This window comes from Neolamprologus brichardi, chromosome 16 (genome assembly GCF_056152115.1).
Source record: "Neolamprologus brichardi isolate AB-2024 chromosome 16, ASM5615211v1, whole genome shotgun sequence".
Lineage (NCBI taxonomy): Eukaryota > Metazoa > Chordata > Actinopteri > Cichliformes > Cichlidae > Neolamprologus > Neolamprologus brichardi.
Genome location: NC_142119.1, coordinates 4,411,388 through 4,555,566, shown reverse-complemented (window position 1 = coordinate 4,555,566; position 144,179 = coordinate 4,411,388). Strand labels below are relative to the sequence as shown.

Here is a 144,179-nt window from a genome sequence, read left to right as displayed (position 1 = left end):
TTAAACTTTTTTTGACCTGTCCCAAGTCCAGCTCGGCCACCATGAACTTGCCATACCATTTGCTCTGGAGGGGTGTGAAGCAACTTGTCAGATTGTAGCGGGATATCAGGTGTCAAAGTGTTGGAAAGTCAGTCATGGGAGGGGGGCCTTCATTCTTTCTGAGCCTCGATGGGAATAGAAGCAGCCGAGCACTGAGGCATGGCTCGCCCGAAAGGGTCCCAGATAAGCCTGCTTTCAACTGAGTAGGCTGCTGATGTAGCGCGAGGTCTTTGGTGCCCCTTGGAAATGCTGTAACCTCATTATCAGCGTCTGAGCCTCTTGGATAGTGAAGTGTGAGGAATGTTGTGTTAGAGTTTGCCTACTCAGTTCTGCTGCTACCTAAGAGTAAAGCAAAGAAGGTGCAAGTTTATAATTGTCCGTCTTTGTATTGGTGTGTTCAGGTGTGCAGCACCTTAATTATAATCACGTTTCAGAAAGAATTCGTTTTTCACACAGGGCCTTGTAGGTTTGGATTTTTTTCCCTTAACAATAAACACTTTCACCTATAAACTGCATTTTGTTTTTCTTTTGTTGTCTTTGTCTAATATTTAAATTTGTTTGATGATCTTAAACATTCAAGTGTAACAAACGTACAAAAGAAATCAGGAAATCAGGAAGGGGCATGCATGCAGCACACAAGCCGGTTTATTTGTCTATCTTTGTTAGGATATTCACCAGCATCAGTATATTGTCAATGCAAATATGTGCCAGACCATTATCTTAACCCTAAAACCTACTTCTGCTTTCTTGTACAGATAAGTCCTAAATGTGGTGGCCCTGAGGGGTCAAATGCAGTGCAGTTTAAGAAGACATCAACCAGTAGATAGAAAAAGCTCGGATAGCACAAAACACAAATAATAATATTTCACCACTCAAACTGCTTCTAACAAAGATGGTTGGACATCTTTGGTTTTTGCTGATAAGTGAGTCGAACCACGTATTGTTTGGATTAGCAGACACACACATTCAGTGAGTTCCTCGCCGGTGTCCATCAATCTGTCAGTTTTCTTAACTACCTATTAACTTTTAAGGGAATTATATTGTATTTTGCACATAAAGTCATTTTGTTTGTTTGTTTGTTTGTTTGTTTGTTTGTTTGTTTGTTTGTTTTTGTTCTTTTTAAATACACATTATGAAGTTTGTAGTGCAGTAAAAATCAGTTAAAGGGAGCATGACAGATATTTACTTTGATTACACAAACATTACATAGCAGTAAGTAATAGATGATAGGTATTGTTTTGTAAATAGCCAATACTTAATAATAATAATATGATAACTCAATACCCAGAGTTTATTACATTATGTTATTATGCATTATATTTCTAACTAATTTGGCGGCTCATTCTCAAGACCTTTGTGGATGTAAGCCAACTTTTAACAGAGTATTAACAATAATAATACACACCCATACAAATACATGCATTTTATCAGGATTCAATTAGAACTTTAAGATATCAAGTTTACAGAAAAAATGACACGCATGCAGGCAAATGCAATCAAAAAATGCAACCTTGTCAGAGGTAATAATATTAGTATTATTTTGATACATTACTGAAAGTTCTGCATTGCCACTGTACTATGTACACAGGCATACATGTGCCCTGATTCTTATTTCATTGCTTTGTAGAGGTATTACTGCTGCATTCCCTTTGTATCAATGAAGTTTGTACCCGTGTCACGTTCCAACAGTATTTTTAGCCATTTTAGAGGTGGAAGAGTAGAGATCTTCAAAGCGAGCACGTCTGGGCATTGAATAAGATATTAATATTACTGCTATGACTCACATTGTTGACATCGTCTGCTAAAATTGACTGTTATTATAATTTAGTTTGCAGGTTAAAGCAGCACCTAAAACACTGCACACAAAGCAGTACAATGCTGAGACTGTATGTCTACTGTAACAGTTTCCTACTTTAACCCTTTTTTTAAAAAGTAAACTTGTTTAACCTTAGCTCTGTGGCCTTTTTGTGCAGTCTCGATTTTGCCATAATAGTTCCCTTTTAGCAACTGCTGCTCATATGGAGGGCACGCGTATGGTGTCAGATGGTTTCTTTAGTGGTGGTTCCTTTTAATAGTACAGTTTTACTTTTCATCCCCACAGAATATTATCTATCAGAAGAGTTATTCATCTTATATTTATTTTGGACGTTAACTCATGCTGACAGGAGCCAGAGCTGTCAGTGCATTCTGGGATTGTGTTTGTGTTGGCATTTGCTGGAACCCTTAGGAGTGATTTTATGGTTCACAGTCCTCTCAGTGGTTTCATTTAATTTTTTTATTTAGTTCCTGCACTGAAGTGTTACTGTGCTGCGTAAACAGCTCTTTCCTGCTACTTTTCCTGCTACTTGTGACAGTTTTTTATTTATATACACAATCTCATCATTAACTGAAGTCGGGCTCTGGCAAGCTATTTTAGGTTCTGATGTGTAATAACAGAGAACTGGACACCATGATGTTTTTCTTTTAACTTTGAGCTTCACCTGTCCAGTTCCTTCGCACATGTTTTGAACACAAGCTTTTCATCAGTCAGGTATGTCCCAGCAAGCATGCCTTGACAATGACTGCTCCCCAGTGGTGTTGACCACTTTCAGCCACAGCTAATGAACATGCCAAACCCATCCAGCATAACACTTGAAAGTAGGTCAGACTTGTTAAGGGATGGGGCTTAAACCGTTCCAAACTGGTTAATAAAGGTTACTGTTCACTGTTTTTCAAAAACAAATGCACAAAACGGATTATTTTAGTAATCAAGTGATCTGTTGATGTTTCTATCGAAATATCAGATAAGACATACTTTTGTCTTATTAACCAGCAATAATAAATATTCAAGCAAGATAACGTGGGTCTTTCAGAATTGACTGTTCATTGGTTTCTATTTTGGAAATTGCAATGGTTTAAAGTTTAACTGCATACAACATCTGTCAAAAAAAACCCCTACCTAAACCCTTTGATTGCATGTGCACGTCAAAGTGATGTAATTTTATTATTATTATTTTTTAATGAAAACATTTTCCTAAATGCAAAAAAAATTAATAATAATAATCTCAAGTACAGTCAAAGATTAAAATCAAATAAAATAAGATATAGAATAAGAATTCAAGGCATAAAAAAATGTTCCTTTTAGTCTCTCTTCTTGGAAGGCTTCTTGACAATAGGAGCCACGTTTTACTGTTGCTGATAACAGACGTTATGATGGTGCAGGCAATATTTAATAATTTAGTGTCCAGCCTAACAATCCTCAGGTCATTGGCTCATGTACATTTTCATTGGCTTGAGAAAAAGGCTTTTAATTTTATATTTTAACTATTAATGCAATTTGATTAATATAGTCTTTCATATTACTTCACTTTTAATCTGAAAAATGTTATGAAGCCTTGAAATTAGCATGGTCTAGTACACCTCATGCCCCTCTTTAGACTCGCCCCTGTTTGCTGCAGGTATCACCTACATGTGAAATAGGATGGCTGCTGTCAGCCTTTACCTAGCTGTATGATTTAACCAGTCTGCTATTAGACTAAGTTAACAGTTAATCTGCAGATTTTAATACAGCTTCTGGAGGCTGACTGCAGGTTTTTTACTGTGTAAAACAAACAGGATGGAGCACCAATAAGAGTTTTTGTGATTAAGTACTCCTGCTAGCTTTTAATGGTGATCACAGGAACATCGCTGGTGTTTTGGACACTATAAACAAGTTTTTCACTCTACGTAGGCTCACAGAGGCTCTGCCTCTTTGCTCTTCAGCTGGAAACAGACTCCGCCTCCCCATTAAAATGTGCCAGCGTCATCATCACTACAGGGTGGGCCATTTATATGGATACATCGTAACAACATGGGATTGGTTGATGATATTAAATTCCTGTTTGTGGCACATGGCCCTCTTCCTATCCGGTCGTTAAATGAGGACATGACGAATCCTACTTCCGGGCCTAAAGTAGTCTGCGTTTAATATGGCCTTTGTGTTGTTAACATGTTTAATGTTTTGTATTTTCTTCTATTTAATCTCAAAAAGCTCCTAAAACAGTCAGTGATCACTGTTGACCTCCCTCGGCTTTTATTACCGCTAATCATTTATTTAAGCTCAGTTTTTAAAACCTTAGGATGTAACTACAGCCCAGCCCATGCAGCAGTATATGAATGACTAACCTCGTATTGTGGATGGATTATCTCAGTTGTTCTCCTGGCTGAAGTTTGGTCCTTTTACAGCATCCTGCCATGCGATTACATTTGTTCCTGACCACCGAGAACACTCACGTTAACTTTTATCGAGTGGAAAAAAAGTTAGCTTGTTTATATTATGCTAACATAGCTGTGTCGCTAGCGGTCACGTAGCACATCATTATATACCAGCTAGCCAAACTTCAGTAACCCTACAAACGTCACTGCTGTTTAGTTTTCTGTCTTCATTTATGTTGGAAGTGATAACAGAGCTGTACGTTTTAATTTGTTTCCAAAACCCCGCAGTCAGGACATGCTATATTGTATTTAGATAGAAGCTAGCGAGCTAACTTCCTGCTAACTTCTAACTCCGTTAAATGTCATAAATTCCGTTTTCATGGATGCCTGGATGTTAAACTCAACTGTTACACCTGGTAGAGCAGAATGCTGATCATTTTATTAAAGATGAAAGACTTTAGACAGTTTTTCAACTCTCAGTAATGCCATAGTGATCGTTTGATATATGGACCTGCAGTGGAGTTTAGGCCCAGACACGGCTAGTGACGTCAGACTTAACGACCAGATTGAAAAAACAAAAGTTGTATCCAAGATGGCCGACTTCCAAATGGCCACCATGGTCACCACCCATCTCGAGGAGTTTGCCCCCTCACATATACTAATGTGCCACAAACAGGACTTTAATATCACCAACCATTCCCATGTTATTACGGTGTATCCATATAATTGGCCCACCCTGTACTGCCGTTTTGTTAACAGTGTTTATGTTTAAAACTGGAGGCCTAATGTGGTCAGACTTTTATTCATACCCTGCGTTGTTGTATTATCTTAATAGTGATTTAAATAACTACTGAAAGAAAAAAATTATATCAGCCAAATATATACAAATATATGCATACTGTTTGTTTGGGGTTTTTTGTGTTTTTTTTGTTTGTTTGTTTTTTGGTTAAACTCCATGTGATACAATTTCATTGACATGAGGGACTGCCCTATACTGAGTACTAATATTTATTATGGAAATTAGATTTTAATCTCAATGAGATTTTTTTTTTTTTTACCTGGTTAAATAAAGGACTAATAATTAGAAGAAATAAACAGACTTGCAGAAGGTCTGTTTTTGTGTTCATCTTTAAGAGCTGATATTCACAATATAAGATGAAAAAAATAATTCAAGGCTATAAGTAATGTGAACTTACCCAAAACATTAGAACTGATTACATTAATGTTTTTTAACATAAAAAGTACAAAAGTGAGAAGAAAAAAAATCATTTTGATCCCGAGTCTTTCTCTGCTGAACTCTTGAAAATGTATGAACATAATTCATTAAAATGCAGTTGTAGATCTAAGATATGACCATGCAATACACATAACTTCTCGGATACTAGAGGTCACTTTGAATTTGCCAATGCCGCATACCTCAGAAGGAACAGCTTCTATCCTACAAGTGGTGGACAACATCGCATCAGCTGGTGTGAGAGTGATGAAAGCCAGCTTTACAAAGAAAGAAAAACTGACAAACTAGCTGAGCCTTGATGACCAGTCAGAGCTGTCAGCTAAAGTATTAGCATGCTACTCAGACTGCATCTGTTGCCTTAGTGGATATTACAAACCTATCAAGATGCTTTGTGTGTAAATGTGTGATGATTGTGAAAGTAGCATTCATGTACTGATATTACCGATTGACTAACACAGAAGTGTTAAGACTGATGCTTCAAAAAAAAAAAAACTGTTCAAAATCATGAGTTGTAACATCTGTGACACAGAGGCCCACAAAACCCAGAAAGTTTTAGCAAATGAGCACTTGCTATTCATTTGTTTAGTCTTTTAAAAGCATTGCTATTATCATAGGTTTTCATTATTATCTGTTTTATGGGAGAAAACAAATGTATCCTAAAGCAGCTATTTGCAGTAAATTAAAACTACTTTTTGCTCTAAAGTTGGACATTTTAACATGGCAGTCTATTGGGTCTAATTCACTTCTGGAGCAAGCCTCACGAGGGACGTTCTAGGAACTGCAGCTCTGGACTCAGCATAAACCACATTTATTATTAATTTCTAAAATTAGTTTGGATTGTAAAATCAGCCGTGAAAGCTCAGTTTGATCCATTTATCAGCTAGGTTAGTTAACAACTAGCTAATAATGCCTGTGTACAAGACAGTTCTTGGCATTCAACTTAACAAATCAGACACTGGAGCTCCGACTGGACCCAGATGTCTTCACCGGACTATTTTGGGGATAAAATGTAGTGACAGCACGGCTGGAGCAATGCACAGATTGGATAAGTCGAATGAGCGGAGGCGCCAATGCTGACGCCATTGGCATAAATTAAGTCCAGAATGCATTAATCACAGTACTACACATTACATTTACTTGCATAGTTATACAGAGAGTTTGCAGTAAAACTGATCTAGTACAACTGATCTAGTGCTATCACATGAGTACAGTATGAATTCTGTCTTCTCTCTGTCTCCCTATGATCCAGGTTCTGTTGCTGTTTCCAGCTCAAAGAAGTCTTACAGCAGAGGTTTTCTTCGCCGTCTCTTCAGTTGTCTGTGTAACAAAGACGCCAAACCACCTCCAGTAAAAATCAATGCCCCTCTCTCGCTAGAAGAAAATGGGACAAAAGTAAGTGCATCTTTTAACCCCCCTCCCTTGCTCTTCCCTGAGATATCAACTTTCTCTCGCCCTCTCCCTTGATCATCTTTGAACAGCATGTGGGCAGCATGATTGGCAGCTGTTTGATGCCCGAAACACATGTTTTCTTGGCTTCCATATTGGTTTCTTGGCTTTCGTGTTTACAAGAGCATCTCTCACGGCTTGGTGAAAAAGTACTCCATGTTCAGACATCAATCATGGACTTGTAGGAAAGCCGGAAATGGCGTTAATGTTGCAGAAATGCATGCCTGATCTGTCATTGCTGCTTTGCAATGCTTTCTCGGAAGATGCCATTGATCAACACATGTCAGCGTAGCTGTTTTTACCCTTTTAGTAGAGGGGAATTCTGGTAGACAGTATGAGTTCTTCTTCTTCTTCTTCTTCTTCATTATTATTATTATTATTATTATTATTATTATTATTATGAAGGTAGGGTAAATATAAAGAACCACACTAATTAATATTAGATTATAAATTCATAAACAGAAACTTGTGTGAAAACATGTGATGACAAAATATAAAAATGACTGGAATGTGAGAGTTTTTTTTTTTCTTCTTGTGTTTTTGGACAACTGACAATACTAATTATGGTTAAACTTAGTGTATCCTTTGAAAACATAACTTTTGGCTGCTACAGTCTCAAGATCAAGTGACCAAGACGTTCTCAAGTGTCAGTTTCATATTTATGCCTTAGTTCAGCCTTTTATTGAGATTTGATATTCCACAAGTTATTTGTCACGTCTTTCCAAGTCCCCAAAATAAATTTCTTGGTCTCTGGCAAAGGGAGGGTCGAGTCAAGTGCTCAGTCTCAGTTTTGGTTGTGACAACCTGTCATGTCATCAGGCATGCTGCTCCTGTTGCTGTTACTCTCTCATGCAGACTGCTACTCCCCCCACCAGCTCTGTGACTTTTCACTCTGAATGGACTTTACAGTTGGATGCCAGTCATTTGGGAGTTGGTCTCTACAGATACAAATGCATGGAGTAAAAGCTTTGGACAAAGTCTGATAAATACTTTCGTGATGTATTTGGAAAACTCTGAGCAAAACAAAGGCACTAGAGAAGGGGAACCATCCACTGAAGCCATGTTTGCTGAGCAGTGCCAGGTCCCCAGATTAACAGAAGCTGCAGATCTCACTGGCCCATCAAAGGGAAGTGCTGAACTAGGAGTAAAGGTCCTCCTTCAGGAATATACTGAGCAGGCTGTCAGCGAAGAAATGGACCCATCTATTCCTTGTTTGGAACAATGCAACCTGAACTCAGATGAGCTTGAATCCTGCACATACTTTAATGGACATGCTGACAGCTTTGAGCAATATTCAGAGAGCAATGGATTTTTTGAATCCGACCAGATCCTCGATAAGTGCGAGACTTCAGAGTTAAGCCAACCGTGTGATGAATGTACTCAACGCTGTGAGTGTTTTAAGTCCTCTGAACACTGTGGTAATCATAGCTCAGCTTCTGAATGTAGTGCTTGCTGTGAACAATGCGCAGAACACCCCCAATTATTTCAGAAATGTAAGCCCTCCGATCAGCAGTTGGAGATTTCTGACCTTGACGCTGATGAATTGGAAGTGAACTGTGGCAGTTTGGGCCTTTGTGAAAGGTGCGATTTCAACCTTGAATGCACAGACCACCCCGAGGCTCTACAACAATATGAGCCGTCACAACAGCAGAGTGACGGCTTTGACTCAGAGTCAGACACATCAACAGAGAACTTTCAGCAATGTGAAACCGTGGACTCGCTCAGCTGTAATCCTGAAGTCTGTGAGTACGAGGAAATATCAGATGAAACTGAATTTACAAATGATGAAGATGATGAAGAAGCAGAGGAAGACAATTATTATTATGATGATGATGATGGCGATTTTGAAGATGATTTGAGCTATAAAGCCAAACAAAATGAAACAGAGTTCAGTGATGAAGAATCTCACAGTTCCTCAGAAGACACACCTGTACAAGTTTACTTTGATGACACTGAAAATGTTGCCTTTGCAACTGATCTCTGGGAGACGCACGAGTACACCAAAGAAGACATTCAACAAGCTCCTACGGCAGAGGTGCTCACGGAATCTGGTGAGCCGTGTGGAAATGATGACTACGAAGTAAGCCGAGAACCAGCTCAGCAGTATTCCACTTCAGAACAGTATAAATCAGAGTCCAGCGGTGAAGAAGATGGTTCCTCAGATTGCTCGTCTGTGGAAACCAAATCCTTTAAGACTTGTCCTGAGGGCAGTATTCCATCTGATCCCTTCTCCGATTCATCTGAGGAATCTGACAAAGGACCTCAGGAAGATTCCAGCGACGAGCAGACAGAGTGGGAATCTTTTGAAGATGAGGAAGTACAGCAAAGTGATGAGAATAAATCGAAAACTGTTGATGTCACTGTTGAGGATTACTTTGATTTGTTCGACAAAGTGGACTATTACGGACACATATTTACACAAAAGCAGCGCTACATCTCCTGCTTCGATGGCGGAGATATCCATGACTACCTGTATCTGGAAGAAGAGGCAAAGAAACATAAAGCCAAAACTTTATATCAGTTTGAAGATATTAACAGGGAAGCTAATGTAAAAGACACAGACACTTGTTCTGACGATGCATCTGAAGATACTTATGAGGAAGTGGATGTGGACCAGAGTGATGGGTCTTGTGATTTAGAGACTCAATCTGAGGATTGGCTCGTCGCAAAATCAGAATCAAGTTTTGAGGAGGATGAGGAAAGCAAAACGGAGAACGATGTCGTTTATGCAGAAAATGATGAGACAGCCGAGGATGATAAAGCCCCTATTGATGAAGAAGCGTGTGCCTCTGATGACCACGTTTCTGAAGAAGCTGAAGTTCGCCCATCCACTGGTCCTGAGGAGAGCATGTTTCCACCATTAGCCAAGGAAATTTCTGTTGAAGGTGATGCTTATGAAGATATTTTGTGCAGTTCTCACTATTGTGAACCCAAACCTTCTGCAACTGATGAGACTGCGAGCATCACTGATTACACAGAGGATGACAAAGCCAAGCCTGAGCCTGAAGACGACGTATTTATTACATGTTCTGAAAAGGATCCGTACTGGTCACTTATAGATAATGATGAAAATAGACAGCTTTGTGAGCCAGGTGTTAAAAGCATTCAGTCATCTTTTAAACAAGCCCTGAATGGATTTATTTTAGAAAGAAACTCACATGATCAAATAACTAATGATGAGAATGCTTCTAGGAGTCAGAGTCAAGATGCTCTAATATCTCTGAAAGAGCTGGCGGCCACTGGGTTGTGCCCAGAGGAGTGCGTGTCAGACACATTTGGAATTAATGAAGTTATTGACATGAACAGCTCAGCTGTTGAAGAGGAGTGTGTGTTAAATGAGATTTCAAAAGAAACTGGACGCCCTGTAGGAATTATTCACAGTGTTCAGGAAAGGGACATGGTGGTTATGAAGACTGAAGATAACGATGATTCTGAACAAAACAGAGAGTCAGACGAGGATCAGAGTGACAATGAGTCCTATGAGACTTGTGAATGTTATTACTGCGTCACACCAACTGAGGAGGTATAAGATAAGATGAGAAGTACTTCATTTATTCCAAAGTTGAGAAATGTGTTTGGTAAAATTACATTAAACACAACAAACATATAAAAAAAATATTATCTTTAAAGTAAAACTAATTGGAAATAAATTTGAAATATAGTAAAGCAGAAATGGGTATAAGTTTGTTATACATGATAATATTTAAAGATTTTCAAAGTTATAGCCCGACCAAAGTATCAGGGATTAAACATCAGGCAGATACAATGGTGTCTGATTTTATAAAATAAAATAAAAAAAATTAAGTACAGAAGAGACGAGAGGAACACCTTAAACCATGTTATGAGTGTGGTATCCAAAATATACAACATTAAAAGGGTACTCTGTAACTTCCCTGCTGGCAGCATGTGATTGGAAGAGTAATGGTTTACTTCTGCTTGACTTGTTGTGACAATGAAATAAGATAAGATTTATTTTTTTAAACGGAATTGTCATATTATCTTGGTAAGGAGTTGTAAATAAGTAACAGATGTAAATTTTTTGTTTTTACAAAAAAGAAAAAAAATAGAAAATAGCAGTCAATATATAAGACCAACGAGAGAGATAGATAGCAAGCATTGGTCTTTACAAAGGAAACTTAACACAGGCAAGCTTCCTTACACTAGCTGACTCAATAAAATCTAAAAACGCCTGTGGAGGTAACGGTTATCATAACAGTGGTTAACAAATCAGACAAATTCAGGCTGTGTGTGCACTCATGTACAAAGGGGGTATTTAACACGTCATAAGAATACTTCTGTGCAAAATGATCCTACTCCTGATGTTATCTGATGAGATCTTTAAAGAACACAAAAAATATAATCTTCAAATACAACATAATCACAAATAAAATAAGAGGTTATCAGTATTGTAATTCAGTAGCCCTATTTAGTATTTGTAAAAAGTGTTAAAATAAAATGAACCTTAATCATTTTAATGCTTAGTGCTGCTCAGTGCTGAGGTCCAGTTTTAATGTATTGAACAACCGAACAGGAATCCTTGGTTTGTGTTCTGTGTTGTCATAGCTCCAATTCCATTTGCTTAAAAGAAACGAGGAAAACAACATTTATACATTTTCTGCATCACCAAATAAATTCCTGTGATTGAAGAGTAGGTGTGTAACAGAAGTGACCTTTAAAAACATAAAATAAAGAAAAGAGAAATAGATCAGGTTTAAATATGTGATAAAATATTACTTTAATTTGATTTATTTGCCTTTTTTTCCCCCCCTCTAAATAATTAAATAAACAGTGATTTTTTTGACATTGTTAACTAATAAATGTGCATTTTCAAACTGATGAATCCTGCTGCAGATGTGGTCAACACAAAAACGTTAGCTACCTTAAAAAGAAAAAAAGCTTTTAGCCCTTTTATCATGTTAACTCAAAGGTTTGTGGGAAAAAATGAGGCCATAAATACAAAATGAAGATTTTACAAATAAATTAAATAATTAATCAATCAAAAAATTTAACAAGAAATTAAATAAGGAGGAGAACCTATATGTTAAATTAAAATAATAGTAATTTCTTTTCTTTGCACGTTATTGAATGCATGTTTTTATTGCAGTATTTTTGGTGCATAATATTACCTTCTTTTGCTATCTTAATCTTATCTTAATTAATATTTTTATCTTTTTTTTTTTTCCATTTGGTTGTTCTGATGCCAACCGTGGCAGTGAACACACAGAACTGAGACTTGGCATATTGTGTGGTATCTGTGTCAAATTCCAGCTCTGCCATTAGGCTCACGTGGCAGCTCACTGATGGACAACACATCCATCAGTGTTGCCAACAACCTGTTTGGTCATACCAACTTGTTTTTAGAAGCCGAATCACATTGATGAACTCTAATCACTGACCGCACGTTGACGGATGAGACACACTATAGCGATATTTACATGTTCCGTCAGCACAGTAGCAGCTGTACCATCCCAGGTTCCCCGTAACCTCTTACTGAAACAACACAACACTGTTAAAGCGCTTAAGTGACTAGAAACACAAGCACACACTCATAATAATCCGAATGACTTTCCCAGCATATTGAAATGGTGAGACCGTATTTCTTGCGCATGTTGTATTTGAAACTTCACTTCAAAAATGTTTTTGCCTTACACAGCTTAGGTCTAAACTGTGTGCTCTTCTTCAGCTGCCAGGAGAACCACTGCTCCCACTGATGGAATCAAATGATGAAGGAAAAATCTGTGTGGTCATTGATTTGGACGAAACACTAGTGCATAGTTCATTTAAGGTAAGAGATGAGAAAAAAAAATAAATAAAAAAAAAAAAAAAAAAAAAAAAAAAAAATATATATATATATATATATATATATATATATATATATATATATATTTTTTTTTTTTTTTTTTTTTTTTAAATTTAATTTAATTTATTTCTTTTTGGTTTACAATGATTCTGTAGACCTTCTTACATTCTTGGACTTGGTTCACATGGACCCTCTTGCTCTTATTTCTATTAGGCTTCCATATTAAAGCAATTAGTCTACCTGTGAAAAAAAAAACATACGAAGGAGACACATGATTGGTACAAATTTAGGGGAGACACAACATATTTTATATTTTTCACAATCCAGATCCAGCCTTCAACATAAAACCCCAAGATCTTAGGAAATTAATATTAGATTTTATAGAAAGAAAAGTAAATCTGTCTTCTATAGAACACCTACATAAAATTAATATTTACATAAAATATTTTGTGTAACTGTGTTACTGCATTCATGAGTGTTGATATACTGTATTGCGTGTTTTTAAGGAAGTATCATGCAGCTTCCTTTCGGGCTGTTTGATACCTTGTATGGTAGCATTCAGTGAATAAAGTAGACGAGGCTCCTGTATCACGACAAATTATGTAATGAATGCCGCGTGCTGTTTAGTCCTTCTGCGGTCACAGCCTGTCCTAAAAGATGTCACCGGATATTAGTGTCAGCTAAACGGGGTCACACCTCCTCTGAGCTCCATGTTTAACACAACGCGGAGTGTAAAAGTTGCTGTTACTTTGACACATGAACTGCTTTAAGAGTTCTTTATATTTGAAAGAAAGAGTGGGTTTGTTTGGGTTTTTTTTTTGGCAAAAAGCTCCTAAAATTAATATCATAATGAAATGTAATTAGCTTTGGGTGCACAGTGTTTGATCTGGAAGAGATGTCAGTGACCTTCTCTACTGTGCTTTAGAAAATCTTACCATTAAATGGTCAAACAGTTACATCAAACATGAAAGAAAATAACAATAATAATGTATAAAAGAAATGTATGGATGTTTAGTCAAATGCATAAGAATTTGTATGCAAAGTATCACTACACAGTTCAAGCCATAAAAGAACACAATAATAGTGCAAATTAAATCAATGTAATATAGAGGTAGATATAAAGTATCACAAGTTTAAAAAATGCATTACAGTATAATCACCCTAATTTTTTACCAGTGAAGGTGAGAAAAAAGCCAGTGTTGTCTATACTGGGGTGTTGAAAGGCTTGGAAGTTGTTGAAATGTTCTTGTTAGCTCACACAGCCTGCTCGCTGTAAGCTGATGGTGAGCAGATCTAAAAGAGGATGGAGTTCAAGCTGCTGCTATTGCTGGTGAAATTTGCTTGAGAATAACGGCAATGTTTTATTAACTTTGTCTGCCATTAGAATAAATAATCAAAATCATTTGCACTTTTCGCTGCTGCAAGAAATAGAAAAATCCCGTGCACGTGAATGCATACTAACAGCTTCTGGATATACTCAATCTGTCTTACTTGCATTACCTCATAGTATACCAATTTAGGCCATGGTCTTATACCATATATGGAATACACTTGCAATGATGCTGATATCAGAGAAGCAGCCTTCTCACTTTCTATAGTGCCTGTGTTTCAGTAATCGATGGGAGAAGAATCCATTTATTCAGTGTTTGTGCTGCTCAGAGGCGGCTGGCACAACATTTTTGCTCAATTTGTTGCCGTCATTCTTTTCTCTGTTTCAAAGAGTTCTTTGGAGATTATAAGTTAAAGTTTTTTTTCTTTTGTTTCAAACAGCCAGTGAACAATGCAGATTTTATCATTCCAGTGGAAATTGATGGAACAGTTCACCAGGTAGGAACTTTATCTGCTTAAGTTACTGTTTGCTGCTTTAGTAAATTTGACATCACAGGGGACCCTAAATCTCTGAGAATTTTTTTTTTTTTTCCATGCACTCACCATGCCTGTTGTAAACATCAAACACAGACGTTTATCCTTGCTTCAGTTTGCACACAAAGCAGTGTACACGCAGCCTGACAGAGCTGTAGCCTTCTCTGTTGATGGCTCCAAGCAGCAGGTGCCTATTTCAGTGGCCTGACGAAATGAAGGAAGCTTGGCAGGCTTCTCAGAAAACACGGCCATTAATCTCAGTATGCTGAGCATATTATGTACGGTGCTCATTGGGATGGCATTACCTTTCCCCTACTGGCTTCAAGTGGCAACTGCAGTCTGTTGTGCTTGGCCAGAAGAAAGAAGAGCCTTCAAAAGGCCTGGGTCTGTTTCAAGTAATCCAGGATAGGCTTGTTAAAGTGGGGAAAGCCTATTCGGGATGACTTGGTTCAGAAACAAGGCCACCGGCATCTCAGTGGAGGTAGATGTAAAGTTCTATTAAGGTGCTTCTGCTATGTTTTATTGCACATATTATTTCTTCTTTATGTAATGCCAATAATGGCATATGTAGTTGACATGATCACTTTTCATTGAGGGATATTTTTGATAAAAAGAGAACTGACATGTTTATTGGCTGTTTTTATATTCACTTTAGTTTATTTACAGCAGTTGTTTCAAGAACCTTTATGTTGTAAAGAACGCAAAAACCACGGTGACAATGGGGAGGAGGAACTCCCTCTTAAGAGGAAGTGATATCCAACACAGCCAGGTTCAGGGAGGGGTAGTCTCCCTCCCCTCCCCCCCAAGATTTTACTAATACACTTGATCTGAACTACAGTGTTTATTTACATTTGTTGTCCTTTGAGCTTTTTATGTCTCTAATAGCAGCACCAATTCTGGATTTATTTATTTTTCCCCTGCACTCAGGTGTACGTGTTAAAGAGACCCCACGTTGATGAATTCCTAAAGAGGATGGGAGAAATGTTTGAGTGTGTTCTGTTCACTGCAAGCTTGTCAAAGGTATGTCCTCATCCTTTATGAGCAAAACATTACACTTAGGAGGAAAAGACTCCTTTTTTGAGTGATCACCAAATGTTTTCAGTTTGCGGTTTTGTAAGTTTGGTTTCAGACTGCTATAATAACCTTGTAGTTATGTTATGGACTTGCATTAAACCACTTGGAGGATAAAGTTACGAGATGGCAAATCCAGGTTGTTTTGGTATTGCTTCTGTAGTATGCCGATCCTGTGTCAGACCTGTTGGATAAATGGGGGGCCTTCCGGAGCCGCCTTTTCCGGGAAGCTTGCGTCTTCCACAAAGGAAACTACGTAAAAGACCTGAGCCGTTTAGGAAGAGACCTCAACAAGGTTATCATCTTGGACAACTCCCCAGCCTCCTACATCTTCCACCCCGAAAATGCAGTATGTCATTTAGATTACTTTGTCATTTAGATTACAAACACTGTCATTCACAGAAAAGTCATATTTCCATCTGAGTTTTCAGTGGGGGCGGGGGGTGTAGTGGACTATCTAAAAGAATTTCTAATCTCACCATCTGCTACTTTTGTCTGCACCTCCAGGTTCCTGTTGCATCCTGGTTTAATGATATGTCAGACACTGAGCTCCTCGATCTTATCCCGTTCTTTGAGAGACTAAGCAAGGTGGACGACATCTATGACATTCTCGAACATCAGAGTACTTCACAGAGTTAACAGAGGCGGGATAATGGGATGAAGATGAGCACCAGCGGCTGTCATCTGGGGGCCACGGAGGCCGGTGGGCAGAAGGCTCCACAGTGCTTCCCAATACAAGGACCACACTGCAATAAAGGGCTGTCATTTAATCTAAGATTCTCACAGCAGTACTGCATACAAAGTGACAGCAGCCTTCCAGCTGGGTTGAGTGCTGCTGCACAGGAAGTTGACCTGAACGCTGTGACAGATCTGTTTTTCTTTTTTGTGATGGTTCATATGTGATTAAATGACTTCCGGAGATATCTTTTGCAGTGCAGCTAGCGTGTTGTTGTTGTCGTTTTGTGACAGCACTAACCTTTGTAAGTTTGCTGTAAAGCTAGATTGTGCGAGCAGTTGTTCAGCGTGATTTTACAAATTCACCACTATCAGTCATTTTAATGTCAGTGAAGCAAAAGCATTTGAAGTTTTCACACAGCAAATAACACATCACTGAAGACTGTAGCTCAAATCCTGCTGAGCTAATATATATACAAAAAAACATTCATCTTGTATTGCTTATTTTGATGTTTTCTAAATATTGTATATTTTACTGTATGTCTCTGAAAAGCTTTGAATAGAATATACCATTTAATGTAGCACTTGCTTTTACATGTAAAAGATGTTTTTCTTTCTTCATCTTTTTTTGCAATAGAAAAAAAAATATCCATTAGTCTGCTGTTAGTGAATATACACTGCTCAAGAAAATTAATGGACTACTCATCACAGTCCGTCTGGTAAGGAAGCAGAAACCAATGAATCCATTGCCCCTACTTAAATCAAAGCTATGACAGCTACACTGGAGAGATGACAACAAGACAACCGACAAAAAGTGAGCATCTTTCTTTAGTTTTGCTTTTTGTTACTGTTCTTGTCATTCCTGGTAGCATGAGAGCAGCTCATTCAGGTTGCACAGGTAGTCCAGCTTCTCCAGGATGCTCCAGCATCCGTAGATGCTAATACAAGAATCTTTGCTGTGTCTGCTAACACAGTCTCGGGAGTGTGGAGGCGATATCAAGAGATGGTTCTTTACACAAGGAGAGCTGGATTATGCGACTTAGCAAAAGGCCCGGTATCGTCGTCATCTGCAAGAAGGAACAGGAGGAGCATTGCCAAAATGGCCTCTACACTTGGGAGGTCCAGCACTGGCACCACGTTCTCTTCACAGATGACAGCAGTTGACACTGAGCTCGTCTGTAAGATGTGATGGAGTCTGATACTGTGGTGAGCATTAGCCAGGATGGCTGGTGTGGCAGTAGTTTAGTGATGATCTAGGGAGGCGTTTCCTTGGAGGGTCACACAGATCTCCATGTGTTCTTGAACCATACCTTGATCATTGTTAAGGATAAAGTTCTCAGAGCCACTCTCAGATGTTATGTGGGTGCAGTGAAAGGCAATGGCCGGCTACATTCACCAGAAGATGACTCCAGCTGAGAAATTGTCTTACATTTGATGCTGTGACCTGTCGCCCAGACTCTTCAGGAACTCATAGATGATGTGATCCAAATCTAGGAAGAGATCATCCAGCATACTGTACACCATCTCACCAGGAGCATAAGTTGGATCGCCTGTGATCTCCATTTTAAGGAGTAACGTCCTCAGTCTGTCGGGCAGGTGGGCACTGGAGAGCATAGACACCTAATTTTGTAAACACAATAACTCAAGAATTCTTCTTCGTTCATTAGAAAATCACTTAGGATTTTCAGATTGATACCATGGATGCATCTGCTAGGAGGCTGCGGGGTAGCACCAATATTTTTATTAACTAACTTTATTTAAAGGTCTCATAGTGCTGATGATTCTGGTTTCACGTGACTCACCTGATTTTAAAATAAAAATTTATCAAATGCAAAGTAAGTGTTCCCCTAATTTCTTTGAGCAGTGTAGTTTTTATTCCGTTACTAAATCCTAGCATTAGTGGAATATGTGAAAATCATTTTAGAAGATGTTTTAGACTGTATATAACAGATGGGTGCAGCTTTAGGGTCTAAAAGTGAAGCAGAAATTCCTCAAACTTGCATTTTTTATTTCTCTCTCGAAGCATGGGACTTTGCAAACCAATGGTTGATGTCATGAGAGCTACATCCATCTTTTATATACAGTTTATGGTTATGCAGTTCCAGGCACGAACACCAGGTTCTTTTATTTTTGCATTTTCAACCTGTAAAGCTTATAAAGCTTAGTCAGGCTTTGTTGTACTGTATATGCAGATGGGTGACAAAGGAAAAACCAGTGTCAGGTTTCTCAGTAAGAACGACTTCAGCATCGATTTAATTAGTTCCTTCAACTCTGGTGGATAGGGATAACACTCTGCCAAATGATATCACCTCATCTGGTGTTTTGTTGTTGCTAATGGAGAGAGTTGTCAAACATGCCAGCCCCAAATCTCCCTTCCAAAGTATGATTTATATATGTTCAGTATGGAAGAAACCACTGACAACAGTTTAAAAATGTGTTATTCAAAGGATCACTTTTATAGAATAAGAACTTTGAAATGATTTTTTTTCCCCTTTTAATGGAGTAAGGTGCCCAAACTCTGCCAGAGGTACAACGGCCACAGCAGGAGTCAAGGGTTCAGGTTTTTCCCTTAATTTGTCACCCACTGTTTAGCTCTGGAGTAGCTTTAAGAAGCAGATTTACACCACACTGACTGAAGGTCACACACACGTGTACAACAGCAAAAGTGGGTGAGGCTATTTTTTTTGTTTGTTTGGGTTTTTTGTAAATATCAGGAATTTATTGTGATCTAGTTTTAATGTTTTTCTGAGTTATCACTTGTATTAGCCATCAGCAATGTAATATTTGATGCTGTCTTGGATAAGTTTGATTTGGCTTTGCCTACTGTCAGTAAACTTGAATGTGGCGTGTACGACCTTATCGATCTGTATATTCAGTTTGATTTGAGGGGAATTTGCCACATGTGCTCAAATCCCGATTTTGTATTTGTGTGTTTGGATTTCAGAGTGATTGCATTAGTTTATCTCTATTAGTTTTACTTTAAACAAAAGAAAAACCATAATCTCTCTTGAAGTATTCATTTATCTTTTGGAACATATGCAACAAGATGACTCGACTCAAGTAAAGAAGCTGGTTTAAATGAGCGCGTTCCTTCAACTGCAGCTAATAACAGTCAACACTGGGGAAAAAAAGACAAGATGCTTTCACCTTCCATCAATAAAGCATGTTTTATTGAAACGGTCATATTTCACTACAGTACTTGACTTCACATTTCTCACACTCAACACAACATATAAGATCAAGTCGAAAGGAAAAAATGGAATATGGAACAGGTTTGATATGAAAACGGCAATCGTTCTCCACTCGACAAACATAATACCCACACGATAAAACCATTTGATAAATCAAGCATGCCCTGATCATCAATCAAGGTGATCAAATGTGTTTTTTTTCTTTCATTTTGGCCCAGTATATTTACATTACAAGCCGTTTGCTGCAAGACAGAAAGCTCTTTATTCAAAGTTTCCATGAAAACCTTTAAAAAAATATTTCTTTACAATGAACCAATGATGGAAACATTTATTGCGCTGACACAAAAACCAACACTGGTCATACCCATAAACTTTATATAAAAGATGATGTTCAATGGACTTTCAGGTATGAAGAAGTATTTTTAATAGTTTATCCCACGGTGGCTACTCTGATTGCAGAAAGAGTTATGGATCTATAAAAGTCTTAAGTGACCTCAGAAGTCCTCAAATTCCTTCCTATGTGACTCAACATTTTCCTGATTGGCTGAATCAACTGCTTGATTTAGAGCATATTGAATACAGTACTAAATTATAGTTGTTATGGCTACAATATAACATAAAACTAAATAAAATTCTCATTGACTAATGACTTCTCACTTTTCATACCAGTTCCAGAGGCGGGATACGACTAAATGCAATTACTGTTACTGTAGTTAAGTCAAATTTTCAGGTATTTGTGCTTTGAGTATTTATTTTTCTGATGACTTTTTACGTTTAATGCATTTTCTACTCCTTCCATTTTCAAAACAGGCTCGTTATTTAGGTGTGGGGAGTCATTATTTCCTACTGCATGCTTTAAAACATTAAGCCAGTTTACATAAGTAAATTGGAGTATCCATCACCAATGTTGTGCAAAATTTAAGCTGATGATTCACTCGCTGAATTCCACCTTTATTCTGTGTACAAGTTGTAAATCAGCGTAGATAGCTTGTGTGACATCTACTTATATCTTGTTGATTTCACCTTTTAATCTTCAAAGAACAGCAGCAGCACACCTCAGCTGATCACAGTCTGCCAGTGGGTTACATCATGTTGGGTAAGTCCATCTTTTATATGCAGTCTGTTCTCATACTTCATTCATGTGTTTCTGTTTTTTAAACCAAAAGTAAAAGTCGCTGCCACAACATCCACACAAAAACATGCTGTAATAAAATAAGGGGAGCCTAAAATTAATGCATAATGTTAGTTTCCTAATGGAAAAGCCCTACCAATATGTGTGTATACAGACACACATTGAGAGTTTTAATTTATGCTTTACATACATTATATTCCAAATCTCTTTCGAGTTGTTGTTGTTGGGTTACTTTAAAACTAATGATGCTTAAAGGAACTAACCAGAGACTTTAAGTTTGAGTATTTCAATCAGATTTTTATTTCATTTTATTCTATTTTATTTGGCACAAATACACATTCATCTTAAGCTTTCATAACCCAGTTAACCCAGTCAAACCACTTTCACATTGGAAATTATTTACAACGAAACTGCAGTTTTATATAACAACAAAAAACTCTTTGTCAATGTTCTCACACGCTGGCAAATGTTGTCGTTAAAACGATGACACGATTAAATGAACTGCATGAAAATCCATCACAACCCTGTTTAAGCCACGTTTACAGACTGGATTTAAATATATAAGCAATTTCAGTGGTACAACTTCAGCCACCAGTATAATAGTTAAGCCACATCAAGGTGATTGTAGAGCAGGGATTTCACTCAGTGATCACCTGTGAAGCAGAGGAAAAAATTACTTTGAAGTCCAGAGAAACAAAGTCTTACAGATGGTTCAGCGAGGCTCGCCATATTTTATTTTTTGATTTAATTAAACATAACTCTGACCGTTCTAGACAAGTGCCTGTTTCAAAGAAGTGATCCCTTTCAGTAAGTGGTTTTATCTGATACCCCAAAAGTACTGTCATGACAGATGAACTCGAGAACTCCTTCTCATGTTTAAATGAGTTCCCATGAAGTCATTTTATACTGGAACTGGACTATTTTCAGCTTTCCACTCTTACTCTTACCATTGAGATTCGGATTACCATTTATGAGCTATGACTCGCAAACTGTCTCCACTGTTTATTGCTAACTATTAGCTTACCATCTCAACCATGTGTGCACTACTTAGCTACCACCCAAAAATGCTGCTCATCACGTTTATTGGCCAGTTTTTAAGTATTAATGTTTAGCTAACGCATTTGTTGACTGTTAGATAAAACTAAGGATAATCCGGAGTTAAATGATACTGTTAGCTATTCTTAACACAGCTTCTCCACATATCAAGCAGTCTGGTGTACCATTAGCCAACAGTTTCAATTGTTAATCTTAGATTTAGCCAATAATTTCCAGCTGTTTAGTGACAAATCTGTTTCAGTTGTATTTATCTATACTGTTGGATGATAATTTCATGCTAGCATATTTTTAATTAATAAACCTTTTTATTCACAATTGATGCTAACTATATCAACCATCCTTTTATGTTTTCTTTTCCGCTTTATTTTTCTATTGCATTAGATAGAACAGTAATTCTAAACCAAGGATAAAAGTATATACAGTGTGAGCAGAAAACTGTGGATCATAGATTGTATATAAAAGAAAGATGCAGTTTTAGGATTTAAACGTAAAGCTAATGCGTGTGGGGAAAAAATGTCCTTGGTTCCCTTGATCTTGTTCTGTCACCTCAATAAATGCTTTGATAAGATAAAGAGCTTAAGAGCTAGTTGCAAATCGTATTTAATACAAAATGATCTGCATTTTAAAAAATTATAATACCCATTCTAGTCAAACAGGAGGATAAACAGAGCATGCAAGCCTACTTACTGTTTGATCTGCTAGCCTACTTCCCTTGGTTTCTGACTCCTCACTCTTCACGAATCTTCTTTGATTAGATTAGATTAAACTAGACTACATTAGCCTTTATTTTCACCCTTGGCAGAATGTTATCTTGGATAAACGAGGAAACACATTATGTAAGATAATCAGTGTTGGGAAGGTTACTTTTAAAATGTATTCCATTACAGATTACAGAATACATGCCCCAAAATGTATTCTGTAACGTATTCCGTTACGTTACTCAATGACAGTAACGTATTCTGAATACTTTGGATTACTTAATATATTATCATGCTGTTTACAACTACATGAATGTACTATTGCTGTGATTTATTACTGTTACTGAAGGTCCGCGGCTCTGAACCGTAGTAAAGGGACCTCTGGCTAATAGTCAGTTCGTGTCGGCTCCGAAAACTAGCTTTACTTTGTTGTCTGGGTCAACTTTGCTAGCCAGAGACAGAGAGAGGCGTTGAAAAGCTGCTCCAACGGAACTTATTGTTTTTGGAGGAAAACACGAACACGGTGTACAGTCGAGTCTTAATAGCTTACTTACAGCTGGGCTCGTCAGGCACTCTTCTTGGCTGCAGTGGTTATTATTATATTTACATGCTTCCAGCTCCCGTTTCTGCTCGGTGACAGCTCTACTTTTCCTTTTTCTCCCTCCCTCGCTCACAGACACATAACGTGTATAACAGTCCATTCTCCCTGCAGCACGGACTACACTGCCTATGAGGCTACATTCTTTAGAGTTATGCCGGTAGGATTCTGCCTATTAGCTTAGCACAACAACAGGCGCTCTCTCACCCAGGAAACACGCAGAGAGAGAGCGTCACCCTGTAACCATGGCAACCGTAACGCTGCCGCCTGGAACAACAGAACGTAGCTGTCAAACAAAACCCAAACAGTCCTGACCCGCGACAATATGAAACACGGAAGTACCGCCGTGTAATCCATTTATTTCAACAAAGTAACTGTATTCTAAATACCACCTTTTTAAACGGTAACTGTAACGGAATACAGTTACTCATATTTTGTATTTTAAATACGTAACGGCGGTACATGTATTCCGTTACTCCCCAACACTGAAGATAATACACAAACACTCATTTACAATTTCAATTTATTACTTTATGCAATAATTCATACCTATTTATCTTCAAGTTGGAAACTCTGTGCCTTTTTCCTGAAGGCATAAACTTATAATTAAACCCCAAAGGGGATATTTTTACCCCTGGGTAAAAATTACTTTTCTAAAGACTGATTCTTCTTTTATATATTTTATCTAAGATATTAAGAGACACGAGATCTGAAATTATTCTGTGTTTGCAAAATAAAAAAAAACCCAAACTACCTACATGTCATGGAAAAGTGTAATAATTTTTTGCCTTGCACAATAGCAACAATTTAAGCTTTCATTTTACAAAAGTAATCCACACATTTCTTATGATTTTGGAAGTCTGAGACCTGAAGGCAATCACAGATATTATTAGGTCCAAATGTAGATGCAGCTATCATGTGAGCAAAATTAAATTTAATATAACACAATCAGAGCAAATCCATTTACTTCACCAGTGTTTTAATGGCTTTGACTTTTCCTACTCATGCATGGGTTCTGCTCATGTTGCAATCTGCCCTCTTTTAAAAGCTGAGTGAATTTCTGACAGTTTTACTGCCTGAACATAGCACACATTCATTTAAAAGGCGACATAATAAAACTAAAAATAGTTTAACCTACTCCTGCTTCGGCGAGTGCGTGCTCCATTTTGCTTGACCTACATGCCTGTTGATGGACTGCCACCATAAACACCCTATATAGATAATAGAACGCAGCACTGTGGGAGCCAAACATTTACTGTTTTTATTGCTTTGTGCTGTATATACCACGCCAAGTCATGCAACACGCTTTAAATACGCCACATGGGCAGTTTGTTTTGATCACCTGCAAATCTGCATTTTCAGTTCACGGCAAAGAAAACATAATGTTACTATTAACAAACATCATTTTCTCCTCCAACTGTGCATCATTACACTTTCTATATTTTGTTTCTTTGCATTCGAATGAAGCAAATTCGAGACTTTGTTATTACCTCCATCTAGTGGTTCAGGTGTCAATTACACCACCAAGTTTTAAGTTGCATGTTTAACCGGCTAGAGCATGACTTTTACAGCACACACACACACACACCTAAAAGTTAATAATAATCTATAATATTGAAGGATGTCTGTAGCCATACTTTGAGGATGAATTTGCGGACCTCTATGAATCATCTAAAGTTATTTCAAATATGCAAATAAAGCTACTAAAATACTGCCTCTTAAAAATTGCCATTATTCTACTTACTCACTATCCGTAGCTGGGCTTTGCTCTTTGTTTTCCCAGCTGTGAACTCTACCACGCCATTCATTTCCGGAGAGGTCTGCCTGAGGGTCAACCTGTGCACTGTGCCCATCTTCTCTAGGCGTACCCGAGAGCTCGGCTGCAAAGGCTCCCCATTCAGAGTCCACACGGGGGATTTGAAGACAGGAGCCGAGACCTCACATTCGAAGCAGGCCTCATCAGGAGCCATGACTTCCACATCTTTAAGCTCTCGGACCATCAATAAAGACTGGGCTGGGTAAAGGCATGAGAGAGAAAGCGGTTAAGTGTTTTAACCTACGAATACACATTTTTAAGAAGATGTCTCGGTCTGAACAGAGAAGTTAAAACAAAGGAGGCAAAACTTCCATCACTCCATGTTTTTTTTATCCCCAATTCATCCAGTTCAGGGTCACAGAGAGGCTGGAGATCATCCCAGCTGTCATAGGCCAAGGCACCCTATCTTACTTCACAAGGTAAGAAGTAGACAGTTAACTCTTTGAGGAGGCTGACACCTACTGGTTGAAAACAAAACAATCGAGGGTCTCTCTCTCTCTCTCTCTCTCTCTCTCTCTCCCTCCATGCTATGGTAATTAAGCCCCAATCAAGAAAACTGTTTTTAAAAATTAATTACAGGATTAAAGGGAAGTACACCAAAATAAACTGTGAAGGAACAACCGAAGAAAAATCTACCAAATATGAACAAGGGCCCACCCGATCCCCTCAGAATCAGCTCATTTACATCCAATAATTTCTATCTATTTAATAAAACTATAAAATTTTCACAGGCCCTGAAACTACGGTGAGGACACTGGGAAAAAAAGATTTTTTGACAGTTTTTTTTTAATAGCATTCGACTGTTCTAAGTACAGAATACAGCCACTCAAAATGTTCAAGCCTGAAAAACTGTGACCAGATTTTACAGCCACACAGTCAAAATCAAAAGCTATAATCTTTAAAATTGTTCAAGATTTTATTCTATAACTAACTCTGAACATCAGTATCCAAGGAGATATAACGAGGATAACACAAACATCCAGAGCACTGAATGTCAGACTACAATATATTCAACAATCTTTTTAACAGTGTTGCTCCTGCATACTAATTAGCGCTTAAGATGCTGGATGGATGATTTTTTAAAATTACAAAGTCAATGTCTTACATTAAAGAGCCCGGCTGATATTTTTAACGTCAGATTATGTTGCCAAGAAACGTCCCATGTTTTTGCCTTTTGGATCATCATCATCATCATCATCATCATTATTATTACATTGCTTGCCTGAAAGTTAAACAAAGTCTTTCTTTTACTGTTCCCATATTTACAAAGCAGCGCCACAGTAGATTTGCCCTCCCAGGAATAACCTAGGAGGGGTTCTTCTGCTGGCCATGCTCTCATTCTGTTCTCAAACAGGACTCTTTCATGATTTAGGCAAATTTGTAAACCACTACACTATGAAATCAAAGTGTAGAATCAAATCAGTGTAGATGATTTTAATTTGCCAGTTTGGGGACTTATCTATGAACATTACTTTCACCCATGATCAAGTTAAATCAGGTAATTGTGAAATTAAAACAGACTGCCTCCTATATAAAAATGTGCCCCGATATTACACCTATATTCACGAAATAAGAAATTACATGTGGTAACTCTGCTGTTCCAGTAGGTGGCACTATCTGGTTATATATGCACACACAGTATTTGCTGTTGCTACTATAAGAGAGGGATTTTATCCTGTTACAGCTCTAATAACAAACTCTGGGTATTTTAATAACAGACTCTGGGGGGAAGGGGTGAAAAAATGTAAGTCCTGACATTTGTCTCTACAACCCATTTTATGGGATAATCAATGGCACAGAAATAAAAACAGACCTAGTAAAGGTGGTGCATGCTTAGATAAAAAATATCCTGCTAAAAGAACTAGACCTAACTTTTAGTCAGATGTCATTTTTGTGCACTGTTAAGCTTTAATGAAAAAGCCTCTTACCCTCCACTGTCAGCTTTGCAGAGCAAGTATAATCTCCAACCTGCACACTGTATGTGCCCTCATCATCTAGCGCCACCTGCTGGATGATCAGCTTGCGATAACATCCTTCGCTGCAGATCTCGAAGCGTTCAGAGGGCAGGATGACATTGCTGCCTTTGTACCAGCGGATGCTACATCTGGGGTTGGACACTGTGCAGTCCAAGATCACACGGCTCTTCTCAAGGGCCATCTTGTCTTGCAGAGGTTTTACAATACTGACTGGAAGCTCTGAAAGGGAAGGAATGTAGTTTAGATATGGGTCTTATTGAAATCACAACACACTGAGGTAGACATCGTAACCTACCTCACCTTGCTTTAATGATTAGAAAATACATATTCAATACATGCACTAGAGACAGGAAATGTGAAGCTAAATATTGATTGCATTGAATTTTACTGTTTAGTTGGATTAACTGAGCAAAAATCACTGGATTAACCCCCCAAAACTTAAGGATCATCAGGTTGCCCCAGTATGGTTTATCCATTCTAATTAGTTAGAAGGTGCATTATTTGAATACCTTCCACCTCCAAGTAAGCAACAGATTCAATGTGCCTCGCCACAAACTTAATCTCTCCAGAGTCTTCTGCTCGCACGTTGCACATGAGAAGAAAATGTTTTGTCCCTGAAATGAAAACAATTCTGAAATGTTTATTATAAAATATTTTTTCAAATTCTCAGGCTTTCTTTCTGGTTAAAGCCTAAAATGTATTTTTGTTTGTTTATTTGTTTTGGTTTTTGCAAACCTTCCTGGCGGATCTTAATGGTGCTGGTGGGCTGTATCCGCTCCCTATTTTTGTACCATTCCCCCGGCACATCCTCCACTGAGATCTCACAAACAAACACAGCGTTTTCATCCTCTTGGATGTCCAGGTCCTCAAGACCCTGGAGGATCACCAGCTCACGCTCTGTAGAATTCAAATGTAAAAATATGTATATATAAATACATATGTGTATATATATATATATATATATATATATATATATATATATATATATATATATATATATATATATATACATACATATACATATATATATGTATATGTATATATATATGTATATATATATATATATATATATATATATATACATACATATACATATATATATATATATATATGTATATGTATATATATATATATATATATATATATATATATATATATGAATGAATATATATATATGAATGAATATATATGAATGAGGACTCCATTGTATATATAAGATTACAATGGAGTCCTCATTCACACATCCAGCAGACATAGAACATATAAATGTTGCAGGCAGATGGCAGTAGGGGTGGGTTTTTATAATCGATTTATCGATTAAAATCGATTCTGGCTTGGATTACGTAAAATCGATTCATTAAAATCCTGAATCGATTTTTTAATATAAATTTATTTTGCCCGAAATGCCAGAATCTCAGGTGAAATCTCACAAAATTTCAACAACCACCAAACAGCTAAAACAGTAAATGAGAGCAGGAACACGGATTCTGCACAAAGACTTAAACACACAGCGCAGCCCGCGGATCAGAATCAGTTAGATGTCGAATTTCTCACAGTTTGGGCTGAAAGCCGACAGCCCGCTGATTCTGATCTGACGGCGGGTCTGCGCTTTGTGTTCACGCCCTTTATGCGCTGATTCTAAAGCTGTTAGTTTGATGTCTCTCCAAACAATATTGACCGAACCAGCAGCAAAAGAGGATCCAAACTACGCTTCACAAAAACATCGTCAAGTATTCACTCTTACTTTCTCTCTCTCTCTCTCTCTCTCTCTCTCTCTCATTCGCTTGCTTGTTACACAAGTCTACCGTTGTTTACAGCGCTATCGGCCGACTTTTTTTTTTTCTGTTTTATATACTTCCGAAAAGAAAACCTAATTTCTGCCGTTCAATGCTGAACAAATTTAAACTTTTTAAAATTATGCAAAATGCAAAATGCTTAGCCGTGTCTCTAATAAAACCGCTGTAACTTCAGAGGTAATGTTCATGTGTTGATTAATGGTTTTCTTTCGTTTTTGATGTACTGCAGAATATTTTTATAAAATCCCAGGCCAGGAAAAATCACCTTCATGTGTTTCTGTGTTTTATCTTCAGCTACTTTGACACAAAGGCATCTGCTGTGACGCTCACACCTCTGATAAAGTCTTGCGTGTGTCAGCTTCCTTTTTATAGATACAAAAATATGTAAACGTACTAATCAGAATTATAATATTTCTGACTGTCAAAATTTCCCATATTCAAATCGAAGTGAATCGAATCGAATCGAATTAAATCGAATCGTGGATCGAATCGATTCTGGACCTTGTGAATCGGAATTGAATCGATTCTAAAAATCAGTGACGATACCCAGCCCTAGATGGCAGCATTGTGCTGTATTTGTAAAGCTGAAAGCCACGTCTAGAATGCAGTTTCAACTCCTTACTAAAACAACATGGCCATAAATACCAGCTACAGCCAGCAGTACTAATAATTTTATTATTAATCATTAATTACTTATTAACTTCCCAATCTAATTAGTAATAATAGCCTAATAGCACTATTGGGGCTACAATTATGAGCATTTTATTAGAGCAATATATTTGTATAGCTAAGTTTCTAATTTTTCTCACACACAGAAACATTTAACTAATGTATTTTTTATATGTAGCTCTGAATCTGCAAATATTATTCTGATGGTACCCACACAAGTACAATTTCTTAGTAGCTCATCTTGATTTTTAAGAAGAAAGACACTTATTCTCTGCTGTGTTCTTCTTAAACATTAAGAGAACTGCATTATATGCACATGTAAGTAAGTAAGTAAGTAAAATTGTATTTATATAGCACATTTCTAGATAAAAGATCCCAAAGTGCTTCACAAGGTATAAAACAAAAACAGACAAAAGTTAACAAAATGCAATTCTAAAAAGATGTGTTTTTAGTTGTTTTTTTAAAAGTAATCACTGAGTCTGTAGATCTTAAGTTCTGAGGAAGAGAGTTCCACAGTCTGGCGGCCACAGTGGCAAAAGCTCTATCTCCCTTGGTTTTCAGCCTTGTATGCTGAATAACAAGTAGGCCCTGATCACAAGACCTCAGGGACCTACTAGGGACATAGGGGTGTAAAAGTTCAATGATGTAGGCTGGTGCTTGTTCTTGAAGAGCTTTAAATGTCAGAACCAGTATCTTAAAATGGATTCTGAATTCAATGTAAAAATACAGAGCACCTGGGAGACCTACAGAGCTGTTTTCTTTTTCCTTCATTAAACAAGCTAGCAATAAGCAGGTGCAAAAAAGCTCTCAGAACTCTGAACAGAACTCCAACTCTGAAACTAGCAAATGACATGTTTTAGCTGTAAGCAGACATTAGAGAACATAAGCTAAAAGCATCAATGAGATTGTAAAGAATCAGAAAGAAACATGGAAGCAGGAGCGCTAACTATAGCCATTTTGTGGTAAGTACTGCATAAAAAGCACATGCCTATGTCTTCAAGGCTCTAAGCGGTTGTATCAAACAAAAAGCTAATTTAACTTTGAAGGGAGCATTGACATTTGATAAAAAATATCTCACTGCTTTTTAAAATTCCGTCAAATAGATTGAACAAAGTTACTAATCTTACTAGTACTGTTAGCCAAAAAGCAACAATATCTCCAAAATTAGACTACTGTACTCCTTGATATAATGGAGCCTTAACCACAACCTCAAATCGCTGGCAGGCAATACAAAATTATATTTAGTAACTTATTAAGTTACTTATTTGTTGTAGTTTGGTGTAGTTGTGTTCAACTACAACATGCTTCAGCGTGGCCTTTAGCCAATCAAATCACCTAAAGAAAATATCCTGAGACTGAGGGAGCTAGTGAGGTTATTGCTAACTGCTAACTAAAGCTTGGCTTGTTTGAATTACGAATAATTGGTGATTGATGCTATAATGTCCGGCTATACCAGCATAGATACCAATAATCAGGCACGTGGGCTTTATAAGTGTTGAAGCAACAGGTGATTCTTGTTGAATACACCAGCTACAGCTGTGTAGCATTCAGGTTCCAAGCCATCTAACAGTGTCTGATCATAGCTCAGAAGATGACCTTGGTAGTAATTGTGTAATTCTGAATAAAAATGCCCAACCATTTGATGTGGCACTGTAGTGAGTCATCATTCTAGTTTTTGTAAGGTCCTTATTGCAAAAAACACCCCATAATTATTATTATCAAAACTATATAAATTTAGGACCAGTGACATTTTTTTTAAACCTACAAATGCTTTAATACTTGGTTGCCATCAAGTTGGTATCATTTTACATAGTAGACTGTACCGTAGACTTCCACAGTGCAGGATGTAGCTGCATCTCCTGCATCGCAGGTGTACATGCCAGAATCACTGACTTGGCATTTCATGATCTGGAGAAACCGTTTCCTTCCCATTGCATAAATGCGCAAGTCTTTGCTGGTCTTCACCTCAGCCCCGTCCTGAAAATGATAAGAAAACACAAAATAAAACAAACAAATGTAGTAAAATTTTACTTTGAACATTCTGCAGAGATCAAGAGTTGGTTTGGGGAAATTACTCAAAAAAAACCCAAAACATCTAATATCAATGTTTTCAGGGTGTTTTTTTTCTGTGGTCTTTTGTCAGTATCACAAATGTTGCTAGTAAAGAATAAATAGAAAAACCAAACACTGACCTTCATCCATTTCACATCCACGTTGTGTCTTGACAGCTCACACTCGATGGAGATTACTGCCCCTTCAGGGAACCTCTGGTTCTCCAGTTTTCTGAAAACGGTCACTGGGGGCTCTGGTGCAGAAAGAGATTACTTAACAACCAAAATCCTGCTTAAATTTCTTCACACGCATTGCTGCTCAAAATTAAAGTAACCTTTAGAAGTAACTTATATGGATTCATTGCGATGACATTTTCATCCAATTGTCATCGACAGCATTTCATACTGAGCTCAAAGGGATGATGCATACTGAGTGACTGGTTATGGAGTGGATTATTTTACAGCATGAGGTTAAAATGACACCTGACAGAAAAGACTCAGAACCGAGCTACTGCTTTTCACTTGGTTGGGCTAGGCCAATTTGTGTTTGTAATACGAGCCTGGATAAAGGCAGTGGTAGCAGTGCTGTCAATCCATTCTGTTACATGCCTCCACTAGTTGGCACATGGCCAGCGTTGAGTGGGCCACTTTAGCTACCAGTTTAAGGTCACAACAAAATGAGTAAAGTTGCAGTTTGCCTGCTGTGAACAGAAGTGCATAATAAGTTGGCCTGGACTACTTACATAATTATTGAGCTTAACAGTTGAGCAATTTGCACTCATTATCGCAAAGCTGCTTCTCTTTGCGATTTCTCAAAAGTACCTACCCTTTACAACAAGCCTTGCAGAGGTCTTCAGATTCTCTATGCAGAACACAAAGGTGCCAGTGTCTTCTACTGACAGGTTAGAGATAGTAAGGCTGTGGACTTGTCCTTTTGCGCTCATACGGAAGTGATTAGTTGGCTTAAGCTTGAGTCCGTTTCTCATCCATGTGCCCGGGACATTGGGATGGGACACCTCTACCTCAAAAGAAGCCGTTTCCCTCTCTGTGGTTTTAATGTCAGTCAGTCCCCTCTTGATTGTGATTTTTCGAGCTACAGAGGCATCAAAGTGGGAAAAGTCATGTTTGAGAGACTGGGAACCTAACACGGGCATTTTCATTTCAGGCATTTAGCGCTTAGCAGACATGGCGTCCTTTTATAGTCGGAGAACAGGCGTGGAGTCTTTTTGGTGCACAGTGGTTAAACAATACAAGCTGGCACGTACACAAGCCATTTGAGCACTGGGCTTTACGCAAAAGCCCAGTGCACTTTGGAAGGGCCAACATTTTTCACTTATTCTAACACAGACACACATTCCCTGTGGAAAAAAAGGAGTGTTTATTTTGGAGACCTGATGACAACAACCTCAATTTTGAAGGCCAGGGTGTAAATTTAGATGCAATAGGAGGAGATCCAAATTCATAGGAGGTGCCAACAGCAGCCTGAAGTACTGACTTTCCCCTTCCCACCCACACTAGTGTTGAAAGAACAGCCTTTAATTCACCCACTGGCCTGTGGCTCATAGGACTACGAAACACAAGAAGCATCTGCAAAGAAAACCAAGCATAAGTACATCTTAATCACCACAACATACCAGTTTTACAGTATGCCAGGCCTCAATGCTCTCGAGAAAGTTAAATGACGCTTATTCATAGGAATTTTCTATTTTGTTTACAAAATCAAATTATGGGCTGTGAACAGAGGCATCTTTTAATTATCAAGCATTTAACCCTTAGAATAGAATTTGGTGCATCCTGCCCATGTGTAATTATCAGGGCTTTGTTGGTCCTGCGTCACAACAGAAAACGCTGGTCCGAAAGTCAGCTTGGGCTGTAAGGATATCACCTGTTGGATTCCATCATATTTCAGTACAAGTGCCAACCTGGTCCCCAGGTCACTCAAATTACTCTTACTCAGTTAATTGAAATTTGCCTTCATATGAAGCAGTGATGGAGGCTGCGCGTGAGATGGGGTTGTCGGCAACAGCAGTAAACAAACAACAACAGGGCATAGTGAGAACACGTGGGCACTTACGTTCCACTGTGAGCTGGGCTTGTGTGCGGTCATGAAGGGTTTCACAGCTATAGGTGCCCCGGTCAGACATTGACACTTTGTGGAGGGTGAGACTGTGTTTGCGGCCCTTGTGCTTCAGAGTATACTTGGCTCCAGGGTGGATTAGCACCCCTTGCCTCATCCACTGCACCTCTCCCGAATCCACACTCACCTCCACTTCTAGAGTTGCTTCACTGTATTCTTCAGCTACAACTGGTGTCATTTTCTTACTGAACAGCACCTGTTGCTCTTGAAGTGAATGTTAGGAGTTAGTATATAACAGCGTGTCAACAGTTTTATTGCATCACTTATATTCAATTACAGTATGCTTAAGTTATGTATGTGGTTTTTGTGAGGCCACACCCAAACCAACGGGAATATGTAAACCAGCAAAGGTGCATGGCAAGTTTAAGCACAGAGAATGAGTAAAAGGCTCTGTGGGGCCTTACCCCCTGCAGTGCAATACACGCCAAAACCACTGAGCCACTTGTCTCTGTCAGTAACCAGAGGAATTCTGATATGAGAACCTGTGAGGTGCAAGCTGTCAAAGTCACCTTTTCAATAGTTTAAAGTTGTTTGCAAGGTATATGTGTCATATATGCCATTAAAGGTAAACTACTCCACTGAAGCTTGATAGTCACCAGAGAAAAATAAGGAAACTTAATGTTGAATATTCTAACCTCTATGGATCATTCAGAAAAAATTTGTAAAGTGTCAATCGCAGGGGCCGCAACTCACCTTGAACCTGTAGTTCTGCCTCTGAAATCAACCCCTCTGCATCAGCTGTCACTCTGCTGCTATCTGAAACCACGCAGTTGTTGATGCAGAGCATGTGGCATAGCCCATTGCTGGAAACCACAGTGCGCTCGTTCAGGGCTACTTGCTTGCCGTTTAAGCGCCACACCAACTTGGTGTCCTCTGGTGAAACCACACACTTAAAAACGGCATCTTCTCCTTCACAGATGATGACATTACGAAGCTCTGCTATGAACTCAATAATACGGGGGGCTGAAAAACATTCATATGAATTGTGAGCTCAAACTTTGCTCACATGTTACAATTGCACATGGGCAAGCATATTGTCTCTCTTAATGATTTACATGGACTTACTTTCTACAGTAACAGTGGCTGAGGTCCTGTCATCTGTGGATTCACAGACATATTCTCCACTGTCTTCCTCCATTAGTTGGTGGATGGTAAAGCTCCGCTCTCTACCTTGAGCCCTGATTGTGTGCTGACGGCTTGGAGAGATCTCATTGCCATTTTTCAGCCACTGAACGTCTCCTTTTGGCTTGTTGATCTCACATTGTAACGTAAGGTGGGTTCCCTTTAGAGCCTTGATATTCTCCAACTGTCTAATAAATTTAACCTTCATTTCTGTTGGGCAAAGAAATACAGTTTTAGATGATGGCATCTTGTAATCAAATACTTAGAAAGAGAGGTCACATTTTGTTAAGTGACAAATTCCTACCTTTGACTAAAAGACTGAAATACATCTCATCTGTCTTTACGTCACAGACATATTCTCCAGAATTAGACAGCTGCAGAGGATTAATGGTGAGCTTGTGGGTATTACCCACACTGGAGATGTGAATGTTCTCCTCGTTCAATAGTTGGCCATCTTTCAGCCACCGAACATTTGCTCTTTCATGGCTCACAATGGCACACAGTGTGACGCTCTCGTTTTCATAGGCTGTGATGTTGTTTGCTTTTTTATTCAGAAACTTGGCTGGCGGCTCTGAGCAAAAATACATTTACAAAGAAGCTGCTTGAAATTCCAAGTGCAAGCATCATTAACCCCCTAGGACCTGGCGTCCACATATGTGGACATCACATTTTGGGTTGTCTAGACCAAAATACTTAATTTTTCTCTACAAGGGCCTGATATCCACTTACAAGGACGTTATACTGCCACTGTTCAATCAAAATTTAAAACGAATGTCCTCATATGTGGATCTCATTTTTCTCAGAAACAAAAATCAGGTCCCAATCAACCCAAATAGCAAAGAAAAATTAAAAATGCATGCCATGAAAGAGTTTGGGTCGTAGGAGGTTAAACCTAGTCATATGAAATTCTGACACATCTTTGAACATCATCTTAACTTACCTTGGACCTCTACAATTGTTATCAATTTGTCATCGAGGGCATCGCAAATGTATTCTCCAGAGTCTGAGGGCTGAAGTCCAGAGAGAACAAGCTTCCTAACAACGTCATAGCTGTCAATTTTTACGCGAGTATCTGGTTTCAGTCTCTTGCCGTTCCATAACCACTCAACTGTGGCGTTTGGCCGAGACACTTCACACTCCAAAATAAGATCATCTCCTGCTACCAGTATATGATGCTCTGGGTGGCCTGCATTTCCAATGATCTGCACAGGAGGCTCTGAACAAAAACGAGCACGTTATCATTTTGTGTTGAACATAAAGGAAAGACAAGTTGTTAAGTATTTATTATTAATATTACCTTTGACAGTGATATAGAAGACCATTTTATCATCCACTGCATCGCAGGTATATTCCCCTGAATCTTCAAATGCCGCATTTAGGACCACCAGAGATCGGAAAACACCTTGCTCTTCGATGCAGTATCGCTCATTGTCATCAATAAGCTTGTCATCTTTATACCAGCTGACTGAGGCATTGGCTCTTGAGAGTTCACATACAAGAATAATGTCATCTGATACTAAGAACTGTTTTTCTATTTTTGCATCTGTTTTTCCAAGAATTTTTACAGGTAATTCTGAAAATGAAGAAAACAGAACATTCCATTTATTGGAACAGAATAATTGCCAGACCATCTGCAAAGGAAAAATGTATTCCTTCACTGCTAGCCAATGGTTGCAGGACAGTCAAGCTATATACGCTGCACTCGCAAACTATTCCCCAAATGATAGTGAAACAGTCTGGAAACCATTTGCCTTCAAAGTAAAAGTTGTGCCTTCTAAAATGTGTTTGTTAAAGCAATAATGTCCTACTTTTGTCAATGTTTTCCAAGTTTTACTGCTGCTTGGAGTGTAAATGTCAAGTGTTTGCAGACAAATCTCTATCTTTCATGCACACTACAGGCAACTGCAGCAATCTGCTAGAAACCAAAACAATCACAAGGTTTTTGGTGCTGGGACACATACACATTTTTCTCTAGCAACTGGAGATCAGCAACTAGTCTCTAGGCCTGTTTACAGACAGTACGTCTGTGTTAAATCTACACCATAGATATGTCGTAAGCACAAACCCTTATGAAACCTTAGGGTATAGCCTTCCTAGAAATATAACCACACATCACCATTAATGCAGCCTGCCACTTCCATGGGCAACATCAGTGGCTCTACATAGATTCACCCCAGAAGCATAATTCAGGCATGAGGCTTAACCTACCTTGCACAATCACACTGAAATCCATTACATCGTCTTTTGCGTCGCAGACATATTGCCCAGCATCTTCCACTGTCAGCGAGTGAATGGTCAACTGACGGATGACGCCATCTTCAAGGATTGTGATGTTTCTAGAGTCTTCGACTTCTTCCCCATTCTTCTTCCAAGTGACTTCAGCATTTGATCTTGAAACCTCGCAGTCTAGAACTAGAGTCTCCCCGACCATTTTCTCTACTCTGCTTGCCATCTTCCGAGGACGAATGAAGCGAACAGAAGGCTCTGTGTGTTAAGTGAATCTTAAGTTAGAGTGGATATATGCTGACATAGCAAGAGCCTTCTAATTATTAATTTTAATTACCTGCTATGTTTACAAAGAACGTCTTGGAGTCATCCGCTGTGTCGCACACATATTCTGCTGAATCTTTGACAGTGGTTTCAGGTATAATAAGTCTTCTGTAGACACCATCCACCTCCAGAATGAGATTGTCATTCTCCTCCACCTCGAGTCCATCACGATACCAGCGTACCATTGCATTGGGCCGTGAGATCTCACAGCTTAGCACCATCCTCTCAGAGGTCTGCTGACACAGTTCCATTTCTGACTGACTTGGGGATACAATCTTCACTGGAGGTTCTGAAAGTGAACGGTATTACCCAGCCTTTCAATTAAAACAATACTGCATAATATTGTAAAGGCTTCTGTATGCAGCAGTTAAAATATTTCTCAGCTCTTTGTAGAGCAACAGACCAGAGTTAATTTCACCTTACCTTGGTGGGAGGCCATTTAGATGTCAATATTTTAGCCTTAAAAATGTTCTGATGATGCGTGACATTGACTTGTTTTATTTAAATATGCCAACCCCCTAATAGGACATTGTGCTCCATTCTCTTAGAACAGTGACATATCCCCACATGCACAGACAGTATCTATAGTGTCAGGTGTTTGTACCTGTGATATTTAGGTGAAAGAATATTGAATCGTCAGCTGTATCACAGACGTATTCTCCAGAATCCTCTACTCCACTAGACAGTATCTTAAGTCGTCGATAAGGCCCTTCTACCTTGAGCTTGATGTTCTCACTCTCTTGAAGCTTTTGACCGTCTTTATACCAGCTGACCACACCACTGGCACGAGACAGTTCACAGCTCAGAATAATTTCATCGGGGACATGACGGTCAAGGTGGACATCCTCCTTGGGATAGATTATCGTCACAGGAGGTTCTTTGGAGAAATAGTACAAGTAATTGAAGCCACATCTGTATATGCAGATACAATCAGCAGATGTAGTTTTTGAATTCTGGACTGTTGTATTTGAGTATTTTATTACCTCGTATGTTAACTTTGAAGACTAAAACGTTGTCTCCTGCACGAGATGTGTATGTAGCTGTATCGGACAGTTGGGCTGAATTTATAATCAGCTTTCTTTTGGTGCCCTCTGCTTGGATTGTAACATTATTGGTTGGTTGCATTTCAGTTCCGTCTTTGTACCATTTGACAACACCATCACACCTTGATACTTCACATGACAGAACAAGCTGTTCATGTTCCACAACACTCTGGAAAAGGTCAGTCTCTGGGATATCAGCAAACGTTACCGGTGGTGCTGCAGAAAAAAACAAAAACAAAAAAATATACTAAAATAAGTTTTCGGATGAATCTAGATCTCATTATTTATGCTCATGCACAAGTTTTCACAGCCTAGTCATGCTGATTTTAAACTTTGCTGTCAAGATAATAACTCCTCACAGACATCAGAAGCATTGGTGGGTGTTAAGCCATGTTTGAAGTGATGTAAAAACATATGTACGGCAGTGCACTCATGAAACACTATTTACACAGATTTGCGGGAAAAAAAGTTCATCAAAATACATGCTGGACACTGAAGACGCTGTCCTAAAATGTAAAGCATGTATACAGAAAGCAGCTAAACGTTTAGACGTTTAAGAAAATCAGCTACGATGGATACAATGATGATCAGGTTTTGCTTTGTTAAGTATTAGAGGTCATGAAGGTGTACAAAACAGAACAGTTAAAACATTTGCCAAGAAAACATGGCCAAAAGAGATCATATCACCTTTCACCTCCACACAGAAAGTGTTGAACTCTGAATCATCATCAGTTTTACAATTGTACACGCCAGAGCATGAAGATGTGGCCGGTTTCATAACCAGTGTCCTCTTTTTGCTCTTTGAATCAACGTTTAGTTCCAATTCTGGCAAGAGTTTTATTCCATCCTCATTCAAGCAGGTCTGGATTGCAGAATGTGAGATCTCGCACTTTGGTTTTATCAGTCCGCCTGCTTCAAGAGGATCGTTCCTCTCAGCCTCTGGAACAGCTGAGAATCAAACCCATGCTATAGGATCTTCAATTCATTAACAGTAACCAGATAGCAATGGTAAACAGATTTGCGTTTGTTATCCTACCCTGTACAACTTACTTCAGTTTTTATAATCAAGGGTGAGGTATGCCAACAGTGATTTTAATTAATTGATATTTGGCTCCAGAATGGTGCAAATGTTGTTTGGCAGACCGTGAAATCACACCATTATTTTAACATATAGCACTACAATGTAGTATGTAATAATAGTGTAGTATGCCTGGTCTCATTCCTAGGGAGTCAGATACTGTTGTTGTGTCAAGACGGGCATCTATCGGGTAACCACAAGTTGTCCTTTGGTGTTGGTGCAGTGACACACTGGGTTTATGGTTCCACCCATAAACAGGTCTTACTTCAAAGTCATAGAATATGGACACTCCTAAAGTATGAATTGGCACCATATTTAAACTCACTGGGAAGCATAATTTCTCAGTGTGCATGGCCACTTTTGAGAAGGGGTTATATTCCAAACCAAGATCTTTTCCTGAACCTAACCATTAGTGTTCAGTGCCTAAACATACAGTCCCAAACAAAAGTTTAAGACCACTTGAAAAATGGCAAAACATTATATTTTGCATGGTTGGATCATAACAAGGTTCCAAGAAATGGGAGTGAGACAAAACATTTTTTTTGAGCATGCATTTATTGAAAACAATGCTTAAACCGAAACAGGCTGTTTTACTGCTGATCAAAAGTTTAGGACCACAAGCCTTTAAAAGGCCAAATCTGTGCAAAAATGTGGATTCATTGTCTGTCAGGTAGTCACACTGTCATGACGTTCTGATGGCAAAGGCAAAAAAATGTTCCCTTTTTGAACGTGGTCGGCTTGTTGAACTGCATATGCAGGGTCTCCCGCAGTGCACAATTGCAGCTTAAATAATCCTGAGGGTTATGGAACCAAAATGTCAAGTGGAAAACCCCAAAAATTTCACCAGCACTGAGCCAGAGGATCCAGTTGGCTGTCCATCAAGAAACTGGACAATCCTCGACCCAAATTAAGGCCATTACTGGTGCCGACTGCAGCCCCATAACCAACAGACACTGAAGGGCTTCATAAAAAACCAAAAAAACATCTCCTTGACATCATTTTCATTTTCTGGTCAACCTCAGACAAGGCTGAAAACCACAGAGGTGGCCTCGTGTCCATGAACGCCACGGAACTGACCGTTTGGACTTTGCAAGAGAGCACCAAACATTGGACATTGAAAGGTGGAAGAAAGTTTTATTCTTTTACTGGGTTTTTTTTGGAGGTGTGGTCCTAAATTTCTGATAAGCTTTAAAACAGGCTGTTTAGTTTAAGCGTTGTTTTCAATAAATTGCATGCTCCCAAAAATGTTTTGTCTCACTCTCATTTCTTCTTGTTGATTTTTTTGCCATTTTTAAGTGATCTTAAACTTTTGATTGAGGCTGTAGTAAAAATCAAGTTAAAATGAAACTAATCAGTAGATCAAAAAATGTAAAACACAGTCAAAAGACAAACAAGGCATCTGTTTTTTCAAAATTGTATTATATACTGTATTATAATTGATCAAATTGTCTTTTTGGAAACATTAGAGGTGAGGATTATATTATTTTATATTAGTTGCTGAATCTGGCTTCATTTCTGATCAACCTATGTTTCTCAACATTTTCAGCAGTTTCCTGAGCCCTTAGTCTGTGCTGATTTACATAGACAAAGACATTTATGTCTTGAAAAAGCCTAAATCTAAATTCTTTTTCTTTTTTATATCTCAGTTTTGGTCTCCACCAATCAATTTAACTCTTTAGCTGTTTTTCTTTTTCTCCGAAAAGCTGCAAGTGTTGTTTCTCTGTTACATTGGCGATCGTGGCTCAAGAGTTGGGAGTTCGCCTTGTAATCGGAAGGTTGCCGGTTCGAGCCCCGGCTTGGACAGTCTCGGTCGTTGTGTCCTTGGGCAAGACACTTCACCTACCGCCTACTGGTGTTGGCCAGAAGGGCCGATGGCGCGATATGGCAGCCTCGCTTCTGTCAGTCTGCCCCAGGGCAGCTGTGGCTACAACTGTAGCTTGCCTCCACCAGTGTGTGAATGTGAGAGTGAATGGGTGGATGACTGGACGTGTAAAGCGCTTTGGGGTCCCTAGGTGGGACTAGTAAAAGCGCTATACAAATACAGGCCATTTACCATTTACATTGTTCTGGAAGCAGAGTTGATGAAATTTTAAAAGTGAGTAATTACCTATCTGTGATCAAAATCATAGCAAAAACTCCAAATTGTACATTTTTAATTTGGATAAATATGTTCACCAACATTATAAACATATACATTCAAATATTGTTCCCTAAGCTAGTCTATTAGCCAAGTATTAATAGATGGTTAGTAATTCTGACGAAGCTCAAAATACTTAGATCACCTGCAACATCCACCTTGAATTCTATATGGTCATCTGCGGCTTCACAGCTGTACATCCCAGAGTGTCTGACTTCTGCTGACTGAATGACCAGTGCTCTCAGTTTTTCTTTAGCTTGGATTTCATATTCACTCTCTGGAAGTAGCTGTTCTCCATCTTTGTTCCAATAGACTTGGGCAGTTGGCTCTGAGACTTCACACTGCAGCTTAATTGGGCAGCCTGCTTCAACAAATTTGTTTCTCGCAACCTCTGGAATCGCTGAAAACCTCACAGGAGTAGCTGGGGGGGTATTTAAAAGATTTGCAGAGGACTGCTGTTAAGCTGACAGAGCATCATTTAACAAGCAGTGTGAAAATAAGACTTTTTGGGTTTGATTAATTTAGCACAGCTAGGATTAGACTTGGTTTTTCACAAGGTGTTTTCAACTGCATGAATAAAAAGAAGTGCCAAGTTTAAGGGTAACTATGGTAACTATGGCCATGCTAAAATGCCCCAAACTCACACTTGCCAGCTCTTTAACTGAAAGGGAATGTAGGAAAATCACCTTCGACGTCCACATGGAATGTCGCAGTGTCATCTGCAAATTTACAGCTGTAGAGACCAGAGTCAGAGACTTTAGCAGAAGGAATCATCAATTTTCTGAAGTTGCCATCTCTTTTCATATCAAGCCCAGTTTTGCAGAATAGCTCCAAATCATCTTTAAACCAGGAAACCTGGGCAACAGGGTCTGAGACCTCACACTGGAGTATAATCGGACAACCAGCTGCAATCAGCTTGTATTTTTCTGACAGTGGGAGTGGCATGATCTGTGACGATCGGCCTAAAAGAGGAGAATAACAAGGGTACTGGGTAAGATGTTTGTGGTAGGCAAAACACAGTCCAGCCAGTCATACCATTTTCCCATGATCATTCAAATCAAAGTATGTTTCAGCCACTCACAACAGAGAATAAGAACCATAAGACGACAACGATAGAAATAAATCACCTTTTACATCCACTTTAAAAGTCACAGTGTCATCTTTTGTTGAACATTCATAGGTACCAGCATGCGCGCTTCCAGCTGAAGGGATGAGCAGTGTCCTTGTCAGTCCATCTGACTGTACTTCCACATTGTTTTGTGGCAGAACCTTTACCCCGTCTTTATACCAGTCGACATGAGCAGAGGGATCATGAGAGAGTTCGCATCTCAGGACAATGGGGGCGCCTTCTTCGATGGACTTGTTCCGGTCATTCTCTTGAAGCTCTGAGAACTTCACAGGTAGGGCTGTAGGTTTTTAAAATTGCAAAAGATTGTCTTAATAAAGTGTCTTTAAATATTAAAACTACACTTTATGCAGTTAGAAATGAGTAGAAACTTAAATTCAACCAAAGCAGCAGACAGCTGACACAGGTCTTTAAGAACAAGGTGCTTTTGACAAAACAACATAAACAAGAACTCAAAGACATCTAGAATGTCTAGAAGAGCAACGATCAATATGAAACCAACAAAAAGTACAGGTTAGACATAAGAGTGTCTATGGCAAAAGAAGTGCATATGGTTAGTGACATTAAAAAGAATAAAGTAGACTCACAGCTTTCTTTATATATCGGATATGCTTAATCAGAAGCTGCATTATGACACCACATTTTTAATGAGATGTTTAGTGTGACGATGTCCTATATTCTTTCATTCTACTCTTATTAAAGTGTTAAAAAAGGGGTCATCATGAATAGGTGTGATGGGGAATAGTTTTTCTCTAAAGTCACATAAAAAATTACTTACATTTGGCCTCTGCTTTTTAACGTGGCATGAGTAGTGTATTAGGAAGGCCGGAAAATGAACAATTTTCTGTTAGGTCACTACAAAAACGTGACTAAATCACCTGCTGTTAACCTGTTAGTGGCAATGCAAGACAATGAAAGCGCTGCAGAGCTTTTTGAGCATCACCTTTTACATCCACAGTGAACTGGATGTCATCATCCTTTGATTCGCAACGGTATACACCCGTGTGAGCCCGCTCGGCTGATGAGACAACTAGACTCCTCAAATTTCCCTCTGACTGGATGTCTACTCCACTCTGAGGTAGGAGCTTTGTTCCATCCTTGTACCAACTGACTTGTCCAGTGGGGTCTGACAGTTCACATTGTAGAGCAATGGGATAGCCTGCTATGACCGTCATTTTCTGGTCAACCTCAGACATTGCTGAAAATGTCAGAGGTGGAGCTACAGGATTGAATGTAAGATAGAACTGGTCAATAAAACATGTACTGTAATGGAGCAAAAGAAGCAAAGCAAAGCCCTAAAACTGAAGCTTTCCAATAAAAGCAATAAACTACGTTATTTTTTTTCAAATTAGTATTTGTAAGGAAAGATTCTGCTAGATACATTTAGTAAACCTGGTCTACCAAAAGTTTTATTAATATTAACAGAGTCGGTCTTGCATTAATTTTTAAAAAACCCAACTGAGGTGGTTCTGCAGTGACAGCAAATGTATGATAAAGTATATACTTAATTAGCAAAGGTTTATGCTTACAAATGGTGGAAAGTCATTTTTTGTTTTACACATTCGGTCAGTGCCTACAGTATGAGTATAGAAGATGATTTAGCCTTAAGAAAATTCCTGCCTCTACAGTAGGAGGCTGGAAAGTTGGAATTCTTCCAATGTTCAGTCACCTTACTTAGTCAAGCAAAGAGTGAGTGTACTAATGAAACCCTGGGTACCTGACAAAGCAATTCACATTTATTTTGACACAACTGCGAAGACATCTAAGACATTTGGGTCAAAATACCTTTGCCTGCGTGAAGGCTGTGTGCTTCTGTATACTGTCTTGGCAGGGACAAGGATTTCATTAATTGGATATTATGACTTAATGATAGGGTTAATATACTGAATCTTTGGGCATGTTTGGTCAGTCCACATGTCAGTGATGTCCCACAGAGAGCTGTAATGCACCCCTATTAAAGCTACAGTTGTTTCCATTTGCCCCAATCAAGAATATATATTTTTCCCAAAGACCTTTTTTAAACTTGCTTGAACACTAAAATACTCTCAAAGGACTTTTTTGTCCAAGTTCTCACCTACGTTGTAATAATACTGTTCTAGTAAGTTAAATTTAAGAACCTCAGCAATTAAATCCCCAACAACCCACCATCCTTCTCACATTATACATTGTATTATACAGTGTTTTACTGCATATCAGAAGCTTGGTAAACACGTAGACATCATTTGTAACACTGTAAGAGAATGCTCTCAACCTCCAAGACTGCTTGATATTAGAAGTAGACTTGCAAGTTAGCCAGGCTCATTGCTGCAGTCTTTGCTATGTTACTTGTGTCATTCTACTGAATTGTTTTAGTTCAGCCAACCAAGGGTATTTCTCTACAAAAGAACGCAGACTGTGTGCTACCTGAGTGCTTGGCAAATTAAAGACTTTGCAAAACACTTAACTTCCTCTTGGATAATAAGTCAAAAATCTGATTAAGCTGCACTGTCTTTCTAGGGCAACTTTAGCTAATTATAGACAGTGCCTAGTTCTTTAATTTTGATTTAAAGATAAAATAGAGCATGGCACAGTGTTTGAAAACTCTTGTTCGTTAACTTCAATGGAGTATGCTACAAACTATGTACTAACTTGGACAGAGCCTGAATGTCCCCTGTGCAGTGTTGTCAAAAATAAGCCTAGGATTAGCACGATTAACACAACCTGCAGACATGTTAATGTTTTGTTGTGCAACATAGAATATGCAACACATTACCCCACTTGTCAATTTTGAGGAAACCATTTGCAAACAAGTGGCTAAATGTGACTGTAGAAGTTGTCACAGCATATTCAAAATAAAAACATCAGACACAGTAGCTTACTGGTGTTAAGAAGTCATGTGACCATGGTGTAGTTCTTTGAGATTGTACTTACACTTCAGAAATCATACAGTTGGAATTCATTTGCAGAGATTATCCTGCTGAACAAATGTGTCATGAATTTTTATTTTACTCAGAGCTTATTTTCTGTGACAATCCAAAAGCAATCCAAAATTGGAGAAATCCAATTGACTTTTTAATTAACCTCTTAAGCCCCAACGCCCCCTGATACGGGGGCAAAAAGCAGGAGATCAGGTAGGCTTGGGGCTTAAGAGGTTAAGGGATCCAGGGCCGTACTTCAAGGCTGGCCTACAAATAATTTCATCCCAGCAGAACTCCCAGAGTGCACCACACAGATAGCTGTAGTTTCAGTCTCTGTGATTCATGGACTCAGACATCATAGAGTGAAGTCATGAAAGCACATGACAGTGGTTACTAGTTAAATGTAATTGAAATATTTGTATTGTACTTATTGTACTTATACTTAGTTTTCTTTTAAATTAACCTAATCCAAGAACTCATTTTGTGCAGATTGCAAATGATTACAGTAAAGTGAAGTTTTTCAATCAGTTGAGGTTTTGTATTTAACTATATTAAAGTGTCTTGATTTTTTTTTCTATCAGAGAAACTGTTAAATCTGTCTACTTTATGGTAATTATATTTTTCCAGAAAACTAAAAAGAAAGCTTGCGTTTTGTGAGTAAAGCAAACTTATTTGTATGCAAATAACCTCCACTAAAATCTAATTGCATAACAGGTGAAAGCAACTTTTGTCACCTTTAACATCCACATGAAACTGCACTGCATCATCTGTTGTCTTGCAGCTGTAAATCCCTGCATGAGACAGTGTCGCAGATCGGAAAGTCAGTGTTCTTATAGAACCATCTGCCAGCATGTCCTGCCCAGCTGCTTCAAGAAGTTTTATTCCATCCTTGTACCAAGTAACTTCACCATTAGGATCTGATATCTCACACTGCAGCGTTAGGGGTTCACCACCTTCAACAGACTTGTTCCTTTCAGCCTCACAAAGTCTTGTAATTCTCACAGGCGGAGCTGGGGATGTTTGAGGTAACATCAAGAGAAAATTGCATCACTATTACTGACTACAACAGAAATGAAGCTTTAAAAACAAAAGGAAAGAGCAAATCAAATTCTAACATCAAGATTAGTCATGCCAATAAACCTTGAGAGTTAAAATAAGTCATAATAAAAATATGTCCTCATTTATTAGTAATATAACAAGATGTGTCTTTGGTTAGACTTGAGATACCTGGGCATTCAAGTTAGGATTTGAAGCTAATGTATTTACTCTTTGCTCTATTTTGAATGTTCCTCGCCGACCACCCAAGCTCAAATTCAACTACTGACGTACTTTTAGTGTAAATAAAGTCAAGTGAGTAGTTATAGAGACTGCCAAAATGTAAAGGATTGCAAAAAAAAGGCAATCTCAATCATTTTTCACAATGTCAACATTGTGCCCATTCATTTTTTGCTTGGTAATGCTAACCATTTAAATCACCTTCAACAGCCACCTTATATGCAGTGACACTGTCACTCCAGTAACCATCATGTGTCCCTGAGAGGTAGAGCTCTTCTGATTTGACAGTTGCTGTCTGCTTGATATTGCAAGGCTCTGCATAGTTGGTCAAATGTCTTTTCCCAGAGCTAAATGTGATGTCTACTTGTTCTTCCGTAGTCTCCAGGGTGCGATAAAACTCTGCAGGGACTGTTGTTTCCTGACTTGGCAGGGACAGCACTTGCAAATCGTTAGAAACTGCTTGTCCTGTATTATCGGGATGATCCAATTTGACATATGCAGACTGCTGCAAGTCGTATGGCTCCTGTTGGAAAGTTTTTACCTCTTTAAGGTTAGAAAAATCCAATGATTGAAGGGATGCTGTTTTAGGGGAGTCACTGAGCCCCTCTGAAAGATCAGCAGATTTCTGTAGGAGTCTGTTGAACTCCTCTGATTGGTCAGTTGCAGTCCATAAAAAGTTATAGGGCCCCTCTGAATAGACGGTTTCGGTTTGTAAACGGTCACAAGGCTTCTCTGAAAGGACAGGTGGGATTTGCATTGAATTAAAGGCCCCCTCTGATTGGACATCTGCAGTCTGCAATGACTTAAATGGTCCCTCTGATTTGACAGCTACAGTCTGTAAGGATTTAAAGGGCTCCTCTGATTTGTAACTTTCAGAGATTATGGATTCAATCAGATCCTCTGGCTGTGGAGTTGCAGTTTTGAAAGACTCAGAGATGCTGTCTGATTTGATTGAAATCTGTAAGGTGTCAGTATTGTGCTCTGATGTTGTAGCTGAATTCTGTAGAAGGCTGCCTAGCTCTGACTGGACAGATGGTGTCTGTCCTAAACTAGGTAGCTCCTCTGATTGGAAAGTTAGATTCTTGGAAGTGGATTCCTCTGACTGAACAGTTGTAATTTGCAAAAACTTGCAAAACTCATCTGTCAGAACAGCTGTCTGCAAAGAATTGTCAGGTTCTTCAGATGAGGCTTCCGTATGCTGTACATAGTAAATGAATTCCTCACCTTGTGTATCTTTGAGCTGTGTAGTGTGATGGTGTGTGTCAGACTGAGTTGTTATTGGGTTTACAGAGTCATGGTACAGTGGACATTCGGCTTTTTCCATTTGTTGACCATCATAGAGTTCGTTCAGCTGTTTAGGTGCAGTGCAGTCAAACATATATTCATATGCTGACTGAGAAGTTGGTGTATGACTGGAATGGTCTTCACATGTCTCAGTATCTCCAGCCTTGCCACCGGATTTCCCAGAATTGTATTTTGAGGACACCTGGATAACTTCAACAGGATAAGCCTCCTCTGTGGACTTGCTCTTCTCTTGGTCAGAAGAGAGCCTTGGCGATGTAGCTATAAGCATTGTGATGTACACAGAGAAAGGTTTTCAGTGGTTGATGGTCTCAATACTTCTTCTTATAACAGAATTTTACATCAGTGTGGGTTAGCATGGAGTTATGGGATTATCCATTGCAAAGACAAACAAGAAGATCGACCAGGTTTGGTCTGACAGTGAGCTTCAATATGTCTTCCTTCAACTGACTCCTAATATTCTCATACCAAAAATCTGTACATTAGCACCATAAAAACCTATGGTACATTAATTTTGTTGTCTTTGACAAGAGTTCGTTGTCATTGCAACGGGGAGACGTTCAGGGCAGCAATGTGAATGAGAGGATCTGGTGATGAATAAGACATAAGATGGACTTTAAGAGTGGTTAGTTGCTTATTACAAGCAAAGATGACTGTTAAAATGAAGAATGAAGTGACAAACACAACGTATATGTTAGTATGAGAAGCAGCTACACAGCTACTAATCAACCATTTAAGAGGCAAAAACAGCAGGAAATGACCTGAAACCAGTGATGACAATGTGACACAGAGCAATTTTCTAAAGGAAAAAAGATTTACAGATGCCTCAGATGATTGGGCTAACAATAAAAGACACCACTATTGTTAGTGGCCTTTATGTGCTTGGTTAAAATGGATGATTGATGTTGAAATATCAAATCACCTTTGCCATCCACTGTGTATTGGGTAGATGCATCAGCTATCTCACCAATCTCATCACGATAGTGACACTGCTCTGCTGTTTGGACAAAGCCAAAGAGAAAACAATGAGCTGGGTGATAGCGTTACATATGTAACTTATTTCTTGATTCTTAATTGTGCAGGTACAATGAGGGGAACCACCTTTTATGTCCTCATTTAACTGTACATCATGAGCTGTTTCACAGCCAAACGTCACATCACCAGAGGCATATTGTAACTGGAGGGGAAAGATTTGGCTACTTCTCTGGGATTCACTGTCAGTTTCCCTTTTGGGGTAGATCTGGGTTCCATCTTTGTACCAACAGGCTTTGGCAACGGGATCTGAAATCTCAAATTGCTGAACAATTGAGCAGTGTTGTTCAGTAGAGTTGGCCTTCTCATCCTCAGGGTCAAGTAGATATGTTGGAAGTGGCACTACAAACAATTATTGGGGGGGAAACTGACTTTAAAGAGAAACTGATACATTATATGTTTATATAGAAATGTTACTAGAAGCTGCACAAAGAGTTAGTACAGCTGAAGCAGAAACCACATTTGCAGAAAAGGTATAATCACCTTGATTTTTTACTATTAATTTGGCAACATCATCTGCTGTTGCACAATAGTATGCTCCAGAGTTTGCAGGATGAGTTGGTTCAATAACAAGGGTGTTCTTGATGCTTCCATTTTCAAACTCAGGCTCTCTGTCAGGCTCTCTATCAGGTTCTGTATCCCTCTGCTTTGACACCCGGAAAGCAGGGTCTGAGGATTCACAGGGTGGTTCAGCGGGGGGGTACGTTGCTTCAAGTAACTGTGTCTCCACAACCTCCAGCGAAGGCGACAATGGCAACGTTGGAGCTAAAGATTAATGATTAATATTATGACTATGGACTTAATGGAACATATTCATACTATGAAGAAAAGGGCATTAAGTTTAACTTCCCCAAAACTGGGAAGTAATCTGCCATCTCAAATTCAACGAGAAATGCATTTTCAAGGGTTATGCTTTTTTCATTTAGTCAGTACACATTGATTTTACCATGGACAGTTACAACTTCACACAAAGCACCACTTTAACACAGACACACAGAAACACATATCATAATGTTAGTCATATCTAGTCTCCAGAAAGCTTTAGAATTAGATCCAAAAGTAAAACAATTTAATTGTAAAAACAAATCACCTTTAGCATCCACAGTGAAGTGGATAGTGTCGTCAGAAGTTTCACAGCTGTATAGCCCTGAGTGCAAGAGCTCAGCAGATGGGATAATGAGTTTCCTTGATGTGCCATTACTCTGTATATCCCAACCATTCTTTGGGATGAGCTTTTTACCATCTTTATACCAGCAGACAGGCACAGTAGAGTCTGCAACCTCACATTCCAGCTCCAAATGTTTGCCCACTTCGAGTGACTTGGTTCTCTCAACGTCAAAGATAGTAGAGTTCGTCACTGGTATAGCTAGCATTGGGAATGCAGGACAGCTAAATAAAATCAAGGCCGTGGAAATGGATACCTTACAAAATGTAACTGCTGAGCAGAAGATGAAAGGGGCTTTGGAGACTTTTAATTCACAGAGAGCCGCAGGAGTCGCAAAACCAATGTATATAAATAGTAATCACCTAGCGGGTTAACTGCTCTTTAAAGTTATGTGCACGAAACACTCCTTCAAACAACATAGTAGAAGCAGGGATTATTAGTGGCATCCATGAAGAGGGGGGTGGGGTTACAAAATGAACGCAAAGATAAGAAGCGTAAAGTCACCTTTGATCTCCACTTGAAACTCCACGGTATCATCCTGTGCGGTGCATCTGTACACACCAGAATGGCTCAGCTCTGCAGACTGAATAACTAATGTTCTTGTGTTGCCCACTGAGTGGATTTCTAATCCAGAGCTTGAAATGAGCTGAATTTCGTCCTTGTACCACAGCACATGGGCCTCGGGATCCGACACCACACACTGTAGCACAACGGGGCAGCCTGCTTCAATCGACTTGATCCTCATATCTTCAGGAATTGCTGAGAACTTCATAGGTGGAGCTATAGATATGTTTAGATTTGATGTCAACCTTAAATCAACCTCATGCCACTTAGATTATTTATCATAATCTATCTACTGACCACTTCTAACATGCTGTAATACACTGAACAAAGGTAGCGCACACTTAAGCACTTCTAAGATGAAAGGCAACAGACAACATACAAGAATGTCATTAGAGTTAGTTGCTTTGCTGAGTAGGAGCTCGTTAATGTTTCACATCACTTGAGGTAAAACAAATCACCTTTGATGTCCACATTGAAAGTGATGGTGTCACCCTTTGTCTTGCAGCAGTACAAGCCAGAGTGTGAAACTTCTGCTGAATGGATAATCAGATTCCTCATCAAGCCATCGGATATGATATCTACCCCACTTTGAGAATGGAGTTTTGACCCATCTTTGAACCAGTGCACCTGGGCAGATGGATCTGAGAGCTCACATTGTAAAACAATTGGGCAGCCTGTTTGGATGGTTTTGTTCCTCTCAGCATCTGGGAGTGCTGAAAACCTCACAGGTGGGGCTATGGATATTTAGATATTTTAATGGGTTGGTAAGTGGTAAAAAAAATAAATCAGATGATTCAAAGGAAGACAGCATGCATTTTTTACATAAAAAAGATGTTTGGTACAAGTCACAATGAAGAGGGTTAGTCTCTGTAAAACAAAAAACAAAACAAAAAAACGCAATGTAAGAAACTTGTTCTACTCACCCTCTACTTCCACATTGAACCTGATGACATCATCAATGGCATCACAGCAGTAGACTCCTGAATGTGATAACTCTGCTGACTGGATGACAATTCGTCTCATGGTGCCCTCTGATTGGATATGAAGACCTTCCACAGATCTTAATTCCACCCCGTTCTTGTACCAGTGCACCAGAGCTGCAGGGTCTGATACCTCACAGTAGAGCACAATGGGATTCCCAATTTCTACAAATTTATTTCGATCCATCTCTGACAATGGGAAAAACTTGACAAGAGGAGCTGCAAATTTTAGAAAACACAAGGAAAACACTGAGTGTAATAAAAGGTACGTGTTCACAGGGATGGGTTTTTTGGGGTGAGACAATGACAGGTGTGCTTGCTCACATACAGCCCTCTACAATTGGATGACTGCCTCTGGCCAGCTGTCCAAGTTCAGGTTTTAAGCAGAAGACTACATGGTGGCTCATTGGTAATTATTTTCTTGTAATACAAAATCCATCAGAATGCATTTCTGCAGACATTTGAGGAAAGTAATACGCCACCCAGCCTACAAATTCATCTTCATTTTTCTAAATGTTCCAGACATACCTTGAATGTAAAGTGCTGCAGAATCACGGATGCCATAGGCAATGAATGTAATCTCAGCTCCATTATCTGTATCGCGTACTCCTCGAATGCGGAGAGATTGGTGTGCTCGTGACCGACGCATGGAATACCGCTCGTCTTCCTGAAGCTGAGTCCCATTTAAGAACCATGTGCCAATAACTGAAGCAGAAAGCTCAATAGAGAAGAGAGCATCTTGCCCCTCTGGCACCAAGGCATCCTGTAAGGGAGCTTGTATTCTGGCCACAGGAACTGGAAAATAAAATTGTGTTTAATCATATAGCAAAAGTATCCTGTTGTGATTAATTGAGAAATACAGTGGTATTGATTTAGTGCAGTTGTAGTAAAATAAACGTTACCTAAGTGAACAGTTTTAGGGAATTCAACATTATTGCTTTTCCCATATTTGTTGACGCTGCAAATACGAAAGCGGTAATCCGCCTCACATGGAACACTGTCACCAAGGATCTCCACAGAGGTTGCAGAATCGGTGGTCAGACACTGAAGCCATTCTTGCGAACCAGTGCCCACCTCTTGCCGTTCAAGCACATATCCAGAGGGAGGATTCTTTCGCGAGTCCTGAGCAGGAACCCATGAGAGAAGAGCTGCATTAGCACGCTCTGTGTTGATCTGCACAGCCACTGGACAGCTAGGTGGACAATGTCTGGCCGCTGAAACCAAAAAAAAGTCATCATGCACCAATGTTGCTTCCAAAATTGATCAAGTTTTTTGACAAATATTGTATCTAAGGCACTGTAATTTTCAGAGGGGCCTACATTTAACTCTTAGCTGAGAGGAAGTCTTGGATCTGCCGACAAGGAAAGTCACGAGGCCAGAGTCTTGGGGCATTGTGTTGACGAAAACCAGGATGTGAGTTCGACCAAAGGATTTAATAATGGTCTGATGGGTTTCACGCAGCTCTAAGCCATCTTTGTACCAATGTATATCCATCTCTTCTTTTTCTACTTCAACACAAAAGGCAGCATTTTCACCTTCCAAGACATCCACTTTTCTTGGAAGCTTCCGCAAAATTGTGCCTGCAAAGAAAAACCCAAGAGAGTTAATACGACACTCACAGTGCAAGAATTCTTAATAGTTAGTAGCAAACATCCATCCGTTTCCATAACTGCTTATCCAATTTAGGGTTGTTCACAGCTGTCACAGGTTCAGAACAGTTTGTCACTGTATATGTTAAACATGCAAATTTTGCAGCTGATCTCATCAAGAGGACAAAATCGTTTCTCAGTGCCTTCTTTGCAGGTGACAGTTTTTGATCTGGCACCAAAAACGTTTGCTGTGTGCCTCAAATTCGACCTCAAAAAAATGTTAGCTACTAAAGACCTGTGTCTGCAGGCATCTGTTTTTGTATTGGACTGCTTTTGTAAAGCACGTGTTTTAACTTGGTTACAAAACTAATGTTTAACACCTATGCATTCATTTTTGTGAAGATCTGTCCTTTGTAGTTTAGCCAGGACAGGTTTTTACTTTTTTACATGCTAAAGAGTCTTGATATTGCAAGTCACATAGGTGTTTTTTTTTTATTTTGAGATCTCCTTTAGAGACTCTGACAAACTAGTCTGTGTTTCAACTGGAGGTGTCATGTGCACAGCCGAGGAAAAACAATGTTCTCTGAGGGCTTTTCTTTCTTCTTGCTGAGAATAATGAGCACTTTCTTTTTTAATTTCACAGGATTTGTACTGGAACAACAAACCCTAAGGCAGTCCTGCAAACAAATCTGAGATAATGTGCTTTCTGCAAATACTTTAAACCAGAAAAAACTGACAAACACACCACCTTCACCACCTAAAGAAATAATGGTTCTCATATGAAATCGTTGCACATTTTTGCATTGTGTTACTTTTGAAATAGAGCTACTTTATGTTGGATCCTAATTTACCTTTTACAGCTACCTCTGCAATGCTTCTGCCCCCATCAGGCATCTCGCAGAGGTAAATCCCATCATCATCAACTCCGATGTCACGAATTGTCAGTCGTCGTTTCGTTCCCCACTCCTCCATTCCATATTTGGCCCCTGGTTGCAGTCGTCTATCCTCCAGATACCATGTGATGGCAACTGAGTCCTCTGGAACTTCACACTCGAGAACAGCCAAATCCCGCTCCCACACTTCAAGATCAATGAGAGGCTGCTTGAACCGCACAGGCGGCTCTGGGACCAAAGAAGTAGAAGAGCAACAGTTTGAGCCAATATGATATCTCTCGTAGTGCTAAATGTAAAATATTCAAATTTTATTTGCTCTATCCAATGAATTTAGTCATTTAATATAAATTCTAAAAAAGCGAGGTGATCTAGCAAAAGCTCAGACTACATGTGCCCTTGTAGTAAACACTGTAAATTGGAATATATTTGGCAGTAAATTCCAGATAAGCAAACAAGATGAGCAAAATCATGAGACAAGTGGCTTATTTAGCTGAGGAATAGGAAGGTCATTAACACACTGGGGTGTTAGATAGAGTATAAAGTGTTTGTAACTGACACCAACAGACAGTTCCAGACAGTTGTAAACAAAAGAATGTGGACTGTATTTAGTGGCGTGTGTGCAAAGCTCATCATTACCTTATCTTACTAATGTTTTAACAAGGCCAGTTACACACACAGCTATACAAACCATCTTCCATTTAAATTTTCTTCTTAGCCACCACGAACCATTAACTCTATCTCAGTTCTATTTTTTCTCTCCAGCTGATACAGTACAATACTTGAGGTTGGACTTGGCCATGTGAGAAATAAGATCCTCTTCCCGAAGATTTCAATCACATGGACACTGAGTCCTGGACCCTTCACAGGCTAAGTAGCTTTGCAGACATCCTACCGCTGCTGAACTCTTCCTCAAGCTAATGAACATTGCCTGTTTAGGTATCACTTGGGTCCAGTTTCAGATCATTAATACATTTCCTTCAACTGCCAGTGAACCAGGGATGATCTGATTGCTGATTATTTGCAGGGGCAATATCTCTCTCTCTCTCTCTCTCTCTCTCTCTCTCTCTCTCTCTCTCTCTCTCTCTCTCTCTCTCTATATATATATATATATATATATATATATATATATAAATGAATGCTTTTGCCATGCCTTTTTGGCCCTACCCCAGTATATCGTCTCAAAGTACCTCTTTATCTCACTGACATCATGCTAGCATCAAATGGATAGAAATTTGATCCAAGAACACCCCACTCTCTACTCCCTCCATTACTCAGTAAAAAAGGCACCACAGGCTGTGGCTGTATCTGCATTTGCAGTCTGAGATGCACAATATTGTCTTAAGCCACCCCTCAATTCTTTATATTTTGTTACAAAAATAGGTTTACTGATTTATTGACACATGTGCAAACATACATGGAAATACAGTATACAAGACAACAGAACAGTGTGAAAAGTATGAAAGTCAGTATTTGATATGATCACCTATATTCTTTAAGAAAGTCCAACCTTCAAGATTGCATGAACTCTTGCACAGCTCTCTTGTAACTTCTTTACCTAGTTTTCAGGAATAGTTCTCCGGGGATTTTGAAGAACATTCAAAACTCATCTTGTTACAAAGGAGTATTAGGGACATGTTAACCCTCTCGGGTTCAAATGAAACTTTTTGTTGCTAATGCACAACCAAGTCCTGCAGTGGTACTTCTGAGTAAAAAAAAAACCTCATAAAATATGTATGTGGGGTAATCAGGTTGTTAGTTTTTAACTGTTGCAAATCGGCAACGCCTGCCTTGAGAGGGTTAAGAAAAAAAATAACTTCATAGAGCATTTTGAGACTAAAGTTGAAATTTTGAGATTAACATCATAATTCTATATCATGAAAAAAGTCATTTTCGAGGAAAAAGTTTAAATGTAGAGATTACCGTTGTTGTTTCAAGACAAGCTGCCATGGTTACTATACCCTTAGTATACCCACTAACCCTTAAGGTTTGTGAAACTGTACTTCAGAATCTGTTTTAGTACAAAGTCAGGATATGATTTCTCTTTTAGCACATAAACACAGTGTGGTGATAAGTATAAGGAAGATGTTGCAGAAAGTTGCATCTTGACAGACAGAAAAACACTCAAGCTTGAAAGAGTGGATTTGCGCAAAATGAAATGGCTGGCAGTGGACAGATGCAAGGTTATTAATGGTTACACCCTTGTGCAATAAAGAGTGTGTGTCAGTGTTTGTTAAAGGTGTTGTATCACAAGACAGCTGATCAGTTTGTTTCACTAACTCATCTAAACAAGGCTTTTTGTAGAGGGTATAGCAAACGTGACTTTTTTCTCAAAGTTGCATATTGAGAAAAAAGTCAAAATACTACGGTAGTTTGAAAAAAGAGTTAATCTTGAAATTTAGACTTTATTATTAAAATGATCAATGATATTTTTTTCTTAACTTGTCCCTAATACTCCATCATATCTTTGGATGACTGCTTGCTATGTTATGTTCTTTGTCAAGATGATCCCACCCAACTTCAATAATGTTGATGAGGCCAATCCATGACTGACAGTGTTCCACTGACAATTTGTTCCCAATGGAATGAAGCGACTGCCACAGTTTCCAGATGGGATTCATGGTGGATCAAAATTTGATTGCACTTTTCTGCTTTCCTAATTCCATCAATTTTGGCAAGATCTCCAACACCGCTGGCTAAAATACAGCTCCAACCCCACTTTGTTTTACAGATGGCTGTAGACACTCACTGTTGTAGCTCTCTCTGACCTTCGCTAAACACGATGAACCAAAAGTTTCACATTTAAATAACTCCATATGACCTCTTCCTGTTCCCTTCACTATGAAAGACTTATTGAGATCAACTGAAGGGTCAGATTTGTCTGTTAGATCCCGAGTCAGGCTTTTGCTGGATTTTGTCTTGTTTTTAAGGACATGACTTTCAGATAGTTTTTAGACCTGCTATTTATTCTTTTGTCCTCCACTTGTCCAGTTTCCTAATTTTTTTCAGGGCACACTGCACACGATGTCAAGATATGAAAAGTTTCCAGCTAATAACTCTAAACTGTGATATTTTTCACTTTTATAAAAATTTATAATAGATTCAATTAAAGAAATTAGAGCAAGATATGTAAATTTTTTGTGACATGTTGCTTGTACTGTAACAGTGCCTAAAGACACAATTTAAGACTGGTTCATCCCTTGAGTTAGCTGACTTTTTTTTTTTTTGCTTGAATGAGACATAGGTCAGTGTTAAGTGGCTTAACAATCTAACACACAAAAAAATCGTGTTGTGAAAATGGCCAGGTACAAGGGGACTGGTCTTAAAATGAGGGAAAGAAGAGAAAAGCTTTGAATAACCTTCAGAAATCTTGGAAAACTATTGCTCGAGGTCACTTTAAAAATTACAACAACTTCTGGCTCCTTGTAAGCAAAATATAAATAAGTGAAGGGTGGCTCCAGAATGACACAGTACTGTACTTTTACATACTTTTTTACATAAATAAAAGTTGGCACTGAAAGTGATCTTGACTTACCCTTGACAGAAAGGTGTACAGCACTGAGGGTTTGCCCAGCAGTATTTGATGCAGCGCAAACATAAACTCCGTTATCCTTTTGCTTACAATAAAGAACTTTAAGTGTGAAGTAGCCTTCTCTGTCCTCGTATAACAAATAACGCCTTCCAGACAGTATGAGTCTACCATCTTTCCTCCAAATTATTTCTGGTTTGGGTTTACCAGTCACAAAGCAACGGAATTTGGCATGTTTGCCCTCTGTCACAGCAAACATTTTTACTTTTGTTGACTTGGTCATGCTGTAGTCTTTTAGGCGGTTTGGCAGTTGCCTGCCACTCTTTTGTTTTCCCTGATGGACTTTCCAGTGGCCATTTATGTAGCCGTTGCGATTTCCTTCTTCTTCATGTCCTGGACCTGCATCAACAAGCAACACAGCTCCTGCTAGCGCTTCCCCAAATTCATTTCTTGCCTTGCATGTGTATACACCACCATCAGGAGCACGGGTCTTAAAGATCTTGAGCTGGAACCATCCACCATCCTGGTAGCCTACACTGAAATGTGTGCTTTCAAATATTTCATTGAGTCTTCTACCGTCTTTCTCCCAGATAACCTCTGGCTTTGGGTTTCCCCAAAGCTTACAAGAGAAGACAGCATCTTCCCCACGACCGACACGAGTGGAGAGGGGCTTGATGAGGAATAGTGGCTTATTTTCCTCCCGCAGCTCCATCTCTTGCGCTTCACCTTCCACCTTCAGTGTGGCAGCTGCATAGGTTTCCCCAATGCTATTTTTTGCTTTGCATATGTACTGTCCACTATCCTCAGTTGTGACAGCTGAGATGATGAGATTGTAAACATTGCCATCCTCAAAGACCCTATATCGTCCTTGTGGGTCAATCTTTTCATTGCTTCGCTCCCAGATAACGGCAGGCCTTGGATCACCACCAATCTGACACTTAAGCACTGCATCAGTGCCGCTTTGTACCACTACAGGTCTTGGGTAGGCTAAGAAACGTGGCGCACCACCAAAGACATCCATTGTTGCTTCTTACTTAAGCAGTTTAGGAGAGCAGTAAGTGGCTATTCACTGGTGCAAGACCAACCTACTTCCACACTGCAGGTTTCTACAAGAAGAAACGAAAAGTTATTTACTTTCAAAACAATCAGCTTAGGCATGCTGTATAACATTGAAAAATGAAAAGACTAGAGATTAAATTTGTTTTTCTAAATTATAAAGGTTACTCAGCCTTAAATACCTGTCTGTGGTATGTAATTATTCTTCCATTTTCCCATAGGAAATGAACCCTTTGGAATAGATTCAAACACACATTAAAGCACTCAGCCGCCTCCCACTTTAAGTGCATGCATTTCAGCACAAACTCATGGTATGATTATTAGGGATAATTGAATTAGGGCTGTCTGCATGAGAGAAAATCACATGTTAACAGTGAGAGGGGGACCAGCCTAGTTCCACTGCAATTGCAGCCACAACACATAGCCAGTACAGCTGGTGCTGTATTTCAATGGGAAAGTGCTTAATATAGTACAGCCTAAATAAAGACCTGCGAGGGAGTGTGTGTCAGGTATCACAAAGACAGCACAGAAACCCGCGTGCTCACACAAACACCAGCCGAAATCACAGTCTCCCCACCCAAGAGGCCTTGCTGTCAAAATATGGTGAGCCTCCTTCACACCTTTTGTTGGCAGCGCTGTTGGACAATACTTTCTTTAAATGTCACAGATTTTTTTTTAAATCGTAATCCTGAATCAGTATCACTTAGCCAATCCTACAATCAGTTTTTATATAAAAGTTAGTAATAGTTCACGACAGCTTCAGTTTTTAAATTGTATTTAATTTTATTGCTATAAAAAATTTATTTAGTACTAAATACTAATATATTTATCGGAATATAAAATCTATAGAATAAATTTATCTTTAAATATATTCTTCTCTGTGTGTGCTTCAGGACATGTCCTAAAGTGTTGAAACTAGGGATAGGAATGGAGAACATGTTTCAGTTGAGAACTGGTTGCAGTTTGTCAAATTGTTCAGGAATATTTTCTCTCTGGTTTATCAGTTTCTTTAATCACTGCTGACATGTTTTCCTGATAGTTCCACATTGCAAAACCATGAAGTCATGCTCATTGGACAGGAGTTTTTGCACATTTGAGTGACTTTTAACTTTTTCTGTACTCAAAAAAGGAAAAAAAAGAAGATAATTGAACAGTTAAGGTGACACTGATCATCTGTGTAGGCCTGCTCTTTTTTTTCTCATATTCTACTTGTTTCCACAAATCAATGAAAATTTTGATCTTAGAGGAGAATTGATCATGGCATTGTCATGGCTAAAATGTTATCACTATCCACCCGTATTTGCAACTTTGTGCCTATGGATCCATTTTTCAGTGTCAAGAAATCAAATCAAATCAATTTAAAAAAAAAAAAAAGGTTTTTAATGATAGATTTTACATAATTTTTTATCATAATTACCATAAAATATTGTTGTTACTGATTTTGTAAACTTAGCCCACAGTTAACTGCTGCAAAACTGAACAATGCTGTTTTATACTCTTTACCATTTTCCAAAAATAAAAAACTACAATAAAAATAAATGATTTTAAACCCTTGAATAACTGAAAACTGATGAAAAAGATGCACGTTTTCTTGGAACGGCTGAATAATTTCAGATGTTTACATTTCATACGTTGCATAAAATTTCAGGCAGACAGTTTAGAGATTGCATTATTAGTTAAATATTCCCTGTGGAGGTTTAAAGAGGAGATTAACCCCTGTGTTTACTTGTCTGATTTAATTGGAATGACCTCTGCCCCTTGTGAAGCTGTGCTGTGTACCCCTCACATGACCTACCTCGCTTCAGTCGCCAGGAATGACCGTCAACATACATTCCGCATTTGCAATCTCCGTCCGAGTTAAGAGGCCGCCCGTCTCCTGAAGGCTGAGTAATGTCCCAAGTTGACTTCAGATTCAGAAACATGCTACCACATGCTGTCCTCAAAGGTCCCAAGTTTTACGGCAGTACATTTTTCTTGACTTTTGTCCGGTAGAACAGGCAGAAAATGAAACATAAGCATCCACAGGAGCTTCCTGTTTAACTACAACAGAGCGGTCCCCCAATCTCTGTGTTGTTCAGGCCCTCGACACCCCAAGTGTCATTGTTCATGGAATACTGTTAAATGCTTTTGCAGCTGCTGCTGTCCCCTAAAAATACTGGCTGCCTCGATGACAGCAGTGAAGATAAGTCAAGCACTTCCACTCATTTGCCAGCAGGGGCTAAAGATAGTAGGGTGGCCAATGCAGGGCAAACTGCTTAGCTTACTTGAGGTTTTGCAATGTAAAGTCATTAAGAGAACAACAAGCTTTTTAAGTTTTAATGTTTATCATCATTAAACTCCTCATTTAACCTTTTTCTTTCAGATTACACTTTGTAAGGCATGGATTATTTGTTAATACAATTAAGTTGGTCTCATAAAGTTTCAGCTTTTAGTCTCTTGTTATTGTGCAATATGCAAACCACTCAAGGCAACAACTAGCCAATAGATAATAAAACCACCCATGTAATGTTGCTTAGGTCCGCCTCCTGCTACTAAGATAGTGGAGATTAACTGAGCCATAGACACAAGACCTCTGGGGGTGTCCTGTAATGTCTGGCACCTACATTGGTTGTAGGGTGGGGCCTTCCTCGATCTGGCTTCTCCTGGCACATCTCACAAATGCTTGCTCAGACTGGAGCTAATCTGGTCAAAGCCTTGGGCTCTTTGTTTTCTTCTTTGAGCTGTTCCTGAGAAGTTTTTGTGTTATATGGATAATCAACTGTTAGTGCAATTTAACCTGTCTGTTCTTCCATAGTAGCCAATAGCCTGTATTTGATCCTATACCTTGTGGTAAAGTAGGCATTGCATGACATGCGTGCTGGAGTTTTTCAGCGTGTAAGGCTGTTCTGTGATTATGAGATCTTTCCTTAACGTGGGCTACAGTGTCCCTTCAGCTGTTTAGCTGCTCCACTGCTCACACTCCCTCCTTCCCAGATTTCAGCTGTTGGGAGTAATGTGATATAACTCAGACCTCTGAAGCTAGTTATGAAACAATTTGCGCCCATGATTGAGTAACAGTTCAAAAAATTAATACATTGTAAAATGTAAAGGATATTTTGCATATCATGATTTAATTTAACATAAAAAATAGTGAAATGTCCAACATCAATAAAACTGTGAAGTAATGTTTTCTTACATACATAGCTCTAATGTTTGTTGTGTTATAGCTTAAATCCTTTAAAGGTTGTGCATGGTGAGGACAGTTCCTGTATTGCAGACTCAGAAAATATACTAAATTGTTACTGGAATGGTAATGACAGATTACCTCTAATGTAATGCGGTTTTACTTTTGACAGTGGGTACTCCTTTGTACCTTACAGAGACCAGTCTTCAGCTTGTGATGTCTTTTTTGTGCCTTAATGTGATGTTAAAAATATGTAATTTTAAAAAGGTGCAAAACTGGCTACCCATTATTTAAAATATAATGACAGGTAGATGGGCTCACAGTTGTGTAGCATTTTTTGGTCTACTGTGGAGTCACAGTGTGAACCTTGGCACCACCAAACTACCAGTATGCAACATGAATACAGAAGAAAACTGACTTTTCACCCAGTTTCTTGTTGGATGTGGCCTAAAACAGACAGTCTCCTGCTCCGCCCTTCTCCCCAGGACTGGCTTCAGTTTGGGATCCCAGTAATTCTAATATTGGTGAAGTATCATAGTCTGTTGTTTTGTTTTCCATAAGGGTCTTGGAGAATTGGACATTTCTGGCCCTTTGCTTAGAGCCAATTTGCTTTGGTAGACACTATCAGAGCCAAATTATGCTTACCAACACACGTCTTAAGATCACTAAAGCACACAAGCCCCTCCCAAACAATAAGGTGGCAAATCACTGAGAGGGATGCTGAATGTGTAAGTAGCATTGAGACTGCTCAGGATGCGCTGGAATGCAAAACTGAGTTCAGACTGCTTGATCATTTTATTGTTTTATGTATAAGGCTTAATAAAAGAAACAAAAACCCAACAAAACCACATGAAAAAAGCAAGTAATGTTATTTATGATTGTTTTGTGGAAAAAGGGCCACCCGTCTTTCCGTAAAGTGTTTCTAAAAGACAGCATTTAACAGATCATTTTGTGTTGTTTTCCCTTAACAGAAATATGAGGAGACACCCACAGAGCTGTGGACATGTTCAGACAGCAGCCTGAAGGTCTGCAGACTAATGCAGCAGATTTTAATAGTTGGTCTTACAGGGCTGAATCCAGTGCCTTTTCCTGTGATTTCACGTTCACTTAATAACAAAACAATAAACATCATTAAACAAATGAAACATTAAATTAATGATTTAGTAAAAAAAAGAAAAAAGACATGCATTTGTGCATCTTGCTACCTCTGCATAAATCGGCAGCATTAATATGCATCAATAAACAGCGTGCTTTGGATCTTAGGCCTCATAAAATCTGTGGGGATTTTTCAGATTGCAACAAAATATTTAATGATGCTATTATTGTTCCTTCAGACCAAAGAACCTAGCAGAGACACAGACAGTGCAGTGTTGTGTTATATCACATTTAAATAATAAGCACAACACACCCAGCAGTGCAGTGCACAATAAAATGATAATGGACAACGTTCAAATGTTGCATTTGCAGGTTTTCAAAAGAAAACCAATTTCATCCTCTGCTGGTCATTTTGTGTAAGTGCAACATGACTCAACACAGCTCACAACACACAAGCCTTTCAAGGTAAAACCCGAGACATGTTAAGTCTGCCAATCCAAAGGCTAGGTCCCCAACTATCATGATTTGTAATATAACTCCGTTAGGATTATTTTTTAATCTGTTAGAAGACTTACATAGCGATTTTTCAATCTATTGTTGGCTACAGTAAGGCCTGCAGTGTTTGTGAATGTGTGTGTGCTTGTAATCATATTTACTGTAAAGTTGTTCACAGCTGAAGAACAATGATTGCACAGGGTGGATATTGCACAATCAAAGGAGGCATACCCTTCAGTGTTCATTTTGTTTCCATCCATACATTTATTGTTTGTTACTTAATATTTTACCTACCCTGGGATACGTGCTGTTTTCAGTCTGTGTGCTTTGGCCTGTGCTGCCTCTTTTTACATGTGTGTCCTAATCAGTGCTGAATGTTTGACGTCCACGTTGCTTAATTAATGACAAACTTAAAAATAAAAAGTAAGAGAAGGTATAAAAGTTCTCTCCTAAAAATACCAGTGTGTCACATGATGAGTATGATGTTCTTCTTTTGTAAGCCAATTAAGCCAATCAATGAGCAACACTTCCACTTGTAATCCATCAAAATATACACCACTGCATATGAAGGCGAGTTCATGTGTGTGCAATAAAAGCAGTAACATTGTGTGTATATTTGCACATAATCATCTCACTTGTCCTGCAGTTTTGTTTTGCTCACATGGTACTGTTGATGTTTGACGCTTTCAAATTTAGCCTCTCAATAATACAATAACAGATATGGGACCAACTCAGATAATGTAGATGTACTGCTGATGCAATGTTTGAATCTAGGGGAGCCAGTATGAAGCAGGAGTTATTATTTCTAAGTCTTAAATTCAGTGAAATTAAATTTCCTCTTATTTTTCCTCCCAAAACCTCCATCTTCATCAGGTAGGTCTCACCTTTTTATTATGTCTGTGTAAGATAAATTACGCTAAGCCCTCTGAAGCTACAAATGGTCATTATGTTGTCAGGTTTGTGCTTGTGAACCCACCACATCTCGAGAATATAGTGACAGTGCAAACTTGTATGAATGACTGAAGGTTTTACTGTGGAAATCAGAGGTTTACTCAGGTCAAGCTGTAGTTCTTCACCCATTCACAGTCAGCTAATACCAACAGGTGGAGGAAAAACAACAGCAACTTGGGTTTGGCTGACGTGAGACAAGCTTTACTCAATAAATGAATGTAGAGCACATCTTATCTTTGTTTGGGACAATGTGGGGTGCTTTACTAATGCTGGGAAGGGGTCTAGTATTAAATAAACAGACACACAAGTTATGCAGGTTAAAATGTAAGCGTCAGTGAAAGCTAAGGTTTACTTTTGTAGTCTTGCAGTACCATCATAGCTGTTCTGTCTGGCAATCATTACCAGGCTTTAATATGAATGCATCCACTGATCGGCACATATCTTTGGGGGTGCACGCTTCATGTGAGACTCGTGTTGGCTTCTGTAAACAAGAACAGTGTTTGTGCTCAGAAACATCCGGTCTCAGGGTGAAAAAGTAGTCCATTCGTTGGTCGTTTGACTATAAAGTTCCCCATTATCAGGCTTTTTAAAGCTCCTTCTATTCATCTCATAAGCCACAGTAAGAGCACTTACAGGGACTAGAAAGAGAGATCATATTTCTGCCATATTAACTTCTCTTTGTTGACTCCTTTTTAAATCCGGGATTTAATTTAAATCTGTTTTGTCCCACTCATCTGTTTTCACTCCCTTTGTGTTTATATTCTGCTAATTCATGTCATTAACTTTGATCTGATCTCATCTGTAGTTTGTTCTTTGTCCTGTTTATTGTTTGTGGCGTCTCTGAAGCTCCTCTGGTGTCTCTCTTCCTTCAAGCCCCAAACAGCTGCAGTACATAGCTGATCCTCACTGAGCCTGGATCTTCCTGAAGTCTTTTCCTGTTAAAAAGGAGTTCTTCCTCCCTTCTGATGCCTCTGCAAGGGGCATCTTGTGATTGTGGGGATGGTGTCTCTTATATTGAAGGGTGCTGACTTTACTGTACAAAGCACCTCTTTTCAGAAAACTCTGTAGGGTCACATAAAGTGGGATAGCTGCTCACCTCAGCTGTGCTGTGCTGTCTGCTCTCCTTTTAGTATCAAATGTGAGGAATATTTTAAATATGCGTTTCAGTTTTACTGCGAAATGAGAATTAAAGTAATAAAAAAATAATGGTGACGATCCCCTCCAAACACTTTTATTGTTATTTAACATTTCCATAAGCATACAGTCGTCGAAGTGTGCGAGAGTTCCCTTTTAGGACCTGGCGGAAGTCCCTGATGTGGAGTCCTGCAGGTCTCTCCCTCCTCCTGTTTCCAGCAGAAGCGCTGTCTCCTCATCAGCTGTTCGGGCAGCGCGCAGCAGCGGTGTTCGGGACCGGGAAAGCTGAGCTCACTTTTTGCACCTTTCAACCCCCCAAAAAACAGTCCATGTAGCTTCCCCATCAAGCCTGGTGAACGAAGAGCTGAAGATGAGGTACCGCTTTACGTTTTGATTGAAACTTTTTGTAAAGCTTTGGGCGAAGCGTTGAAGTTACAGTGAGTGTTGCTGCCTCCGCAGGTGTTCTTCGTGGCTGGAGCGCCTGGTCTGCTGCGCGCTTCTTCTCGCCGGTCCGGTGGCATCGCAGTGGTCAGGTAAGAAATTATGCTGGAGATGAGAGTATCTCTGCTTTGGTGGCGCATACACAGCAGAAATCATTAGACTTTTGAGACAATCAGTGATTCACGTGATCTCCGTGCTTAATTAACATATACTCGCTGGGACGAAAATTCTTTTATCCACAATAAATTATCTTTTTTTAATGCGTGCCTTACAGAAACGTCAGGGACACACCTGCATGATACCTGCTGCTGTATGCTGAGAGTGATGTTAGCTCACTGTTTGGCTTGGGTGGCATTGTCTGATCTACAGAAAGTTTTTATGTGCCACTAACTGGTCCATTAGCGTTTCTGTGTGATAACACATTGCTGTGATTCCAAGATTAAACACAGAACATGAAGTGGCTCTGGGCCATTTAGATTTTTTTCCAAGGCCAAGGTGTGCGGTGTTTCCTCAACACAGTTTCATTGTCTCTTTGTCCCTCTTGTGTCTTGCTCTGTGTCTGGTCCTTGTAGTGTTTTCATGTCAGTTGAAAAGAGGCTCTTTTTTATTTCTTTCACTCCTGTGTGTCCACCTCAGCAGAACTTGTATCCTTGTAGTCGTTACAGTGCCAAAGCAGCTGAACAGCATGAAAAGACAGTGGAGCATTTCTTCCTCTATGATGGTGCTAAAGGGCTGTAAGAGCCACACAATGAAAAAACTCACATCTGTTCTTGAATTATTTATCTCTGAGAATCGTGAATGTCCTATATTTAATTTGGTAAACGTTAAGTTGGAGAACTGTGTGGCTGTCAGATGATAGGGAGAGGAAACTGAGAGGCTGACAATTAATATTTGATCAGCACTGTAGGGTCTTTGAGGAACTATATGATGCCAAGATGACTGTAACTCTACATGTACCGCCTCTTAAAAGTAATGCAGCCCATTTAATAAAGGAGTTGGTTCCTTATGTCATTCACCTCCTTTTATTTCTCTCTTATTTTGCCCTTCCTTAAATACTAATATGTAAAAATGTTAAAATAGTTAGTTGTGAGCAACGTGACATTTTCACATGAATGCTGTTCACCGGTCCGCCACTCTGTCTCAAGAGCAATGCTTCAGCAGCTTGCGACATGGTTGAATTAGGTTCATTCCCATTCCCCCGGCTGGGTCAGGAATCTCTATTGTCATGTGATCTTTGACATGCACCCAGCATGGTCTTGCCTAAGGGAAACGGGACAAGGTGGGGGGGAGGGGAACGGCTGCAAGGGAACACCCCACTGAGCCATTTAATGGCTGAATTAGATGCCACATTGAAAATCACAGCTGGCTTGGGGTTTTCTCCATTTTTGTGCACAAGCCTGATGGTCATGGGGACAGGACAGCCATGTGAAACAAAAAGTAATACATTCAAAATACAATACAATACAAAATACAGAACAGACATATTTGATGAATAAGAATTGTAATTTACAAGCTTTTTGATCAAAATTGCTCATGTTTAAAGTTTTTCTGGAGACTCCAACTGACGGTCATAATCTTACTCCCTACACGTTGATGCTCTTGTTGTAGGCGTATATGGTGGAAAAGTATAGCTTATGCAGAGCACCCAAACATCTGTTGATGTGTCAAGTAATGTACAGCTGCAGTATTTGAAGGGAAACATCTGCTTCGAGACTCAGAGATTCGGAATCAGAATTTTTCCTTTTTGTTGCTTTGGAAAAAAATTGAGTTTGGTTTATTTTAAAAATACAAAATGTACAAAAATACAAAAATTATTTTAGGCATTGGCACTGCATTACAGGTGAACCTGTAACAAAGTTTAGGGGAAATGTTCAAAAACTTGAAGAAAAAGAACAAATGTAGATGGCACTGATTCAGATATATGCACAGGGAAACCATATGAAGGTAAATTTGCTGTAAGCAGCAGACACAACATATTCTAAATGGAAAGCAACAAACCCTTCAAGAATTAAAGTTAGGTTGTCTTACGTGGGTGGCTGTTGGATTGGTGCCTCTGTTAGGATCAGTGTAACTCTTAAATGAAATAAATGGGGCGACTGTGCACAGATTCAGTTGACTCAGTGAACCTTGTGATGTCTAATCCCTGGATTTTCTAGTCAGTAAACCTGCTTATGCACAATCAACATCTGTGGAAGTGTCTCATAAGCACGAGGTTCAGAGGTTTCTTCTAGCATTTGTTTTGCTACATTGTGTTAACCGCCAGCGTTTAGAAAGTTAATTAAACCTCTGCTAAGTAGGTTTATGTCTGTGGAGAGTGTGTGTGGGTTGGACTCTGTGTAAACACACATTTGTGCGTGACGTTGTCGGTGGGAATCATTCAGGAGGTAGAGAGGATATCTGGATTTCTGCCTTGGTCTACTCTTTCTCCAGCAGTTTCAAAAGAGACACAGGTGATTGGCACCTGCATTTTATGGTATCTGCCCTTGCATATACCAGTATGTCTTTTAGTCATGTTTGCCAGCCATTCTAATTCAAGTTGGGTCTAAGTTTGCTACTGGTAATGGGTTTGAAAATATGCATACTCCAGTAATAAGCCAAATCCCAACACTCCCCACCCCCATAAAACTCTCTAAACGCAGTTATTTCAACGAGAACCGTGTGGCTCTTACGTCTCATGTTAACACTGCACATTTGTCAGAGACCTGCATATAAAAACGAAAAGCCTGTCTACATTAGAAACACATTTCCCAAGTAGCCTGAAGAGGAAATTTACATTCGGTGTCGTTTACTTTAAAGTCGGCATGTTTTTGTAAGAAGACCACAGTGGTCACATCCTGCTTTGGAAGCTTAATCTAACCCATCTGGATCATGCAGTGAATCTGAAAGAGTTGTATATCTACATCTACCCTAGACACCCGAAAGCTCGGCAAAGTTTAAGAATCACTCCTGCATGACAAAGAACGCTGTTTGAATTAGGTGTGTGTACACACAAGAAAGGAAGAATGACTGCCCTTCATGTAGTTTGGGATCTACTGTGTAGATCATCTTTTTGGATGTATGTAGACCGTTTCACCTCACCCTTATATCCTCCTTTAGCCACATTTTCTTCCATTTTGATTATACAAATCTATACAGTCTTATCTTATATCTTATACAAAGAAAGGCTATAGACTTTGATTGCATGCAAGTTAACCCGGCTTATGCATGCACAAAATGGATTTATGAATCAATCCTGGCTATACCAGAAGCAGCACCGGAACTGGAGTCTAAGCTTAAACAAGATGTTGCATTTGAATGACAAAAAGAAAGGGAGCAAATTCATTAAATGCTCACCTTTTATGTCTTTAAGTTCTCTTTGTGACCTTGAAAGCGTTGCATTAGAAACTTACATTTTAGGAAACAGTTTATGGATCAAACTTTATATTTGCAGCATTTTGATGGTTTTTTAAATTTCAAATAACTGAAAAAAATCGAATCTGTTTTAATTGTGTTAACAATCATTTCCTGGCATTTAAAGGCCTTTGGTCAGTGTTGCCTCACTATTTGCAGCGTTCCCCTGTTATCTTGCTTTTGAGGACAGGGCATCCTTTTGAATGTTGCTCACAGCTGTTATTTGTTATTTTATGTTCTCCTACCACTTGGTGTTTCAGGTGCACTCAGCTGTTGTCTCATGCTGCTCCTGATGTCAAAATGCTGGGTTGACTGTGGCAAAATACAGAGGAACACCATAATTACTGCTTATGTTGCAACAGAAAAGGATTTGTCGGGCCACTTGCTCTGTACGCCCAACTATCTCCCGCAATAATGGCACACTGAGTGCCCTCTTACCACTTAGCATCTCTTTCCTGTTTGTGGTGAAAACCCTCACGTGGTCTCCCCGAGCTGTAATCCACGTAAAATCTAAAGTGTGAAGGTACGGAAATTACAGGAGACTACAGCATATGCATGTTTTTTTTTTTAATTAAAGGTGTGAGCATAGTTAAGTTGCTGGTTGATGCAGAAGAAGAAGACACAAGTGTAGCTCAGTTCTTGAGAGTTCTTGAAGAATTCATCCAAGAATTCATCCAGCAGTCAAAGCAAAATAACCCAGTACCTTTTTTGTTATTATACATGGAAGAATTGGCAGAATAATCTGAATTTAAGCCGTTTTTACACGTGCACTGCAGTCCTCAACCTCTCTAGGACTTGCTTGACAGAGGAGGATGCGAGAAAGCAAAAGTCCAATGCCGCCAGATCACACATTAGCCAGTTTTTCAGTCTTTGTCATGTTGGATTGCTCCAGTGTGCGATTTACACAGCCGATAATCCACTTCATTAACTGTGAGTGGGCCTCATGTGGGCCGCTTCCTTCATGTTCCTTCCAGACAGATTTTCTGCCTAAACCTAGGATTGTATTTCCAGTAGTGCAAACTCATTTGAAGTGGACTATTTACTGACGTGTCTTATGTTTGAAAAAGCACAACTGTGCAAATCTTTTGACCACACGGATCTCAAATTGTTCAAAGTTTGCTTTAGACACGCATGTAATCACGAATCGAAGCGCTTCATACGGAAAGTGAAAGTGTTCTTTAAAGGCAGACGTGTCCCTTGTTGTAGATTTTGATGTTTTATTGTGTGTATGGCAATAATGACTTTGTAATATCAGTTTTTGTATACTTTTGTTTGCTCAGTGAAATAAACACTGTTTAATAGGCTGCTTCCTGAGTGTTCAGGACACTCCTGCAAAAAAGATTTCTGAAGATCAACCAATTTCTTGGTTAAAAGTTTCAGTCAATAAAAAAAAAAAACAACCTAAGTGACAAATATCTAAATTATGGAGTATTCAGCTCTAGAAGACATTAACTTTGTAACAGTGTATAGACTGGAGCATGTTGCCAAGCCTCTTGAAGAAGGGTGAACACAGCTCATAGTGGCAGTGTTGTAGTTTTAGACACCCAAACGAAACTTGCAAAAGCCGCTGAGCTCCTTTAGAAAGCATTACATTTTCATCAGGGCTCACTTTCAGTTTATCAGCACTGCTGGCTCTCGTTTGGATGAAAACTGGTTTCCATGGCCACCAGGTGCAGATTTTTCCACCACAAAGCCGTATTTGGCTGTAGCAGGGGAAACTGGATCTATCTACTGGCACTTTGTCCCAGTCTCCAGCTTTAGGTAGTGTTCACTTGTCCTCACTGACAGCCTGCTGAACACAGAGGCATGAAACTAGAGACCCCCACTCCACCCATTTACATTCTCTTGTCCTAAGAAATCGAAGCCGTGGGCTTTTCACTCTCCATAATCTATGACGGGTTCAGAGGGACCATATAGACTGCTTTATGTCTTTAGTTATGATGTGATCTTCTTACACTATTTAGAAGGTACTTTGGAGATTTCAATCTGAAATTAGCTTATTTTAACTGTCAGATGTGAGCACTGTTAACACAACCACCAGCTACCACCCAATGTGTTTTTTTTTAAAATGAATGAATAGACCATTCAGCATTTCACGAGGCCCCTCTCAGGAATGCCATTGTGCGTTTTGAACCTCACGTCGCCGTTATATCCCTCTTTTTGCGCTCTGCACGTCGTCTTATCTTCTGATTGACTCTCATGATGTAGAGACTGCTTTTCAAGGCATCCTTGAATTCCACTCATTCACCCGTCCCTCAAGATCTGCTGTGTCTGTAGGCACTTCTCTTTTTACCCTGTCACAAATCTCACGTGGGGGTGTGGACTGAGGAGAATCCCTTGGGACAGGGAGATTACCATCAAACCGAGAGATCTTCTCACAAATAAGGGATTTGCCGAGTCCTATAGCTCGATCCTTTACTTTCCTATGTGTTTGCCGGAAGTAGGACTTTGAGCAAGGTATGAGATTCGATGACCTATCCTTACTGTACCTGCCAGAAACCAAGAGGTGAGGTTTCCAGGTGCACTTGGTTTGAATTAATAAGATAGAAAGAATTACAGGAACAAATTAACTGACAACTGAAATCAGCCATTGACTCTACTGCTGTTACCTTAAAAATGCATCAGTTTGCTCTGAAGGTGACTTCCTTTCATCATCAACTTTGAAAGCATCCAGTATCCAGTCCTTTTCCATTCATGTCATTGCTTATCACTACAGTGAGATGGAGGACTTACGGTCTTGTTTGATGATGTGCTAAGCCTAGATTTTTACAAAGTGAATGCCTCAGCTGCTCATAACTTGGAAGCTGCTAATTGTTGTGTGAATCATAAGCTCGCGGACAATAAAGGATGCCCTCCATTCACTCTGTGGTTGTTACGGACCAGGTGGCACAGCGCCATCCATTAAGAGACTTAGAGAGGAGGAACATAGGCCAACCATGGGGATGTTAAATATTTAGAGGTCCAGTGAAAGATTTGCAGGGTTATTTGTTTGCTGAGACAGCCTGGAAGGTCTGCAGTCACACTGACCACCTCATTGGCTGAAACATCCATTGAGACTCTGCGCTGGAGTCAACTGAGCCCTTTTGTTTCACAGCTCATGTTTATAGCCTTGTTATTTAGGCTTGCTAAGTAGTTGTGGTCATGTAAAGTCCTTGTAACCTTAAGTTTCCTTTTGCATCCTGTCTTACCAAGACAAGAACAAGGTAAGAATGCAATGGTGGACTAAATTTACCTCCCTTTGGAACATCTTGCTATCTTGTTTTAAACTCTAAATTAATGAATGGTTTTGCGCAGCAACTGTTTCAGTCGTTCATTTCACATGAATGTCTGTTTCAATCTCCTCAAAGACCCTGTAATTTCATACAGATCTGACTCTCACAGTTCAAGTGTGTTCAATATATTCAACCCAACCTAAAACTGACCCACTCTCAGATGTACATCTTGGATAGAACTGCTAATGCACTACAGTGTTTACAAAAGGGTAAATCTTCTAAATCCAGTGTGTAGTTCACCTTGTGTTTTTTATTAAAATACATGCATTTTCTAATGATTGGTCTTATATTGCCAAGCAGACTTTCATGTTTCATGTGAAGTGACCAAACCAATTATTTTCACAGCCTGTTTGGGTCACTTCATAACACGGGAATGAGATCAGCTTTCAAATATCTAGTCCCTCATGTCACCTTCAAGTCACCCCTATCACATCATTTCTACTCCAGTTGAGTGTGCTGTAGAAATGCATACGCTCTGCACCTGTGTGAGAGGAAGTAATCAAGTCTGTATTTGGCAGTTAAACGTGACCTGACTGTATCCGCATGATACGGTCCAGGCCCTTGAACAGGCCTGTGTTCGCCTTAGGCTTTGGCTAGTTTTGCGCTGGTTTTCAACCAGTCTCTTGTTGCCTCCCTTCTTTTCTTTCCCTGTGTGAAAGTCGGACAGCATGTTAAGGTCACTGCTCTATGAATGCCCTCAGGTAAGAGTAACTGTGTTGTTGTTGTTTTTTTGGGTTTGGCATACCGTACATAGATGGGACCTGTGGAAGTGGCTGTATTAAATTCTGCAGTCTCTGTTTATTTTTGATGTTTATCTGGTCATTTGTTGCTCTGTGTTCAGCCCTGAAAATAAATGTTTCCTGTTACTCCTCTGAAAAGCTTGCGGAGCAGAGTCCAAGTTTACTTTGGAATACCAGTAATGTCTACTATCATTTTTCAAGTCCTCTTTGGGGGGATATTTCTTCCTACCTTGTTGGTTCACAAAGTTCACTTGTTTTAAACCAGGTTGGTGCACCAGCCCAAACAAAGTAAAATCCCAGTCATGTGTATTTTAACATGCCTTTGCTTAGCTTAAGCTGTAGTACAGGAAAACCTGTGGACTTTTTGTGCTAAGTGGCTGGTGGGGGGAACAATCAATGCTGGCACCCTAGTCTCCAGTCTGGCTTGCACTAATTGAGAGCTCTGATATTGTCTTGTGGATGAAAGGCCTCTTTGTACCACTTATTTCTCTTCATCTACTGTATCCCCAGGCCTCTGATATAGCTATAGGCATAAAGTCCAGCCACTGTCTCTGTTCATTACAGGGGATTAAAGTGTCAGTTGAAGGTGGAGTATAAGCTGGCCAACATAATTCACTGACAGACATTTGAAGGTGTTGCCTGGTAAGCTAAATGTTTATGCCATTCCAACAGGGTTTAATAATATATGTGATTCTCATCTGGGGCTGTTGTCTTGGTCAATATTTTGATATCAAACATTGTTGTTTATTGTTTAAAGCATTATGCATTTACTGAACTAAAAAAAAAAATCTTTAGCTTTAAATATATTTTAAATTAAAAACAAAAAGAGGCTGAGGAGCTGGAAAATGGGCACTCGGTGTGTTGGACCCAACGTCGCAGGTGTTTTGACCATGAAGTTTGGCCTGCAGTGCCTGCTGTGGGACATCTGTGGGGACAGAATCGACCGGAGAGAGGCTGTAATGGCAGCAGACTTGTACACCTTGAGTGACCTGAGCCAGAGAGCCAGAGGGAGATTGATGAAAAGCCACAACTGACAGCAAACCACCATTTTGGTTGCACTCCACTGAAACAAACTGCAAGACAGGCAGCTGCCTTCACCTCAAGATCGCGCTAACTGCTAATGATCCTTCTACATGTTCGGCTGCTGAACAGCTTTTATTTCCTAAATAAGTGCCGCACTGACCAAAAGGTCATCTTGGTTTAAGCTGAACTCAGTATTGAGTAAATTCTGAGTTTTAAGGAAGAATCAAAGTGCACTGCTATAAAGGAAAAAGTTTCCTTGATTTCATGACAATTAAGGAAAATTCAGGATTAAAATTAATCTTTGGGCTCCAGTTAAAGTCGGTGTTTCATTTACTCACTGTATGTCTGTATTAGCCAGTGAAGGGCAAATATGAAGGGAATGATATCAATTTCTTCTCTTTGTGACAAAAATTGAGCGTTTTAGCCTCCTTGGATTTACTCTCAAAGCGTTGATCTGCATTGACATGTTCTTGAAAAGCTGTACAAAGCTGAAACTCAACACTCGAGTTAGGCCTAGCAGGCTCAAAGAACCAGAAAAGAACAAAGGGACGGCACCGGCCAACAGAATGAGCTAACAGTTCCTTACACGACTGAGCTAGTGCAGAAACAAGAACTGTGTGTGCATTCTTTCCACTTGAAGCCCATGACTTCTGCAGAAGATGCTGTTTACTCTTGCATTCAGAAAGAACAACAGGAATGGAAAGAGATTCATCTTTGGTGCATGCTGAACGCTGAAAGGTTGTGCACATGCATCTGCACCTTTGCCAGCATTTTTAGCTGCTCAGTAAATCACAGACCTGTGTAGGCAGGTAGAAATTTTGCATTCATGGTGAATACCGTTTGTGTGAGGGAGTATTTGAAATGGCACGATGCGATTAAAGCCTTCAAATGGGGAAAAAAAAACTTACTGAAGCTGAAAGAAAAACTTTTCTTTATAAGTCAGAGTTTTAAAGGTTGAAGTCAATTCTGAACCACATGGATTTTTAAGCTTGTTGCACTGAATAGACTCTAATCTGGGAATACTCAAAATGACAAAAAGGGGTGAAAACTTGAGGTTTTGATTAAAAATGGTCTCAAAATGACAATTTATAATCTTGGTTACATGTAAGACACCATACACGTTCCCTGACATACTGTGATCTAAAGTTTTGCTCGGTAATACTGTACAAATGACTGAAAATCTGAGAGCCTCAAACACTGAAGCACTCCTAGCTATGGATGATTCTTGATCTCCCTGGCCAAACCTTTTCATGTCTTAAATAATTACAATGCAAGATTAAAATCAAGCAAGCAAACACTGTCTGCTGTTCTCTTATTTAAGAGTACAACATTTGGATATTGTTTGAACAATCATTTCCTAGACACATGCCTGGACATATTCCTTTCAGTTCATAGCCACTGATCCAGACTTCTCTGTTGGGTGTTTGATGTTTCGGAGTCTTAAGTGTGTCAGGCTGATGAAAACGAACCCGCTCCTGCCAAAACCTTGACGCGTCAGTGTTTGTTGAGCAGATGTTTGGGGTTTTAAAACACTGTTGTTGTGCAGCTTACAGTATTGTTATGGTTTACTTGTGTAATGAAGGAAGTGAAAAAACTTGAATTTTATGTTTGGGAGCAGTTGCTAGATGGTCGGTCAATAAGTTGCCCTTTGTGACTGACAGGAGAATCTTAAGAATGTCGATAGCCTGGGAAATTCGTCAGTGGACAGCCTGAACACTAAAGAGGGGGGCCTCTATTTTATTAGATATGAACTTGTCTCGGAATGTGACCATAATGCAGCTTTTGACTCACAGAGCCTCAAGACCTTTGAATGTCTCACTGTTTGATCAATTTTGTTAAAAGTACTGACTTATGGAGGGTTTTTTTTTCACTTTTGTCACATTTTAAGCTCTTGAACTGAAAGGACTGATTGATATAGTCAGATGAGCATTTTTAACCAGTGTTTGGTACCCTCGCCTGTTAGCGGAAAAAGCAGACGGAGTGACTCGTCAGTCAGTGCTTTCTATAGCTTAAAGCTATCGGGCAAATTAAAGTCAGTCGTGTGCTACAACACAGTAACATATTGTTAAAGTGAACTGCGCTGTGCTCACTGTTAAATTACACTCAAGGGCATGTATTCTGACGTCACATCAATGAGTCAGTGGTTGCGGCTTCAGTTTAATTTGATCTGATTAACATCAGCAGACACTTATCATAATAATCATCATCATTAACGCAATTGTCTGGGTGAAAATAGCTCAATCAGCCAATTTTACAAACGTCAGTCAGACATTGGGTGCTCCCAAATATTTGTAGAATATTAAATCGTCCACTTTTTTAAAGCTTTATGAATGTGTTAATTTATAGTAATTAGAATAAATGTGTTTTTTAACATTTCTCTTAACAGCTGTATTATTGCTTTTTTAAAAACCCAATGCGTTCTGAACAGAATCAAACTTCCTGGTGGTTTTTTTGTTTGAACAATGAAGCTGCTTTGAAAATGGGTCAAGAGGGGAGATAAGAGTGTTAAGCACACAACGTGTGAACCCTGTGGTCTGTGGTTTAGGCCCATGATGTTTAGGGATTTGTCTTATAGCAGCAGTCTCTGGTTACACTGTGTGCAGATTCTTTTTTTTCCGCAATTCATGTTAGAAAAGCTGCGCTTTGTTCTTGGTTTCACCTCCAAAGAGTTGTTTTAGTCGATGACATCTAGCATGCCCTTACGAGTTCGCTGTCAGGTACATCACATATGAAGTCAGAGAGAATCTGCCTCTGAAAGGAGTCTGACAGGCAGGGTATTGATTTAGCTCATGTTGTTTATCCAAGTTCGGAAAAGATGTTTCAGGCATGTTGGAAAAATCTCACTGTTTGAGGTTTAGTTTAGTTTAGTTTTTTTATTTAAAAAGGTGTGACTTATGAAAAGGTCGGTAAGAGCTTTGTAAATATTACCTTTTACCACACTCGATTGAGAGTAAGTAAGTAAGTAAGTAAGTAAACTTTATTTATTAAGCGCTTTTCGCAGACAGACAATCACAAAGCGCTGTACACAAATATTAAAATAAACAGTAAAATCAATAAACATTATATACAATGTAAAAGATCAAATATAAATAATGTAAAAATATAAAATATGTAGATCAACGAAAGGCTTGTTTGAACAGAAGGGTTTTTAACTGTTTTTTGAAAGAATCCACAGAGTCAAGCAAACGTAATTGTAGTGGCAAACTGTTCCACAGCCTTGGTGCAACAGACTGAAAGGCTCTGTCCCCTTTTGTCTTCAGTCGTGTACGGGGAACAACTAAGAGACTCTGAGTCTGTGAGCGAAGATGACGAGCAGCAGTGTATTTTATAAGAAGCTTGGATAAGTAATCTGGAGCCTGGCCATTTAGTGCTCTGTATGTTAAAACAAGAATTTTAAAGTGAATTCTAAACTCTATTGGGAGCCAATGTAAAAAATATAAGATAGGAGTAATGTGAACACGCTTGGTAAAGCGAGTCAGTAATCTGGCTGCTGCGTTTTGTATGGCTTGGAGGCGAGAAAGAGATGATTTATCCAAGCTAGTAAACAGGGAATTACAGTAGTCTAATCGTGATGACACAAAAGCATGAATGAGTTTTTCCAATTCAGCTGAGGAAACCATATGTAGATGTCAGATTTAAAGTCAAGCAAGAAGATTGTTAGTTGCTTATTACTTTTCTTATCGCCATTACTCAAGGTGCATCATGGAAGAAACTAAGCTTCATGCCTCTTGTAATCTCTTGTATGTACTGGTTGTTAAACCTCACAATGGTTGTTGGCCTGATTTATTTCTAACACTTGATCTCGGGTTGATCTAGATCCCCGTGTTTCAAACCTTGCACAAGAAAAATAACAACACAGCCAATTCCTGTTGCAGTGTCAGATCAGAGAGGCACATCCCAGCTCAGTGTACAGGCTTCAACTCGTTCACAGAGCCACCAAAAGTCTTCCACGCTGAAGTAACTTATAGGTTTGAAACGTCTCCCTCCAGCTACAAGATAATTTAACATTGTAGTTATTGTAATGATGATGGTTTTTATTGTGTGTAAATGCTGTTTTCCCTCATGGATCAAAGAGATCATTTACCTTATCTATGACAGTAAAGATCAGTTGGAGTTTATGTTTGGATGTGACATGGGAATATTCAGGCATGGGTTTTCTTTACCCACCCAAACCCCCCACCCCCAATACCACCAAACTTGCCTTGAGGGCAACTCAAACCTCCCACGTCTCCACCCCTCTAAAGATCTTGCCTCAGGCCTGTAACTGTGTCTCAGGCCAGGACAGAAAAAACATTGGGTTGATGAGGTTTGTCTGTGCGTTGGTGGGGGGCAGGGGGGTTCCTCTAAGAGGCTGGCTGTTTTCCAAAAGTTCAGTACATCACTGAAAATTCACAATAGGGTGAAAAGTACATGGGTGACAAATAACTCCTTGATAAACTCAGTGCGAGGCTGAGCTAATGGCAGCCTATTTTTCAAAGGATTGTAAAGGTGTACTCAGAGTACTGAACAGAATCAGTGTATTATGCTTTGTGTTTGAATAGTGTCAGGATGAAAAAAGCTCCAAGGATGTGTTGACTCACATGCAGTGTGCATTTCCCTCCACTGAATACTCTTTACCTTCCATATGTCTTATTCATCCCGCCATGCCATGCATACCACCACTCAGCCCATACAGCTGAACAATACTATTAAGTTACTGCAGAGCTACCTAATAGGTCTAAGCTTAAGAGTGCCGTAGTTGCAAGACTGTCTTCCTTTTATTAAGCTAAAGAAGCAGAGGAAGTTATGATATAGGAGCTGAAGCGTTCTACCTACTGCAATACTTAAAGACCCTACAGCTGCATGATTTCCTTCCCAAAAAAAACCCTTAAAAGATGAAAGTTGACCCACTGGTGGCAGATCAGCAACTCTCCCATGGGTTGTTAAAGGCCTTTTCGATGTTAATCGACTTCTAACAAACCATGACTGATAGTTTCCTGAATTTTTATAATGAAAGTGGATTTTTTTCTCCTGTTTTTCTTGGAGCAAGAGAAGGCAGAATAAATCTAAATCTGCTGAAAGACTTAATTCTGGCAAAAAAGTCTTACTTAGCACTTGGTAATGGGACAGAATTATAACTTGGCATGCTGCTTCAAAAAGAATTCGAGAGCTATTAAGGCTCTCACGTAATTGCTTTATCTCTTGTGGGTGGCTTCGTGAAATTCAACCTCCTTCCTGTAACAATTTGTAGCTGCAGCGGCATATTTTTGTAGTTTTTGTTGTATTTATTCTCCAGTTGAATGGTGCATTGTTTGTCAGAAAGAGGAAAACCAGGCCACACACACACACACACACACACACACACACACTGGAGTTCACCTTCCTCCACTGCCAGAAATACCATGCCGCTCAGCTGTAAGTGTGTGTACTTTCAGATTATGGTGCATGTTAAATCAGCTAAAGAGTTTTCTGTCACTTACAATTAAATGGTCCCTTACTACTCTCCTTCACCCCGTCTTTATTTCCAGACTTCATTTTGCGTCTGCTCCCCCTCAGTGAGTCCAAATAGCCATAAGCTCAGTGGCTGAAGTCGGGTCAGCATGCCCTGTCTGACAGACATACACACACACGCACACACACGCACACAAAAATCTCCCTGGTGAATAGTCACAACTTGTGGGGAATGCCTCAGTGCAGACAATAGCAAGTATCCTTGCTTAACTTCTCCCACCGTCCGACTGAAACTCTGAGGACTCTGAGCTCTTTTGTGTGTTTCCCCCTTGGCTCAAAGTGCCCCAGTCTGACACACATAACTGAGTGTGTAAGTAGCCTGACATTGCAGATTTTTAATCTGTGAGAACAGCTAAATGCTTGTGACAATGATCCAGACAAAAATGTTGCGAAGCTTAAAATGATCTTAAATCTCTTACGTCCCAGGTTTGGGCTCATTTTTCTGGAGCAGAAATGATGGAAATTTGACTAGAAAATTCACTTTTGCAAGAAAGTCTGTAAATTTGTGCAAGTAAAGTGAATATTCTGTCAATAAAACTGAATGCAGTACAAAGCAGTGCAGATGAAAGAGACAGATTAGCTTTGCATGGGCAGATGAAACAACCTTGATTGTCTTTGTTGTGCTGGGAGGGTAACTTTGTAAATGTATTTCACTGCAGATTACAGAACACGTGTTTGAAAGTAGATATTAACGTATTCTGTTTGCTCAGCGTGAGACGCACAAATACTTTAGGATTACTGCACAACTGTCTTACATTTTATTGCATGTGGCTGTATGCGGCATTTACACAGTACTGCTGCCTAAAGTCTGATGATGTTAGTGCTCTGTCAAACGTATCGAAGACCCAGTTTTCTAAAGCATGAAGTTAAAATGGTAACAAGATGAAAATAAAACAGTTCTCTGAACATCTTTTCATTTTTTTTCGTGAATGACACAGTTTGGGCAAGAAGATTAATCCAGAAAAGAGAGATTTTTTTTTTTATCTTATCAGCAATGCACAATGTGGGTAAACTAAGATGCATAGAAAAATATTGTAGCTTTCAATTGATTATTCCAAATTAAAAAGCATGTAATCTGCTGATTTTAAACAGTGTGAATATATTCATTCATATGTGAATGATTATCTTATTTATATTATACCTGTAACTAAAAACTTTGGCAGAAGCAGATCCCGACCTTGCGCTGTGTGCATTGGTGGGAGTGATGTCAAAATAGTCACATCCTATCTGGGAGTTCAACTGGATCACCAGCTGGAGTGGTCTGCCAACACGGACGCTGTCTACAAAAAGGGTCTGAGCCCACTTTACTTTCTATGAAGGCTCGGATCCTTCAATGTATGCAGCAGGCTGCTCTATACGTTTTATCAGTCTGTTGTAGCAAGCCCCATCTTCTTTGCTGTGGCGTGCTGGGGTGCAGGCATCAAAGCTAAAGATGCAAAAAGACTGAGCCTCCTCAGGAGGCCCGAGTCTGTCTTCCCACTGCTATCCGACGCTTTAATTCATGCACTTAGGTCCACACATGTGGAACAGAACTACTCATACCTCAATGCACCCTGATTCTGAAAAACACCTACATTTTGCATTCTTGAAGTATAACTTTGTTATGCATGCAGTGCCCAACACGTGTTTGCACCACTGTTTCCCAGTGTTTGATGGTCAACTCTTTGACTGAATGACATCCTGACACCAGCATGTGCAAAACTCTTCATAACTGAGAACCTTTTTTATTGCATCACTTCAGGATTCATTACGTGGGTGTCAGCTTTTATTTTTCTGGACGTTTACTTTCAGTACACTACATTTAGATTCAAGTCGTTATCGGTCTGTGTCTTTGTTCAGCACTAACTTTGGTACTCAGTGGGATTGATGTTTGTTTAAAATATTTATTTGATCTTTTGCTCTTGTGATCACTGACCCATTATTGTAAACACTGGTGACCATATTTGTATGAGATGTTGGAAAACAAGACTAAAGAAATTCAAAAATAAGAGCTGTGTGTGACTGCACTTAGACATAATGATGCTTTTTGCTTTTAACTGCAGAAATATTCACAAGTAAGTGTCAACACAGGCTGCAGATGTTTTACAGGTTGTGTTTCCCTGTTTTAATAGCTGCCCTGAGCTGATTTTCAGTTTGTACAGCTGAAACTCGGTTATTATTTTTACAGGTGTTTCACCGTTAATTTACTTTTCCTCTGTCATGCCAACATTTCACAAATGCAGCAAGAAAAAAAGAAAGTAAAGATAACAGGTGTAGAGAAAAGAAATACCATAAGAACATGACTTGTTTAATAAAAATACGCTTTTATTTTCTTGTAGCAGCTGAAAGGCTTTACTGTTGAGCCCGGGTTCACTGCGTCCTGTCGGAGTGTTTGGTCTTGGATTGAAAGCGTGTAGCCTTCAAGGCTGTATCAGTGTCCCCCACACCCATCATGTTTTCCACCTGGACAAGGTAATAAAAGTTACCGTGGAGGAGACAGAAAGAGAGACAAGTAAAGAGAGCTTGTAGTCAGATGTAGTCAGACCCCACCCAGACTTTAAAAGGTAGTGTTGTATGTAGGTGACACAAACCTACAGACCTACAGACCTCTCTTACTTTGTGTTTTATTGATCTCAGACCCTGCCTTGTAACTTTTTGTTGACGTTTGTTTGGTTTGGTTTTCCTGCTTTCCTTGAAGCATGTCATTAAAGTTTTAAAATAAAGTCAATAGTAAAAGCATGACTGGATGTAAAACAGAGAGAGGATATATAAACTAGTCTTTCCGCAGCTGTATTTCACAGGCCTTGTTTGTATGCACTTTTTCTATTAAAAAATTCAATTGAACCTATTTGGTGCACCGGCATAGTAACACCTGTACAGGTTTCCTGACAGGTAAGATGTTGGAAGCAGCTTCTGTGACTGGTTTACGTGGTAGGAGGATGTTTGATCTTTACCTTGCTTGCTGGCAATGTGACACTATCTACACATTATAACACAAACTGTGGAGGAAGGTAGAAAATATGTTAGGAGATAATGAGAAGGCGTCTTGATGCATGCTCAGTCATCCAGGTAAGTAAATCCCAAAAGGCTGATTCTGTTCATCTGGACGTAGCATTCAGTGGGAGAAGGTGCTAATGTTTTTCAGGTATGAAGAATAATTAACACACAGTTATGTGAAAGACTAAGTACACCCAGTGATACAAGAGCTTATAGAACCACCTTTTACTGCAATAACTAGAAGCTGTTTTCTGCAGACTTTATCAGTTCCTCACACCACCGTGGAGGAATTTGGTTTAACTTAAACCAAGCTTAAAGTCTCAGCTTTTCAGTCAGGTTGAAGTCTAGACTGTGACTCGGCCATCGCAGCACATTGATTTTTATTTGTTCTTTTGGTAGATTTGCTGATGAGCTTGGCATCATTGTCAGGGAGAATGGCCTCCGATTTCACTCTTATAGTTTGTGGTCATCTAAATGACATGTTAGGTTCCCAAGACCTGTGGCTGCAAACAGAGCCGAAATCATCACCCCTCCACCACCGTGCTTTACAGTTGGCAGAGGTGTTTGTGCTGATACAGTGTTTGGTTTTCACTATGACCAGACATCTGCACTTTGGTCTCATATGTCTAAAGGACATTGTTCCAGAAGTCTTGATGTTTGTTCAAATGGCTCTGTAGTGTTGTGGTTGACAGATAATGGGCAACCAGGAAACAGGCCTGATTTGATCCCAGGAGGAGGCACAGATACTCTGGGGTTTGCTTTAGGAAGGGCATCTGAGGTAAATATGTATGTAATGTAATATCCTTGTGAGTAGGAGAAGAGCTGAAAGTAGCTTTTCTATGTGATTTGTTCAGATGTAAGTTTGCAAACCTAAGCTGTGCTGCCAGGTTCTTTTTTTTAGGGAGAAGGGGATTTCTCCTGGCAAGCCTTTCAAATAAGCAATGGTTCAGTTTTTTTCTAATTGTGCTGTCATGACCTTTACCATTTAACATGCTGAGTGAAGCCCGTAGAGTCTGAGATGTTGCTCTTGGGGTTTTTTGCAGTTTCTTTGAGCATTGCATCGTCTGACCGTTGGTTTGAATTTGCTGGGAAAGTTGTGGCATTGCATTAAGACACAGCTGAATGCTTCAGACCGACAAATGAGTTGATGGACATCAGATATCACATCATAATTTTAAGTTTATCATATTTTTAAGTTCAGCTAATGAGTTTTGACATGTTTGTACTTGGAGAATTGAAATGAAATGGTAAGAAAGCTCTTAAAGTGCTGACAGTGTAGAAAAATGTCCACGTTCATCAGTTTCGAGATGCATACGATCACTTCAGGTAGGATTTAGTGATATTATGAATCACCTATAATTGAGACCACAGAAATTTCCCCATCTTCAAGTCCTCGCATGATGAAAATGATTATGCAGCCATCTGTAGCCATTCAGTGACATGACTAATGCAAAGCAACACCGGAGGAAATCCCTGTACGTCTGTTTAAAAGATTGAGGGTCATTGTAATACATATTCAGCCATAACCTTTCCCTTTCTTTCTCTGTCCTCCTACACCCTCAGCTATACTTTTTCTCCCTAATGCGTCACAAAAGTGTTACGGATATACAGTGAATCACATGTGGACTGAAAAACCTCTCCATCTTTTCCCCACGCCACATCCCTTTAGAAATCATTTAGACATGCACAACCAGAAACGCTGGATTTTTTGTGTGACTCCCCCGCTTGCAAATGTGGACCGTAGACAGAAGATTCATTATTTACAGCTATGTTGCTTTCTTAAAGGAAAAGGGAGGAATTCACAAAGAGTAATACTGCTTTCTTATAAGCTCATCTTATGCCTCGGGGAGGTAGTTTTTCACATTTGTGGGATGGGATGTTATAAGATGTACCAGTGTTTTTTTAGACTGAAAGAAATAAAGTTATTGTAGGGACAAATCTCAGACAGCCGGACTGAGTCACACTGTCTTCATTCCAGGCAGCTGTAGGTGGTGGGGAGCTCCACCCTCTTTAACTGACCACAAAAACACCTCAGCCCCCGGGGCGACACTTTTGGTGCCTGCCGTTCCTCTTTCAGCTTTTTGGTATTGCAAAGCCTGAAGCAACATGAGTGGAATGCCTTTTTATCCGTCTTTTGTCCCATTTTCTTGAACAGACACTCTTTTTGTTTTAATTGGTTAATTTAACTAGGATTGTTTTCACTTGAGGCTCTGGGGATGGGAGGATGTTTTGGGTTGTTAGTAAAGAATGAAAAGATGGACATTAATAAAAGAGTTTTGTTGGTAAGACGCAGCCTCCCCAGTTTGTTTCAGCCCAGCCTCAGATGCTTTATTTCTTTGATTAAAGTCAGAGTTGGACCATTTTTCATCCTGAAATATTTATGCAACGCTGACACAGCATCTAAACAGCTCTCTGCTCTCTTTGTATCAGATCTTTCAAGTATGCGCTGCCTGCCCTGATTGCAGTTAAAGGCGAACTCCAATTTTACAGGCTATTAGTCGTGGTTAGTTTACATCAGTCTGTAAAAACATCATTAAATTTGAAAAAATAATCTCAATCATGTGAAATTTATAACGGAAAGCCTTCGTTCAGACGGTCTGAGAAACGCAGGGTTTATTTATTGAGACAAGCGGCTAAAAATGTTTAAATATGTTGTCGTAAAATGAGAAGATCGCCCTCATCTATGGTTTCTGTGGTCTAAGATATGATGCCGTATTCTGATGATGACTCAGCAGAATTTTCAAGTTTAATAGCACAGCCTTTACATGCCTGTGTCGTCTTGTCTTGCATGAAGGCTTTTCTTTGCTTACGGCAGATTATGTAGATGAAGTTCCAATAAGAACTCAAGCCCTGAGAATTTCCTCCTTTTTATCCCAGATTTCCCAACACAACATCGTCTTATGCACAGATCTGCTGAGCTAAGAGAGCAGTTCCCTGTGGATGGGCTGCTTTTTTATTTATTTATTTTATATCTAAAATGCTATTGAATATATATGGTGAAATAACAAGTTCACTGGAAGAAACTTTGGAAATTCTGACTCTAAACTCTGACATTCATTAAAAAAGGGGTTAATTTATCAATTTTTAGGTTTTCAACAAACCATTTGAAGGGACTTCATGCTTGGTTGGCTGAGTAAAGCTTTTGGAAATGACTCCCTTTCACTGGGAAAGTCACAGAAGAGTGCCCCTGTAACGGCCACCATCTCAGGACCTTTTGATGTTCGAACACATGCTTCGCTCATTATGGGATTAAGAGGCTGAGGAAATTGTGCAGTTGGCATTGTTGAAATCACCCAATGACTTGCAAAACTGCAAACATTTTCTGGGTTATATAGTTTCAAAAGTGAGCACACTTTTTGGTGGCATTGTTCCTGGAGTTATAGTTATGGGAAAATGCAAGAAGGTGTAAGGATAAAGCTGATGTCTCTGTCCTCAGACCTGAAAAGATTGTGGCAAAAAAAACGCTTTGTCTTGAAGAGGCACAAATGTTTGTGACGGCATAAACGTTTGCAAATCCTTCTTGCACGACAGTCGCCGGTGTATTGGCCGTGTGGTCGCAGAGACGTCTGGATTTCCCCTCCATCTGTTAGCAAGTTGGAGAAATTTCCGATTTACATCCGCTCACCCTGACTCATGCTCTTTCACGGCACACCAAAGTTTTTGTTTTTTTAAACTCAGTTTGGAATGAGTCAGTGAGTGGAAATAAACACTGTGTGAGGCTTTTTGAGAATAGATAACATCTTTAATCAATCCAGAGTGCTCTGTTTTAGCTGTTCTGTGGGATCTGTGACACACGAATGGACTTTTAATTTAAACCTGTTCCAGTGGAGGAGAATTCAGTAAGGGTCTACATTAGGTAGCTTTGTGAATTACACAAAAGAGCTTTGCCTCCTGTGAGGTAACTACCCACAAAAGATGCTTCAGATCTTCTGTGAATTCATGTCTCGGCGTATCACCGTCTCAATCCGTTCCTGGCAAAATGACGACAGTTGGTTTGTGCTGAAGCCAAGTCTGCCAGCCTGTCTGCCGTGCCTGTTGGATTAGATGTGTGAGAAACTTTAAAGAATTCACTGTTAAACAGCCAAAGACTTCCAGTGTGTAGATAGACAGCTAATTACCCGTATCTAAAATCATCACAGAGGTTCAATGTGATGTGAAATCCCAGCTAAAAGAACAATAGCCACAATATTTCTGTGCAGTTTTCTCGTAAATTGCTCTTTTTAATGCTACATTGGACAAAGCGAGGCCAAACAAACACCAAAGTTCTTTTTTCTTCTCAAATCGATGGTTTCATCTTTCACCACGGCGCCGTTTTCAATCACGGGCGATAATTTCCCTTTAAACAATCTGGCACTTCCAAAAAACCTGTTTTTACTTTAAAAGCAACGACTTTGGCAAAACTTTTTTTTTCCCTTCACTACGTCCGACATAAACTGAAGGTTTTTCAAGATTTTTTTTCCTTGTTTTTATGCGGTTCTCACTTCAAAGATCAAAGTTTGCTTCTGCACACCACTTCCCTAAAACGACGCACAAACTGAAAGGGATTCTCATAACTCGCTGTGTTTGTGTGTGTTCTCATGTGGGGAATAATAATAGTAAAGGCAACAATCACCCACGCACAAATAAATATGTACCAGGGCAAATCTCCAGAGGACAGTCACTTTGTATATGTTAGCACGGACATTTCACAAATGCAGCCTCTTTAAGAGAAGATGGAGAGGTCGGGGATTATTTAAAAGACGTGAGATCTGTTTTCCATTTCCCTGCAGTCACTTCAGATGCCTCTCAGAAGTATCAGGATAATTTGTTCTCTTCTGCCCATCCGGTTATGGATCCTAATCCTCAGAGTCAACACTGCCAATTCCAGACTTCCGATCTTCGTGCTGTTTCATCTTTGTGGGAAGCATTGTCATCACCAGCTGGTCAAACCTCCCATACATGCAGCTGATCAGGTAGCAAGCATTGGGGTCCCCTCCCCTCCCCTTTCTGATTGGTGATGGGTTGGAATTCTTTTTCCGAGCTGTGGTCGAGACCAGTTCGCTGCGCAGTGTTGATGCATTTTTGTTTGGGAGGTTTTCATCATGAATTTTGACTTTTTCTTATGAGGTGATAAAATTTTGCCCAAAATTGGCCTTTTTCATGGCAGTCATATGCACGGAAAAGGAAATGTTCAGACTCGCTGTGGACAGAGTTGTTTGTTAGACAGCCACATAAGGGAAGCAGTTGGTATGTGCAATCCATCTGCTCATCTCTCCACCTCCAGAGACACCAGGACTGGTGTTTAGCAGTGGACTGTCTCTGGGGCGGGAATTAAAAATTTAAAGAAGAGACACTTAATCAGACTTCACACAGGTTGTATTTACAGCGTGTAGCTTCTGGCAGTGTGTGTGTGTGTGTGGACAGGAAGGATTTCAGGGACAGGTATTTAATACATAAATGGAATTTAAAGTAAAAAAAAAAGCCACAGTTATAGTTGAAGTGCATAGTCACAGTGTTTACCTGATGAGTAGCTCTAGTCAGAAGTCTAAGGACTGTTTTGTTCCAGTTCATCAGAGGAGAATGCAACTTTCCTGATTTCCTTTTGACTCCTTGGAGATCTTTTTCCATCTATCTAAAAGGTTTTTGATTTCTGTTAGCGGCATTAGTCACAAGGTTCTGAATGGATTGCTATTAAAGTTTTACCTGAGGCAGGTCTTGGGCCAAACTTACTAATTATTAACTTTTGAAGTCAACCTATAAGACTTCTTTACCATCATGAGGGCAAACATGGAAACTGCATGCTTTGTCAAATGCATATCCTATAGAAATAAGAAAACTGGGAGGAGACGTTGTCTTTATGAAGTCATGACAATCTTCCAGACTATTCCAGTTTGGTTCATGAAGGTATGCATTCATGAAATGCTCTTGTTTTAACCTGTAGTGATGCCTCCTGCTGACCCATGAAGTACTGCTCAAATAGCTGCTTCTTCTTCTTCTTCTTCTTTTTGTTGCATAGTCTACAGATATCAAACTTCCCCTCCCCCACCAAAAATGCTATTGGGTAAAAGCCCAGTCATTCCTAAATATTTTTCTCATTTCCGCGCTCAAATATTTTTTAGTAAATATGTAGCTTTACACAGTGAGACGTTTTAAACCTGGTGACCCTCAAACCCTGCCCATGCTAGACAAGAAGTGTCTGGATTCCAGGTGTGGGAGAGTCCCTCTCCATTCTTTTCATGCCCACAAACCAGGTAAATGATTTGTCAGAGCAGGATGACCCTTCGCTTCAAGTTCATGCAATGACTTGCTCTGCTGTAGATTTGAGGGGAAAAAAGTGGGTGGGCGGGAGTGGGGAATTCATTTTAGGATATACAGTGGATTTATGATTTAGGGAAATTTTTTTTAACTTTGTAGTTTTATGCTTATAAATTGTAAATAAATAGATTTATTTAATAAATACATAAATAAATATAAGTAAATTATTAACTTGACTTCAAGTAGATCTTTTTTTTTTTAATAGACCAAAGTAAAATATGTGAGTTAAAATGTGCACTATTAAATAAAAGGTAAAATTTTCTGTCATATAATTTCAGTCTCATTTACAGCCCAAAGCCTCGGACTGTCTTTTTTTTATACTCTCGGCTCTGTGATGTCATAGATGAGGGGCTATCCCTGATATGGTTATCTCAGGCCCACACAGCAAAGAAAGCCTGCCCACCCACTGTTTGTGAGGGGCAGCCAATCAGAAGAAGGCTTGGTTAATGTGAGGATGGCCTTAAAGGGAGCGGAGCTAAAATTAGATAAAGAATATTTTAACCTGTAGGTCATCCAGAGTTCCTCTGCTACAGTCGGGGAAGAAAATATGGTGTTGAAAATGACGTCATAGGTTCCCAGAAGTGAGAATTATAGCAACTATGAAGGAATGTGATGTTGAATAATGGTTAGAGGAAGCTATTCATCTAAAACTCCCGCGCGCAGGTTGGCTCTTTCCTGAGGGTTACCGAAACTAAATATTTAGGGTCTGTTTCCCATGACGACCTGGATGGACTGTGTCATCCTGCTTGCCTTCAGCACCGGCTTCCTGTTTCATATGCATGTGCTGTGCGTGCATGTGAAGACTAATGACAGTCCTGTGACCTAAGTGCTTTTGACTGTAATGAGGTCGGTGTCCTGTTAGGCCCCATAATTAACCCCTCACTGATTTGGTCTCCCTCTACTGGAGGACACAGCAGATGGCAGATGAAACTCTTCCCGGTGTATCTGAATTTTTCACACTGTGTAAAACAGGCTTTCTTTTTGGCAGGGGTTCAAAAGTAATCGTATGAGCTTAAGTCGACACATTAAACTCGTCAATTCCCATCATTTAGGAAACAAAACAACTAAACACATGTTTGTGGGGTTTTTCTGGGCTGTCTCATCAACAGCCAAAGTGTGTTTGAGTGTTGTGCTGAAGGCTTGACTGATGCAAGATTGTAGCAGAAGGAAATAAAAACCTTGTAATTACTCTAGTAGCTCTTTCATCATCGATTGAAATGTTGACTGTGGGAGAGATAATTGTTCCCCTTCTTTTCTGCTACACAGATACACTTTTAGTAGCATTTTTATTTTTCAAACATGCATATTTTGACTTGAGTGGCTGTTGGCACTTGACAGGCCTTGTGTACGCTGTGTTTGGTTTTCCACAGGTGTGTTTTTGTTAGGCGAGCAGTAAAGTTTGCTTTTGGTCATTTGGTGAGGCCTGCAGTGGTAAGCGTGCGGGGAACTAAATTTTACATGTCATTGTAAACATGTAACATATGTTAGTACTCATTCATTTACGCCTGTAGTTGTCAGCAGGAGAGGTGCATGACCGGGACGCATGTTGATCTCCTTATGAAAGACATTAAGTACAAAGTTGGCTGATGCTGTCTTGTTCGTGTTCATTAAAATTACACTTGGATTACTTTTATTCCTTATGGGTTTAGAAAAAACTGAAGTGTGGGGGAGTGGAGGAGTTTTTAGCTTCTTAAGGGAAATTTGCCAGAAATGGTTTGAGAACCACTAAAGAAAAAAAAAACATGTTTTCATCTTTGAGGCATTAAAGAAAGTTTAGTTTTAAATACACCTCAGTATTAACCTGTTTATAGTATAAACCTTAAGAAAGGATTGGTTTGAGGCAGGATCTCAGGCTTCTGTATTCCTCTCCAGAAAGTTGTGGCCCACTTTGTGGACAGTAGAGGGAGCTATTTCCCCATAGCTACACATCACCGCTGGGGCTGTGAGCTCACACCAACAATCAGATTTTCATTTGTAGCCAGCTGGTTCAAATTAGTAGGTCAGGAAAATAGCAGACATGCACATCCTAGCACCTTATAAACGCTGTGCTGACGTTCTGGTTCTCCCCTGCAAACATTCACAAACCGGCCACACAACTTGTAAATGTCAAACTCAGCCGAGCACACATTTAAATGAAGAAACCTTTCAGCTTGTTTCAGGCAGAAGATTCAATTCTCTGTCTGTCATTAGTTGCGATAACAGCTGGCAGGCATGGTGTTGAAGGCCAATTACAGTTTAGACATTTCCGGATGCTCTGACTTGACAGTGCGCTAATTAGTGGAGTCATCGCAATTACAAGAGGCCTCGAAGTAGTCCCTTTGGAGCTGGAATTTTTTAAAGATCACCAGCAGGCAGCAGGCTCTGAGCTCTTTGGTAATTTCCTGCATTGCAACTCCTTTTAATTACTCTTATCATTTGCCCGAGTGATGATTGAGCGCAGTGCAGCTTAGAGTGGTGCTTGTTGGTCTTAGATCTTAGTGGTTTAGTAGACTTGGGTTACAGAAACACTGTTTGTCGTTAACTCTCACAGTCACTGTAAAGAATTCGACTTGCTGGTGCATGAGTAGAGGTTCCCAAAACATACATGTGTCGTGGGGTTTGATTAAATCTCAAGAATAAACAAAGGAACCAAACTGTTAGTAGCCAACAGGGAATTTTATGGTACATATACTTGACATGTTCTCAGGGTTAAACCCATGTATGGAACAGTTATCCATCTTTGATCTCCCCTGGATTAATGCTAGTGTTTACTGAGAAAATTACATTTCTCTAATGCAATAATTATGGTAAAGCATGGATGTCTGTCTTCTATCCCATATACGGTGCACGCCTTTACCTCCTTCCTATACTGTAACAGTTGTTTAGGCACCACAGGCTACATATTCCTCTGTGTTTGTGGAATGTGTCTCTTTCAGAGTGACAGCCAAGCTGTTTCTGCTTGTCTGAGCAGGACTGCGTGGATCCCTGCAGGGCTCCGTCTGCCTGTCTGTCTCTTTCTGCAGGATACTGGGTCGCTCAGTGCAAAGATGCACCCTTTAAAAAAAAGAAAAGAAAGAAAAAAGCAGTAGGTCTTTTCTGCTGCTTTTCAGCACATAGATTACGCACAGCATCTGCAGGGATTTCAGGGGTTGTACCTCGCCATGTGATGAGCTCCTAAGTCTTCTTCCTCTCTTTGAAGATGGAATAAGTGACGAGTTCACGAAAACAATGTTGGAGCAACTAGTCAGTGATTTAAAAAAGAAAAGAAGCTTAAGATTAGATTAATAGAAACGGTAAACACCCCTGATTAGTCTTGGGTTTGGGCCTGTATTCAGTTAACCTGCATGTCTTGAAGGAGTAAATCTTTTAAAGGACAGAAACAAACTGATGGTTGGGGAAGCTGACTCTCGTAATGCTGCGGTCTCTTTATATCGGGCAGTGGCAGAGGATGACCAGGTCCATTTTAAATGATGACTCCGCCCCTTATATGGGGAATTTTAGCTTCTTCAATCTGGATGAAGATTTGCAGTGAAACAAAACGTCACAGAAGTAGCTTCATCTGAGTTGTCCATCTGACTAAACTATGGGAAACTATGCACATATCGTTTCCATTTATTCGTTTTTTAATGGGAAGCTATTTATTTATTGTAGCATTTTTAGCATTTGGGGCTTTTTTGTATTTTAGCCTGAGGGTTATGAAGTTGTGGTTTTAGTGAAGCCAGGAGCAATGCTTATTTTCTGCGTCTGGTAGAATAGTTGCCCGCTCTATTAACTGCAACACAAACCTACCTAAACGCATCAGTAAAGGAACCTGAATCTAAACGTGGAAACGGGTGTGGGTTAACGTATGCTTTAGCTATCAGACATCACAGCTTACAGTTTGTGGCAGTGTCAGTGAAGAGCTAACAACACATTGTTAGCTTACATAATTATGGCTCCAGTAAATGTATTAGCTCAGAAAAATGCCTGGTTTCACAACAATACATGTGTTACTCATACTTGAACAGCAAAACATGAGCAGCACAGCCAACACCAGCTCATAAGTGAGGAGAATCTCTGACAGAGCAATCCATCAGCGTCTGGGTGCGAGTCTCAACTCAGTGTCTTTTCTTGGTATTTGTATTACATCTATTTGTTGTATTATATTATAATATTACTGGAATAACCGTTAATGTGAGCTACTCCTACTTATGGCTAATTCGCCTGCAATTAGAAGACGTAAGTGTTAAGAAACCTTCTTCATATTGAAATGAAACCCAATGTTATGTTTGCTTTTCATCAAGAGATTTTTGATGCTTGGCTTTTTTGTTTCTTCCTCTTCATGTTGAACTTCACTGGTTATCTTTTCTGTTAATAGCCAACTTTTTAACCAATCAGCAATCAACCTAAGGATTACCACACTGTCTGCATTGCTTCACGTGTTGGCTGTATTTCCATAATCCGTCTCTTATTGTGCAACCAAACGTGCAGCCGTGAATTTGCCCCAATCCAGAAACACGTCCATGAAGAGCGTGCATTACACGTATTACCCGTATGTTTCTGTTAACGGGTACTTTAGGTATGAATTTGAATGAGAAACCAACTACGAAATTGACCAGTCACATGTAGTAGAGCTGTTGAGCCAATTGCCAACTTTTAATACTACCTCCATATTCCACTTCCTGATTCAAGTTCATTGGAGTGGAAGTTTCTATGTATTCTGTATGTTTAATTATTAATTTAAGACATTTTAACAGTTTCTAGTTTACAACAGTTCAGATGTTGCTACAGGAGGCATTTAACATGGTACCCTGCTCCTACAGGTCACTCCTGGACTGTGATAAGTGTCTGTGGGAAACAGGACTCTCTTCCCTCCTAATGTGATAGCTGTGACCTTCTGACCTCCATTCTTATTAGCCAACCCCCACCTCTCATTCCCTGGCTGTCTCTCTCACACACACACTGACACACATTCAGCGGTTGGAGATCCTGGAGATGTAAGAGGATGTGATTTGAATTAGGTTCTTTCATTCTGACTGAAAGCCAGAGCATAGTGGCAGTATAGGAACACTATCTACTATCTGTCCATCTACAGCTGATAACTTGAATTACAAGCCTATAGCACGCATGTCCTGAAACAAGTGCTTCCCAGGCCTAACCTTAGGCAGTGGATTACTCCACTTCACTGACAACTGATTGTGCTTTGAAACTGGGTAAAAATAGATTCTGCTTGCAGTTTTTTCTGTTTTGGACTCAGCTGTTTACCACTGTGTTGAAACCTGTTGCTCGGGGTTACATGAGAGAGCTTTTCTGTTTGCAAACAGGGACTTGCAGCCTGCAGAGAGAGAGTGGAGGCGTGGTGCTGAAGATTATCAGATGATAGTATAACAGGCGCTTCCTCGTGCTTTTTATTTCTCCAGTTGATTCATTTTGAGATGTACTGCTGCTCGACTGCGACATGCTGGACTGATGCCCTCGCAGCTGCACCTCAGACACAGATGTGCTGTGTGTTTCAGCCATAAGTTCACTATAGTTTGTATATGTTTTTGTCTGTTTTTGTCCAGCGGATGTATTTCAACCATATGTGGCTTTGTACCAGGGATGTTAGGATGTCCTAATTAGTGTGTGTCATTTAAAACTCCCAGCTCTCCCATTGCTGTGGAACGTAATGCTTGTATAACCACTAACACTGTGACTACACCATGACTCATAGCGAGAGGTTAACAACTCTCACATGCTGAAATAACATAGGTGCATATGGAGACAAGGATGTGTAAACGTGTGTGTGTGGTTGTTGCCAAAAGGCCACTTAGCTGGACTGCCCACATGGTCTTGTGTTGTCACCCTGGGTTGTGCCTGGTTGGGGGTTATTTTTACCTTTAGGGTAATAGAGACTGCATAGAAAGTCGATGGTGGAACGCATGCTTTTCTCCTCTGTCAATAGTCTAGGCTATTGTGTTTCTAACTGTTATTAAATGATTCATAAATGCTATATTTAGCACGTCATACAAATTGTGAGTCTGCACATGAAATGCAATATCTGAGTGACAGTCAGAGTGGCGTAAAATAACGATGCGAAGTGACGGATAATTGGCTGCCTTCGGCCCCTTCTGGATTATGTTCAGAAGCTTTTTGTTGGTGTTGTAATTAGTCGATCATTCACTTCCCATTGATGGTCTCAGTCTTCAGACGCGGTCCTGGTATTAGGTTTCATGCTTTTGTCTGTGCATTGAGAGGACAGACACAGGGGAGGCCTGGAATTTCTCCTCCTTAAACATCTGAGGATTTTAAAGATCAGGCATCACAGAAATGCAAAAGAAAAAGGCCTACCACCAAGCAGGATCTTCATAATCCTATAATGCATAGCCGATGTACCCTCATTACCTGTGGAGGACCCAAGACTTCTGCCTCATCGACTTCCTAAGCACCACCTTTTGTTTCACATTCTTCATTCATAATTTCCTCTAGCAAGTGTAGTTTAGCCATCATTTTAGGTAATAATTTCAGCTAACAGTTAAATTGTTATTGATGCTTTTTTTTATTAAAAAAAACATTTAGCTATAAAAATCATTTGCTATCTGAACAATAAGCTAATCAACTGTTTCTTTATTTTTTATTTCAACCTTTTTTAACATTATTTGGACATTTTATTCCTTCATGCATTCATGCCAGCTGCTATTTTGTAATCCATATGCATTAGTTTTAGTTAACTAGTAACTGCTCAGCTCAGACTGGTTTAAGTCCCTTGTTTGTTCATTAATGAATAATTAGCTAATATTTCCATTGCATGCATGGGTAGTGCAGAAGTGCTCCCCTGGGTACCTCTGTTTAGATTCTTTTCTGGATGGATCCATTTACAGCATTTAGGGCCAAACCATAACAGTAAAAACTGATAGATTTATAGTCTGAGTCCACATAACTGTTAATTAAAAACAAAAACATATTTTAGTATTGAGAAATGTGCATAGTTTTAATTTCTTGTCTTGCTAGGACATCCACTGTTCCGTTAATGTGTTTTTGTTAATGGGTGAACTGGTCCTTTGAACAAGTAGGAATCCCTGCTGAGATTATAACCCTCTGTTAGTGTGCAGGCGACCAGCACGTGACCTTAGTTAAAGGGCGGCTCTTATAGAAGACATGGTTCAACTACACATAAGCAATTTTGTCAAAAGCACCTGTTCCTTTTTAAATGAACAAAAACAGGTTGTTTAACGTGCTTGCCTATTCTTGGCACATTCTAGTGCACCTTAAAGGCTTTGCTGTTTGAATGTAGGGCTGATGCATTCAGCAATGCAAAGACTTTAACTAGTCTTGCAGTAATTTTCCAACTTCCAGCTGTGTTGTCTTCTTCTTTTATGGTTTGTACACATATTAAGGACACATATTACTTTTCACATTTTCACATGGTCATGAGATTGCCTCAGTCTAAAAGACTGATGATTGTCCTGCATCCTTTAACTTTTTTGTTTTTAATGAATAAACTAATCATTTTCTAATTGTAGTGACAAACTTGACGGAGGGGATGCATTACACGTTGGACATGCTTCACTGTCTGGCAAGTTCTTATGAAAATTTTAAATTCCGTGTCTTTGACTCACATGTGAACACACCCCCGGGGTAATTCATTGTCATCTTTAGAAGAATAACAGTCCTGGTGATTCATTTTCTTTCACGCAGTTTCTTCTTTTTGTCTGGATTTAGAACGTCACGGAGGTTTGCTATCTGATTTAGTAAACATGAAGGGCTTAGTTAAAAGAGCAAATCTTGCTGATGGGACTCCCCACAGTCTGTGGATCGTGCACAACTGCTAGGTTTTTGTTCATGTAAAGGATGGATGGATTAGGCAGGGAATGTACCACATGATGTTTCTATTCTGCTGAGATCAGGTGAAATTTAACTTGAACTTTTCTGGGGGGAAAACGGCAAAACCTCTGCAAAGTCTAAGCTACACCATAATGAAATGCACAACCATAACGCCTGACAGAGGATTTCACAAGCTTTAGGCTAATCATTATCCATCACAAGACTCGAGTCTGTTATCCTAAAGTTTATTACCCAAGTCACTACCATAAACTTTGGGTTTGTTTTCTCTGCTGCAAGACAAAGATTATCGAGCTTGTCTGACCAATGCTCCAGACTTTCAGTTCTTTCTCAAACATTTTGTGGTGGACTATGTTGCACAGCAATGCTTAAAACTCAACTTCTCAGCCCTTCTGGAACTCTCTCGCTGAGCCTGGGATCTCAGAACTCAGTTATCTTTTTATAAAGTGTATAAAATCTCATTTTTTTAACTTGCTTTAGAGTATTTTTTTGTCTTTCTGTCTTGTTGTGTGCTTTATTACTTACTCTTTGGAGTTATTTCCCCCAAGAGATATTATTACAATGACTTATTTAGTCATGTTCGCCCAGAAGCAAGCTTCTGATCATATGATTAAAGCTAACATTTTCCTTTCATCAGGATGGAGAGCGTGAAAAAGCTTGGCCTTGTGTGAAATGAGCCATACTTTCCTTCATAGGGTAACCAGTTAACAGAGCTAACCATCTTCTGCAGTTTTTATGAACTCTTTTGCATTAAATGTGTGTTGTTGAAGACTGCATTGCTCTCCTGGCGACACCCTACCAGGGCTGTGGCGGTGTGAGTGTCATCATTTCACCTGGTTGCATTTGTGCAAGTGCATAATGATCATTAGTCTGTTTCGGTGCGCTGCTGGCACAGCCAGCTACCGTCATTGTGGTTGAAAGTAGTACTTTATCTCTTTTTCATGTGCTTAGCAGGTGATGATGAAAGAGTGAAACACTCCATTTAAGCTGTTGTAGTGTTTTAAAGATGAAGCAGTCTGGAGCTGATTACTGTTTGCCAATGAAAGGTCCCGGCTCAGACACTTATGATGAAAGGAAGTGCAGGTGAAGGGAGGAAGAAGGGGAAATGTGAGAAAGTGCAGAACGGAAAATGTATATCAAATTCTATTAACCATATTCATGAATGATGCCCATTAATAAACTTTTGGGACAGGAAATTTTACTGGTTCCCAGAAAAGTGGGTTCCAGCCTGAGCTCCAGCTCAGTTAAATGTTCTTCTTCAGTGGCGTAAGTCAAGTAATCAGTTCTGAGAAATAAATCCCTGTTGACGCCAAAGTTTGTGTAACCTTTTGCTTTTTTTTTTTTTTTATCCCTGGATTTTGTCTTTAAAGTTTAAATTTTAAAGTGCAGCCACCCTGGGGCGCACTGACAGAGGCGAGGCTGCCGGACACTGGCGCCACCGGGCCCTCTGACCACCACCAGTAGGCCAACATGGGGTTAGTATCTTGCCTGGGAGGCAGCCTGGGATCGAACCACCGACCTTCTGATTAGTGGCTGACCTGCTCTGCCACCTGAGCTACAGTAGATCAAGTGTAATGTTTACACTTGATCTACACATTGTCATTTAGTACTGCACTACAGCAGCTACACATAAGTAGAGCAAAAATAGAGTTTTATAGTTATAGTTGAAATTGCTAAATGATAAAATCAGATAACGATAGAAATGTTTGATTTGAGTTTTGCTGCCTCACGTATCAGCCACATTGATAACGAGGCGGATTTTGTTCTTTTGTAGCACCAGTGTTACCAGTGAAAAAGTTAGTGTAGGCCCCAGTTTCTATAGTCCAGACACACATAATCCTGCAGGCAGGGGTCAGTTGCATCGTTAGTGACCCCAGGCCGAGAGAGAGTGTTACAGGGTAAAGTTGTCAAGCTTGTGTCAAGACATTTCCCTATATCCATGTGGGTGCTTTATGGAGATGACCTTCTGAGTTCCCTTCTATCAGCAACTGAAGCTGCAAGCAAATGCCAACGTATAAGAAAGACACTTACGCGAACCTCCTGTTCCTTTTATCGCTAAGCTCCCATTAGCAGTCGTCGAGGGTCTCTGTCAGCCAGCCCCACAGGCGATATGAGAAACCAGTCTGGACAAGAAAGCGAGGCTTGGATTACTGTGTCCCCACAGAGCACTGAAAACAGGCGTGTAAACTACACTGAACAATAAACGGCACCCTGTAGACAAGGGACAACTAATGCACAGACAATGGGTTATGTTGGAGCGCTCAAGCTTGTGAAAGAAAATGGGACCAAGAATTTGCATTAAGAGATGATATTGATGATCAAAAAATGGACATTTCTCTTTCTTTACATGAGTGTTGACTGTCATTTGCAGATATTCCATACAAAAATACAATTACACCAATAAATGACTGTTGTTAGATTATATTTAAATATAACCACACCACAATGGCAACTTCTTTTCAGTAATTGGTTGCAATGGACCAAGACTAATTCAGTCTTTGAGGGATCTCAGCACCGCTCCTTATGCTTCAAGCTTGTAACAGTATATAATTGAATCTTTTTGTTGGAATGTGACCACAGTTTACATTTTTTTGTAAGTCTGTGGTTTTCATATTATCTTAGATTAACAAAGCATCAAATCAAGGGCAAATTGCTCCTGTCTGTAAAACACTGGAAAGCATCAGTATTGTGCTGTGAAAAGAAAGGCTGCTGTAATTTCAAGGTATCAGTCAGCGGGAGAGCTCGCTTTTCATTGCTGTGACAAAGGGGGAAGGAGGAGTTAGGGGAATAAATATTGCCAGGGCAGCCAATACGGAGACCACCTCCTCCTCCTGCTTTCCCTCTCTGCACTCTTTTGAATGGGGCACTCCTCTTCAGTTCTCCTCTCTGTTTAGTGAAGTGTGTGTGGAGACAGAGCTGAAGGAAAAGTGTGTGTGGAGTGACTGTGTGGACATGTCATAGTTCACCCTGTGAGTCTAATCGAGCCGGTGGACGTGGTTAAGACTTGACATTATGGTTATGATGAGGATCCAGTTTGGACTTGTGATTTTGTTGGCTCAGTGGGTGGTCCACTCTGATGCCTGGCTGTGGTCCTGGACTGATACGGCAACTTCAGCCCCAGCGGTAGACCCCGAGGGATCTGGCAGTCCAGCAGGTAGTGGTGAACCGCCGTCAGAAACTATTGCGAAAATTGGAGAAGAGATCATTGATGAAGGACATCAGATGGAAAAAGCTGTGCAGACTTTGGATCAGACTCCTGAGGCTCTTAAACTGAACACTGTAGCGTCAACAACAGAACCAGAGAATGAACATGAGTCAGAAAACTTTGCTACAGGGATGCCATCACACACAAGTAAACCTGGTAATGCCACATCTTCACCAATAAGTTCTGAAGGATCTGAAAACTCAACCTTTACAGGAAATGTAACAAGACTCAGATCTGACTTTGGATCTGAATCTGCATCAGACAATGGGTCTGCAACAGGAACTGAAACTAGCTGGCGATCAAGATTCGGAACCCACAAGGCTCAAAAAGGTGCAGTAACAACCACCACTCGTAGTGAGTTAGATGGTAGAGTTAGTGGAGATGAGGACCACAGTCTTGGCAGCACAAAATCAGGGCAAAGTCTCGAGTCCCCCAACAACACGAGAGGAAATGGAAACAGTAGTTCTAGTTCCAATGCTACTGACTTCAAATTAACAATATATTCACATGAAAGCCAAGAAGATTTATTAACCCCAACTGTAAGTAACAACTCCCTAACGACTATTGAGGTATCTAAGGATCATCAACAAGTGAAAGTTACTCATTTACTAAGTGGTAAATTTATGGCTAAACAGGAACTTGTATCTAACCAAGCATTACAGAGTAGCAAAGCTCCACTTACCAGCCAGGTACTTTCTACAACTAAATCCCCCCAAATCTCTAAAAGACAACCACAAATAGATAGCAAGAGCCCAGACACGACCTTAAAATCTATAGATTTCCAACCCAATAAATCACTGATAATAAGCCAGAAAACTGGTCACATCCCAGATGCTACTCAGTCAACAATAAGTGAGAAAAAACTGAACCAAGCAATCTTGTTCAGCCAGACAGTTGCAGTTAGTGAGCCAACAACTATAAAACAACCAGAAGTAGATAGGCCAGCACTGGATGCTGAATCCCCACAATGCTTGTTGCTAGACACCGCTCTTCCTTTCTGCTCCTCCATGGCTGGGCAACGGTTTGTCGTGCCCAATTACTTCAACCAGAGCAGTGTGGAGGAAATCCAAGCACTCCTCAATGAGTGGGCTTGGCTGTTGAATTCTCAATGCCATCATAGTGTGGAGTGGTTTTTCTGCCTCCTTTTGGTACCAAAGTGTGGCTCTTTGGCCCCGCTGCCTGTGTTACCTTGCCAGAGTTTCTGTGAAGTCTTGTGGGACAGTTGCTGGACGCTCCTGGATGAGGGACGCCTCCCTGTGGAGTGCCACACTCTACCTGATGAGGAGGAGGATGGGTATCAGTGCTTGTCAGTTAGTAACCAGAAAGGTAATTACTGGCTCAAATGAATCTAGTTTTGGGATTCATTTTGAACCAGTTTTGAAAATCCCCCCCTCCCCGAGTCCGTCTGGTATTTTTCACACTATGAAATACCCTCTCAATTAATCAAAATTTGTCCCTGTCAGCACCGAATGAGATGTATTAATTAATTATTTCCCATCCCAAAAAGCATGCATGCTTATTTTTAACTTGAAGTCTAACAAGCATGATGCTAGTACTTTGTTTAACCTGCTGCATGTATATGTGTGCTGTGTACTGTATGTATCTTACCTTGTGAAGGTCATAGTATACCAGCACCCCCCTACACACACACACACACACACACACACACACACACACACACACACACACACACACACACACACACACACACACACACACACGTATTTCCTTTTTGAGTAATTATATTCAAAGGGTAATACTTTGCTCAGATGATAATTATTTGCTTTATTACAGTAATGTTATATGTAATTATATACTCAGTCTTGCCAGATGAAATAATTTCAATTCAAACAATCTTTCCAGTTTAACTACAAAGCTCTTAAAGTCAGACTGTAACACAAGAAAACACAAGTTTGCAAAAAGATTATTTTGGCTTTGCAATTATCTGGAATAAAATACAAATGTAATTATAATTATTTAATCATATTTATATAATTTTCTTGTTTGGTTTTTTTTGCATTGCATTGCATTGCAAGACTAAGGAAATTGTAGATGCCTCCAATGAATGCATCTGAAACTGCAGAAGGCAATCTTCTCTGATATGTGCATGAAATGCATAACTTCAGCATATCTCTTTTGACAGTGAGTGGTTTGCAGGCTTGATGTGCGTTTGTCTGTTTAGGAATGGACACAGTAGCTTGGCATGCATGGGAAGCACTCATATTTGCATCAGTGCTTTTTAGATACGTGTTAATTTTTAGAACAAAATATTTCTCACAGCTGGACTAGGATGACATATTTCAACAGGTAAAAAATTTAAAGGTGGAAATAAAAAGAAATTAAAAGCAGCTGTTTCTCTCCTGCTGTGGTTGCACAGTTTAAAAAGGTGCTTTATAATCAATATTTTATAACAAACGATAGGATGGTTCTGTCGCTCAGAAGTATTAAGGTGTAAATTTTCAAAATAAACTAGTAGTTACAAATTGCTGATGAATATTTAAAGATTAAAAGGACCAGTGTGCAGCCAGCTGTCCTCTCAAAGACTGATATGTGCAGCACATGCCCCCAGTGACCAAGAAATGCTGGAAAAAATTACTCATCTGTTTATTGCCAGTGGGCACCGATTCATGAGAGAAGTCTAACTCTGTTTTAGATGATCTTTTTCTAGAAAATCTTTTTTTTAAGCCTGTTCCCTGATGCTGGACTTCTGCTCTGTCTCCCAGCACTCTCCGTTTGTATCTCTGGGAGTTCCAGATTATGCCTTTTTACAGCTTCGATATCTCTGTGACAGCTTGTTCCACTGACAGACATGAGTGAACAAGATGTTTCTGGTTCCTGGACTAAGTGACACACGTGAGCCTAAATACATTTGAACTGTTTTACTTTTGGTTTATTGGCAAATGAAGTCATGGAGGATTAGGGTACCTTTACTGGTCGTCAAACTTAAAACATTATTCTGCCACAACCGCATGCACGTTTTTTTCTTTTTTTTCTTTTAATGTTGTAGACACAGTAATGTGGAAAATGCAGACAGGTCTGCAGCACACTGGAAGGAACAATCATGTTGCCTTCTTTATATCCTGAGGGCCGGTTTTGTTGCAACTCTAGAAGCTAGTTCATCACCCAAGCACGTTGCTTGTGAAAGTTGCCTCAAGGTATAACCGGAGTGCTCTCAGTTACTCTAAATCATTCTGGGATAGATTGAAATCCACTGCAGTCAACACCATCTGGTATGACTCAAACAACAATCCACTGAAGCACATGGCTTGGTTAGAGTGATGGCTGAATAGATGTGATGAAAAGCATTGCTCTGCTGTAGAGTTACTACTGCACCTATAAGGTCTCCTCAGCCCCAAGTACTAAGGATATCTAATAAACTTTAAATTCTACTGTATGCTCCTGTAAACAACTGCCTACTGATTTTATATTCTTCCTAATAACTAACTATGTCTCTTCCTGTTTCTCACTGCAGCAACCTCTGCTCACGCTTAAGGTTACACATACTGTAATTGGCCAAGAAAATATTTTAAAGCACAAAGTGCTTTATTTTCTCAGTTTATTTGCCCAGTATCTTTCTCTAAGACTGTGCCCACCCGCTTACGAGCCTTTCAGCTTCTAAACAGAACCCTTACATGTAGTATCTGAGAAGCCTCAGGCACCTTCCACTATTTCAAGTTTGGGAGGAGGGCAGTCGTACTCTCTATTTTGTCTTTGACCTTAAACCAGCACACTCCTACGTCATGCAAATATAACTTGTAATGCAAATGTTTCATGACATGCTGCCATCTGGGTGAGTTGATATTTTGGGTGAATTGAAGACAAACCCACTGGCATGGGTTGAAAAATACAAAGGAACAGTTTATACACTAAAATTACTGACTGCAGTCTTGATGCATCCAAGTGGGAGATTCATGTGGGGAGTTTGTTTGAGGGTGGTGGGAAGGGAGATTCTTTTGCTTTTTGGCCTTTTTAGTGATGATTTGCATGGTTGTCTCTTCCCAGCTTGAAAGATGAGCAGTCAACCATGTCAGGCTCTGGAGGTCAAGCTTAGTTAATATTTAATATTAAACCATATTAATTTCTAGCAGATTGGAGTTTTAATTACAAGCTATCTGGGCTGTGCTGACAGACCTACATGTTACATTTTTTAATGTTACTTAAATGTCTGTGAACATTTATGTTTTTTAGCTAGTGTACCTTCTTTGGTGTTCTGTATGTTTTTTAACACCATGGTTCTACTGAGCTGAGACTGATGTTTTATCTTATGACAAGAGGAAGGCCCAAAGCTGGCTGCAGTCCTTCACTACACTGCTTGCCAGGGAATCCTTTTGACTTGGCTCTCAGGAGGGTGCCAATTATGGGCACAGTGTGGTCTGACTTCTTTGCTGGCAGAAACCCGTTGCCCCCTCTGGTTTGTGTTGCAGAAGTACAAAATGAGAATGAGGCTGTGTTGCAAAAACAGAAAAGAACAAAAGCACCGGGATGTTTTAAGCTGGTTAAGTTCTTAAAGTTTTTAATGGTTTACCAGAGTGATGTAATTGTGAAATTCTGGTACTGGTAACCATTTAGATCCTAATCACGCCATATTTGAACATTTAGCTAATTCAATATTATATCCATAAATGTCTTTTCTTCTGATGGGCTCATATGTCATAGTCAAGAAGGCCAATACGTTGGCTTAAACTGTCCCATCAACATCAAGCTGAAACGGACATGGATACAGATGTTCAGCTGTTCTATCCTGTGCATGTTTGAGGTGCTGTCTCTATCATTTGTATAGACGCATTTGCATTTTTTTTTTCTGTAGTTAAAAACACATCTGTGAACACAGCAGCATGGGGCAAGGGGGTGTATTGCCTAAAAAAATGTTACTTCACAGGTAGAGAACTGAGCTCTTTTCCAAAGAGTGAATTTCACAGCTGGCGGTAGACTCGTGCTCCTTTTTGTGGTTTAAGAATTACAGTTTAGTCATCAGGTTGAGTCAGGATAAAATCTCCTTCCTGGACTGTGATGTGGGTTTGTTCTGAGCATTCGATTAAAAAAAAAAAAGTAGACTGCAGAACGGAAAGGACTTTATTATTTATCTCAAAAAATCAGTGTTTAGTTTTTATTTCTTAAAACTATATTTTTTCTATATTCATGTAACTTAAGACTTTTTTCAGAGTTCTCAGAGTATCACACATCCTTGACAAGAAGAAGATTAAAACAAATATTATACTGTTTTAAGCAACAGTGTAGCTTTATATTAAACTTCCACTAATCATGTGATCATGTGAGCACAATGAATTTGCTTTACTTTAAATTGGCTGAGAATTGCTTCACATATATGATTCATGCTGCAGATGCACAAGGATTATGGTGAAAAAAAAATCATGGGACTGTAATTTCAGCTTTCAGAGATGAACTCTGACACTCCAAACACAGGGTCAGACCACTGCCCCGCCTTCTGTACACTGAGGGGAGAGATCGTTGCCCTCGTCTCAGCAGGCCTCAAGGGATGTTTTAAATGGTGATAGAGTTTAGTTGGGAAAAGCCGCACAGTTTCTCACTGTCCAGATGTTTGAATGTTTTCCTATGGTTTATACAGGATCTTGTGCTCTCCAAAGCTGTGCGTACAGCTGACAGTGTATATACAGCTTTATCAACAGGGTACCACAAAGTCTGCTACACCGTCTTGAAATGTGAGGAAATGAAAAGGAGTCAGTAAGCGGTCTTCCTGACAAGACAAACTAGCACCGTAAACCCTGCAGTGCTCCATTCATCACAGATCTTTTCTATTCCCAACTGACCTTGAAGCTGTCAGCGTTTAACAAAAGCTATTTAAGAAAACCTGAATTGAGATTGCACTTAAAATGCTAATGGTGACCTCTCTGAGGCCCCCTACAACTTTTGATGTCCGAGATGGAATGGCTGGTTGGCTCTTTGCTGACAATGCAGACACACTAAACCAGATTCAGTATTCCTCCGAAATCCTAAAGCAGGTCAAACCTTTCAATCAGCACTAGATCTGAAGATGACATTTTAAGTCTCAAAGTGGCATTAAGCACAGTTGCATCACAGTTGCATCAGGCTGTAAATGGAGATACCTTTTTTGGTCAATTCTAAGCATGGCTCAAAACAGTGCACATCTGGTCGGTGTAGCAGATTGCTAATAGGTGAGATGTTTTGCTAATTAGGGGTTTGGAAAGCTCGAGTCCGTGCACGTTCCAACAGCATGTTTGCTTTTTATTTGTTGAAGGAATCAAAATCAGATGCTTGAAATCCAGGTGAAAGAGAAATTGCGAGGAGTAGACGGTGAGGTCATATCCTCAGTTTGCACTGCAGAGGAATGCTGCATGCTGAAGGACAACCAAGATCTGTGTACGCAATCCGCCTAGCATTCCACCTTATTACAGACCTTTCATTTTAATTTGCACACAAATCAAATCATTCTCTCCACTTTGCTTGCAGAAAAAATACATTGCATGTTCAGTTATGCACTGTGGCTGCATTAAAACTTCAACTTCCAACTGCTTCAGCCCCCAAAGCAGAAGGATTTACAATTCCCCAAATGATGAATTTCCCCTTTGAATTATTACAAGGTTTCTACCTTTTTTAAAACCTCCTTTGGCAGATTATGTACAAGACAGCGAGCCAGGATCAGACATGTCAGCACATGCCCACTGAAGGGACCCTCAAGGTGCCTCATTCTGATTTTATCAGAGTAAACATCTGGTCAGACGTGCAAACGACAGTCAGTGACCTACGTCTGAGTTATTCTGAACCTGGAGGCCGTTGTGTCATCCTGTGGTGATTTGTTTCCCTTTCTTTTTTAATTTAGATAGGTTATACTGAAGTTTTGATTGTTTTGGGACTGTAAATTTAATTATTAGTTTTGATGTGTTGGCTTGCAATATGGCCTCTAACCTGACTAAAAGTGTTTCCCAGGCTCCAGTAAAATATTTATCAGTCTTTGGACTTTACTTATATGTCTGTTGACATGCATATATGTATGTGAGTGTACATCTATTAATGGTCTCATCCGCTTACTGATAAATCTGCTCTAGAAGCCTGATTGGTGCAGAGAGGAACTGCACAATGGAAGGTATTTTTATTGCCGTCCTGTTGCAGCTTGACTGGGTTCTCTGTTTGCGCAGATTCAAATAAATGCATCTGCGGTCCTCCGATAGCGAGCAGAATGTTCAGACTGGTGTTTATGATGGTACTGAAGAGAGCGGGATCTTCGGCTCAGATAAAATATCTCGTGTGTTTAGGCTCTCGACGCAGCCAACTGCTGATCCAATTGATCTCCAGCAGTCAGGCAGTGGAGAGGCTTTGAACTGAGCGATAGAGCTCGCTCATTAGTCACCAGGTGGTAAACCAAAGCATTTCTTCAAAGAATCAGAAATGCATCACATGTTGTCCAAAAACAGTCATTTTGGTCATTCTGTTTTTAACACATGGAAACATTTCTTTATGGGGGGGGGGGGATCAAAGAGCAGAGGTTTGGTTTGATGTCAGTACATCAAAATTTGTGTCCACAGTGCATGTGCATGAATACACATTGCTCTTTGTGTTTTGTTTTTTTTTGCCTTTCTTAAACACTTTAAATTATGCACTGACTTTGCCAGCGTCGCCCGGGGTGATGGAAGTGTCAGCACAGACATGCCGGAGGCCCAGCTGTTGGTCCCTGCAGTGCCCCAAGTCATGACATCTAGCAGATGTCATGCAAGTTTGAAAAGTTTTGTGCTTTTTTTTTTTTGTCAGTGTCTTCAGGAATGATGCATAAATATCCATCTGTTCAGGCTTTTCATCTACTTCCACTGTGCATGAGTAGAGGATAAACCTTGACGAGGTTTCTTTCTTTCATACTTTAGGAAGTTCTTGCTTTTGGTGTGCAGGACTTCTAACGTCTGAGAAAGTGTTTCTTTTCTTACTCTCGTGTTTTCCCTTTTTTGCAGATGTTTTGCTTTCCATATTTTCAAGTAATAAAATCACTTGTTTGTTTGTGGTCCCTTGAGAGTAGCTGCTTTCCCCGGGTTTCTAGGAAAAAAAACATGGTTTGCTAAAAGCAGATGTTGTACCATTTACATTCTCACATACATTTCTTTACAAAGGGCATTGTGACTGATTCAGCTGCAGTCAATGCAAGTACCCGTCCTGCCTCCATCACAAACATCCACATTTTGTCACCTACCAACAGCCTCCTGGTCTAACCCCTACTCTGCCATGCTGCCCTCCCTTTAAACCTCTGCTGTTTTATGCTGTTTTATGTGGCCTGACATCTTGTTTCTCTCCCTTTAGAAGACAGTGGAGTCTCCCTGCTACAACTGATTGGAGATCCTCCTCCAAGTGAGATCACCCAAATCTACGGACCAGACAACACCCCTAGTTTTGTCTTTGGACCGGATGCCAATACGGGCCAGCTGGCACGCGCCCACCTCCCGAACCCATTTTATCGAGAGTTTTCCCTCATGTTCAACCTGAAACCCACCACTAATCAGGGCGGGGTCATCTTCTCCATCACGGATGCTCGGCAGAGTATCATGCATGTGGGAGTTAAACTGTCAGCCGTGCAGGACAACAACCAAAATGTCATTCTGTACTACACCAAGCCCAAGTCAGCTCGGTCCTTTGAGGCAGCCAGGTTCCTCGTGCCCTCTATGACGAACACCTGGATCCGTTTTTCTCTCGCAGTGATGGACGACAAGGTGCTATTCTACTTCAACTGTGACACAGACCCTCAGGTGGTGCACATCGAGAGGCCTGCGGAGAACATGGAGCTGGAAAGTGGTGCTGGCGTCTTTGTTGGGCAGGCTGGAGGAGCTGATCCTGATAAGTTCCTGGTGTGTAAACAGGCTTTTACCTTTTTGACCAAAACACTGATCTAGTAAATACAATACATTTATTTTATATCCTTTCATAACAGGTAAAGAACTATCTGTTGATTGTGCATCGAGTAAATCAGACTGTTGCATTCCTAAACTAAAGCTTCATACAACCAACATTAACTTAGAGACCAGATTCCTGCTGCGTGAAGTCTTGGAAAGGTGCAGATCAGTGTTTTGATTTTTCACGGTTGTTATTATCCTGTGAAACATTTTGGCTGAATAACTCTCATGTGATCCAATTGCTCAAATTGCCTACTCCAAACCAAAACATTAATGTCTGTATCATCTGTAGATTCTACAAATAATTGGAAGACCTCACAGTAGTGATGTAATTAGTGCCAGTCGTTTGACTGGTGTACATCTCAGCGGTTGGCCACCACAACTGGCGGCCTTAGCTGCAGGGGTTGCAGTAGTTCAGCCATGGCTAATTACACGGAGAAAACAGCCAGTGATCATTTTTTATTCTGCCTCAGAGAATGCAATTATTTTAAGTTTATCAACACAAAAAGCAAAAGAAGAACTCGATATAAAAACTGAGTAATTTGTCAGGGACAAACCTTTTAGGCAAAAACTGAGTTGCTTAAGTTATTTTTCATACTTGAGATCTCAATCAATCATTGCAGAGTGATTGTTTTATATCCATGTAATGCAATTATGCACTCTTTAGTAACAGTTGTGATTAAAATCGCTGAAAAGATTTATATCTTTGAGCCTTGAAAATTCAACCAAACCCTTTTGGGTGTGGAACAATCTTTCATTTGTGCAATTTTGTTTTTGGAAAATAAAAAAACGGAAGTTTTTTAGATTTGAATTTCAACACTTAATAGACAACACTCATGAAAGTCATGCATGACCTTATATTAATAGACAAATATAAGTCTAAGTGAATCATTTTCGTCCCACTTTCCACTTTTTTTAAGGTTACATCCATCAAGACTGATGGAATCTCCTACGTTCCCCTGGAAACTGATAGAAAATAAAATGAAATGGAAAAGAAATGTAGAAAAAGGGAAAAAATGATTTGCCTAATATGGGCACTGTTTTCAGCTTCATCCCAGACTGCTCTCAGACTTGTATATTGGAAGCTTTCTGGTTTCGCTCTGTTGTGGTATTGACCAATCATGTTTGAACAGTGCTTTGGGTACAGACATCAAAATACCAGAAATGTAATAGTCCGTACCAACATCAGCAGATTTACATGATTCTTGATACCCAATCTGTGCCATGGTTTTTTGTTTTTTTTTTTTGGTAGATGCTGCACCACTTCTTTAAAAGTTCGAGGTACATGAACACCAACACGAATGTTTTATTTATTTCAAATTTTATTTGTCACATATATAGTACATAGTACAACATGTAGTGAAATGCTTGTGTCTGAGCTGCGGAAAGGCTGCAGACGTAGCCACGCCAATCCAGGCCTTGGTTTTAGCATGGGGGTCTAGCCAGGACCCTTACTGGATACCAGGTGGGAATTGAACTTGCAACTCCCCCTCCAAAGGTGTGTAGTCTAGCTGAGTTAGCTTAGGCATTTATAGAATGCTCTCATCAGTTTGTCTTCTGCAAGAAAATCGTAACATGCATTTCAGGACCCCATTAAAAAGGATCACACTTTCAATGTTGTTAATACGAAATAAAAGTCTTCCACCTTAGATACTTTGAACTGACTTTGAAATATATCTGAAAAGCATGACAGCATCGTGCATACATATACCATGTACGATAACTACTGCTCCATATTCAACATAATTTGTCTAACACATCCATTTGCTAAAAGCATCTATTTAATAAAATTGTTACATAAATGATGACACAAGATAGAATTTTGTTAAATATATATATATAAAAAAAACACCCAGTTCGCCCCTGCGGGCGGTTTATCCTTCAAGCTCGGGTCCTCTACCAGAGGCCTGGGAGCTTGAGGGTCCTGCGCAGTATCTTAGCTGTTCCCAGGACTGCGCTCTTCTGGACACTCCGATGTTATTCCCGGGATCTGCTGGAGCCACTCGCCTAGCTTGGGAGTCACCGCACCTAGTGCTCCGATTACCACGGGGACCACCGATACCTTCACCCTCCACATCCTCTCGAGCTCTTCTCTGAGCCCTTGGTATTTCTCCAGCTTCTCGTGTTCCTTCTTCCTGATGTTGCTGTCATTTGGAACCGCTACATCGATCACTACGGCCGTCTTCTTCTGTTTGTCTACCATCACTATGTCCGGTTGGTTAGCCACCACCATTTTGTCCGTCTGTATCTGGAAGTCCCACAGGATCTTAGCTCGGTCATTCTCCACCACCCTTGGGGGCATTTCCCATTTTGACCTCGGGACTTCCAGGTTATACTCGGCACAGATGTTCCTGTACACTATGCCGGCCACTTGGTTATGGCGTTCCATGTATGCCTTGTCTGCTAGCATCTTGCACCCTGCTGTTATGTGCTGGATTGTCTCTGGGGCATCTTTACACAGCCTGCACCTGGGGTCTTGCCTGGTGTGATAGACCCCAGCCTCTATGGATCTTGTACTCAGAGATTGTTCTTGTGCTGCCATGATTATTGCCTCTGTGCTATCTTTCAGTCCAGCTTTGTCCAGCCACTGGTAGGATTTCTGGATATCAGCCACCTCCTCTATCTGCCGGTGGTACATACCGTGCAGGGGCCTGTCCTTCCATGATGGTTCCTCGTCTCCCTCCTCTTTCTTGGGTTTCTGCTGCCTGAGGTATTCACTGAGCACGCTGTCAGTTGGGGCCATCTTCGTGATGTATTCTTGGATGTTTGTTGTCTCATCCTGGACTGTGGTGCTGACACTCACCAGTCCCCGGCCCCCTTCCTTCCGCTTAGCGTACAACCTCAGGGTGCTGGACTTGGGGTGAAACCCTCCATGCATGGTAAGGAGCTTTCTTGTCTTTATGTCAATGACTTCTATCTCCTCCTTTGGCCAGCCAAAAAAAGGATGTATATATATACCGTTCCTGGTGGTTGGATGTTTAAGCAGGAGGACGTTTTCTCAACTGCTTATTATTAAAAGTTATCCTAAAGCAATATTTTTTTAATAATCTGAAGACTTTTTCCCCCCATGTGTTATGTGTTGACCTGAGCATGGCCCTAGGGCTCCAGAGGTCTTGTGAATTTAATTTCCTTAATCAAATCAAGACTTGGCAAGCTCTTGCAAACATCTAAATATTTATATTTTGCATTTTAAAAATGCACATTCCATTCTAAAGGGGGATTTAGAAGTATTTTAAGTTCATCAGAAAACACATGCTGTAGTGACAAGTTTTGACCTTCATGTGAACAAAATCGAAGATTTATTGTGAAGATCTGAAGCAGTAAAGATTAAAAGGGACATCCACTGTATGGAAATGTTACTGAATAGGCCTTAAAGGTCTGTGGAGAGACTGGGTTAAAATGTCAAAGTGCTCTTTATCTTCAAAGTTCTCTTAAAAAAATCCATTTGACTCTTTTTCTTGGGACATAAATGTGTCCTGAAGAAGAGTCGACTTCAAATAATGCCACAGCAGAGAGACCACCTCGACATGCACAGCTAATGGGCCTTTCATAGGCAGGAAGACGGTAAAAATGCTATCTGCGTGAGTGTCCTGTGTGGGAACATGTATCAGATGGTGTGTTTGAGGCACAGATAGTGGTACTTCACAGACAGAGACATCAATAGCCCCTCTGATTTTGTGGAAGGGGAAATTCCCTAAGAAATATAATTAAATCAAAGCACTGCTGAAAAAGAAAAAGCATACATGTCCTGGCAGCAGTACATGTTGTATATGTGAGAAGAAGAGCTGTACTGTTCTTATTATCATCAAACATTTAAATATCACATTCATGTTTTGCAACAGGGCGTGATCGGCGAGCTGAGGGTGATGGGAGATCCCTTTGCTGCCAGCAGGCACTGTGAGGAGGATGAAGATGACTCAGACATTGTGAGTAACAACTTATCACATACATACTGGATGACTCACATGTGACTGAACTCACTGGACATATGGCATAAACTCGTCAGGAAAGTGTTTACAGAGGTAAAGCTTCAGTGCTGTTTTCACATAGAGTTCTATATTTCCAGGTTGGTGACTAGTCAAAAGAATGCCAGTTTAAACATTGTGTAAGGTGTGGATGTTAACCTCCAAGGAAAGGTGACTCTGGGTGACAACGTTAACATTGGCCTGCAAACTAATCTGGCATCATGCACTCAAAGTTATGCATGGTGCAAAGTGCCACAAATATCAGTATAATATTATTTGATCATAAGTTTTCCTCTAAAACTGTATGAGTAGTTTGATTTTTTTACAAAAAGGGTGCTGTGCTCAAACCAGATTCAACTCAGATAAATGCAATGCTACCAGCATTAGCTATGTGTGCACAATAGTGGCTACATACTGCAGTGGTCTACACATTTACTTAGGCTACGTTCACACTGCAGGTCTTAATGCTCAATTCCGATTTTTTGATCAAATCCGATTTTTTTGTATGCTTGTTCACACTACAAATAAAATGCAACAGTAAACGTGCTCTAGGTCTACTTAGTAGACCCAAATCTTTTTGGTGTTCAATCACGAAGTCCACCTTGTGTAGAAATCTGCCCAATCAAATATACGTTGCTACCTGATGTGACGACTCTTAAATAAGAAGGCAGACAAATGTATGCTATGTGTATGTGATAAAATTTAAACAGGCTGCACAGTTAAGCTGACGAATATTCCACTTTGTAAAAGTAATCCAATATGATCCATGTTTAAGATCTGTAATAAAAAGTTTTAAGTAATTTTCAAGGCTTCAAATTCAGATAATTGCACATTAGAATTTTTTAAAGGATGTGCTGAATCCCAGTTAAAAAATGAAATGTCCCAGCTTTTGACCACTTGTGTCTTTTAACCACTAATATCAGGGATAATTAGCTAGCTAACTAGATAAAACCGTCTCTGGAGTAGTTTTTGGAACTGGCAAACTGGCCTAAATTAAGTTGCTACATTATGTTTATCAAAGTCTCAAATCAGGGATTTTGTTCCATGATATCTTTTTTATAGTTATAGCCAGCAGCATGTGTGTTTATTTGTTTATTTGTTTATTTATAAGGAACCCCATTAGCTTCCACAACAGTGGTTGCTAGTCTTCCTGGGGCCCAAACCATCAAATACCACCAAATAAAATGTTACACAATGAGTTGGATGCAAAATGTCCACATAATTTGGCTCTTACATCCACAATAAGGTTTTACAATTCTGAAAATGTAAACATGTAAATATTAAAAATTATAAAAAAAAATAAAATAAAATAAAAAAACACTCAAACTAAATACACAATTTCCATTACAAGTGACATTACCCTCTTACAATTTTTACAAATAAATTAAAAACTGCTTAAATAGACTTTTAGGTGATTTTTAAAATTATGAATAGAAGCCAATTCTCTAATTGCATAAGGCAACTTATTCCACTGAAAAGATGCTCTGAATATAACAGAGTTTTTCAAAAAGTTACTTTTAACTCGAGGAGTTACTAAATTATGGTTAGTTGAAAATCGTGTAGCATGATTATGTATTTCATCTGGATACTGCAACTGAGCATAAAAAAAGTGTGGTGTGTTTACCAGTATTGCTTTCTTTAAAAATACAAGTAAGCCATAGTATAATTTAGCTTGTACAGAAAGCCAAGAAAGATTATCGTGCATTTTATCAATACTTGTATAATATGAACACCTTAACACTGTGTACTGAAGAATGGACAGCTAATCATCGACATAGCCAAAGCTAATGATTTATTTCAGCAGTTTTGAATCAGTTAATCATGACTTTAAAGGAAATAAGAACAGCCAAATCGTGGAAGAGATATCCTACAGTAACACAAGTGATGCCATTTTACTTAAACCTGATGCTTTAGTTCAGTATGCAACTTCACTTAAACCAGTAAGACCCTACCCATTAAAAAATAGCCAGAAAATTCACATTCTTTGGAACTGAGATGTTTATTAACCTTATAACTACCTATTATTTTTATTATAGATTTTTTGTATTGCGTTTGATACATTAGGTGTTTTTGGCAACTTTTTGTTAACAACAATGTTAATTTTATTTAAAAAAAATAGAGTTTTGTCCATAACAAATTATGGCAAGTATTAATCATGTACCAAATATGATACAAAGGGCATCATAGGGTTAACCAGTAAATCTGTAAGGGCTGTAAGTCTGAGAGCAGCCTTTGCACCGCTGACCCTGACCACCCAGACACAAACACAGGTGCTTTGCCGCAGCCCACCAGCAGCCTTAACTGTTATTTAGTAAAACATTCACAGCTGTTCAGCTCACCCAGACCACCAAAACCATGTCCTTACTGACAGAATAAAGTTTGTGACTTTACTGCTTGTTGTCATCAAATCTTTTAGATGTTGTTTGGATTAGATGAGGGAAATCACAGGTTTCCCATTTCAGGATGTGCCTTTTATCTCCAATGGCAACCTAACAGCTGTTTCCATGTTTTGTCAACACATCAAATACGCTGATATATCAAGAAAGGTTGAATGTAATGGGAGTTTATTGTATGAAAGCTTCTTACTCTAAATTAGTATAGCAAATATGTATGCCTTTGACTTACTGGTGTTAATGCAGACATAAATTCTGTGTAACATGGAACCTAGCCAAGAAGGTAACACAAATACTAGATTTACGACAATAGACACAACACGGTCGAGCAAAAGAGGCCACATACGCTGTGACTGAGAGCGCAGGAAGGAAAGAGCTTCTGGTCTTAAAATATATATGCACACATATTTTATTAAAACTTTCTTTGCACACAGTTAAAAGGACATTTTCAGGTTTATAATGGTCAGAGCACTGAATAAAACCAAGAGCGTGGTCTTGTTAACAATAAAATGAAGTGTAAAAATGTATGATCGGTCTCCTCAGGCTTCAGGGGAAGGAAGCGGTTATGTGGAAACCAGACCCCCAAGACCAGGCACGGAAAAACACACATGGACGGTATGCAACATCTTTTGTGTATTCTCAAGTTTCTTTATTTCCTATGAAGGTTTCTCTTTGTCACTTTGCATTCTGCTTGATCGACTGCACTGCTATTTTGCTTGTTCCTCTCGATGCACTGTTGTAAACATGCTAATGAGTTTGCTTTAAAGTTGTGGATCAAACGTGCACAAGAATGCATTAATACATCATGAGGATTCAAGCCGGTGATCAAGTAAGACACAGACACGGAGTGTGTGCAGCAGACTGTGCTTCTGTAAACTCAGTGTTGAATATACCACTGATGTCTCAGATTACTCGATATAAGTGAGTGACCACTCATCCCCCCGTGGGAGATTAAAAACTGCTGAGTTGATGTCTGGAACACGAGCTGCTTCTGTCGTATACATTTAGGGACAAAGAGCTTTTACAAAGCAAATTTTAGGAGAGCATCATTTAAGGCATGGCTACATGGTGGTTGACAATGACCAGGTATGCATTCCACATATAAACTTTAACTTGCCATGCAGGTAAGTCAGCTGTTAGCAAACTAGATTTGGAAATCGTCTCTTTATCACTGACGCTTTACTGATTTACTAGTGGACAGTTGTCTTGACCTTTTTTTTTTCTTCAAACATTCACTCACAGCTAACCGGGTAGCTCGGCTCTTCCTGTCATGTCAGGCCGGCTAGCCTGCTGAGCCACTGTTGCTTTGGTGCTCATTCATTCTGGTCTTGTGGTCACATGAACTCCAACTCTGGTGTCTTAGATGACAACTGGCCAAGACACAAGAATCCCTGTTGTCCTCTTGAGATCTGCTGCAACACAGCAGAGCAGAACAAGGGCTACAAACTGCAATCCAAGACCATGCAGCTGGGGTCCATCCATGTGATGAGAGTCTCTGTTAAGGCAGCTCATTCTATTAATCCATCATCTTATGTTTTTGGACTGGAGTGTCTTATAAATGTATTATTTAAAACTTTTTTTTGAGAAAGCATGCATGTGCAACCACAAAGATCAACACACAGATCAAAGCAGCACGCCTCCTCTGGTCTGTCCAATCTAACGTGAACCGAGCTGAGGCTTCAGAACCATTAGTCTGAGGTTAGAGGCAATCTACTCTAAATGATCTTATTTTTGTTTATTGGTGCCCTAATAAAAACCAATAATTGCAACACAAGTTCTGAGCTGTTACGTTCTGTGTATGTGGAGCTATCGCTGGTTCAACATGGATCAAACATGGCCCACAAACATTGCTGGGCTCACTTACATGCTCATGTTGTTCTGCGCATGCATCATCTACGACTATCTTTTAGTGACTTCCATCACCTCCCTTTTTGTCACTCTATCTGTAACCTCTTTGTCTTTCTGTCTTCCTCTCTCTGGTTTCTGTCTCTCTCACTCTCATAGATTCCACAGTCACCCACTCACATCTTCCCACCCTCACAGATAGCCACGCAGGCTGAGAAGCTAGCACAGTCCTCCACCCTGCACTGCCATGCGCTGTGCTTGCACGCATGCACTCCCACTCACAATTATAGTGAAGAGTTAGAAAAACCAGATGTCAATTTGGACTAAATCTGATCCAAGTTAGAGGCCCCCGGCCTCAAGGCTTTGTTATTCTGACTGGTTTCTCAATCAAACGCGTGTACAGGAACTGACAGGGGTGGAAAGAAAGTTGGAGAGGGCAGGTACCTCCAGTCGGAAGTATCTCCATCATTACAGGCCTACATTCGCTGCCTTAGTGCCTCGCAGCATTTACAAAGGGGTTTTTTTCCACCTTCGCAGACTTTTACTAGCATCATATAATATACAACGCAATTTAAAAGACAACAGCTGGCATTTAATGCCCACATGTTAGTGTTTTCCATCTGATGATGATGATCTGTTCACACAAAGTATAACTTACACTCTGCACAATTGTCCAACTGGTGCAATTTAGGCAAGTCGGGGCAAGGACAAGTTAGACAGGGAGAGTTGTATAAGTGAGACTTTCCATTTTGTCATCCTGGAATTCACGGTGATAGATGGGAGAGCGAGTCAGTCATCCTTAACGCTGTCACAGCTGGGAGTGAAGAGCATAATGCTTGAAACAGTTCTTCGTTAGCCAAGAGTTCGGTGGATTTTATCAATTCTAAATGTGAATAAGTGCACACTTCTCTCTAAAGTTCACGGGAGGACTTGATTCCTGGGTTTATCTCTACATGTTTCTCCCATTTCAACTATCTTAGATATGAAAGCATGCAAATAACGGTTCAATTGTTCAGCAATGAAACTGTGAACCTGTGAAAACACAATTTTATATTTAGAAGGGAGAAGACGGTGAACATTCAGACTGATACACTGAATGAACCCAAATCATGTAATTAGATTAAATGGCGAAGATAAAAATCTGCAGAGATGGCTGTTGTGAAATGACCTATTACTCCAGTGTGTTGCCTTTCTAGATAACTGCTGAAGAAATCTCCTTTTTCATCGTACCTGTAACCATGTCTCACATTTTGTTTGCAGTGGGGTTTTTAATGAGACGTAGCATTGTTTTGGTGAATTGTTTCTATTTAGATCATTTCTTCTTCTTTTTCTTTCTGATTCTAATTCTTCTGTTACCCAACACCCTGTTTGTTGCATTTTCTAAACACACGGGCTGTTTTCCCTTCGTCCTCAGGCCAACCACAAATATGTGCAGATTTCAAGAAGTTTCTCTGCGATTCTTTAGAGCGCAGAAAAGAAAGAGGGGGGGAAAAAAAGAGGCTAAACTGCTGTGGAGGTGGGATATGCTCGTTGCTGAGGGAGCTGCATACCTGCTCTTAGATTCAGGGGGTTGTGTGGTTCAAATCCATCAACACTATGTTCTAAATGAGCCTCCCACCCGACATCCCCCACTATGATGGATCGGTGAAGAAGTGAACAAGTATGGTATTCTCCATCACATTGATGCAATTTAGAGGAGTCAATAATGCTCCAGCCAGATTCTTGGCATAGTCAGTGCTGTGAAACGCAGCGGGAAGGAGTTTGTCCTGCAGAGGAAACTGGTTAATTATCAACAGTGGCATCACTCTGGCCCTTTAGCTCCCCTCTCTTACATTCTTCAGCCCACTCCCCGCTCGAATTCCTCAGGTGACCATCTGAGGTGTGTCACCGGTGAAGAATGAGCCAAAGAGAGGGAGTATTTGCATTATTTCCTGTTGCTTTGGGAACGTTACTGACCTCGCCTCAGCTGACCTTTAATTGTTCCTGTTGCGTCTCGAAGGCCCGCTGATTTTAGTAACACAGGATTGTCAGCAGACTGCATGCTGTCTTTTCTCGGTCCAAAAAACCTGCTCGTAACTTTTCTATTGAAGGGACAAAAACAAAGACATAATGAGTCTAATTACGCTTGTATGCGAGCATTTTGCCCTTGTCAATCCTTTGAATTTAATGACTGCCTGAAATGTTGAATTCATGGACAACACCAAATTCTAAGCCTTTATTGCTCACATAGCTTAATTGTGGGGTCTCTCTGCCTTCAGGTTGCTCTTTATTAACTGAAAAGTCTGCTCTTTCTGGGGTTGAGATCGGGTGACTGACTCGGCCATCCAAAATATCAGATTTCTTTGTCTTGAGAAACTCTCGGGTTGCTTTTGCAGTAAGCTTTAGATCGTTATCCGTTTGCAGTGTGAAGGTCTGTCTCAGCTAAGCAGAGAGTATAGCTCTGTACACTTCACAATTCATCCTTCATAGACATATGGACCCATGCCATAACACTACCTCCAGCCTTTCTGACAGAAAATCATGGATCACGAGCTGTTTCTCTTGTTCTTCATGTTTTTCTCTTCATATCGTTATGGTAAGAGATTGTTTTCAAAGTCTAATCACTGATAACCACTGGTTTGTCCCTTGTTGTACATTCTCTGTATTTCTATTTCTATTAGAGATGTGCATTTTAGTTGGAGTTGTTTTTCTTAATTATGGAAATAATTCTGCGATCATTCACTTTATAATAATAATGGATTGGATTTATATAGCGCTTTTCAAGGCACCCAAAGCGCTTTACAATGCCACTATTCATTCACTCTCACACTGGTGGAGGCAAGCTACAGTTGTAGCCACAGCTGCCCTGGGGCAGACTGACAGAAGCGAGGCTGCCACATCGCGCCATCGGCCCCTCTGGCCAACACCAGTAAGCGGTAAGGTAAAGTGTCTTGCGACACGACCAGGACAGAGAGCCCAAGGATCGAACTGGTGACCTTCCGTTTACAGATACGCTTCCCAACCCCCTGAGCCTACTGAAGTACCAGATTGTTGATTTGGCCACTGCCTCCGTCTGTCTGCAATATCTCAACATATCAAACAACATCTTTAACCGCCTTGAATTAAAGCTGAACATCTTCACTTTAACTGACTTAAAATCCACTGTGGTGGTGTACAGAAGCAAAATTACACAAGTTGTGTTTTTGTCTATCAAGTTATGGACCTAACTGTGTAATTCGCTTGCTAATCAAACAGTTTTCGCACAACATTTTTCTATTAATACCAAACCGATAAGGCAGCAGCAACAGCATGACTGAACACACTGTGGATTGTGTTCCTTGTCAGCAGAGGAGGTCTGCTACAGAACCCAGGCATGAGACGTCTGACAGCGATTAACACAAAAACGGCAATTACAGTCAACTTGACAACAAAAGCAGTTTGCCAGTAAATGAAGGGAAATCTGGTACTGGTTCTCTAACTTGGAAAGCACATGTTGACTTAATCATGTTTTTCAAAAGGGTTGGTGTAGAGCTGGGAAACAGTTTTGTTAGTTATTAAGAGAGCTTTGGCTGCACAGTCTGTAAAGATGAATGCAGATGAATGGCACAGCAGTACCGAAACATGACTCATTTTGGTTGGCGTTGTTTGGCATCAATGTTAACAAGGATAACTTTTTCCCAGGCTGCAGGATTATTTCCAGGGCTCTTCTGCGGAGTGGATGGAGGGAAACTGAGCCATAAAATCTAGAGCAAGATCAGTGCAGCTTCCAGCAAATGTCGCCTCCTGCCCTTTTTAAATATGCATCTCTGTCTGTCATGTTGTTATTTTTCTGCAGACGGCTCGTCCAAATTTGAGGCCCATTCCGCGCCCACCGATGACCAGGAATGATGAGACTGGTGAGTTTATGTGACAGCAGACTTGGATTTATTCATTTTCAGTTCATCATTTCATGCAACCCCCGTGTTTTTACAGGTTCTTTTAAATCAGCCCCTAGCGAATGTCAGTGTCTTTAATACATTTATTTTACTTTCAAAGATGGAAAATAAGCTCTACACTTCCACATGCTGACACAGGCTCACCTGCCGGGTATAACTAGAGGAGTTTAATGGTGCCACATGTTGCCACTGAGGTCATATTTATTCAACGTGCATAGCTGAACCAGTCCAGGCTCGTTAGGAACAGATTTGCTGACAAATGTCTCCATCTAGTGGCCAACATGAGTAATGCACTATGGAAGCTGAACAGCAAAAATGTCATTTCACTTTTTTTTTATGCTTTCATAATGAATTTATATGAGAATGTATTCAGGACAATGTATCCTCATATGCTAGTAGTATCTCACATACTGCTAGTATAAATAATAATTTGACTTCTGTATTTTAAAGACTTAACCTAAACCATTAGTGGTATGTGTACTAATTAAGGGGAAAGTGGAAACCATCAAAAGTCACAGTATTGATAATTTTATTTGTAAAAGATGGAAAAAGCCAACCTCATGATGATTTTTTTTCTCTTTTTTTAAGAGTCAGGAGGAATGTTATTTGAGAGAAACAAGTGCTAATCTGTTAGCTAAACTTTGATTATACACTGTTAAGGATACAGTGTCAGTCAATGAACCCACGTGCTCACCATCTCATGACAGAATTTACGCCACTCTGGCCCCAGTTGATCCGACTCTGAGCTGTAGAAAGTATAATCAAGGGCTTAGACTGTATGTGCACAGTCCAAAAACACGCTTACATACTCAAAGTAGTGCAGAGTAAGAGACTAATAAAATGCGACATGTTCAGTCATCAAGCCTGAAGCACAAACTGCTTGAAAGGTCTATATCTCACAGCAAACTATATCATTTTCAAACTGCTCTAAAAGGCACAAATGGCTTAAACAAAGTCTTAAGGTCCACTTTGTGACTGGAATTAACAGATATGAAACCTAGTAGACTACGAGTTGTTACAGCTGCCTGCATCTGGACACCTGCCCAGGAGTTAGTGATGTTGGCCACTTTGCCATTTTAAAGTGCTGCCCTCTTAAGCTACAGGCTTTCTGTATTGTCTGGCTTACCTTAATCACCAGTTTATCAACACTTTCCTAGTTATGCTTCATCTAATCTTAAAGTCATTCACAGTTTACTTAGCTCAGCTGTTTACTAGCACATACTGCCCTCTGATGGTGTTTTTATGTAGTGTGCTATAATACATTACTTCAATTCAGCCAAAAGATGTTTGGATTACTAAGCACTCTGTGTACTCTCACTGTAGTACTGCCCAAGCCTAACTATCGTTGCATTTTCAGGTAGGCTGCACATCATGTCCAAGCATTACATTGCTAATGGCTCTGTTTCGTACCCACGCTTGATGATGACAAAACAGTAACAAAACTTTTCACACAGCTTAATGAACAAAATGTTTGGCTTGTGTCCCAAAAGTACTTTGTAGCTGACTCAAGGAATTCTGGAAACTTCATTTACGCTGTCTTTCTATATTGTGTTCAGCAAGGGACTCCCAGTACGTTTCACTTTCTGTGGAGTCCAGCCCCGCCCTTCACGGGCCACAAGGTGGGTTGAGGGGAGTTTAAAAACACAGACAAAGCATCCAAATCCTGCATCTCTTCTGCTGTCTGTCAAGATGCTCTGCTTATGGCATGTGTAGCTATCAAGCACAATTTCACATGGATTAAACATGCAAACAGGTACAGGAGTGCATGCATATATGTAAATGCTTCTGAATTCATTAATGGTGGTGAAATGTTAAAGTTTGGGCATTGATGGCTGTAATGCCCTGAAAAACTACATTCACAGAGAAATTTAGAAGAACTAAGAGTGAAAGAGCAAGCAAGTGGAAAAAAGTAAATATTTAAGAAATATTAAATTTCTTAAACAAATTAGAGAACTGAAGACATGTGCAGGAATAGTTTCCGGTTGGCTTGGGCTGCTGATGCTGTTTCTTGTGGTATTATTTTATTCCAGCTGTTTTTTTCCCTTAAACCTGGAATATTAAAGATGTTCTTGCAGTGGGCATCATTTTGCTGTGCATGTGAGCACTGTTAAAAGTGACCAGCTTCATGTTCAAACTGAGAACAGTTGGACGTCAAACCCGGTCACACGTGAATATCATCATGGTATCTGTGTATGTGGGTGTGACCACCGTTAAACCTTTACATAGCTGAAAATTATGGCTGTGCACACACACAGATTCATGCGCCATCAGGCAAAAAGTAATTTTCTTTTACCCCTTCCTCTTCTTTTGGGAGCAGGAAATATCCTGTTTATTGTTTGGGATGTGGGACACAGTCGTTACTCATTTTTGAGAGGTTTTCATGAGGATATTAACGACTCTCCCCTCTGCTGTTGTTGTCTCGGGCCAGTCAAGGCTAAAGGACAAAAGGGCGACAGAGGAGAGAAGGGAGAGAGGGGTCCAGCTGGGCCGAAGGGAGAAGCAGGCTCTGGCTCCAGCTCAAGGAGTGGATCCCGTGGAGAAAAGGTTTGGACTCAAAGACACGTTTCAGCCTTTATGGTGGATAAAATAAATGTAGTTACCTGGTGATGCTTGAAACAGTTTCTTATTTAAGGCTTCCTGAAGGATGCATGTTTGGACAGCACAGCCGTTTGTCTGTAGAATAGTGAGTTTTGGCTTAAAATTGTTATTTTTATATTGGGTTATGAAGTTATGTCAGCTTTGTTAGTTGTAATAATGTTTGTTTTAAGGGCTCAAATTAAATGAAAACGCTTTCACGGCCTCACTCTATGTGCTACATCATTAAACGATCGTTGATGAATGAAGCATACATTAGTGTATCCTTTCCTTATCTTAACATACGCTGTTACTAAGAGCCACACTTCAAGAGCCTTATCGTTGGTTGGAAAAGATGAGAGTAGCAGTGAAGAAGATGTGGTAAAAAATAACTTGAAGGAACACTAGAGGGAGCAGCAAATTTCTAATGGAGTATCAACACATTACTGACAGTCTTGTATTTTGTTGATTGGCCTATTTGTGCTACTGGCAAACTAATGTACTTCATCACATTGGGGGGGTGCAAGATGTTGTTGATATGCTGAAAATAATTCATTTAGCACATTGCTCTGTGTTTGCAAGGCAACATAATATATAATATAATTAAACATTTGTGGATATAAATAAAATGACAGGATGCTTTTATAAGGTGCTGTTGGATAAAATGGGCTGTTTTTAGCATCTAAGTGGTTGCCAGGCATCATGGTGATATAATAATGTTCAACATAGACGAGAACCTTCAGGGGCTTCAGAGATGGACGTGTGTCCCAAGTTTGGTTGCTTAACCTCCGATAGTCTAGAAAGTTTTTTAGGCAAAGAAACAAACACTCTGACAGACAGCTTCATGCATCATAGTTTTTATTTTATTCTGAAAGAAAACTACATTTGTGTTCTTATTTCGTAATTGTGAAAGTCAAAATGCACAATGGTGACGGAAAACGAGAAAAATAAAATGAATCTATACTGACCTCATTATCTTCTGCCACGAGACGCATGCATAAAGTGAGCTGGTCTACATTTATGCACAGGTAAAATTGTGAAACTGACATGCAACAAGTGAAATATGATCATGTGTAGCATTTTGAATGTAGTTTTGATTCTGGATTTGATTTCTATTGATGCCACCTCGGCCACAGTATGAGACACTGGGGATGTGCTTCATGCCTGCTATTTTTTCAGGTCTAAATAGAGAAATTGTTTCATCATTACTGTCTCTTCTATTTTCAGGGAGAATCTGGGACAAAGGGAGAAAAGGTAAGTAAGAGATTTCCCTCTGGCTCACTTGTAGCTTGATGATTTTGGTCACAGAAGAATACAAATGTAATAAACGACTAAAATTAAATGGGTGTGACTGCTCTTCATGGTTCCTTAGGTGAACAACTCTACTTCAAACTTAACATGCATCAGATTTCCAGTGATGCATTTGGGCTCTTAAGTAGTGTTTTAGCTGTTAAATGTTAGGCACACTCCAAAAATAGTGCCTTACAAATCCAATTTAACTGTTTGTATCGTTTCTCTAGTTGTTATCACTGAGAAGAATGTTACAGATGCACTTTAGAAAGACAAACAGTGAGAATATTACATTTTAATGTTTTTCCTGCAACAATGCTTTCCATTTCTAGGGCAGCGCAGGCTTTGGATATAAAGGTGTAAAGGGCGAGCCAGGCCCACCTGGACCCCCGGGGCCCCCTGGTTCTCCAGGACCTGCACCCGAGTATACAGTCGGCAGTGACGGCTCAGTTGTTTCGAGAGTTCCCGGACCCAGAGGACCACCTGGAGCACCAGGCCCCCAGGGAACTCCAGGAGCTGATGGAGAGCCAGTTAGTGGACTGAAAATTATTTGCTTACTAGAAAACACCAAACGCAACAAATGTGCTGTTACTGTTGAACCAACGTTACTGTATCTGTCACGGTTTGCATGTTTACATATATTATTCTGATAGTTTTCACATAGTGCTGAGAGAGCGCAAAGCACCGAAACTTGAGAAATTTTTTTTTTATTTTTTATTTTAGTTGTTTTTAGGTGATTCGATGCTGTTTTATCTTGTTTTTGTTTTAATATAGGGCTGTTTTAATTTTATGTTTTATTTATTTATTTTGCTGTTTTCTGTTATTCTATTGTTTTAACTTATTTTCTGTACAGCACTTTGTTCCTGTGCTGGGTATTTTAAAGTGCTTTATAAATAAAATTGGATTGGATTGGATTGGATTGAGAAAACACAACCTGATAAAATACAAGAAAACTAAGGAAGCTAATTAATCTGACAACACATCAGTTTGCTTGAATGTCAGTAGTTCCTGTTGTGAGATACTTCTACATCCTACTCACAGGGCTCTGAATTTAAAATCTATGGTCTAGCTGATTTATTTACATACTAGTCTGACTACTAACTCATGTCATTCTTTATTCATCCTGCAGGGTGATCCTGGTGAGGATGGAAAAACTGTAAGTTGTTTTTAATAATGTATGACTTTAAATACAGAATAGGCATCTCACGACATCTCAAGTGCCCTAACATGATGATTTTCTCAATACAGGGTGCTCAAGGACCTCCAGGCTTCCCTGGAACCCCAGGAGACCCTGGAGCCAGAGGAGAGAAGGTAAGATACACTGACAGAGTAACAGGAAAGGAAAAAAAACAGAAGCTGTAAAAAGAATCCTTTAAAGTGCACATGTGCTGAGCAGACCTACCTTGTCTTAACAAATGTTGTACCTACAGGGAGACCGTGGAGAAGGTCATGCAGGCCCGAGGGGTCCTCCAGGTCCTCCAGGACCCCCAGGACCAGGATTCAAATCTGTGAGTTTCAGCTGATTTTAGTGCTTAATGTTTGGTTTTAAAAGAGTATCCTAATTTCAAATATATTTCAGACCTTTGAGGATATGGAGGCCTCAGGATTCCCTGATCTGGAATCTATTCGGGTGAGAAAAAAAACATTACTTCTTTAATTATCCAGGGTTTTGTTTATATATGTTTATATTGAAGTGAAAGTCTAAATGTAATGAATGTTTTTGTTTGTTTTTTTAAATGCAGGGTCTACCTGGGCTACCAGGTCCCCCAGGCCCTCCCGGACCACCTGGTCTTCCCGGCGCCTCTACAGCTGAAACAGCATCGAGTTCTGCAGCATTCGGACCACCAGGAAAAGATGGAGCACCTGGTAAACCTGTAAGTGTCAGGCTCACAACATGACTAACTAATACATATATCAACATTCAAACTCTCTGAAGTAACTTCTCAGTCTAACCAAATATCAATAATCAGCTACGAATGTCTATCTGATCCTAATCTTTTGGCCTCTAGGGCTTGCCTGGCATACCGGGTACTGATGGCAAACCAGGAGCTCCTGGTCCCAAGGGGGAGAAGGTAAAGACTATGAAGATAACAGTTTCTTCTCTAAGAACTAAATAAATCTGATATTTAATAATCTGAACTAGAATGACATTTCGTATAATGTGTAAGAAACGCTAGAAGTGTGCAGTAGCTGCTGGGGTTCAGATATCAAGAGCAAAAATTAAAATCCAGAGAGAACTGCAATAAAAAAAAAGCTTTCAAGCTATGCTAACTAGCTTTGACCTTCCAAGTGTTGGATGGAAAGGAATGTGTGGATCTCCGGGCTTTCTAGTTTCCCCACCGGACTGGATAACTGGTAGTCCTAAATTTGCCATAGATGTAAATGCGAGTGTGAATCCTGAAAGACACTGGAAGCCTCTACAGGAAGTCTCCGAGAAATTTCAGTGATTTGGTGGTGTGACAGGTAAGCTAAGTGTTGGCGATCCAAAGTACTTGGTACTGGATTAAACGAATCTAAATTCTAAAAAAAGATTCATCTGAGCTGAGTACCACTGGGAGCAAAGGATACTGTGACACATGACACAAACGCTACTCATTTCAACCACAAATATTAGGGGTGGGAAATATGCAACTATATCCTTAAATGTCTACTGGCTACCAACTATAAGCTACTAAGCGAATGCTGATGAGTAAATTGCTCAGTCTTTGGACAGGCATTAGACACAACATGTCCACAGCCGCTTTTAGATTTTTTGAAAGTAAGAAAATTGTTCATAGTTCTTATTTTCAAGTTTCTATTCAACTTTAAATGGTGTTGATAAGTGTTGTCACTGTGTTTCCTAAAATAGGGTGATGCAGGCGAGCTGGGTCTTCCAGGAGCAATTGGAGAAAAGGTGTGAATTGATGACCTATTTTTTTCCCCTCTCCTTCTTTCCTTTTTAAAGATTTTATCTCAAAGTTAGTGTCATTTTTTTCTACTATGGCCAAATGTAAAGTGCTATTGATGTAACTTGTTTTAGTAATTAAGAATTGTTTAGACCAGCGGTCCCCAACCCCCGGGGCTCGGACTGGTACCGGGCTGCGAGTCGTTTGGTACCGGGCCGCGAGAGTTGAGGCTCAGATGTGAAATGTATGGTTTTCAGGGTTTTTATCGGTTTTCAGCGTTATTTTGTTATCGTTTTTATCGTTAACTCGGTTTTCCTGGGTCTTTTCACTGTGTTATGAATAAATTTTCTTTTTTTCGGTACCGGTACTAGTTTTATTTTGTTGTATTTATCCGCGACACCTTAAAGGCCGGTCTGTGAAAATATTGTCGGGCCTAAACCGGTCCGTGGCGCAAAAAAGGTTGGTTTAGACAATCCTGTGAAGAAAGTTAATAAATTTCAAAGTTTATGGCACACTTTTGGGATCTCCAACTATGTAGAGGCACCCACAGGATAACCAGTATGTCATGTAATACTTCTAAAACTTTTGCTATCCCTTTCTCTTCCTCAGCCAAGTTCCTACTTTTCTTTTCTCACCAATCTGCTGCCTCACTATTTATCCTCCTCCTCCTCTCCTAAGCCTTCCCATCTGCAGGTAACTGGGCTCCAGCGTGTCAGTCATCAAAGGGGATTTGTGTCTTCTAACAATATGCAAATGTCTGTCAAATACTGTCAGTTGCAGACTTGACTTTAAGTCTAATCTGAGAATTGGATGTGTTTTATTTCACATATTCTGACGTCTAAATTTAGTCCCAGGACAGTGAGCATGTGTTTTGTGCAAAACAGTGTGTGCTTTGAAAACTCCTTCCAAGTACTCTGATGGCTGCATGTTTAGTTTTGGATGATACATGATGCCAATTAATTAAAAACACATTGTAGCTTTATTTATTCAATTCAGTTTTATTTATACAGTGCCAAATCACAAAAACAGTCACCTCAAGGCACTTGTGAGGCGACTGTTGTTTATTATGCAGTCTACTAAGTATTAAATCTCTCATTTGCTTTGATTAATTTATTTCATTTTTGCCCTACAGGGTGCTCAAGGAGAACGTGGTTTACCAGGAACTCAAGGAGAGCCAGGATTAGCTGGTCTGCCTGGACCCAGGGGACCAGTTGGATCTCCTGGACCTCCCGGGCCTCCTGGACCAAGTTATCGAGTTGGATTTGTAAGTTATCATGATAAGGTACATTTTACTTGTATAGCACTAAATCCTAGCAACCATTACCTCAAGGTGCTTTACATTCTAACAAGTTCCCATATCTTACTAGAATGTTGCTTTGTAGCTGATTTTGTCTTATTTTAAGTGTAATGAGATATTTTGACTAGAAATAAGACAAATATACTTGGCAGGATTTTGAGTTTTTGCAGTGCACTACAATAATACAGAGGAAACCCCAGCAATCAGACAACCCGCTATGAGCAAGCAGTTGGCGACAGTGGAAGGAAAAACTCCCTTTTAAGGGAAGAAACCTCGGGCAGATACGGGTTCAGGGAGGGGCAACCTCCACACTGAGGCATGACCTGATCTTTGAAGAGGTAGAGAAGGTGGGCAAGCAGAGGGAGGTCTGGTTTCTCTGCTTAGACTGCTGCTCCCATCATTCCAACCGGGATAAGCTTCGATCAGTCTCCAGAGTTTTCCCCTCCCCCGATCCAAAATGTTGTCAGATGACTGATGACTGCAAAATGTGACAGACTAGTGACATGCTAGCTTTACTATGTTTCTTTTGCAAAAAACATTTAATCTCCAAAAATGCAATTTAAAACATTTTATTTGAAGGATGACATGGAGGGCTCTGCTGGTGGTTTCAATGGACGTCTTGGCATCGGAGGACCAGATGGAATACAGGTACACGTGTTCTTACCGACTTCTGAAGATAATTTTATATAAGGCTTAAATTCAGAGTAAAAATTTGAATAAGCAATAGTACTTGCTTAACCCTTTATAATACATGGAAATGTTCATTCACTGAACTGAGTACGTGTATACAACCTTATATAGGTTGTGCTGTTCTACAGCATGGTACTCGATGGGCTGGCTTCCATAAAAGAGACAAGCAGGAAGCATTTTAAAGCAAAATCCAGGCAACTTTGAAGGAACAATAACAGGGAAGTTTAAAATTGGTGAAAACAAAATATATTACCATAGAAACTGTAAATATATCAAAGTAAGTTAAAATAGCAGCCCTTTTTTCATTCATAAATCAAAACAAATTACAAATATTGACTGACTAAATTATTTTAACGGTAATAAGACTTAGATTAAAAACAAACACAAATATATGCAATGTAATTATATATATGTAAAAAACTGCTAAACGAGGCGATCGTGGCTCAAGAGTTGGCAGTTCGTCTTGTAATCAGAAGGTTGCTGGTTCAGTCTCGGTCGTTGTGTCCTTGGGCAAGAGACTTCACCCGTTACCTACTGGTGGTGGTCAGAGGGCCCGGTGGCGCCAGTGTCCGGCAGCCTCGCCTCTGTCAGTGCGCCTCAAGGCAGCTGTGGCTACAATGTAGCTGCCATCACCAGTGTGTGAATGTGTGTGTGAATGGGTGGATGACTGAATGTAGTGTAAAGTGCTTTGGGGTCCATAGGGACTAAGTAAAGCGCTATACAACTACAGGCCATTTACCAAACAAACAAATTTACATATTCCTGTATATGAAGCCTAAAAAGCCCTTAAAATGGGGTAAACCTTGTATTGGATCACTGTGTAGTCATGGCAACATCCAATATACTGTTGACCACTACTGTCCTACAGTGAGTTTATGATAAGGTACTTTAATTTTTTTTATTTTTTTATTTTTAGAAATAACAAGTATGGCTTGGTAAATTGTTTTGGTGCATTCGTGAATAATTGATTACCACCACTTGTGTTAGTTTTAAATGACCAAGTCATATGATCCAATATGGTATCACCAAATTTCTAGAAATCCAACACTAACAATACCTATTGAACTATATATAATGCAAGGGTTTCATCAACTTACCACAGTTAGTTCTGATATTATAACCACAAATTTTGGCGTAGATAAGGATGAAAAACTCAATTTTCCAAATTCTGACATGGTTCTGGGCCATTGCTGATAGGTCAGATACACTAATGTCACTAGCTGTCACATAACCTGATCTTTCCTGATTGGCTAGAAGAAACTCAACCTTACAGTGAATTATGGGATGGCCAGTTTTGATGTCCATTTAAATGATCAAATATGGTTCCATCAAGGGTTTATCAACAGTCTGTAAGCCATCTGATTAAAAGGTTTCTGACCAACATGATCTGTCGCTTGCAGATTTCTGTAAGAATGTTTTTAGAACTATTCAAACAATTTTTACGAGAAAACTGCAAATACATGATGAAGGATGAAGAAGCTATACATGAACTACCAAATAACCCAAACAAATATGTGCTTTCAGGGTCCTCCTGGATTACCTGGACTTCCAGTAAGTAAATTTATGTTGAGGTGGAAAGCTTGCAGTATGATCACAAATAACAACAACATGTGCTTAAATGTGCTTTAAGTCCAAATAAATAGTTTACTCTTGTAATTAGTTGTTAGAGACCAACATCCATCCAGCCAACAGTCGACACTGATTATCATTGCCCTTTGCATTAAGTTTTGCCCTCCTGCTTGCAAAACATAGTCCTACGCTGAGTTTGAAACATCAAATCTAGCTTGATGTGTTCCACATTAAGTCAAGGAAGCAAGATTTAGAAGTTGTTTCCTGTTTGCTGCCATTTTCTTCTTCTTCGTTTATAATTTTGTTTGCCACCAACTCAAATTGAGTGTTCTTCTGCAGGGTAACCCCGGCTTGGCCGGCAGACCAGGTGAGAAGGGCGACGGAGGTCCTGCTGGAAGAGATGGACAACCAGGCCTGGATGGCTTCCCTGGACCTCCGGTAAAAAAAACCCCCAACAAAAACGACTTAATAAATAAAGATTAAATTAAATCTCTGAATTAGACAGATTAGTTGAAGAATATTTACATATGATATAATTTCTCCAAGTTTTTATCTTCTTTATCTTCGGAATAGAATTTTTCATGTTGGCATTCATGGACAGCTTGTATATTAAAACTGATATATGAAAAAAAAAAAACAGCGTTTGTTGTTTGAACGTTTCATGTAATTAGGTTAGTCTGCAGACCGGTCATTTGACATACAGGTTTCTCTGTTGCTAATGTATCTCACTCTTTGAATTTTACAGGGGTCAAAGGGTGACAGAGGAGACAAAGGAGAGAGGGTGAATATCATTTGTAATTATGATTGCACTTGTTTTATTACAAAGCACTCATTACTAAGATATAACACAAATGATATCTCCTACCACAGTAGCCTTCCTTAATCTTCTGTCATGTTGATTATGTGATAAGCTTTCACTACTGGATGCTAATAAAAAAAAAATTCCTCTTTCTTTCTGGTTTTAGGGTGAATCAGGTCGAGATGGAACTGGACTACCCGGTCCACCAGGTCCACCTGGACCACCAGGACAAATTGTCTACCAGACATCAGGCAATGTAAGTAACAAGAGATGAGCACTGCTGTTTGAGTCTGTATGAAGCTAAAATCCAAACCTGATGGTAATGTCTGTCTTTTCCACAGTTTGATGAAGTCGTTGGCAGAGCTGGCCCTCAGGTATGTTTGAACTGAAGGTGTTGTTGGACTAAAGACAAAGAGCAGTTTCACTTCATGTTACTTGCACAGATTCAAGCATGCTTGTGCTCCATGTCACAACCCAGAAATGTTACAATTGGTATTAACACTAACATTTTTTTATACAATTTACCAGGACGTCCTACAATTTTGCTTCCTAATGTTGAATCATGCAGCTTTGGTTACCCTCAAAGGGTACCAGTAAGTGATTCCTTCATTTCTAATCATCAGGCGAATCCACAATCTGTGGGAGAATCTCAGCCGATGGCCTTTGAAAAGAAAAAAAAAACAAAAACAATTTCAACCAACTAATGCTTATTTGCCTTTATGTATACTGCATGAAATATGCATAGGCTCTGTAATCACACAGTGGAAAAACCTGGACTAACACAATATTGCACAATAATACCAATATCAACATGTTACAAAACAGCTCTAACACTGGTATCACGGTGAGCATGGACCTGTAGATCCATACCAGCCTCGATATTTGCTGATACTGGCAAATAAGGGCCAAAGCCCATTTTGAAGTTGATGTTGGCAGCAGGTCCCACTGGAAAAGTAAGTCGTACTCAAAGGAAACATCCAGGGGAATATTTTACAACTTCTTCTGCCATATTTTTAAATGTTTGCATTTGTGACTATAAGGAATAGTTCCCTTTTAAAATGGGCTGTCAACTGAAACATGACAAACAGCTTCTACCAAGATTTATACCGCACAGCAGAGCATACAATTATGGTGTTCAAAAGAAACCTCACTGCTCATTGCAAATTTACAGTGTTGTAACAACTGTGGAAAAGTGACAGCCAAGAAACAAACACTGGTTTTCATTCACTTACACCAAGCAAAAGCAGCACTTAACTTCACAACCTGCATTTTTAGCCTTAATTCGCGTTAGCCATAAACTGTGTGTGGATTTGCTCGTAGTTACTGGTAAACAAATGTTTGGCTGGTATTAAGGAAAATGAATAAAACTGATCTAATCAAGTTAAACAGAGGTGTGTGGTTTTGTTTTCCTCTACAGGGTGGGCCTGGTTTACCTGGTCGAGCTGGATTTCCTGTGAGTTTGCCTCTGTTACATAATTGTGTTTTCTTGCATAACCATATGCACAATATTAAAAATGTAATATGTAATTACATGAATGTGGGACATCAGATGATATCATTTTATTCTTTTGAAACAATACTGTAATGCTGTATTAGTCAGGGATAACTTTGAGATAAACACATGTTTGGAGCGCTAGCTTGTATGTAAATCAGGAGGATAGGGTGACGTACCAATATCTGTATTTATTAATTTAGCCATCAACAAATGATTCTTTATACGAATGTCAATGAGAAGGCCCATTATATTGGCTTATTTGCTTCATGGTAACAAAACGTTGGGTGCTGTCAAATCTAACTCATCTAATGGGATGTTTTCATGTATTTTATTGTATTTTTTAATATATTGCAGGGTCCAATGGGGCCAAAAGGTGACCGAGGAGATCCTGGTCCTCCAGGCTATGGTGAGAAGGTAAAGTCTACATTATATGTTAGACTTTTAATTTGGCTGCTTTAATCATTTCTGTTATTGAGTATTTATTGTCTTGGTGCTCTGTGTTCAGGGTGAAAAAGGGGAGCCAGGCTTGGTTATTGGCCCTGATGGAAATTTTCTGAATTTGGCACAGCTAGCTGGTCCAAAGGTGAGTCTCAGTGAATTTGACTATCTGGATTTCTATCTATTATGCATTGATGTACTCATGGTCTTTGGTGTATTTTGTGATGATCATTTTGTTCTTGAAACTAATCATCCCCCCAAACCATGCATGCAGGGAGACAGAGGACTTCCAGGACCTGTTGGGCCCCCTGTAAGGTTTTCCAATTCTAAGACTTTTTTTGGTTAATGTACTGAAACTTTTTCAATTACCTTAATCAATCACCAGTCAATTCACAGCGTGTTTAATTATATAATTTATATGTGCAGGGACCATATGGGCCTCCTGGACTGAAAGGTGAAATTGGAATGCCTGGAAGACCTGTAAGTGCTTCTTTCTTATTGTTTTACTAAATACTGACCATGGTGAAGTGTATTCTATACCATTTTTTTCTTTTGACCTTAGTATGGTTTTTATCTTTTTGTTTCTATTTTCCAAGTTCAACAAAAGACAAACAAATCAATAACTTTCTCCTTTCAGGGTCGTCCTGGGATAAATGGATATAAGGGTGAGAAAGGAGAGCCAGGGGTTGGATCTGGCTTTGGCTACCCTGTAAGTATTAATACTATTATCAATAGCTTAGGGTTATTAAGGTTATTAACACAACTGGCAATCACACAGAACTCTTGACACTGAGTGTAAATACCGAGTCACTTTCAACTTAAAAGGTTAATTTTAGCACATTATAAATGTTTTTTTAATCCCAACAAATATGTAAGTCTTTTCCCCCCTTTTCTATTTTTTTGGTTTTAGCTTTCATAACTAAACATATACTGAGCGTCATTAATTTGTTAGCTCTGTTTTTTAATCTTTTAATGAAACTAAATTCAACAATGACACCTTTGCTTAGGTTCTAAATACTGCATTCATGTGAACTTTCATTTAGCTAAGCATTACTAAAGCAACTTGTGCTTCATTAAACAAGAGCTGCACTTGTTTCCTCACACAAAACAACCTACTCTACTCTTCTTTTGTTTTTAAATGCCAAATGTTATGTTGCCAAACACATTTCTCCAAGAGTGGCCACATTTAATCCCAGCCAAAGCTTTACAGCCTTATATTAAACTCACAAAATTATTGAGTCCTCCAAAAATATTGAATATCTTTGTTTTCGTTAGGGAGTGCCTGGCCCTCCAGGACCACCTGGGCCACCAGGACCCCCTAGCCCAGCCAGTCCTTTAGACCGTTTCAATGTGAGTACACAGCTTCCCAAAAATCTGGTTTTAAATTGACATTTATATGTGCCAGTTAAAATTCATGCCTCATCTTCCCTACCAATTATTTTCCTCTGCTGTTGTTGTTGATTGTTTCCCTTCTGTTAACAGCGCTATGATGAAAGGAATTATCCAGGTATGTCATCTTCACTTGTTTTATTGTTTTAGTGTGTAAAAATAAATACATTACAAAAATATATGGTCAGATTAAATTCATCAAAAAGAAGGATCACAGTAGAGAGGTTCAGTAGATATGAGAGGGGAAAGGAGGAAGGATTTTTTAAGGGTTCAAAGTGTCTGCAGAGATAAACAGTGCAATCTATGAATTTAATTTCAGTTCTGCTCCTTCAGCCTGCAAAGGATATACACTCCACTGTCAGGAGATTAAGCTTTCAAGTCTAGATCTGAAAAAAAAAAATGAATGAAGAAGTCACTGGCAGTAGAGCACATGGCTTTCAAGGGTTCAGTGATATTTAAACCTGCAGAGAGTTATGAGTCATTTTGTAATGTGAAAAACTTTGTATGTTGTGTTGTAGCAATTAAAGGAGAAAAAGGGGAGCGTGGTGAGCGTGGACTTCCAGGGATCCCAGGTAAATCCTCATTTTTGAATTAAGAATAAATGAAATTTCATTCCTTTATGATTGTAAAGGGTTGTGCAATCTTTTCTGTTGACGTTTCTCACGTAAAGTTGTGCATATACTGCTTAAAGAGTTATGTGCTATACTGCGAGGGAAGTGTGTAATCTGCGATTGGTTGGGAATAGTTCTCGGAAGTTTCTGGCTCTCAATAAGTGAAATCACATACAAAGAAGGTGCTACACCAAAAACCTCCTAGTGATTGCTTTGGGGCGCTAGCAGATTGCAGCTGTTGTTTGTAGTTTCTCACGTTTGTCTGTAAATACTTGTTTACTACTAACCCAGCAATAGTAAAAGCTGAATAAGTGCAAAACAAACCAGAAATGAACAAGGTTTGCTTTCAAAGTAGAAGTTGTGTTCAGTGTTGCAACAACATGACTCATAGGATATACATTTTACTTTGGAGGAAAACAGTCTAAGTGCTTACTCATAGGGAATCTACTGATTTTTGTGGTTTTCTTTGTGTTATTGTAGGGTCCCTACAATATAAAAAAGCCTTAAGGGGAATTTTGGCATTGTGATTTGGCATTATATAAACAAAATTAAATGGAAGTGAATTTAAGTCTCCATTTCTGGTTTGTGTCACAATTTCACAACAGTTCAGACAGCAGCTGACCAGAGTTTGTAGACGAGTCGATTACTTCTATTCATACTACCACTGCAAAAATTTGCTAGCAACCAGAGCAATCACAAGGTTTCTGCCAAGCACTTGGGGATTATGCTTGTCAATCTGGGTGGCCTACGTGGATGCTCAAGTTTGTAAATGCAATAACTCATATAGGAAGTTGGCTAGGATTTTCACATCGATACCATAAGTGCACCTAATAAAATTGAATTTCAGTTTTCTAAAAAGCTTGTGAATGCAATAACTTGACAACAAGTTGACCGCTATCATGTATCTACTGGGAAGGTGAGGGGTAGCGTGAGCAGTTACCAGTACTTTCTTGCATGTATATGAAGAAGTGTGAGCATTAGTGATTACATGCCATCATGGGGTGATGCCATCTAATCAGAACCTTTAATCTGGATTAGAGTTGTTCCTGGTGACTAATTTCTTAGTCGACTAACCGACTGGTCTAAGACTAAGAAACACTCAGATTTAGGTTAAATTTGAGAACTGTTTAATTGAAAATATCAAAAACTAACAAAGGCATTTTAAACCATTTATTGCGTCCTCTACTCTGAACAGCTCCCAGTTAACTGAACTCCTCACCCTATCACAGGTGGGAGAGAGCCCATCCACCTTTTGGAGAAAGCTCATTTCTGCCAATTGAACCTGCAATAATAGTTTTAACAAAAACTCTGCTAACAGATTTATGGCTTTTCTCAACAACAATCTGATGGCAGATGGCTACAAAATAATTTTTTAGGAGACATTAATTTTCTGGCTTTGGGCATCAATTAATATTTTAACAATTAGATTAAATGACTAGTAAGTCTGGTATCAACTAGTGAGAACAGCGATGATTAGTCGACTTGTTGACCTCCCTAATCTGGATCCAAATATACTGGTAGTATTGACTGAATGCATTAATGGAAAAATAAATTTTATAAGGAAAGACTCACACGTGGTCATTGTTTCAACACTTGAAGGTGGGCATGTGTGACATTTGCGGGGGTATATTTGTTGGCACAATCTCACAGTGATGACAGCTAAACATTGACATGCTAACCAGCTGTTTGATTGGCCCTTAGTATGACACAGACTGTTTGTGTAAAACACTGTGATTACTCACTGCAATGATTACCTTCTCCTTCATTTTGATTCTTAAACAACTACCCTGCTCTCTGAGGGTTACAATGATCTACTAGCACCTGAAAAGTTGAACTATAGTGCTAAAGCCTGAAATTCGTACATGTGAATTAAACGTCTTTGTGATCACACTGACCATTGTTGATCCCCAAGATCATGAACTGTCAGCACAACTATAATGCTGCATATCCAGCACGCTACACAACTGCTTCACTAAAGCATCTTTTTTTTTTCTCCCCAGGAGCATCCCCTAATGTTGATATCTACACATTGAGGGTAAGCTAGCTCATTGTTACTCCAGTCATTTTTTTTAGTTTATTTCTTCTTCATCAACAAACAAATTTGAACTTCTTCTGACAGAATGAACTGAAGGGAGAGCGTGGAGAATCAGGTGTCAAGGGAGAAAAAGGAGAGCCCGGTGGTGGATATTATGACCCTCAATTTGGAGGAGTACAAGGACCTCCAGGACCACCTGGCCTCCCAGTGAGTTCTGAGACCTTATTTGTTAATACAACCAAAAAACATTTGGCCCCGATCTAGATGTGATATTCCAGAAATTTCTGATTTTCTTTTCCACATTAGGGTCCAAAGGGAGATTCTATAATTGGGCCACCTGGACCATCTGGACCAACAGGGCCACCAGGAATTGGTTATGATGGTCGTCCAGGTCCTCCAGGACCACCTGGACCCCCGGGTACCCTTTCAGGATCATATCGGCCCAATTATCGTAAGTGTCTTTTTCCACAAAAAAAGAAAAAAAAGACACTTCTTTATTGGAGAAAAAAAACAATACAGGTTTACAGGTTTTAACCTGTAAATCTGAATTGTTTACAAGTAGCCACATCTTAATCTTACTGAATGCACTTTACTGGTTGAATACTGGAGATAAATTGCACTTCTGTTTCTATTTTTTTTTATTTAAGCTGTCAGTATCCCTGGTCCTCCTGGCCCACCTGGCCCACCTGGAGCTCCTGGATTATCCTCTGGAGTGAGTACTATCACTGAATTTTAATCATGGCTCCATCACTAGACTCTGAATTCACAAAATTCATTTATTTGCAGAATGGCAGTTTTTGATTTATTGTTTGTACCCACCCATCTATTCATATATCCATCCATCGTCTTCCGCTTATCCAAGGGTTGGGTTGCAGGGGCAGCAACCTAAGCAGAGAAGCCCAGACCTCCCTCTCCCTAGCCACCTCCTCCCTGGCAGAGTCCATTACCCACCGGGAACAAGTCAGACTTATTGCCCGAATGAAAACCCTATTGTTTCTCTTATATCTGAGGTTCACTAATGGAGAGACTCTCCTTTTCAGCACCCTGGCATAGACTTTCCCAGGTAGGCTGAGGAGTGTGATCCCCCCATAGCTGGAGAACAACCACCCCAGTCTGCCAATCCAAAGGTACCACCCCTGATCTCCACACAACATTGTAGAGGTGTGTCAACCAAGACAGCCCTGCAACAGCTAAAACATTCAGGAACTCAGTGTGAAGCTCATCAACCTCCAGGAACCTGCCACTAAGGAGTTGTTTAACTGCCCCAGTGACTTCACCCCCAGTGATGGGTGAGCCGTCCCCCTCATCCCGGGACTCTGCTCCTCTACCGAAGACGTGTCAGTGGGATTAAGGAGATCTTTGAACAATTCCTTCCACCACGCAGAAATATCTTTAGTTGAAGTCAGCACTACTCCACCTGCACTACATACAGTGCAGGTAGAGCACTGCTTTCCCCTTCTGAGTCACCTGATGGTTCCGCAGAATCTCTGAGGCGGTCCGAAAGCCTTTTTCCATGGCCTCTCTGAACTCCTCCCACACCCCAGTTTTGCTTCAGCCACTGCCCAAGCCGCGTTCCACTTTGCCTGTTAGTACCTATTGGCTGCCTCCGAAGTCCCACAGGCTAACTAAACCAGATAGGCTTAGTCAGGCCTTCAGCCTGATGGTTAATTTGACTTCCGGTGTCCACCGTCTGGTTTGGGGTTACCACTAAGACAACAGGCACCAACCACTTCAGCCACAGCTCAGTGCAGCAGCTTCAGCAATGGAGGTGCTGAACATGGTCCATTTGGACTCAATGTCCCGAGTGTCCCTGGAATGTTGTCAAATCTCTGCCTAAGTCGTGTGTTGACGTGAGCCCAACTATATCTAGCCAGTACCTCTCAATCTCAAGCACTGGCACTTGCTAGTTTGAGTAGAGATCAGTCCGCCACGGTCTCTGCCCCTGCCCGCCAGAACGCACTGCACTGTTTGTAATTTTTCTTAAATATATCTGTCTGATGTATGGTGGTCTTTTTTTGTGTGTGTGTGCAGGTGACAGCTTTAAGATCATATGACACAATGATTGCTACGGCCAGACGTCAGGAAGAGGGCAGCCTCATCTACATCATAGACAGAGCAGACCTTTATTTGAGAGTACGCGATGGAGTGCGGCAAGTCATGGTACTTTTATCTACTTTTCAGTGCAGTGCTTTGAATTTTATAAAATCAACTTTAAAACCAGTTTACTCTATTATAATGTATCACTAGTTTATAACATATGAAAAACTTAATGTAAAGCGCCACTAAATGGTTGATTCCTCTCCTCTCAGCTTGGAGAGTACAATCCTTTCTTCAGAGATCTGGTAAGTTTCACAGAACCATAAAATAAAATGTTGTAACGTTCATATGACTTAATTATTTCTTCCATTTTCACACAAAGGAGAATGAGGTGGCAGAAGTCCAACCTCCACCTGTGATTCTGTACCCGCAGTCTCAGGACCAGTCCCAAAACAACGGAGCAGGCCATTACTCTGAGGGTTTCACTTTGATAAAACCCATTGAACCTCCAGCACCCACACCCACAGACCCCCGTTACTTTCTAAAGTATGAGCCCAGATTCCCAGACCAGACACACACAGGCCATACCGATGGAAGATTTGCCAACCAGCAGACGGAAAGCAGATTCCCTGTCACTCCTCAAAGACAACCCGTCCCTCCTGTGCTGGAACCTGCTGGCCATTTCGACATACATGGATCAGGAGTGAGTAAAGTGGATACTCAAAAGCTCAAAAATATAATAAATATTAATTTACCTTACATAGGGATGAAAACTAGCTAGCTTGCCTAAAATGAAAATCATAAAAACAAAACAATATTATGTAGAATCCCTTCTTCTTTTAACAACAGTCGGTAGACATTTGGGAACTGAGGAGCTTAATTGCTTGACTTTTGGGAGAGGAATGTTGTCCCATTATTATCTGATAGAGGATTCTAGCTGCCACTTCCATAGGCTGTGGAACCCAGCCCAAGAGACGTTACGTTACTTAGATGCTGATATAAACCATTAATCATGTAAAGCCCTGACCTTTGTAAAACATCTTAAGTTGTTCCACAGTTGAAGTAAAATGAAAATTTGTGTGATTTTCTTCTTGTGAATCTGTCTTTATCAGCTGCACCTCATCGCCTTGAACAGCCCTCACACCGGTAACATGCGAGGGATTCGTGGGGCAGACTTCCTGTGCTTCCAGCAGGCTCGTGCTATCGGCCTGAAGGGAACATTTAGAGCCTTCCTGTCCTCTAAGCTTCAAGACCTCTACACCATCGTCCGCAGGTCGGACAGGGACAGCGTCCCCATAGTAAACCTCAAGGTAAGACCCAACATTACAACAAGGACAGCTGCATGACTGACACCATCTTTCTGAAAAACTGAATAAAGTCACTGTGTTAAATGTTTGTTTTTTTTTCTTGCAGAACCAAGTGTTGTTTAGCAGTTGGGACTCTCTCTTTGGTGACAATGCCAGCAAAATGAGGGAAAACGTACCAATCTACTCCTTTGATGGTAGAGACATCCTCAGGGATAGCGCTTGGTGAGTCTTTGTACCCCAAAAAATTAAATATATTTAACACCAGCATGCGGTTGTTAACCAGCTTTCGTTTCTTTTGCTTATTTGCAATCTTTTGTTCTTAATCACCTCCAGGCCTGAAAAAATGGTCTGGCACGGATCAAGCAAGAAAGGCCACCGGCAAACAGACCAGTACTGCGAAACGTGGCGAACTGGCGACCACGCTGTGACTGGTTTGGCATCATCACTACATAGCGGCCACCTCTTGCAGCAAAGCCCTACCAGCTGCTCCGGCTCCTACATCGTCCTTTGCATTGAGAACGCCTTCACATCACCCTCCAAAAAATAAATGTCCATTCTCCTGCTTTTTAAATTTTTTTGTCATAATTCTGGGCCCTAGCTAAACATCCATTTTACATCCAAACAGACATGTTTTGTTCTTAATTCCCTGATAACACAGCTTGTGAACATGTGGCGTCCAATGAACTGGCCCAGCGGCACTTCGCCCGGCAGGGAGACTTTGCATTGTCTGCTCCTCCCCTCCATACATGCCAAAGAGATGGGTTAAACCGAGGGGTGTTGGTCCCTTTTCTCGGGGGCATTGGCACATATTTTCTTCAAGGGGCAGAACAACAGCAGAGAAGCTAAAAGCCTTCTCAAATTTTAGCCCTTTTTAAAAATTCTGTATATTACATGTTTTTAATTTGTGTTTTTTTATGTTATCAGTGTCTTACCTTTTGTTAAAAATGCTATATCCATTTTGTTTTTCTCCATAACATAGGTATTGATGATTTCAACATTTTTTTTTTCCTCTGAATTCTCGTTTGGAATTGTGGGTTGTGATGGGGTACAGCAAACTTTTAAGGACTATTTTAAATTGAAATAAGATAATAGATATTTATTTTTAAATGAAGTTATGTAAGTATAAAAAAAATGGAAAATTAAAAAATGCTAAATACCCTCATTTATAATCTACAAAATATGGAACATTTAAAAAAAAATCTGTGCCTTACTACACACACGGAAAAGCTTTACACAATAAGCTCATATACTTCTTTTTTACTCGTTCTGCTGATAGCCGAGCATTAGAACAGTTTTTGCCCAGGTCACGACACTCCTGTTATGAATAATCATGTACCCAGAGGGCAAGATTCCTCTCATAGAAACTGAGCCTGATGATTCTAAAGTGATTATTTCCCCCTTTTCGTCTTTCCACCTTATAAAATCCTATCAGCGATTAAGCTGGAAATGATTAGCTTGCTGCTAATCTTTGGAGTGATTGCTGTCTCAGGAAGCGGATAACCGGAATAACTTTTTTTTTTGGCCTTGTCTTAAATTGCAGAGAGTAACGGCATTAATGCTACTGCTGTCTGAAACAAACCTGTGGATATTTGTGGGGGGGGGGGGTTTGTGGGGTTTTTTTTGAGGGGGGATTGCTTTATTATTATAACTGTGCTGTACTGTTTCTCCCAGGCACTGAATTAAAGTCTTTTTTTCAACCAGTAATGTGATGTATTGTACACAAATCTGTACACCGTGTTGAATTCTTCTCTGGAAGTCAGAGCCATGACCTTGAGCCCTCAACATTACCACAAATCAGATTATCCAGCAACAATTAGATGCCCTTTTAACACTTTGATCATATGCCATCTACTAAAACTTGAAAATTTATAGAGAAATATTGTACTTAACTAAAAAAAATGACTCGAGCCTATCCCAGCTGTCATAGGGTAAGAGGCATGCTACACTCTGGACAGGTCCATAACAGGGAAAGACAAAATGTCCAGTGAACAGCAGATCATCAAATAAGAAAATGCATTGTTGATGTGTAGACTGTCAGTAACTTAAATAACCAACATATGCAGAAGAGCATCTCTGGACACATAACAGGTTAAACCTTGAAGCAGATGGGCTACATCAGTAGAAATCCACACAAGGTACCATTCCCATCAGTTAAAAATAGGAAACTGAGGTACCAGCTTGCACACACTCACCTAATGGAACAACAGACGACTGGAAAAATGTTGCCTGGCCTGATGACTCTTAATTTCTGCTTCGACATTTGGATGGTAAGGTCAGAATTTGGAGTAACCATCACTGAAGAAAAATGAAATAAATCCTTCCTTAGTTAAACTGTTCAGGGTGGTGTGATAGTATGGATGCTACTTTCGCTGCACATTTTGGGCCCTTAGTACCCTAACTGAGAATTATAGCACAGCATACTTTGGTATTGTTGCTGATTATTTCCATCTTTTTATAGCAAGAGTGTCCCTAACTTCTAATGTCATGTCCCAAAACTCCAATCATCTCAAAGTGGTTTCTTGAACAGATTCTTCTTTGTACTCTAATGGCCTCCATAGTCACTAGATCTCAA

The 144,179-nt window shown here is 39.7% G+C and overlaps 3 protein-coding genes across 20 annotated transcripts in view; 2 read left to right on the top strand and 1 right to left on the bottom strand.

The window, feature by feature from the left end:
• LOC102796168 (carboxy-terminal domain RNA polymerase II polypeptide A small phosphatase 1-like) overlaps positions 1-18,136 on the top strand; it is a 22,640-nt gene extending 4,504 nt beyond the window's left edge. The window contains exons 2-7 of one of the 2 annotated variants that reach the window (XM_087853056.1): positions 6,696-6,838; positions 12,576-12,677; positions 14,463-14,519; positions 15,483-15,575; positions 15,790-15,975; positions 16,134-18,136. In XM_087853056.1, coding sequence (XP_087709182.1) covers positions 6,696-6,838; positions 12,576-12,677; positions 14,463-14,519; positions 15,483-15,575; positions 15,790-15,975; positions 16,134-16,265 — 713 coding nt within the window. In that variant the 3' untranslated portion in view covers positions 16,266-18,136. Of the gene's footprint in view, positions 1-6,695; positions 6,839-7,675; positions 10,416-12,575; positions 12,678-14,462; positions 14,520-15,482; positions 15,576-15,789; positions 15,976-16,133 lie in introns of those variants that run through there. The other variant, XM_006793701.3, reaches the window with a different exon arrangement.
• A 1,313-nt stretch (positions 18,137-19,449) lies between these two features.
• On the bottom strand, positions 19,450-60,925 carry obsl1b (obscurin like cytoskeletal adaptor 1b). 10 transcript variants are annotated; one of them, XM_087853046.1, is made up of 38 exons: positions 60,552-60,925; positions 58,939-58,987; positions 57,707-58,806; positions 54,133-54,402; positions 53,012-53,272; positions 52,595-52,906; positions 52,221-52,487; positions 51,636-51,911; positions 51,171-51,446; positions 50,653-50,928; positions 50,074-50,349; positions 49,467-49,748; positions 49,053-49,325; positions 48,874-48,948; positions 46,851-48,212; positions 46,109-46,384; positions 43,421-43,696; positions 42,479-42,757; positions 42,038-42,313; positions 41,497-41,772; positions 38,077-38,352; positions 37,698-37,970; positions 37,107-37,382; positions 36,752-37,027; positions 35,841-36,116; positions 35,484-35,759; positions 34,848-35,114; positions 34,487-34,753; positions 34,115-34,384; positions 33,359-33,625; positions 32,111-32,377; positions 31,426-31,538; positions 31,057-31,210; positions 27,504-27,665; positions 27,278-27,382; positions 26,721-26,987; positions 24,721-24,990; positions 19,450-21,277 (listed from the first exon to the last, which is right to left on the bottom strand). In XM_087853046.1, exons 3-38 carry the CDS (start codon positions 58,719-58,721, stop codon positions 21,267-21,269), a joined length of 10,677 nt encoding a protein of 3,558 aa, XP_087709172.1. In that variant the 5' UTR covers positions 58,722-58,806; positions 58,939-58,987; positions 60,552-60,925; the 3' UTR covers positions 19,450-21,266. The 10 variants fall into 10 exon arrangements, with proteins under 10 accessions (XP_087709172.1, XP_087709174.1, XP_087709176.1 ...); XM_087853048.1 differs by having other exon boundaries at positions 48,874-48,945; XM_087853050.1 differs by lacking the exon at positions 41,497-41,772.
• Positions 60,926-65,797: 4,872 nt separating this feature from the next.
• On the top strand, positions 65,798-143,304 carry col18a1a (collagen type XVIII alpha 1 chain a). Of its 8 annotated transcripts, none has more exons than XM_087852994.1 (43): positions 65,798-65,969; positions 66,054-66,127; positions 108,491-109,029; positions 112,917-113,000; positions 115,976-116,047; positions 121,092-121,152; positions 122,748-122,810; positions 123,620-123,735; positions 124,993-125,019; positions 125,388-125,585; positions 126,185-126,211; positions 126,304-126,366; positions 126,486-126,563; positions 126,635-126,685; positions 126,798-126,929; positions 127,065-127,127; positions 127,904-127,948; positions 129,073-129,204; positions 129,817-129,885; positions 131,452-131,478; positions 131,836-131,934; positions 132,242-132,277; positions 132,462-132,551; positions 132,637-132,669; positions 133,713-133,748; positions 134,145-134,204; positions 134,296-134,373; positions 134,503-134,538; positions 134,655-134,708; positions 134,866-134,937; positions 135,504-135,578; positions 135,711-135,735; positions 136,136-136,189; positions 138,229-138,263; positions 138,348-138,470; positions 138,570-138,714; positions 138,911-138,975; positions 140,295-140,423; positions 140,573-140,605; positions 140,683-141,003; positions 141,413-141,610; positions 141,714-141,829; positions 141,941-143,304. In XM_087852994.1, exons 1-43 carry the CDS (start codon positions 65,965-65,967, stop codon positions 142,152-142,154), a joined length of 4,053 nt encoding a protein of 1,350 aa, XP_087709120.1. In that variant the 5' UTR covers positions 65,798-65,964; the 3' UTR covers positions 142,155-143,304. The 8 variants fall into 8 exon arrangements, with proteins under 8 accessions (XP_087709120.1, XP_035764946.2, XP_087709122.1 ...); XM_035909053.2 differs by having other exon boundaries at positions 108,488-109,029; XM_087852996.1 differs by lacking the exons at positions 65,798-65,969; positions 66,054-66,127 and adding exons at positions 99,841-100,534; positions 128,550-128,633 and having other exon boundaries at positions 108,488-109,029.
• Positions 143,305-144,179: the final 875 nt, after the last annotated feature.

Bases quoted from the DNA above. Each gene is read 5' to 3' on its own strand.
- col18a1a (XM_087852990.1), top strand. From the start codon at position 100,012: ATGGTTATGATGAGGATCCAGTTTGGACTTGTGATTTTGTTGGCTCAG. The intron at 126,564-126,634 runs GTGAGTTTCAGC...AATATATTTCAG, and splicing joins CAGGACCAGGATTCAAATCT to ACCTTTGAGGATATGGAGGC. The intron at 141,004-141,412 runs GTGAGTAAAGTG...TGTCTTTATCAG, and splicing joins TCGACATACATGGATCAGGA to CTGCACCTCATCGCCTTGAA.
- obsl1b (XM_087853046.1), bottom strand. From the start codon at position 58,721: ATGGATGTCTTTGGTGGTGCGCCACGTTTCTTAGCCTACCCAAGACCT. The intron at 42,314-42,478 runs GTGATTTATTTC...CTCCTCTTTTAG, and splicing joins TTTTAAAGTGGATGTAAAAG to GCCGATCGTCACAGATCATG. The intron at 37,028-37,106 runs GTAATTAAAATT...CTTAACACACAG, and splicing joins GTTCTTTGTAAACATAGCAG to AGCCTTCTGTTCGCTTCATT.